The sequence below is a fragment of the Gigantopelta aegis genome, chromosome 8, assembly GCF_016097555.1.
Source record: "Gigantopelta aegis isolate Gae_Host chromosome 8, Gae_host_genome, whole genome shotgun sequence".
Lineage (NCBI taxonomy): Eukaryota > Metazoa > Mollusca > Gastropoda > Neomphalida > Peltospiridae > Gigantopelta > Gigantopelta aegis.
Window position 1 is genome coordinate 32,196,756 of NC_054706.1, and position 113,425 is coordinate 32,310,180.

The following is a 113,425-nucleotide window of genomic DNA, read 5'->3' on the forward strand; positions in this document are numbered from 1 at the left end:
AAAATTGACTCGAAAAAAGATAGAAAAGGCTCAGAATGCATCTACAGCGGTCCTGAGTTTCAAGATCTTCACAGATGGAGGCCTCTAAAAACATGTCTGGTTACGCCCCTGTATTTTGTTTCAGTACTGGGGCTGATACTCAGTTCTTTTATAATATTGTTAACTTTAGCAAGCATTAAAGACATTTGTTTTTTGTGTAAAATGTTTTATTTTGTATTTCTTTTTTTTATTTATATTTGAGCTAAAAACTATGTATTTAAAATATAATTTCAACATAATTTTGAGGTAACCGATCAGATAACCCACGGGTTACGCAAATATAATTCACGTAACCGAACAATTGGTTACCTAGGTGAAAACCATGTGAACTGACTTCCGGTTACCTCAAATTTCGAAATATTGTCCCCTGTAATTACATATCAGATATATTGTTTTTTGCATAAAATATTAGTGGCTGTATAATAAACATGTTTCTGATCGTTCTAATATTTGTACTAGGTTAAATTTCATTTTATTTCCTATAAAAGATTTTTTCGAATGTACAAAATTATTTGAAGACAAAATCCAGTTTGGGCTTCTTACAAATATTAAGACGACCAGAAACACATTGAATATACAGACACTGATACACTAAACAAGAAAATGTATTTAACATGTAAGTTTAATCGTAGAAATATTTTATTAGTCTGAAACATCGTACAATCATATTTTTGGGATTAGTTAATCCTAATAAAAACTATATTTGTTTATTCTTTTGTTAATCTTCTCTACTAGTGGGGAGATTCATTTTGTAGGTGTTTGATGATCAAGAAAAACAAATTGAGAAAATATAATTTCTTTTGTGAGCAAACATTCTCAATAGGCCTACTCTAAATTTGCACATAACACTTTTTTTTTCTTTTCCAAAATGGTTTTCTTTTTCTTTTAAAATTTTATTATATCCAACTGGAAATATCAGTAAAAAACATAACTGTTTACCGATACGATATATAAACACTTTTTATTGCTAATGAACTTGCACACTGAAGATGGGGCAGGATGTAACTCTGTGGTAGGCTAATTGCTAACCCGAGATGCAGTGGATCACCCTGAATGGGTTTTATCAAATACCAACATGTGCCTCATACCTTTTAAATCAAATGCATTGGTATGTACTGTCCTATCTATGAAAAAGTGCATATAAAAGATCCCTCGGCACCCTATTGTTAAGAGTAACCTATGTGGTGGCAGTGGGTTTACTCTAAATCAGCTAAATGTCCAAATATCCATGTTGGATACCAAAATTTAATGAAGGAACTGGTTTATTTAACGACACACTGAACACATTTTATTTACGGTTATATGTCGTCGGACATATGGTTAAGGACCACATAGATATTGAGAGAGGAAACCTGCTGTCGCTACTTAATTGGCTACTCTTTTCGATTAGCAGCAAGGGATCTTTTATATGCACCATCCCAGAGACACGGTAGTACATACTATGGCCTTATGCTGCGTTCATTTGGTGATCGTGAATATCGTGAATTCACAAGTTCCAAATTGTGAACACGACATCACCAAGTGGAGAACGTTCAGGCGATTTATAGACAATCTGCATTGTCACTCCAATCTCACACACACAAAATCATAACTGCATGAATGATTTGTGTTTGTTCCGCCAGTTGTGAAGATTGAGGCAGAAATTCCTACCCCAGTTCACAAGTTGTGTTCACGGGTTATTTCGCCAAATGAACGCTCTTCACAACTTGTGAATTGGGAGATACGATATTCACGTCTAATGAACGCAGCATTAGATATACCAGTCGTGGTGCACTGGCTGGAACGAGAAATAGCCCAATGGGCCCACCGGACAGGAATCGATCTCAGACAGACCACGCAATGAGCGGGTGTTTTACCACTGGGCTACGTCCCACCCCTCCAAAATGGAATAGCTTTAGTTTAATAAAATGTCCTGAGGCGTCGTTAAATATTCCTTTCCACATTGAAGAGAATTGAACCATTAATGTCTTCTTTTTTTTAATTCAACCAGCCATATGAAATTTTCAGTCTCCCACAATGGGAAATGTCCTTAGAGGTCATGGTCCGTTCGATTCATAATTTTATAATCAAGGAAGGAAGGAAATGTTTTATTCAACGACGCACTCAACACATTTTATTTACAGTTATATGGCGTCAGACATATGGTTAAGGACCACACAGATATTGAGAGAGGAAACCCACTGTCACCACTTCATGGGCTATTCTTTTCCATTAGCAGCAATGGATCTTTTATATGCACCATCCCAGAGACGGGGTAGTACATACCACGGCCGTTGATATACCAGTTGTAGTGCACTGGCTGGAACAAGAAATAGCCCAATGGGCCCACCGACAGGAATCGATCCCAAACCAACCACACATGTAGCAGGCGCTTTACCACTAGGCTACGTCCCGTCCAATTTTATAATCAGAAATATATTTGTTGTCGAGAGATGTCTGGCGGAGGAATGCAAGGTTTCATTCATAAATCAAGCGACCACCACAACATAATTTCTTCCCTGGTCTCATTTAGTTATACTGGAAGCAATTCAGTCCGATTTAATTCTTGTTCAATGATCATTTGTCAGTGTAATAAATAGAATATTAAACCTGAAAGATTGTTTATGTTAAGTATGTTTTTGATTTTACATCACGTGCAAAAGCAAGTGATGCACGATCAAAAACACATGCAACCTACAGAATTGAAAATTTGGTTGAAAACACACCAATTGTAATATAAATGGTCTCAGGGGAACTAGTCTAGTATGCTCTATATTATATCCCCCAACAAAAAGAATGGAGTGTACCCACTTTTGTTTTTACCACCACCCCGATGCCACATAAATATGCAGCACTTGCATAAAGAAGGGCGACGGGACTTAGCTCTGTGGTAATGCACTGGTTGAAATATGCCATCCTGACCCTTTTCCCAGCCAACGTCACCACGCCCTGAGACATCTTTTTTTTGCCTGTTACATTAACAAGTAATTCCTTTTAATGTTAATATTCACACATTAGTTGATACCAAATACAGGTAACTAAAATGACTTCTGTTTTTTGTTGTCGTTGTTGCTCAAATGCTAAGTAACGATGGATCTTGTGATAGGCATCTCCTGGTAAGCAATAAGGCACACCCCATTCCTATCACTGGCATAGAAAGGGGGAGGGGCAGATGAGGCATGTGCCCCCAACCCACTTTTCTCGATCCAGTAGCAGCAGTGATGGTTTATGTGCCCCCCCCCCCCCCCCCCCCCCCCCCCCCCCCCCCCCAACTTATTGGCACCTTCCTAGCCACTCTCTATATATAACAAAATTAAAACAACATTTTATTGACATAAATTTATTTTACAATAACAACACCTGACTGGATAATCAGTTTGTTCGTACAGTGGAAACACAAGTATTATGTGATGCTACTAACACAGGGTGTGATTAACATGCTTATCCCATACACAAATGGAATGAACAATATGTTCTTTCGTTTAGTCACGGATGTGCGGAGACCTACTAGATAAAGCACACCTTGTAATTCTGACATGGGTTTACACATTCAAGTTATACTGGGCTATAAATGTACAAGAAATGGATCATCATGTAATGGGATAGTTCATCTAGTTAAAATATTAATTCCAAACATGACATATCCTAGCTTGGAATTCTATCAGTCAAAATAAAGTCTACTAGTCTAGCCAAACCTGGATACAATTTTTTAAATTGTCATTTTAAAAGCAGCGAATCACGCGAGGTGGAAGAATGTGCTTGCAAAAGAATCAACCCCCAACATTTATCAAAACGGTCCAAATTAATCTTCCTACAACCAGTAATGTTACCCAACATCAATAAATCTGATGCAATTTTTCAACCCGAATATAGTAATTGTAAAATATTACAGATCTTAAAGTCAGAGAATTCCAAATAAGTGAAATATTAGTGACATAAATCTTTAGCAAGGTTGACATATCAAACATTTTAAAAATAAGCTTAAGTTTTGGGTTCTGTGAATACTTTTGTCATTAAGCAGTGCACACTACCTCCTTATTTACAGAATTTTGTTAATAAAATGGGAAGTGTACAATCCTCATTTTGAATGCAGGTCTTAAGGGGAGGGATGGGGGGGGGGGGGGGGAGAGGGGAAAGCATAGGTCAGGAAAATTTAATTAAGGAACTGAAAAAATTCAATGTTAAAATTAATAAATATGTATTCAAACATCAAGTTGTAGATTCTTAACATTGAAAAAAAAAAAAAAAAAAAAAAAAAAAAAGGAAAAGGAAAAAAAAAACATTTTTCACAATTTTAATTATATATATATACAACACATGGTCTACACAGGAGTATCTTGCAATATTTGTCGCTGTATCTAAAACACTGATAAAAGAACACAAGTATACAAATCATGCAAAACACTTTCCTCCTTAAGGGAATTCAAACAATGAGTGAATTAAGTACATGCTTCTTTTCCCCCCGAGAAGATCAAACAGAAAGAAATAAGATCTTATTCGAACATTTCAGAGCTAAACGTTATATTTTAAACTTAACATATTTCAAATGTACCCAAATCTGGTATCTGAGGAGACAAAAATTCATCAGATCTCTTGAGCAAAACAAGCAAATTGTCTCGAGGAACAGCCGTTCCTCCAGACATTGTCACTCGATACCGTATAGTATGTTTCCACTTCATCAATTTTTAATGTGGATGGCAAATGTTTAAGATGCTTAACTGATTTATGTAAGTAATTTACATATGTAATCTGAATAATTTACAGGAATGTAAAATATTACTTGGAAGCTAATAAATAAACTAGAGAATAAACTAAAGATAAAATCCCTGTAGTTCAAAGACTTTTTCACTAGTGGTGGATCAGTTAATCAGGAGTTGATTAAAGAGCAGATAAAAGCAATAACCCCATTACCAATAATACTGTAGCTTGGTATTTCAACAGAGCAACACCCTTGTAACCAAGAATAAGATCGGTTGATGACAATATTTTTAATAACGCAAGTAAACTTTATTTTAAGATTAAAAAAAAAAAATTTGAATATTCAAAGTAGTCTAGATGCCAAAAAGCTAGGATAAATCAGGTCTATTTCTCTTTGATACTTACATTGATATATAATTCCAAATTTCCTAGTTGCCATCCACATAATGTAACTATTAAAGATAGATTTTGCACCAGTTTGCTCATGGAACCACCAGAAATGCAATACTTAGGGATGGTTAAAATAAATATCACAATTACAAAGGATGTGTCGGTGTGACAATTCAGGAAAAAGATATTGCTTCACAATTTGTACTCTGTTCTTCCTGACCAAAATGTTTTCTGCTATTCCACTTAATCAGGAAGTTTGTCTAACAAGGAAACAATTTTCTTCCTTTTGCCAAATAAAGCAAGCACTACTTTTTTTCACAGATCATTTTTTTTCGTGTTAAATTGTTCTTCGACTTGGCTATTCACAATGAAATGTTTCTCACAGACTGCTCACAGGAAATAGTCTGGCGTTCGCCGTGTTACATGAGGTTCTCCGCGTCTCGGAGCAGGATCAAACTGTAAGCTGTAAAAAGCAAAGAAAACAGAAAGATATATAAACAATCTACAGTGGCATAGGTTGTTCTCATACAATATATGTATTATATAGTTATATAGACATTTCTGTAACCAGGGACCTTTTTGTTTTCAAAATCGTGATTAGTGATATTTCTAGTCAACTGAAAATTGATTAGCACCTACTGTTTAATGTTTTAAAATTGTGTAGCGATCTTTGAAACTTGCCCACCAAGACGTGATACTTAACCTGAGTACTGCAGGCGAGATATCTCGCCCGAACTCACGTCAGTCGACATACTGTATACTGTATATAGTGCATTCCCCAATTCATAATTCCCGCCGTTTTGCACATGACACTCACTGGAAACGGAAATATAATAAAAGAAAAAAGATTTTTTTTCAAAATGGTGGCTTTTTTCAATTGAAAATACCTTAAAATTTTGAGTTCAAAAAGTGGTTTTCGACAAGTATTTTCGCTTGACAACAATGGCGGCACGTCGCGGTCATTTTCAGGGATCGATCGCTGATTGTAACAGCTAATTTGATAATAAATTGGATTGTTTTACCAACAACGAAAATCACCAAATATTGCAATATAAATTGTAGTTCGGGTTTTAAAAACAAATCTGGTCAGAAAACCAGTTATCGGGAATAATGGACATAAATACTGCAGAACTGGCCACAAATGCCCGTAAGTAAACGCAACTTTTTCTATTTTTTGCCTAATTTTAATCACCATTAGCCAATCTAAAATAATAAAAATTACAAAAAAAGACACGAAAATAATACTTAACGATTCATATATGAACTTTATTTCATGTATTTATCAAACATTTAAGTGAATATATGTGAGTAAAAATTATAAACTTGTACCCACTCAACGTGATTTTTGTTAAAAATTAATCCAGTAGTCTAAAGGTTAACAAAATGTTACCTGACAACATCTTGCCAATAACAGGGGACAATAGTTTAATCTTGCAATCAGAAGTCAGTTGACGTGTTTTTATATTGGTAACCAATTGTTTGGTTACCGAGGACTAATCTAGAATTGAATAAGAGTACCAGTGAGGTACCTGATACGCCCATCAACCATAGATATTAATGAATACGTTATAGGTATGATTCAATTCTAATTAGCACCTAGTAATTGTATGTGACACACCACCATCCCAAGTTGTTCCTACATGTGAGGTTTGATGGTCCCGTGTATGCATCTATATGCAAGATGTGATCTGGACAAAGATTTACTTTTACGTGCAGTAGACTGTGAAAAGTAGGTCACAATGACCTAGTAATAGTACACGACATACCACCATGTACGGACAACAACATACCACAATACAACCTATCATAGACGGGCGCATATAAAGTAGGAGAAAGTGATTTCTCCCTTCCCAGGTGAAAGGGGAGAAGTTTGATAAAAAAATAGGCGATGTGATCCACGTTCATTCAGAAATTTGTTTTAGTCATAATATTTCAATATAAAATACTAGTAGTTCCAGTAATTAAATTTAAACAAAACAATTAGATTTTTCATTAAAAACTGGATATTATTAAGTAGTTGATAATGTGTTATTACGTTAAATTGAAAGTAATAATTAATATTTTCTGGCATTACTGAAATGAATATGGAGATAATTAACAACACTTGACTGGTAATTGCAAATAGCACGTTGATGTACAGCTAGTCTTGTGCCAAAGTAAAAACATGGACCGACAAGGTGCCAAATGAGCTATGACACTAAAAAAGTTAGGATCTTGACGACTCTATGTTTTTGAAATTGGATTAGGTCCAAAATATTATGGCAACTTCGACTTCACTACTGGTGATAACTCGGAAAATTTAGCAGACTTTCGGTGAAGAAAAAGTTCATTTCACCAGCTAGATCAGGACCTGGATTACATGAATTATATTTACATTGTACTGAATTCCAAATATATTATAAATTAATTGATTTGCAATTAATATAGTATTTTTCAAGTGTCAGTCAAGAAATTAAAAAGAAAAATTATTTGCTACTCAGCGGTTCACCATGTAATATATTGGCAGTTCAGGTGAATTTAAATTTGCACGGCACAATTATACCACCAGGGGTACACACACACACGCATATATATATATATATATATATATATATATATATATATATATATATATATATATATATATATATATATATACAGTGAAACCCCTCAAAATCGCGACAGCCATGGGACCAAGGAAAAAGTCTGGTTTTGAGGGGTATCTGGTTTACAGAGGTTTCATTATTGAGGTAAACCGCTTGTTGGTTGGTGTTCTCTACTGTTATAACTAATAAAACTGCCAAAAAAAAAAAATCAGGTACACTTTCGAACTTTTGAATTATTTTTAAGTTTATCATCAAGCGACAACTCAACATGGCGGCGTTTCGCTGGAAGTTCCGACATGTCCAAAGTAAATACTAAAATGAAAAAAATGTTCCACCAAACCAAGCCAAAGAATGTTACTCTTTAAAAAAAAAAAAAAATTTGCAAAGATAAAAAAACAAAACAAAAAAAGGTTCAAACAATTGAAAAAATGAATTAAATTCCTAGTTGCTCTGCCATTCATTGCAGTAACCGTGAGACGTACATGTAAGCTATGAAAAGGAGCTCAATCAAATTCGTAAGTTAATCTAACTTTGTAACAAATGAGCTCAGAATAAAGGGAGCACATGTGTTTGCTGCAGTTATTTAAACATCAAAGCTGTTAATTAATCCCTTAACTGATATTTGTCAACTGCACAACAGTGACACTGGAACACGCGCACATGTAATTAGCTCTGTGTATGCAATCACATTATCGGCTGAGTAGGTATTCCAATTACAAGTAATGCAGTAATGACTGACGTCGGTGTGACACAAAGGGACTGGATAATTTCATCCGGTGTAGTTTAGAGGGGGAAATTTTTTAGTGCTAAAAGATACGTTAATCATGGGACCGTGTAAAACGTCTGGTTTAGAGGGAATTCCGGTTTACTGAGGATCCGGTTTTGAGGGGTTTCACTGTATATATATATCTATATCTATATATCCAATGGCCTCGGGGACTAGTAATCTACAACCGTTGCTAGTTCCAATAAAAAAACTAGTTCTCCCACCACACCCATGTGATTGACAGATACAAACATCTGTGACCAATCCTCAAAACAATAAACCAAACCAACACACAAAAAACCCCAAACCTAACAGCCTAAGTATGACTTCGTAATAATCAGAAAGAAACATATTTAATTAGACTGAGGGACTAGTAGCATTTAAAGTGTACTCATTCCCAGCAATCGCCACTCACCTGAGCCAGGTGTTAAGTTTCTATCCCTGTTAATATCATGAACAAAGGAAATAAGCATAGTGGCTAATTTTCCCATCTAAAACAAAGGAGCCCTCATAAAGCCTGCTTTGTTGATGTTTAGTTAGCAACAGTATGACAACTTACAACGAGTATTTCAGAGCGTCGTCCAGCTCCATGATGGCTGCTTGGTTACCACACCGGTAGCAGTAGTTGGGTGCACTGAAGATGGTCACTACATTGCGGTCATGGCACCAGTTGTAGCCCTGAATTATAAATATAGCACAGTTGTAAACATAGTCATGGCTTCCGACAGGGGGCACTGAATGCAAAATTATGTATGTTAAAAGCATGCTAAGAGAACTGCTGTTTAATTTTAAAACGTTAGTTTTTGTTTATTATGTACCTTCAAGAAGCAATCCTGACAGTGGGTTTTGTTCATACATGTAATAAAGAGCTCAGAAGAAATGAAACGGAGTAAAACAGGTGCCTACATGATATATAACTAAATAACATCATCTCAACCTAATATTTAGTTATTTCGAATTGCATGAAATATGGATTAAAATAAAGCAGTATTCAAGAACCCTGATTTTATGGTATAAAACAGCGTATCATTATACAATTTTATACCATGCAATTACAACTGACAACATTCACACATTTCTATTAAAAATTATGTATTTTTAGTTAAAATTATAAGGTAATTTTTTTATTTTTTATTAAATTGACATTTTGTTGGTAAAACACAAACTTATTAAGAAGCAGAATAAAACCTGACTACTAAATAATAAGCTAACAATGTAAAAGAAGGCTAGTTTGGTAATTTAAAGCAATACTGGGGAAAACCAGTAGCAATTTTAGAGCAAAAAAAAAAGCAGCCTGGAAATGATTATCTGTAGATTGTTACGAACCTCCATAACAAGCTGATGTGCTCGAGATATCAAGGTGAGGCCATTGCTGTGGTTGAACGTTTCAGAGATATCCTGGCCAAACGTGTACCCAGCACCACGAGGGGAAATGCCCCAGCCACCACGATCATCGGGATCGGACCACAGTAGATCGCACATAGGTCCCTGAAAACACAAATTTAATTTTCATTACGTACATCAAGGATGTTACTAATGGTATACAGGACTTCCTTCACGTTATTTAAAGAGCACCAATCTGTGTCGCATGGAAAATCACTCACTCTTTAGGATTCCAACAGAGTGATCATCGGAACCCACTGGAATCTTTTTCAGTAATCATGTTAATGGTGGATTATATTACATGCAGTGTTCGACAAATGTTTGAGAAAGTCACTATCCCTCACAGAAACTTTGGCCTGTGTTCCATGTCTTATAGTAATACAGTTGACAATTTCCACTTATTATCAATTAGCAGGATGAGATTAATGGTAAACTGGCTATGACTGATACCCATTTCATTAGTAATTGACAAAAGCAAAACTATTAATATAAATGAAAATAAATACTAGTATTATTGCTATGCAGTCTTTGCCATTAGCAAAATCAAGCTGAGCTGAAGATCAATCTCCTGAAATAGTGCTATGTAAGCAATCACATGAAGTTTTATATGAAATCTATTACACTTTTATTTAAAAGCAAGCAATCTGCCACTCATCTAAAACTTTCCCGGCAAGTATGGAGGAGAGCGGGAGTGATCACTCACCTTTATTAAGCATCAGCTACTGGATGCTGACATATAGTCTTAGAGAGGAAACCTGCTACATTTTTCAAGGGATTTTTTTTATATGCACCATCCAACAGACAGGACGGCACATACCACAGCCATTAGTATACCAGTTGTGGTGCACTGGCTGGAACGGAAAATAGTCGAATGGGTCCACAGACTGGGATCGATCCAGGACCAATAACGCATCAAGCAAGAGCATTAGCACTGGGCTACGCCCCTCCCATTCCTGGAGAAGACTGCTATAAATTAAATCTAGAATGAATCTTTGATGTAATAAACACCTGTAATTGTGATGTGTAAAATATGTATCAGAGTAACTTGTGTACTCGATACAAGGCAGCATCCTACTCTCAAACAAAATGAACATTCTGAATATACTGACCTCATGCGGAACTTCTTGTATTCTATCTAGAGCTCTAATATGATCAAGTGTGTCTATTGAAGGTGACAGACCACCATGAAGACAAAATATCTGAAACAGAAGACCACAATGAAATGTACATGAAACCAAATTAATTTAATGGTGGCTAGTAATGACACCCAGAGAGACAGCCAAGTGTCAACTACATCTATGCAATAATAAAGTAATACTTATTTCTTAAATTAGTATCCATATTATTATACATGTATAAAAACTCTTTGGACTACTTCAAAAGAATCAACATTTAAATACAACTATTAACAGATGTAAAGCTATTACATAATATATATACAACTGACAACCGGTATACGTTGTTATAATAACAAGATATAAAAGTCTCTCTTTTTTTTTTTTATATCTATTTTTTTTTTTTTAATGGTGAAAAATATTTGTGGATATAAGACCAACCTGTCCATCAACAAGGGCTGTCAAAGGAAGATAGTCGAAAAGATCTGTGAAATACTTCCAGACGTTGGCATTGCCGTACTTGCGTAAACATTCGTCGTAAAACCCGTAGACCTGTGTAATTTGTCTACTCTCATGGTTTCCTCGTAAAATTATAATTCTGTCTTTAAATCTAACCTGAAATATATATAAGACATACAACACTTAGAATTAGTGAAAATGAGAGATAACGGAAAAACATAAGATGAATATTTTATTTTATTACTCATATGGTTAAAAAATATCTTGGTACATATCAAAGTAATACATCCCACTAGAATGCCAAGTGGGACGTGACACTTTGACGCCACATGACATCATCAACTGGCGCATTACAACCTTACAAGTTACAGTAACGTCAACGAAATGAGATGAGCGATATAAATTAAGATCGATTATGGGTAATAAATAGGATATTAAACTCGCTACCATTTCGTATCATGTTTATATCGCTCTTGAAATAATTTTCATTGTCCTCAGGACATAAACATGATACGAAATGGAAGCTTGTTTAATATCCTATAATTTCGATGTCAAACCAGTTTCTAAAAATATTCAAAATCAAAGTAACTTTTTCATTGGGGGCAATATCAATAAAACATTTAAGTATCCCATCCCAACCACCATAAAACCAATTTTGTGAGTAGGCACTTTGTTAAAAAATATGAGTGTTACTTGTTGATTGTTCTTAATTTTACAATAATTGCTTTAATTTTTCAGTTAAACAAATAATATAGACTTAACACCCATGGATAGTGTTTTTTCAAGGCCTGATGGCGAGCACTTAAAAATTAAAACAAAAGGTTACAGAGTTTTACTGCTGATAACTGAATATTTAACCACCAGCAATGTGTGATCCATGGGCTTTAAAGACAGCAATTATTGGTTGTTGGATACAAATTATTACTGATGATTGAAGGAATAATTTTTAGTTTTTAATTTTGTGTTTATTGGAACATTACATTGCTGGTTTAAAATTGCTGTATGTTGGCTCAAAACTGCCATAGGTGAGCATTTTGTCAAAGGGTAAAAACACCTTTCAAAATTGCCACAGGTAACAAATTCTTACGTTCAAACATTGAATTAATCTTCCTATCAGTGTAATGTTATTGAAGTCTTCATTTATACAAAAATGAAAAATGTTTTTACCATTGAAGCAACAATGTGCTTCCACTTAAATGGAAATCTACATATTCTAAATTCAATTCCGTTCTCCATTTTTATCAAATTTCTCCCCTTTCTCCCCTTTCTTCTGGGAAGAGAGAGGTCACTTGAATAATTTTTGGGGCGGGATTTAGCTTAGTCGGTTGAGTGCTCTCTTGAAGTGGACTGGATTTTTTCTCGTTCCAACCATAGACCCAGTGATTTTCCCCGTTTCATGTTTTTGTAAATTCTGTTTCATTTCAATTTCAGAATAAAATATGTAATTAACAAGTTAACTAACACAAGTTAAAATACAAAATTCTATTCATTCATGATTCTTCTGGTACATATTATAATTGTAATGACTAACAACCAACCAACTTCATAGAAAGTGATACGGTAACAATGCGTTGCTATTTGTTGTTAAATTTTTTAAAGTACACACTATTAGCAACACATTGCACCAGGAGCAAAGGTCACAACTATATAAAGCATAACTGCCCAACAACTAAGTACACTATTTTATTCAAAGGGGCTCAGGGCTGACAAGCACTTATTTTTATCACTGCTTTGACAGTCCCGTTGTCTGCAATGTTAAGTATCTGCACGCCACAGCGGAAATACAGCAACAATGCTACGTTCAGCCAGTTGTTTATCGTTAATGGCAAACGGCTGGCGGAACTTACACCTGCCAAAAACCTGTCCCGTCTGTGCAGGCACAACAGACTAAGCAGTAAACCTGGTAAATACGACACTACGCGTCTGGCAAAAGTATTGTAACAGGATTAACTGTCAGTTTTACAGCAAGTGACAATAGTAAAATGATACAAGTTTTTTAAAATTTGCTAAAAATTATAATTCCGTGATTGCGGACAATCACTGAGTCTCCAACCAGTGCACCACAACTGAACAAAGACCGTGCATGTGCTTTTCTGTCTGTGGGGAAAGTGCATACAGAAGATCCCTAGATGCATTCGGAAAAATGTAGCCGGTTTCCTCCGATGATTACGAGTCATAATTACCAAATGTTTGACATCCCATAGCTGGTGATTAATTAATCAATGTGCTCTAGTGGTGTAGTTACAAAAAAAACCACCATAAAATTGTACTTTTTCAGTTCTAGATTAGTGTCTGCATATACTTAATTATATTTCCTTCTGAGTATTGCAAATGAATCACTGTGAAAACTATTAAATATTAAACTTACCTTAAGTACAACTAGAAGGGAAACGGTTTCCACCGAGTAGTAACCTCTGTCAACATAGTCACCCATGAAGAGAAAATTTGTGTCAGGTGATTTTCCACCAATGCGGAACAATTCCATCAGATCATGGAATTGGCCGTGCACGTCACCACAGACCGTTAACGGACATTTCACTTCCTGTACATTTGATTCTTTAGCCAGTATTTCTTTGGCCTAAAATGAAAAATCAGTTGGCATTTTATTTTAGCTTCATTACAATTTTAAATTATACTAAAGAATCAGCACGTCATCAGTTTTTAAACAGTGGCTGTATGTTGTCTTAAAAAAGAAAGAAAAAAAGAGTACTTATATTATCAGACTTCAATGTAGAATAAATTGAAATAACTGATTTAATTGCTCCCATAATTTAGATTATGGTGAGCCATTTAAAGATATTACAATATTCAGCAATATTTAATTCTTTTGTAGTACCTTTTAAATAATTTATTTACATGCTAAGGGGAGCTAAAATTTATTCTCTCTGAACTCGGTAATGATGTAGAAAAAGTGATACAGGGCTCGAACTTAGTGGTAGCCCAGAGTGTTTTGACTCCCCATTTGTTGCTTGGGCTACTACAATGTCTAAACCCAGTAGTCTGCCAGGCTACTAGATTTGTTTGCACATCCGCAATGAACAAGACACATCTAAAACATATTTTCTTTCTTTTTAAATTCAGACCCTCAAATATATGTATTTTTATCCCCCAGAACATCGCACTTTGAGGGCCCTGCGTAAGCTTACAATTAACAATACCCAAAAATCAACCGAGGCCTACAAGGCTATTTTATTGTCAGAGCAACTGTGTTTTATGTTACAATACATGGGTTAATAAATGTTTGACACAAGTTATAATAAAAAATATTATATCAACAAATGAAAACACACAAATTATCAAACTATGAAACTGGCGACATTTGATTTATCTCGGCCAATAACGGAACAGCACGAGACATTCCGAATGAAAGAACATGGGTAATTTGAAAAGCCTCAAGCAAATCAGGAAATATATCCTTGACCTTTATACTTAGTCCAATCAATGATGGACATTTTGCTATAAAATTAGGTCTCACACACACCAATCAATACACTGCTTGCAAAACATTAAAAGTGGAAGTTAAACATTTCCATATATACTGGAAGGCATTTTAAATTTTCCATGGGACAAATTCACAGTAATTTTGAGTAAATAAATTAACAATATCAAAATGTGACATGGCGAGCAGTGTTTTGCCCACGTGCAAACGTGAGCGGGAGCAATAGCTCACATCAAACCATAAGGACTACCTTGAATGGTGATATCTGTATTATGGTAAATTTCTGCCTAACAATGAATAAAGGAACCACTGTTACAAGAAGCTTCTATTCATTACCATCTTCCAACTTTATTTTTATGCTTAAATATATCCAAATTTCAGTGTTTGAGATTAAAAAATTTGGGCAGTATCCCAGTTGGATACTAACATTTAAAAATCTGGTATCCCACCTGAGAATTTAGTATCCCACTGCAATGAAATTCATAAATAACATCGTAACAAACTTGGACGACACTGTTCTCGTTTCCAGTCTATTGCAACGCCGCTATTGCTCCAGTGTAGCATTGTACAGGGTATAAGTTGGGGAAATCTTGTTATGGCATAGCATTAGACTGGGTACGAGCTCGAAAATACTGTTACTTAACTTCACCAGTAAATAATGACTCATCGTTAAGCAAAAAATTAAAACGCAGGATTTTAAAAAACACCAACATTATATGGTATCCCAGTGGTATCCAAAATTAAATTCTGGTATCCCCGGGATACTGTTAATCTCGAACACTGAATTTAGGATCACCCAAATATTCCTCAATCATCCACATATAAATAAATCTGAAATGTGGGCTCTGTATGGGGTGCGACGATTTACCCAATATTACCCAATACTTATCCCATACCACTACTAACTATTATATCATGCAAGAACCCTTAAACCTAATATATAACCGGTACAATATACAATAGGTTTCTCTTTGTAAAACTATGTATGTAAGAAATGAAACAGTAAGGCAGGGTTCGACGTTAACTTTATTACTAGACCAGTGGACTAGTATGTCTTAAAATTTACTAGACCTGACCTAATATCAACTAGACCAAACTGCTGATTGACAAAATATACCTAAGCAGGGCTCATTTTGTTAACCTTTGCTTTATATTCAGGCGTGTGTGCAGGGTGGGGTGGGGTCGAAACCCCCCCCTGCTCAAAGCTAAAAATAATAATCATATCCCGATTTTTTACATTCCAGTGAAAGCAGCTCGGCTAGCCAGCAGAAAACACCTCAGAATAGCCCTAGAAGAGGTCAGTTTTTCAAAATTTTCGGGGGGGGGGGGGGGGGGGGGGGGGGGGGGGGGGGGGGGGGGGGGGGGGGGGGGGGGGAGAGGCCCCCCCCCCAAACCCCCTGTCACGGGCTTTGCACCTGCGGCGCTCGCAGTGTCGGGCTTCGCCAGACACTTCAACACACACACACACACCCGTGCAAAATTTCCTGCGCACGCCCCTAATATTGCCTATTATTTGAAGAGTATACGTAATAATTAGCCAATGTAACTATATTTGAATAAAACACACCAATAAATTTGTTGTTCATTTGTGAGATTTTTCTTCACAGTTCGTGAACATTTTCAGTAACAATAAAGTTCAGACAAGTAAGTGTCTCAATACAAAACGTTACAAACCCTTAAAACCAATAATTTCTTACGATATCTGGAGAGGGGATACAACCAGGACAGAACAGTTGGAACATGTCCAGGAGAGGTGAAAGGAACGCATTCCAAGTCTGTGAAATTTGTTGTGACGTAGGCATTGTTGTGCTTCGAGCGACATCTACTGGTGACATCAGAATACTAACTTTCAAAATTATTTCAAGCAATTGGGACATGGGGATTCCCATGGTATTTATCGATATAAAACCTGCTTTTTCACTCCATTTGATAAAAACGTGATCTAAGTGTGTTACAGGTTTGTAGATTAACCAAATTATAATTTATTTTCGCTGGATGGAACTAGGGTGTGCGGCTTTAACATTAAAAGTTAACGCTTGTAGTCTTATTACACTGGAATAAGCTAAACTGTATCTATGGCAAACAATGCAATATCACTTCTCACAGAATATCCATATAAACTGTTCAGTTGATGTTTTACGATGACACTTTCAGTTCGATTAGTCACTTTTGTATAGTAAAGTTTGTTTTATTTAACGACGCCGCTAGAGCACATTGATTTTTTATCTTATCATCGGCTATTGGACGTCAAACATATGGTCATTCTGACACTGTTTTTAGAGGAAACCGGCTGTCGCCACATAGGCTACTCTTTTTACGACGGGCAGCAAGGGATCTTTTATTTGCGCTTCCCACAGGCAGGATAGCACAAACCATGGCCTTTGTTGAACCAGTTATGGATCACTGGTCAGTGCAAGTGGTTTACACCTACCCACTGAGCCTTGCGGAGCACTCACTCAGGGTTTGGAGTCGGTATCTCGATTAAAAATCCCATGCCTCGACTGGGATCCGAACCCAGTACCTACCAGCCTGTAGACCGATGGCCTGCCACGACGCCGGTCTTTTGTATAGAGACTAATCATCAATGTTTATATCGATATTTTTATCTACACCAATTCCATGGGATCATGAAAATCAGGACGCCTCGCCCTTTGCCCACCATGCCACCACATGCTCGTTGTGCATTGTAATCAGCCGAATTTGGCCCTTCTATTGATATGGACAAGTCAGTTTCAGACGGGTCTTTGTCAGATGAAAACCCAGTATTTAAACAGGTCCATTTTTTGTCTGCTCGAATACGACCGTAACCACATGTAAATAATTCGAAAACGAAATCGATTGTCGTATATTTGAAAAATCCAAAAAATATTTATTCAAAGAATGTACACTATTGTATGTTTTGCATTTGTATTACCTTATTCGATTTATTTGAAAAACAACAATGTTCCAAAGTATCAAGCAGAAACAATAATACTGTTTTCGCTGATAGTATTTACGGTATCAAAGGAATAGAGTTGTGATGAATGGAGCCCTCTACATATCGGATCTGTTAGCGGTTAGCACCAGTCGGAATTGTTCAGTTATTCACTGCCCACTGCATCACGTCTAATTATAGAACCTGGGATTTCCGTGTCGATAGTTTAATGGAAAATATTAATGTTTGTAGGATCACTGGACGGCAAATTAATTCACCGCTCATAAATTATCAACACGACCAGTCGGGCTACTCAGACACACTTATGACTAGACCGAACCAGCTGTTTACTAGACAATGTCGTTCGGACGTACCTTAGTGTCGAAGACTGTAAGGTGATAAAAATTGTCCATATCATCAAGATTATAATTATAATTATTTTTTATACTTACCTTTTTTTTTTCTCCATAAAAATTATTCGTATTATAGAAGGGTGAACGAAGGGAGGTAAGTCAACGTACTGGAGTCTGCGGTGTATACAATTCACCACAAACAACACGTGTAACTAATATCCAGGTTTAGGAGTTCTTGCATGATGATGTAATAGTTAGTAGTGGTATTGGGTAAGTATTGGGTAAACTGTCGCACTGTTGTATTCCATGTAGTTTATAAGAAATAGTAATTTTGCTAACCGTGGTAGGTGTTAGATTTAGATGATAGATCAAAAATGGCTACCATCACATCTATGCTCTATTTCAATGTGAATAACCAGTATAGATCTCTGGAAATAATGTACATGTATCAGGGTTCATATACTTAAAACATTTTCATTTTGCAGGATTTTTAAGCATCATTTTGGTTCATTTTCTAGGACTTTGTTTTAAATTTTTCCAGGAGATGAGGAGTCTGAATAGATTACCTGGAAATGATTTTTTTTAAGGACACCCCAATCACGACCAGTGGTTGTTATGTCTTAAACATAAAATCCTGGCTACGCTGGTGGATACCTGTATATTGATTTTTAAATGCAATAGCAGAAATAATGCATATTCAACTTGATCACTGGAAATTAGTAACCCCTGCCACTTGGTTTCTGTCACTCACTTTTTCACACAGTATTTTGACTTGATTTTCTGTCAGTTGTTTGCATTCATTTAGCTGCTCAATCCATTGATCAAGTTCCTTCGCCGCTGTTCGCTCTTCCATTATGTCCGACTCAGTACTTGTTGAACACGAATACTCTTACAACTTTTACCTAAAACATAAATAAATAGATTGCCGAATAGAAAAAGTCTTATGAAGATAGAGCCCTGAAATGAAATATGCGGCATACAAAATGGCCGCTTTCTAGAGACCAACAATGACGTCACAGACTCAGACTGGCCGGACAAAAATTATCTAAAGCAAAATAACATCACAAATGATTAAACACCATGCAGTCGTTTACGGATATGTAATAAGAATGAAATTATAAACAATATGTGTTAATATTCGTAATAATACAAACGAAACTAAAATAAAACGTAGATATACCGACCGAGCACTCGAGATAGCAAATACAAAACACAGCGCCCTCTGAGAAATGAGATAAGCTTTACTTCCGTTAACAAATGCCCACCAAAACCACGGTAACAACCACAAACAATTGTTGGTCACCTTATTGGTCATCCTTACAAAAAACTCTTATCTGCCAATTTTAAATTGTTTTGTTACTAGTTCCTGGATCTCGTACTTTTATATAGTCAATGCAATATACAATTAAGCAAAATGTTTGCGCATTAGGTTTAAATTGGCTTGCGGTGAACTCGTATGGAAAACTTTCTCGTATGGGGGAAACTGCGGTTGACACGCAAATAGTTGACTGATGGGGACATAAATAAGAAGCATGTATACAAAACAAGCGTCAAAATACACATTTAAGAGAAATATCAAAGTATATCTGCATATCCATACATCCCCATACGAGTTCACCGTTATTTTTCCCATACGAGTTCGTTGTATATATATATATATATATATATATATATATATATATATATATATATATATATATATATATATATATATATATATATGTGTGTATGTGTATGTGTATGTGTATGTGTATGTGTATATGTATATGTATATGTATATATATGTGTGTGTGTGTGTGTGTGTGTGTATGTGTGTGTGTATGTGTGTATGTATGTATGTATGTATGTATGTATGTATGTATGTATGTATATATATATATATATATATATATATATATATATATATATATATATATATATACACATATATATATATATATAATTCAGGTATTTCAAAGATTAATTGATTTTACACATTTCATATATGCAGCTATCTAGACATGCATGCATACGAAATTTAATAAACGAGTTTGAAAATCCTTTTAATTTTTTTAAAATTATTATTTATAAAACGATTCTCAAACGTGTTAAAAATGTTTCTTGAGTACTTACAAGCAAGTGTGATAATTTATTTCCTCTCTGCATACTGCATGCAATTTGTATTGGGTACGTTTTGACCAAAGATGGGTACGTTTTGGTAAGGCACATTTTGGTTCAGGTACGTTTTGTTTTTTGTACATTTTTTCCAAAACATGTTGAAAATCAATTGTAAACTAATTATTTTTGTTTTAGCGTTTATAAACAAGGTACATTTTGACCAAAATATAGGTACGGTTTAGCATGGATACATTTTGATAAAAACCCAACAACCCCCCCCCCCCCCCCCACCCAAATAAACAACAACAACACAAAATTAGGTACGTTTTGGTTCAGTACGTTTCGGTTTGGGTACGTTTTGACCCGCTCTCAGCATCTAATGATGGCATCAGACATTTCTCTCCTTCGTCTCTCATTGCCTGTACCATATGACCCTTGTTCTTTGGATAATTTGGACAGCGTTGGATTCTCTGGCTAAGATGATCCCATAGACGGTGTATGCTAACCATGGCAAAACTGACTTTGTTTGCGGCGAAGAACTGTTGCACAACAATGGTTACAATCTCTGTCACTGTGAGATCTTACAGATATCTTGTTGAAACAAGAACCTGGAGTGATGATGCAAGAACGGTAACAAGACGAAGCGCACTTGGTAGTCTGTCAGCTGTTGGCCACAATTTATACCACCCAACACCACAATAGTACAGACTCCTAGACACAGCTGGGGGCAGTTAGTTCTCTCTCCCGCGCGTCCATAGATTGATACGTGTTCTGCTGTCGGCTCTAGACAGCTGGAACTAGTACAGGTCGCACATTATGTCAATACTTTCCTTAATATGCAGGGCGAGTTGCTTCCCTCTATTTGGCAAATTTAAAATTGGAGGGAATTAACAATATTCGGACTTAAGCGGGAACCTGCTTTGAGAGCACATGTCCGTTGCCAATTCCGACATTTCCAACGTTAACGTTGAACTTAACTTTCTCAATATATAGACGTTTCAGTCAATGTTGCCTTGTCAACGTCATCCCTCTGAATGCTCTATAGGCTCGATCTGCCATGATACCATTCATGCTGTCATAATCGGCTACTTAATGATGCAAATCCAAGTACAATCGCTGCAGATGTCAAAGTGGGGAACCTGTTACGTGGACCTAAGATGCGAAAATGACGGTCCTCATGCACTGACTGGCGTGGTCTTTCTTCAGTCCTGCAATATATCCTTTTTCACTGCATCAGTTTGGTACATTGCATCCATTAAGTTTTGAGTCCTGATAATATAAAAACAGGGTTAGCTCTGCCACTCGTCATTCGCCAATTGCGAATTTTATTTTAAATTGGCGAAGAAAACCCCCATGTAATAATTGATATTTTGTTGGAAAATAACTGAGGGTTTTGCATTTTTATAAATAATTTGACGAAATGCCCATAACGGCCACCATAAACCGCACATATATAAATGCTTATATATTTGTATATCTATATCTATATCTATCTATCTATCTATCTATCTATCTATCTATCTATCTATCTATCTATCTATCTATATATATATATATATATATATATATATATATTCTTCTTTAATTAGCCATCACAAAACGTAAAGCAATAAAAACAATTCCTTGGACAAAACACTGGTAAGTCAGAGGTTGCGTCCACGAAAACGTTCTTTGATGGAAGCATGCCTAAAATGACCCATACAATTCAACAGTCCCCAGATAAACCATTTAACACAACATATTTAATTTTATTCACATAAATACTAACAAGCATTCTGAGAGTAGGCCTACCGCTAAAGCAATGCATGTATGTCCCCTACTGGGCACAACAAATGTTCGTATCTCCTAATTTCGGTAAATCGCCATGAAAGTTAAACGTACCTGATCTGTAACAGTACATAATAAAGTTATATATACAAAATGTGATCTCAGTATCTCAATGGATTGTGGAAATAACATACGCAAAACTATATATGGAACATTCCTACAAATATAATACAAATGTTGTTCTCCGTCTGGCATGTACATTAATATTGTTATTATTATTAATTGTTGTTGTTATTGATGTATGTTTGTTTTTTATCTGTTTGCTGACACTAGCTTGTTTGGTCATATGCTATAAATTGAATTGGATTGAATTTAATTATGGAAAAGACGGACGAACAGACAGACAAAATGATGGCGATAAAACCTATTTTCCCCGCAGGTTAGATCGGTAGGGGACTAAGACTAATAAAACAAAAATATATGGTATATTTAAAGTACTTTGTTGTAGTTGTCAATGTTTAGTGTTTGCATATTGAACGTGAACCAGTCGTGTGCATTTGTACATCCTTTTCCGGTCATCCAGCGAATAGATGGCCGTGTTATATTTTTGTGGTTGAGAAATCCACAATAATCCTGCAAATTTATCAATAATATTCAACATGTCTCAAGAGCAGATGACACTAAGGGGTACCCTCCAAGGCCATGGAGGTTGGGTTACCCAAATTGCTACGAATCCACAGTACCCAGACACGATTTTGTCGGCATCTCGAGGTTGGCAGGCATACGTTTGAAATTATCTTGTATCTCCTTTAAATATCGGAACAGTACATTGGCAAATACTGATTTGAATAACTTGTTTTGATTTGTTATTTGAAAAAATGTGAAATTAATTTGTAGATGATGTTTAGATCTACTGCAGTGATAGAAACGAGCAGATCCACCGGACAAGTACATCTATGATCTAAATCAATCTACTTGTCCGCCAATATTTTCACTTGTAAAATAAATCATTTGTTTTATTCAAGTGCCAGGATGATTGTGATGGCTCAAAATGAAACTGCATTGAAAATAGTAGTTCATCAAGAGTAACCTCGAATGCAAGTGCAAGAACAATCCACGGTTAATCTGGCGACGACATTACGCCTGTAGCAAGCGGTAGGACTTTCCTTTGGCACTGTCACGTATAAAGAACATTATAAATACTTATCATAGAGTTACGGTTAGGGTTAGTGACAGTGCCATAGGAAAGTCCTTCCGAGGGCGTGGCAATGTGCACCCCATAAGGATGTCTTGTGATTTTATGGATGTAACAGATGATGGAACTTGGTAGCAGAATGGAGATAATATCGTCGTTATTTGGTTGGTTACTTCTAACGATGTCAGATTATGATATTTTTGACATAAAAGGGGAAATTTTCATCCGGTCTGCATTGACCATTACCTTCCGACGCAAACATCCTAGTAGAAACAAGTATAATCATGTACGAGTGTGTGGACAAATATGCGCCTGTGGACGAAATATGTACGGTAATACAGCAATCGCAATGTAGAAATGGTAATTTAGCAAGAGTTTCGTTACTAGCTTTGCCCAAATTAACACCCCAAAGAAAGAAATGGGCAGAAAACTCACAAAATTGAATACTTTTTTCAATTCTAAAAATTCACTCTTCTATTTTGTATTTCAGATAAAAATTTGATTTTATGGAAACTGACTCGTGATGAAACCAACTATGGTATCCCATTCAAATCGCTGCATGGACATGGACATTTTGTCAGTGATGTCGTCCTGTCCTCAGACGGTCAGTTTGCTTTGTCTTCTTCCTGGGACAAAACTCTGAGACTTTGGGATTTGGTCGAGTGAGTGCTTACGCTTAAACCATTTATAAAGGTCTTAAGTTTTAATGAAACGACATGCTTGTCAAAATAAGCTGTCATCAAGACACTTGTTATCTTTTTTGACATCTGAGAAAAGTAATCTGTAATTTAGATTATTAATTATACTTGATGTAACTTTTTCAACATCAATTTATATTTAATTACAGCTAGTCAGTGCTTGAAAAGTTGGAATTCTTGTCAATTTGGAATGCTGTCAAAAAATAAAAATGAGCTGCTTGTGAAACTTATAAAGAACCATATTTTTTTATTTTGAGTAGCATTTGTAGCCCTGCTCCCTGTCAATTTTGTCTTGCATGTTATACTTTGACACTTCATGATGCATAAAGTCGCAGGTTTTTGTTTAGTTTTAACATTGACTACTGGATTAATTTTGGACAAAAAACATGAGTGGGTACAAATTTATAATTTTTACCGACATCTATTCGCTTGAATGTTTTATAAATGCATAAAACAAAGTTCATATTTGAATTGGTTAAGTATCATTGGCATGTAGTTTTCTAATTTTTATATTTTAGATTAGTTAATGTTGATTAAAATTAGGCAAAAAATAGTCGTGTTTACTTTTGGGTATTTGTGGCTAGCTTTCCAGTATTTATGTCCATTATTCCCAATAACACTGGCTTCCTGACCTGAATATTTAAAAAAAACCCAAAAAGGCAAGGGAAGCTGAGTTGTCTTCAGTTTCCTGTTAATAAATGGTTTCTGGTGAGTGTCGTGTGCAAAACTGGGGGAAGTATGAATTGGTGAATGCACTGTGTACAGTAGGTCGACTGGCCTGACGTTGGGCAAGATATCTCGCCTGCAGTAGTCATAAGGTTACGTTTGGTCAGGTCATATTAATGGATTGATTTATCTTTTTACTGTACAATACTTAATATGCCTGACATCATGCATAAGTTTGCTATCTAGTTAAAAATATACATTTTCTGTTTAAATAACAAATTGCATACTGCCAAAAAAAATTGTTCTTAAAACAGCATGTTTGATTTAATCCAGTTCTGTATTTTAGTACAACTTGGGCCGGTTAGATTTTTGTTCATAGATTTGTAAGATAGAAACTATGAAAAATTTGGTTATACCGTCTTTTCTTCTTGAGTTGCTATGTATTTTGTTTGTTTTTACATTAATGAGAGTGCATTCACATTTCTTTCTTGACAGAGGCAAAACGACAAAGCGATTTGTTGGTCATGAGAAGGATGTTATGAGTGTGGCATTCTCTGCGGACAATCGGCAGATTGTATCCGCTTCTCGGGACAAGACCGTCAAGCTCTGGAACACCTTGGGAGTGTGCAAGTACACCATCCAGGTTTATGGCAGCCTTTATAATTTGATCTTTTTCTTTATGCTGAAGTTGTTTTTAATGTTTTTATTTTATTAATTATTTAGTTTCTCAGGGCAGGATTTAGCTCAGTCGGTCGAGTGCTCGAACCACCTTAGTGGATCCATTCAACTGATTGGGGGTTTTCTCGTTCCAACCAATGCACCACAACTGGTCAAAGGTCGTGATATATGCTTTCCTGTCTGAGAAAGTGCACATAAAAGACTCCTTGCTGCTAATGGAAAAATTTAGTGGGTTTCCTTTGCAATGACTCAGAATTACCAAATGTTGACATCCAATGATTAATTCATCAATGTGCTCTAGTGGTGTCGTTAAACAAAAACTATTTGAATAATATGGGTCCAACACGAGGCTTGCATTCAAACAATGTTAACCAATTTCTATTTACATTTTGTAGGATATGTTTGTATAAGAACTAATTACTTCACCAGATCTGGAATATGGCATGGCTTTGCAGTTTAGAACTTCAATCATTTCTTTATCTTTTCAGGAGGACAGCCATAAGGACTGGGTCTCGTGTGTGCGTTTCTCACCCAACTCGTCCAACCCCATCATTGTGTCGGCTGGATGGGACAAAGTTGTGAAGGTAAACGACTGGGCTCTCTTAAACAGCCTTCCATATCTGTTGTCTAATAGAGGTATTGGTGTTATTTTCTGGTTATACTCTGTATTGGTGATTAACCTTAGGGTTAGCAAGGTATGGTAGACTAAACACTTTTGCGGCATTTTTAGTTTTCAGGGTCCTTTTTTTTTTTTTCCCCCCTCATTAATTGAAACAAAAATAAATGTAATAAAGGAATGTCAATATATAACCCAGGTGTTTTATTAATTAATATACTACTACATTTTCTGAGTATTTTATTTTTTTTTTTTTTTTTTTTTTTTTTTATCTCGGTCTAGCAACTCGTCGATTAGGGCAAATTGGCGCTAGGCTATAAGGCATGGTGCCACACCAGGCTAAAACAAGCTAGGGAAAAGACTAAACATTCTGTACCATTTTTTTTGTATCAAGTTGTTTGAAATCCAATAGCCTCTGATTAATTAATCAGTGTGCTCTTGTAAGTGTAGTTAAATAAAACCTTTTTCTGCAATTAGCCAAAAGTCGTGGGCAAATCATAGGAGAATCCTGCTTTATGATCATAATTCATTATTTTTTACCGACTTTGTAGGGTCACAACAAAATTACTTGGATTTATAGTTATGCTGTTTGTTTTTCAAAAAAATCTCATTCCAAAACTGATCTATTTACAGCACCTTTTTCGAGTTCACTTTGTGTATCGATGCTGAATTCCAACGGGGTGCAATATTAAAATATCAAGTCTTTGGCAGGTGATCACATCTCCATTGGTTACACTGTCACTCAACTTGATGACAAGCTATAAAATTGTTTCACAGTGGAATATTTATACTTGTTTTTTCATTGTTATATTTAATGCTTATACCTTTCTCAATACTTTCTTCAAGTGTTCTGAAATAATAAAAATGTTAATATGAAGTTTTATTCCAAATCTGTATTGTTTCTGGGACAGATTGGTGTGAATGAGATAATTTTGCCACCTCCTGAATATTAGATACATTTACTTTGAAATCAGAAATATATAGATTACAGGGAACAATATTTTATGCAAACTTACTTTGTGTATCAGTTATGCAACTTAAATTCTTTGCAATACAGGCCACCATTCAGTAATGTGTAGGGAGCCAGAGATAAGGTTACACCTGTTTCGTGATTTGAAATACGTATGATAATAGTAACTGGCTGATAAAGTAATTTTAAAATATATAAATTTTTGGTACTTTTTTATTTTTTTGTCATATACGTCGTTAGTAATGCGACTATGCCCTTTAGTTGATCTGAATCAACAGATCTTTATTATTTTTGGTGGGAGGAAAAACAAAATAACACGGTACTAAACTGGTTTTATTCAGTTTTTATCTAGACTTGCTGTTGTGAAATGTTAGGTTAAGACAATTACATAACACTGAGCAGTGGCACCGCTCCGCAGTTGACTATTGTTCATAAATGTAGAACTGTGACAAAGGTTCTATAAGAAAATCAAATGGGGACAAACAAAAAAATAGGTGTGTTTCCGGTCAACCGACCGTCCCTAGTTTTACCCCCCCCCCGACCCTAATTTTTTTTCTCTTAAACTGAAAATTAATATTTAAAAAAAAAAAGTACATTGTTTACGTACTATTATACGATACATTTTGCACATGTAATTCCCTTCCGAAAAACATCGAGAAATTATGGAAAAGCTTTTGTAATAAGAGTTCTTTCCCCTGATTAGCTACCACCAAACAGCTTGGTCGGTCACGGAAGTAACCGAATGTATGAACATAGCCTTGGTACAGGTTATTTCGATATTTTAAACATTTGTTTATGCCACAAATCCATATATATTATTGATAGATAATGTTATATAAGTACACACACATTAAGGAAGAAAGGGAAGGGGAAAAAAACAAAAACCTACCTACCTACCCTCATTTTTTGGGGGATGCAATCTGAAACGCACATATTTTTTTGTTTGGCAGAAAAAGACCGATCACCCGTCGGACTGATAGTTGCACTTGTTAACTCTGCCATCAGAATTTTTACTCGCAGTTGGTGATCGGGCATGTACTTTCTGCACCCCTGCTTTTGGTATGATTCAATAGGATGTGGAAAAATTATATCTGTCTTAAGTTTTCACTGTTCATGTTTAAAAAAAATTGAAAACTGTGTATTTGTATATACAGCACCTTTTTCGAGTTCACATTGTGTATGAATGCTGAATTCCAACGGGGTGCAATATTAAAATATCAAGTCTTTGGCAGTGATCACATCTCCATTGGATACACTGTCACTCAACTTGATGACATACAGAAAAACTATTTCACATTAACCTTCTGAATACTGCAGGCGACATATCTCACCTGACATCCCTCCAGTACACTATACAGTACATTCCCAAAATCATATTTCCCGCCATTTTGCACATGACACTCACTGGAAATACAAAAACAGGAAACAGACTATGGCTGCTTTAGTTTGTAGTTTTTCAATGGAAAATACCGTGGAATTTTGAGGTCAAAAAGTGATTTTCGGTAAATATTTTCGTTGACAATAATGGCGACACGTGACAATCTTTTTCAGAGATCAATAGCTGATTGTAACACCTAATTTTATAATAAATTTGATCGTTTTACAATGAATGAAAATCACCAAATATTTGGGATATGAATCGTTCTTTAAAAAAAAACCCATTCTAGACAGCTAGCCGCAAATGCCTAAGTAAACGCAGCTTTACGATTTTTTGCCTAATTTTAATCAACGTAACTGATCTAAAATATAAAAATTAAAACCCCCGACAAAAATAATACTTATCTATTGAGATATGCACTTTAGTTCATTTATTTAGTTCATTTATTTATAAAACATTTAATTGAATATTTGTTTATTTATTTATAAAACATTTAATTGAATATTTGTAAGTGAAAATTATAAACTTGTACCCACTCAACATATTTTTTGGTCAAAAATTAATCCAGTAGTCTAAAGGTTAAACGTTAATACTTTATCTCTTCATTGAGATTTTAAAACCCCCCCACCAAAACTTTTAATTTTGGTGTACCTTTTATATCGTATATTTTAAAATTGTGTTGGGCTATGTGATATATTGTATCATCCGTACCAATGGCCATGTGGGGCGGAACATAGCCCAGTGTTATAGAACTCTGGTGCACGGTTGGTTTAGGATCGATCCCATTCACTGGGCTCATTGGGCTATTTTAAAAACAAATCCTGTCTGTGGAATGCTGCATATAAAAGATCCTTTGGTGCTAATCGGAAAGAGTTGGTCATGCGTGGCAGCAACGGGTTTCCTTTCATCTGTGTGACCCCTAAACGTGTCAGACACCATTTAACTCATTAAAATGTGTTGAATGCATCATTAACCTTTAGACTACTGGACTACTGGGTACAAGTTTATAATATTTACTCACATATATTCACTTAAATGTTTCAATAATACATGAAATAAAGTTCATATATGAATCGTTAAGTATTATTTTCGTGTCTTTTTTTGTAATTTTTATTATTTTAGATTGGCTAATGGTGATTAAAATTAGGCTAAAAGTTGCGTTTACTTACGGGCATTTGTGGCCAGCTGTTCAGTATTTTTGTCCCTTATTCCCGATAACAGTGGTTTTCTGACCAGAATTTTTTTTTAAACCTGAACTACGATTCATATTGCAATATTTGGTAATTTTCGTTGTTGGTAAAACGATCAAATTTATTATCAAATTAGCTGTTACAATCAGCTATCGATCCCTGAAAATTACTGCGACGTGCCGCCATTGTTGTCGAGCGAAAATACTTGCCGAAAACCACTTTTTGAACTCAAAATTTCAAGGTATTTTCAATTGAAAAAATCAAAACAAAAACCACCATTTTGAAAAAAATAATCTTTTTTCTTTAATTATATTTCCGTTTCCGGTGAATGTCGTATGCAAAACGGCGGGAAATATGAATTGGGGAATGCACTGTATACAGTGTACAGTATATCGACTGACGTGACGTCGGGCGAGATATCTCGCCTGCAGTACTCAGAAGGTTAAATAAAACATTCCTTCAAATGGTAATAATTACTCATTGATTAAATATACATTTTTTACCAAGTCATGCCAGTTTTGAAATGTAGTTTCTTTGCTATATATTAAAACTTTAAAATTCATAAAATTATTAGATAAATGTATACAGTTGAAACTTGAATTTGACAGATGGAGGGTAAAACAAGCAAAGTTAAATGATTTTGATTAATCAAGGTGGATGCTATTCTAGTGGTATATAGTTTGTGTAAAAAAGATAATTTTTGCCTCTTATCAGATATTGGATGTATTTACATCACACCATTTTTGCCATGTTATATAGACACAATAGTTGTAGATTATGAGTAATACATAACATTGTATATAGACTAGCCAACATTCATTTTGGAAGTTCAGCTGTATTCACAAACATTTTCAAGTAACAGACCTGAATCAACATTATTTTTTATTGTGAACTGGAGGGTGAACAAAGTTAAGCATATTTTTAATGTTAGTTATGAGTAGGAAATGTTGGGCAGTCTGAGAGAAACCGTTGCTACAATGTACGATAGTATCAATAGCTGTCGTGAAGCAGTCTATGGCACCTCTCCGCAGTTGACTTTTTCTCATAAATGTAGAACTGTGACAAAGGTGCTATAAGAAAATCAGGTCTTAGGCAGTGTAAACAGATATTGATTTCACTGTCACCTAACTTGATGACAACTTGTACACACAAAATAAAAAAAAGTTGGTTTTCTGTGAGATGCCATGACACTGGTGGATATTCAACATAAACTTGTTTTATCTACTGTTGAAAAAAAGTTATTCAACAATTTTTCTAAACACCATTTTGGAGAGGTCTGGTAGGCAAAAAATACGAACAAGTAAATACACATGGCTGACAAGTATATGCATTACGTATAAATGTCATTCACAGAATACTGGTTCAGCTGCATGTTATTAGTTTTTGGTCTTTTTATTGTTTTAGAATGTGGATGTCAGTAAGTTCTTTAACATTTTTCTGTTGCCATATTGATGGTCACTTGACACAATACACATGCACCCCTGCACGTGCTGTAACCTCACCGTGGTGCAGGGGTGTAACATTCTCTTTGAGAATGGCCAATACAGCACAAATTGAAATTTTGAGTAAAAGTCAGTATCTATCTGTGATATTTGTATTTTTGCATGGTTCTTTACACTGTTTTTATTTAAATCTTGAATTTTTATATTGATGTTGATCATCACCTTATTTGTTTGCATTACCATAGTTTGACACCCAATAGCCGATATATTATGGTGTTGGGGTGTCGTTAAACATTCATTCATTCATTCATTCATTCAATACACATGCACTCATGAAAACAACATCATTTAAACGAGAATGTGTATAGATGAGACATTGTTCTTGACGATTTAATTTTAATTGTATATTTTTAATGATGCCATGAAACCTCAAGTACCTGTAATATTTATGGTTGTATCATACTGAGGGCACCTCTCCGCAGTTGACTTTTCCTCATAAATGTAGAACTGTGACAAAGGTGCTATAATAATATCAGGTCTTAGGCAGTGTAAACAGATATTGATTTCACTGTCACCTAACTTGATGACAATTACACACACACAAAAAAAAAATCTCTTGAAATTTGTTTTCTGCGAGATACTGATGCCATCTTACTAGTGAATAGTCAACATGACCTTGTTTTTATCTACTGTTGAATACCTAGCCCCACCCCCCCCCCCCCCCCCCCCCCACCCCCCTCCCCCACCATGTTGGGAAAAACACTTATGTATGCATGTGGCTGACAAGAATATACAGTATGCATAAATGTCATTCACAGAATACTGGTTCAGCTTCATGTTGTTACCTTTTGGGACTTTTTACATTTAGAATGTAAATGTCAGGAAGTTTTCTGCCACCATTTTGATGGGCATTCCACTCTTAATACACGTGCATATATCAAGACAACTTTTAAATAAGAATGAGTATAAATGAGACGTACAGTAAAGTTCTCTTATAACGAACCGGAAGGGACCATCATAGTTAGTAATAGCAGTGGTTCGTTGTACACATTTGTACAAGTTGGTTATTAATGTATAGGGAGATAAAACGGGACTTTATGATCAGTTCGTTCTATGCAGTAGTTCGTTATAAGTGTAGTTCTAAATTATTGACTATTTAATTGTAATTGTTGTATCTTTTTAATGAATACCATGAAACCTTAAGAACCTGTAATATTTATGGTTGTATCGTTATGAGGGCACCTCTCCGCAGTTGACTTTTCTTTATTAATGTAAAACTGTGACAAAGGTGCTATAATAATATCAGGTCTTAGGCAGTGTAATCAAACCATTGATTTTACTGTCACCTAACTTGATAACAACAACCAAAATAAAACATCCAGCCCTTGAAATATGTTGGCCATCATTATAGTGATAAACATTCCTTATAATTCGATCTTAAGAAATCACTCAGGCAATACATGGTATAATCAAACAGTGTTCAGGGTCACAAGCTTTTTCCGGTTTGATGCCAATCTTAGGATCTGTTGATTTACAGGAGTGAATTCTTCAACCAGATTCTCAACAAAAATTAATAATCAAAAGAAGCACAAATAATTTGTTTTTAAAAATATCTTTTAGCAATTCGAAATATTTCTTTTAAGTACATGTCTTAATAGGTTGATTAATAATGTATAAAATACATGTATTCACCGATGATGCACCTCTCCGCAGTTGACTTTTTCTCATAAATGTAGAACTGTGACAAAGGTGCTATAAGAAAATCAGGTCTTAGGCAGTGTAAACAGATATTGATTTCACTGTCACCTAACTTGATGACAACTTGTACACACTTACAATGTTAATCTGTGCTTGATAATTAACAGTTCAAACACATGTTTTGGTGTACTGTGGAGAAAACATTAAACCATTTTGTACTTTTGAACTGATTAAATGGTGAATTCTGTTTGTAGGAACAATAATATAAACATTGTAGAAGCAGATTTTTTGTTTTAAGTTTCTAGACCAATAGCATAATTGCTTGAATATGTATATTGAATCAGTACCGAGTACTCATCCACCTGATATGCTAGAAATGTTATACTTGGTGGCAATATTACCGGCCTCTGTGGCGTCGTGGTTAGGTCATCGGTCTACAGGCTGGTAGGTACTGGGTTCGGATCTCAGTCAAGACATGGAATTTTTAATCCAGATACCGACTCCAAACGCTGAGAGTGCTCTGCAAGGCTCATTGGACAGGTGTAAACCACTTGCACCGACCAGTGATCCATAACTGGTTCAACAAAGGCCATGGTTTGTGCTATCCTGCCTGTGGGAAACGCAAATAAAAGATCCCTTGCTGCTAATCGGAAAGAGTAGCCCATGAAGTGGCGACAGCGGGTTTCCTTTCAAAATCTGTGTGGTCCTTAACCATATAACCGTAAATAAAATGTGTTGAGTGCGTCGTTGAATAAAACATTTCTTTACTTGTTTATAATTTCCGGAATTGCATTTTTTTCTTGTTGAATTTCAGGTGTGGAACTTGACCAACTGCAAGCTGAAGACTAACCACTACGGCCACACCCAGTTCCTCAACTGTGTGACCGTCTCCCCTGACGGGTCTCTGTGTGCCTCTGGAGGAAAGGTAAGAGATGATTCAAACGTCTGAAATTCCCATACTATTTTTATTATTATTTATACTGATGACATTTGAACATATTTATAATCACAAGGATTTTAATGCAGTAACTGAGGTGCAGTATAGTTAGTTTTTCCTACTTAATATTTACTTTATATTTAAAACTTGAATGTGTTATGTAGTTCAGTGCTTCATGATTCTTAAATATTCTTACAAAAGGCAAGGTATGTGTTGTCTTGTTGTGGAAGTACTTATCAAATAATATTTACTAATACAAAGCATCAATACATACAGTTTTTGTAATCATTATCAGTGGGTATTGTATTTATGTATTAAAAATTCCCATCTTTTTAAAAAGCTCAGAAGTGGATAACATTTGTTTTGTTGTTGTGATCTTAACTAGAAGTCTTAATTTTGTAAGACGATGTTAAACTGGATGATATAATTTTGTTGGGAATCCGATGAAATTTATTTTATGATTGGTCTGTATAAATGGATAAATGATAAATATTCAATTAAAATGTTCATTGTGCTTTGTTATTTTATGCCAGGTTGGAGGTGTAGACCTTATCAATATTAACACTTAAATATATGGACCATGGACAAAATAATTCAAATGTTCATATATTTTCAATAGTATTTCATTTCCTCTTTCCACGTGTCATTAGTGCATCAAGAACCATGGAACAAGAAGGGAACTAACTCTGTATTTTAATTCGTTTTGTGCGATCATGAAAATTTTCCTTGGTTAATCGATCAAATGGTTGAGGCAAGCAATACTTGATTATTTCAATTAATCGGAACATCACTATGTTTATTCTGAATGACTAATTTATCCTCAGTTTCAGCTTGAAATATTGGCAAGTTATCATTATTTTTAATGGCGTGCACCTTTCTGCAGATGCTATTCATTCATTGAGTAGTGTCTTTCACACTGGTGCTATATGAATATCACAGACTTGGTTAGTTACCAGTAGTGCTGTTTTCACTACATACACAGGTCTGATTACAGTTTTAATGCAGGCACTTGGTACTGTGTTCACTTGGACTGAAAAGACTCCATAAATATCTGGGGTGGGGTGAGTGAGGGGTTCAAATGGGTGGATGTTAGCTTAGTAGTGGAGAACTTGTGATCCTCTTAAGCAAGGTGCTATTAGGTTATTTCTTATTCGAACCAGTATTTCATCTAGCTGGTTTATTAAAGGCCATGGTATTGCTGTCCTGTCAGGAAAAGTGTTTTATAAATGTACAGCATGTAGTAGTTACATTTAAAAGCAAATTAATAGTTGAGAATTGTAGTTCTTGAAAAAGAAAAGTGCTTTAAAAGTTTTTACTTTTTTTGTTTATGTACTCATACAGGCCTTGGTATTTCACGGAAACTTATCATTTCCGTGACTAGCATGTTGGTAAAATTAGAGAACCAAAATTTTGTTTCCCATGATTAGTATGAGTACGACTATTCAACAAAAATAATATTTTTGAAAAACAGTTTCCCGATGGTTTCCCATGATCACAAGACACGGAAACAGAAAAAGTGTTTCCTGTGAAAATTTGAAATCCTATGGCCTGTCATATAAACTATGTAATACCCACTGATTAAACATTGCATCATTAAACCGACATCCATTTCAGGGAACATTCTGTGTGATTTTTTTGTTGTAGGATGGGCAAGCAATGCTGTGGGATTTGAATGAAGGCAAGCACCTGTACACCTTGGATGGAGGCGACCACATCAACGCGATGACGTTCAGTCCTAACAGATACTGGCTGTGTGCTGCTACCGGACCTAGCATCAAGATCTGGGTACGCTTCTCACTTTGAATTTACACACCTGCCTGATTACAAAACATTGTCAGTTTACACACCTACCTGTTAATAAAACATTGTCAGTTTACACACCTACCTGTTTACAAAACATCTTTTGCTGAATGAACAGTAAATCAGATTATTACGTTTTGGTCATTGGAAGTTAATGTTAAAATATCAGATTAATGTGTACCACAGTATTAAGAAATGATAGTTTGAGAATAACAAAGAACAAATTTAAAATATAGGAAAAATATTGCATTCTAATTTTAACAGTAGAAAGGTCTTGGCAAATGCTTTCACCAGTATGAAATTGCTTATAAAGACTGTTTGTAAATAGAAACGAATTGTATGTTTTAGCAATTAGATTTTTGTAATTTGCTTCAAATAAAATGCTGCTAAATATAGGTCAGTTGGTACGAATCAGTGAGTGTTAAACCATTGGACTTAAGGATGGTAAGTTCTGAGATACTGGCTCTCCCACCCAGACTGACTTCTCTCTAACAACTAACTACTGGCCAGGGCCCGTTCCATGAAGCGATCTTAGCCCTAAGATTACTTTTAGACGCATAGCTAACCTATGCACTTAAGTTGATCTTAGGGGCTAAGATCGCTTCTTGGAGGGGGGGGGGGGGGGGGCCTGGAAAGATAGCCTAGATAGCTGCTCGAGGTGTGTGCCTAGAACAATGTGCTAAAGCCTTAATTGAATTCATGCTCAAAACCCAAGTCAGAATAATAGCAGAATAATTGAGTTGACCTAAGATTATTCGTAGAGTAATAGCAGTGAGTAATAGCAATGACTGCTTCAGCAAATGTGGCTGTATTAAATTTTTCTTCTTTTTTTCTCATTTTACTTAAGGATTTGGAAGGCAAGATTATCGTGGATGAGCTTAAACCTGATGTGTTGACCACGGCTGGTAGTGGCCGGGAACCACCGCAGTGTCTCTCTCTTGCATGGTCCGCAGACGGTCAGACTCTGTTTGCTGGATACAGTGACAACCTTGTTAGAGTCTGGCAGGTGTCGATGGCTGCAAAATAGACTAAAAGAGACAGACAGACATACGATAAAAAAAATAACAAACCTGAAGCCATGGACATGTGTTAAAACGTGAATCCATTGTTCTCCAAAATAATAAATTTTGGAATGGGATAACATGCTTGTTTTTTTGTTTGTCACTGGTTTAATTTTAATTCTTTAAGAGAGGATTATTTTCAGTTGGTTTTGTATTATTTTTATACGCCAGTCTTTGATGGGTCCTATTATGGTATGGCGTAGTCTGTCTGTACGTCTATAAGCTTTTTATTTCTGGAGCATATCTATCTTATATATAGGACCATCAAAGCTTGTATGCATGTACAACTTGGGATGGTGGTGTGTCGGCTACCATAACGTTAGAATTGTTGATGAATGACAATGTATTTTTCCCCCCACCAAATGATAGGTGTACACCCCAATTCCATGAATGTGACCCCAGTAACTATCTTGCTTTTAAGGTTTTAATCCGTTTATCATAGTGGCAGGTCGGTATCCCAATAATTTTATTTTCTAGGACCGGGCTTGTAGATTATGGTAGGCCCACTCCCATGGCTAGTAATATTCAATGTTGGGCTTGTAAATAACTACTATTGCCATGCCTAACGGCTACTGAAAAAAATAAATAAAAAAATGTTGCAGTTAAAATCTATTTTGTAAATATGTATATCCTGCCCCCAGTGTTAGTGTTTTTGAGCTTTTATCTCTTTCTTCAGGTGACATCTGATTATTACTATTATTTAGTAAAATTGTATCAACTTTAGTAGGGCTTGTGAATTTTTAATTTTGTCTAGTAAATGTTTTAAATCACTGATCCCATTGCTAGTGGATTTTATACATTTTTTAGAAGCCCTGCTAGGATCAACTCTTAACACTGCCAATTGGTCTATTTTTGTTTTGTTCCAACCAATGGTCACAACTGACCATTGTGTGTTCTATCCTGTTTGTAAGATGATTAATATAAAGAAATTTACAGCTAATCGAAAAAATGGCACTTCATGGAGTGTTGGCAGTCTTGTTTTCTCTTACCAGTAGCCCTCGTATGTGGTCCGTAACCATATATCCAATGCCAAATAACCATAATTAAAATGTGTCGAGTGCGTTAAATAACATACCTTTCTCATTCATCTATGAGGTCATAGTCTGTTCGGTGATAAACAGCCGGAGATAAAAAAAAAAACTCGTGTTGGTGCCAAAAAACATTTTTCTTTTTATCATAAAGATAAAAAAAACCGTATTTTAGTGTCGTCCAAAAACTAGTTATTTTTATTCGAAGAAAAGCTTATAGTAATCCTATACTTTCTACACCCAGGTTTTCATACTAGGGTACATTGTTTAAAGTTGAGTCTTTGCCATATCGCGTTTATTAATGAACAATACAAGTAGAACTTTTTTGACTTGCAAGTATTTTATATTTGGGTTAGGGGAGGCACCGGAGAGTTGTTGATTTTGTTTAACGACACCACTAGAACCCATTGAAGAGGGTTTTTGTACGACAGGCAAATAAGAAAGGTTGGTCGGGCGAAGAAATAGTGTAGTATGGCCCCACCCTCTGGCTATGCAAGTGCACATAGTTAATAACTGTGTTTTGCTATCGACTTGTGGATCGGACAAACCGGTTATGCTAATCCCATTACGTTGACTATGACCCGCCTGCTACCGATTTAATCGGGCTGCTGGTGCTCCCTTGCACCTGCCAGTGCAGGCGGTCCCTCCTCTCCCCTTACCTCCCCCCACCTTTCCTGTCATGGACGGAGGAGCCGACCAAGGCCGCCTCTTGTGCCCACGACAGGCGTGCGCTACAACAGCTTGTTCTGAATGTGCACGTAAAACCTTATGACATGACATATGACCAGAAGTGGGCAGTTGGCCCACCACCATCACCACCACCGGTACTGGAGCAATTCGCATTCGGAAAACTGGAAACGTTCGAGCAAAATGAGCTGACCAGAAACCATGTTTTTCTATGAGAACATTTATTTCAGCACTTGGGGGCTGTTTGACGTCCTCGTCCCCCGTTTTGCGCGTGTTTGTCAAAGTCTGGTTAAATTTAGCTTGATAACGTTTACATGACATTTACTTATGTGTAGATATTTTTGCCAAGTGGGTAACGCTATTTGCTCCCCTTAATGACTGCACATATTGCCAAACGGGGCGGAATATAGCTCACTCGGTTGAGTGCTCGCCTGAAATGCTTGCGTCGCAGGATCGAACCACCTAAGTGGATCCATTCAACCATCGTTCCAAAGGCCTTGGTATGTGATTTCCTGTATATGGGGGAAATGCATATAAAAGATCCCTTGTTGCATTAGGAAAAATGTATCGGAGGTTTTTTCTGATGACTGCTAGTCAGAATTAGTAAATGTTTGACATCCAATAGCCGATGATTAATTAATCAATGTGCTCCAGTGTTGTCGTTAAACAAACCAAACTTTAAATTGCCAACCAGGAACATTTGTGTTTACATGAGAACATTAGGGATATCCTGCATTCTACAAGTAAAGGGGCGGGACGTAGCTCGGTGGTACAGCGCTCACTTGCTGCGCGGTCGATCTCGGATCGATCCCCGTCGGTGGGCCCATTGGGCTATTTCTCGTTCCATGACTGATATATCAAAGGCTATCCTGTCTGTGGGATGGTGCATATAAAATATACCTTGCTGCTAATCGAAAAAGAGTAGCCCATGAAGTGGCGACAGCGGGTTTCCTCTCAATATCTGTGTGGTCCTTAACCATATGTCCTAGTTTTTTGCCCAATGATATACAGCCGGAGATTAAAAAAATAAAACATATCCTTTCCATTCTACAAGTAAAATTCATATCTGCTTTAAGATTTACTACCAGTAAGTTTTGATCCCCCCCCCCCCCCCCCTTGCTCCGCTGTGCCTGAAAAGGTGCATGTAACCGGGGCTTTGGCACACAGGCACACACACACACACACACACACACACACACACACACACACACACACGTATAGTCTTATATATCCACCATCCCACAGATAGGATATCACGGCATATACCAAACGTAGGCGGAGCCAGAATCGACCCTAGACCGACCGCGCTTTTTCACCGAGTAGCCCCCCACACACGCACACACGCCGTCTAACAGCCTAACAGTACATTATTTTTGTTTAAAATACCAATGTGTATATCCAATGTGTTTGCTGTCGTGTGCTAATGTTTGTAGCAGTCACTACATTTTACTACGTAATACATATAACTCTTCAAAAAAAGAAACGCAAAAGGGTACAAATGGGTTATAACTCCGATTTTATGTTTCCTACCGGTTCATGCTTTGTGAATATAAGGTCATTGCATGTCCCAAACACATTCCCACGGTTACATTCGATAAAACGCAGCTACTGTAAAATAAAGTTTCAAAATGTGAATATTCGCAAAAACGCAGCCACGTGCAAACCATGTCACCACTGCACGTGCGTTGTCTGCACGTGCAACATAAACACCGACAGTATAAAAGTGCAGGGTGTTCGCTTGTCTGGCCGACAGTTGACAATCCAGGACATGCCACGTCTCAGTGAACCGCAGAGAAACAATGCCATCGGCCGACTAGACGCAGGCGAATCCAGAACGGCCGTTGCCAGGGCATTCCATGTGTCCCCAAGCACCATCTCCAGACTGTGGGACCGTTACCAGCAACATGGATCAACACGTGACCTCCCTAGATCCGGTCGACCACGGGTCACTACCCCCGGGCAGGACCGCTACATCCGGGTACGCCACCTTCGGGAACGATTGACTACTGCCACCTCCACAGCCGCAGCAATACCAGGTTTGCGCAGGATATCCGACCAGACCGTACGGAACCGCCTACGTGAGGTAGGAATTCGTGCCAGACGTCCAGTTCGAGGTGTCATCTTAACACCACAACACCGTCGACTCCGACTGCAGTGGTGCCAGATTCATCGACAATGGCCTCAACTGCGATGGAGACAGGTGTGGTTCAGTGACGAGTCCCGATTTCTGCTCCGACGTCATGATGGAAGATGTCACGTGTATAGGCGTCGTGGTGAACGTTATGCGGCAAACTGCGTGCAGGAAGTGGACAGATTCGGCGGGGGTAGTGTCATGGTGTGGGCAGCCATCTCACACACTGGCAGAACTGACCTGGTCCACGTGCAGGGCAACCTGAATGCACAGGGCTACATTGACCAGATCCTCCGGCCACACATCGTTCCAGTTATGGCCAACGCCAACGCAGTGTTCCAACATGACAACGCTAGGCCTCACACAGCACGTCTCACAACGGCTTTCCTACAGAACAACAACATTAATGTCCTTCCTTGGCCATCGATATCACCGGATGTGAACCCAATTCTATGGGACGAGTTGGACCGACGCCTCCGACAGCGACAACCACAGCCCCAGACCCTGCCCGAGCTGGCAGCAGTCTTGCAGGCCGAGTGGGCCACCATCCCCCGGGACGTCATCCGTACTCTGGTTGCTTCAATGGGCAGGCGGTGCCAGGCAGTTGTCAACACGCGCGGAGGCCACACCCGGTATTGACTCCAGATGACCTTGACCTTGGTGGTGTGTCCTATCACTTACTCACAATGGACTAGAATGAATTGTGAACAATCCTGCAACATTTGGTAATTATCGGACTCACCATTCAATAATTAAATCAATTCTCCAAATGTTACGACAATGTGGTTTTGCGTTTCTTCTTTTGAAGAGTATATATACGTACGTAAAATCTGGTTTGGGGCTCTACAAACATTAGCACGACAACAGTACGTTGTTTATACAGACACTGATATCCTAAACAGAATATTTTTTTTTATTACAGAATTTTTAATCATCAAAAAATGATCTGTTTCTCGTAAACATGTTACACTGGCGTAGGAAGTGTGTGTGTGTGTGTGTGTGTGTGTGTGTGTGTAACGGGGGGTGGGGAATGTTTTTAAATATATATTTATCATATTATTTCATATCATATAATAATAATAATAATAATAATAACAATAATAATAACCTTCCTACGCCCGTGTGTTATAATGACTGCAAATCGAGGACAGTCATTTTAAGTGGGTATGTGCAACTGGTATGCTTCACTACCCACCGCTTGTTGCCACCTGATCTGGCACTAACTTGCCCTACTTTTGCGTAAGTTTCACACCGGTTCGGATTAGTGTCATTGGGAGAAAACAGGGCAGCCATTATTATTTCTAGTTCACCGAAAATCAAACACGCATGTCTGATGTAGTCAGGCCCATACGCAGAAATATATATGGGGTGGGGGTCGGGGTGCGTAATCGACGAGTTGCTAGGGAGGTCCGGGGGCATGCCCCCCCCCCCCCCCCGACATTTTGTAAAATCTAGAATGCAGGAAATGCATTTTCCTGCATTCTGGGAAGTAAATTTGAAATGTACTCCCCCCCCCCCCCCCATCCCCCTGCGTACAGGCCTGTGGTGTAGTACGTAGCCGATCGACCCGCGCCACATCATCGTAATACTAGACCACAGAAATGTCAACAACGCTTAAAGAAATTGTCTAGCAGAAGTGACCTATTTTACTTTTTTCCACTTTAATGTGTAAAATCCAGCTGTACACGCTGTACATGCTATATTACAAACATGCAGACTAGCAGCCGAGAGAAACATAATGGGACGAGGTTAATACAGTGGGACCAAAACGTTTGTACGTATGCCTTACACTTTTTTTTATATTTGGATAACTATTTCATCGTTATCATCATCATCATCATCACATTTGTATTATGTAAGTTGTAGGCTACGTACGGCTTAGATCTTTCATAATTAGATACATGCACTTATATTATACTTATATTATCATTATCGTATTCGACATCATCAACATCATCATCATTATCATCATATTTTTATTATGCTTTACTATTTTCATATTTAGATATTTATATTATCATTATCGTCGTCGTCATCATCATAATCATCATCATCATCATCATCCATCATCATCGTTATTGTAAGAATATAAAGAGGGAGTGGGTGTGAGTGGGGCTGCCTCCATCTCATCATGAATAAGAACTGAGCTTTTTTTCCAGACCAGATCCTTTTGATACACTGTATTCCTTTAAGGATTAAGTTTCTTTTATTTAACGACACCACTAGAACACATTAATCATCGGTTATTGGATGTGACATAGAAAACCCGATAAATTTTTCCATTAGTAGCAAGGGATCTTTTATATGCACCTTTGATATACCAACGGTGACGCACTGGCTGGAACGAGAAATAGCCCAATGGGCCCACCGACGGGGATTGATCACAAAGCGACCGCGCATCAAGCAACCGCTTTACCTCTGGTACCGCAACCATTCCCCTCCGATTGGTAGGTACAGGGATCGTAATTCACATGAAACATATCGTATACCCTCAGGATAATTCGGAATATTTTCAAATTATTTTCAAATCACTGGCATGATTCTGCAAGTAAGGTTTTGATTGGTGGACATGAGCTCCAACTAGCTGCTGTTAGATCCACATGTAATAGTGGAGCTAATTTTAATTAGATTGCAGTGATCCATAACTGGTTCAACAAAGGCCATTGTTTGTGCTATCCTGCCTGTGGAAAGCGCAAATAAAAGATCCCTTGCTGCTAATCGGAAAGAGTGGCGACAGCCGGTTTCCTCTCAAACTCTTTGTGGTCCTTAACCATATGTCTGACGCCATATAACCGTAAATAAAATGTGTTGAGTGCGTCGTTAAATAAAACATTTCTTTCTTTCTTTCCTTGAATTGTTTGCCGGTATGCAGGTACGTACGTGGGGATTTTATCTGGGGGTCTAGACCGTGACGATCGAAGCGTATAAGGGGTTCGAACCCCTGTCTTGGACAAATTCACCGGAGAATCGCGGAGGATGTGCCCAAGACAGTCGTGCTTGAACCTTCAGTGGATGTAAGCACGAGTCAAATGGGTTATTGATAGGGGTTCGAATCATGGAATGCTCCTTCGTAAAATATATTAAAACAAAAAGAAAATTTATTTGAGCAGGGAAGGGTTGACCCCCGAAATCCCCTCCCTGTTCATACGCCTAGTGTACATGTGACATATATATATATATATATATATATATATATTAGAGATGTAACGATATGAGAGGTCGCGATACGATACATATCCCGATACTTGGGTCGCGATGCAATTCAATGGAATTTCAGGTTTCGTTAACATGTTTAGGTTTCAGTGCAGACCGCTGGGCAGTTACAACATCCCCTGCTGTATTGAAAACCCTTTCAGATGGTACAGACGTAGAAGGAAAAAACATATATTTTTGGCAACTGTAGCAAGTATAGGAAAGTACACTGAATGTGTCATCCACCATAGTAAAGAACAGCTTAGCAAATTTCGTAAACAAAAAATAAACCTGTGATGTACGTGACGACATCAACGTCGAGGACTATTAAAGGGACATTCCTGAGTTTGCTGCATTGTAAGATGTTTCCGCCTAATAAAATATTTCTACGATTTAACTTACATATTAAATATATTTTCGTGTTTAGAATATCAATGTCTGTATATTCAATGTGTTTCTGGTCGTCTTAATATTTGTGAGAAGCCCAAACTGGATTTTGTCTTCAAATAATTTCGTACGTACGAAAAAATTACATTTTTGAAAATAAAATGAAATTTAAACTAGTACAAATATTAGAACGATCAGAAACACGTTTAATATATAGCCACTGATATGTTATACAGAAAAATATATTTGATATGTAATTACAATCGTTAAAACGTCTTTGTTAGTCGATAACATCTTAAAAAGTGCAGCAAACTCAGGAATGTCCCTTTAATAGACACCTCAAATGCTGGGAATAACAGCAACTGAACGTCGAAATTACATTTTCATTGCTCTACTGTACATGTTAATTAGTCCGTAAATTTATGCTTCAACTTTTTTTTTTTAATCAGAAATGATTAAAACATGAATATATCGTATTGTATCGCGATACAGCTGTCCTGAATCGATGTATCGTATCGTGGCCCTCGTATCGCGATACGATACTGTATCGCCGTATCATTACAGCTATAATATTTATACATGTATATATCTTAGTGCTACATAATATACTATATAATAAAGTTGTGCTTACCCAGAAATCGGGGCACCTTACAATTTCTCCTGACAGCCCATTGTGTCATCGTACATGCCTAACACCCCATAGTAGTCATCGTTTAATGTAGCAAAAAGAAAGAAATGTTTTATTTAACGACGCACTCAACACATTGTATTTACGGTTATGTCACGGGGATTCTATAATTCCCGTAACTGAATAAAACACGATTATCAAAATATCTCTCCTAACTGTATATCTATTAGATCTCTCTGTAACAGGCTGTTAAACCCTAGTATGGCTCGTCTAGGTATGATCAGAGATACGATCTTATATAAAGTATATATTATTATAGCACGTTAGTTCTCTAGAAAACACAACAAAAACACAATACACTTTGGAATCTGTATTAATCTACGCTGACAAATGTACAGCCGTAGTAGTAAATTAATAACAGCAATAATAACAACCCAGAACTGATCACTTAATTAGTTAATCTCTAGGTGTCTAGTTACACAATATGCGAATCACTTCACCGTTACACCACACCCACACGTGTGATAATTGAGAAACGCTTACAGGAGAAGTTAATTAATAAAGGAATTACAACACCATTCCTAACTGGTTAATTTTTAATTAACCCTTACTACTCATTCAGTAACGTGTGATAATTTAGGAACGCTTCTTGGGGAACTTAATTAATAAAGGAATTACAGCTCTATTCCTAACGGGTTAATTTTTAATTAACCCTAACTACTCATTCAGTAACCTTTAACACAGAATTAATACTTATCACAATAAAGACAATAACCTACAGTGTACCTAGGGTCTTCTAGGATGACTGGCTAAGCTTTATATTACCAAATACTCATATAATGTTAGAACAAAAAGTCTACGATTTACTTCGTCAGATGACCGAAGACTGTCTAAAGAATATTGGTATAATACAGTATTAAAATAATTAAAGTCACATAAATCACATCAAGGTTATACACAGAGCAGAAATGATATTTACCAAGTCCTAACGGACTACGTTCTCAGGAAGCTTCCTAATTCGTTCTCCTAGATATCTATAAATTCTAGCTATTTATTATAAATCAGGATTTTGCCTGGGGATACAAGGCGGTACCTCACGTATCATCTCATAGTCTGACTCTACTAGAGTCGGTATTATTTCTCTCTGATCGTCAGACTTACTGACGCCATCGTCGCCAAAATCACGGTTGTAAAACCGCACTCGCAGAGGTATTACGTAACTACTCGCCACATGGCCTCCACAGCGGGACTAAGTGCATATTGGAATGTCCGATCGCGCGAAGTATTACGTAACAAGTTGCCCATCTGGGCTACGGGCAATTAAACTGCACACGGCCCTCTAACACGATTAAAATCGCCACAGGCGAAACAAATTTAAGAGAATATACCGTCACAGGTTATATGGCGTCAGACATATGGTTAAGGACCACACAGATTTTGAGAGGAAACCCGCTGTCGCCACTACATGGGCTACTCTTCCGATTAGCAGCAAGGGATCTTTTATTTGCGCTTCCCACAGGCAGGATAGCACAAACCATGGCCTTTGTTGAACCAGTTATGGATCACTGGTCGGTGCAAGTGGTTTACACCTACCCATTGAGCCCTGCGGAGCACTCACGCAGGGTTTGGAGTCAGTATCTGGATTAAAAATCCCATGCCTCGACTGGGATCCGAACCCAGTACCTACCGGCCTGTAGACCGATGACCTACCACGACGCCACCGAGGCCGGTCGTTTAATGTAGCCGTTTAATGTTTACCAAAAAAGAGTTTGTTTTGTTTAAAGACACCAACAGAGCACATTGATTTATTTATCATCAGCTATTTAATGAGGGGGAGACCCAAGGAGACCTGGAGAAGATCGGTGGAGTGAGAGATGAAGGCTATTGGGTGGAGTTGGGGCCAGGTGACGAAGCTTGCAACGGACAGACAGCATTGGCGTTCTTTGGTGTCGGCCTTATGTGTGACCGCACACGAAGAGGATTAAATAAGTAAGTAATTTAATGTCAAACATTTGGTATTTTCGACATATAATCATAGAGATGAAACCTGCTACATTTTTGTTCATTAGTCAGGTCAGGTCAAAGGGCTTTACGTGCACATTCAGAGCAAGCTGTTGTAACGCACGTTCATTAGTAGCAAGGAATCTTTTATATACACCATCCCACATATAGGACAGAACATACCACGGCCTTTAACATAGAGTCGTGGTGCACTGGCTGAAAAGAGAAATAGCCCAATGGGTCCACCGACGGGGATCGATCCTAGGCGAGCGCTTTACCACTGGGCTACGTCCCGCGTCGGCTAACATTGGATGTCAAACGTTTGGTAATTTTCATAGTATTCCCGTCCCTTAATGTTTGCCATGGCTCGCGCTGGTTTTCACTTCTATCCCGTTACGGGCCAGTTACCTCTTTATTTATTTAAAGTGACCCCGAAAAAATTGGGCGTATTCATAACTCTACCAGTCACACAATGCGCCATACTTTTAACGAGTGTTCGGTGGTGAATGACGGGGTAGAATACCGACAACAATATACAACCAGGTCGATGTTCGTACATGTAGATTTTAGATACATTTGCTGTCTGGGTGTGGCGGAGTACAGTGTGTTAACTGTTTCGTAGAGACTGGGTGAGGTTTTACAGGTGAAGAAGACCAAGACGGAAGTTACAGTAATCACGTATGTTGAACAAATGTGAATTTTTTGGTTTTGTTATTTTAATTGTATCAAGTGACCTCTCTCTCTGTCTTTCTTTTTCTCTGTGTCTGTCTCTCTCTCTCTGTCTGTCTCTCTCTCTGTCTGTCTGTCTCTGTCTGTCTCTGTCTGTCTGTCTGTCTGTCTGTCTGTCTCTTAAAAATATGAAACGGTAAGTAGAAATGGTATTACAAACACCAGGATGACAGGAAACACTTCGGATGTAGACGGAAAACGAAAATCTAAACAATAAAATCAATAAAAGTAATGTCTGATTTCAAAAGTGCTTTAAAAATAGGGTCGGCAGGGCCGTACCCTCCGGGGGCCGGACAGTTGCCCCCCCTGAGAATATCTCTTTTTTTTTTTACTCCAGAAAATAGCATACACAATTAATTTATATAGTAGTGCCTCCCGCACCCCCACTAGGATTTTGATCAGAGTACAGCCCTGGTCGGTCGCTTTAAACTTGTATACGTGTTGTAGACATGCTCATGACCTTTCTAGTTTTAGGTAGTATCTAGTGCCCATCGTAGCATATGTTCTACATGAACTAAAATACTAAATAAACTCAAAATTTAATAACTGGTTATACCAGTTTGATTATTTTACATGAACAAATAAAAATGGCTGAACAACGTTTTTATTTGACAATTTTTTCATAAATAAACTAAACTATCATATTTGTCGTGTTTATTTTATGTGCTAATTATTAACACTACAAATTAACAAGATAGCTTTTATAATGAAGGTTTTATTAACAAAATATTAATTTAAGAACGTCATATATCGCATGTGGGATAGAACATTCTTACATAGCTTTCTTTCGTGGGGTAGCTCTGTCCCATTTACCTGAGGATGGGAGAAAAACGATATCCAACAGCCGCACTATTTAAAAAACATTATCAAGGGAGATAATCCATGTATGCTCTCTGGTGCTCTATGTCAACCGGGTGTCCGCACTAAGCCCGGCATCAATATGGTCGTATCCGCGGAGGCGGGTGCTGCCAGGTTGACTAAGGAGGGACGAATCAGCCCAGGGCGAAAACGCAGCAGGCAGAAGTTCCCGTGTCGTGCAGTAGTGGGTTCGCACCTGTGAGTAGGTGGCAGTTGGCAGCCCGTCCGATAAAGAGGGACTTATTCCTTCTCTCTCTCTCTCTCTCTCTCTCTCTCTCTCTCTCTCTCTCTCTCTCTCTCTCTCTCTCTCTCTCTCTCTCTCTTATATATATATATATATATACTGAAACACAATGAAAACGCAAAAACAACTTTTCATTGCAAAAATTAATTGATGGATAATGTAATATGACATTAATGACTGGTATTCATAAGATACATTCATATGAAAACATGGCCAGTTATCATCAGTAATAGAGTTGCATTCGTAATCGAAAATTTAACCCCCCCATATCAACGGCAGTATCTGGTGTGTCCACCATTTGCCAGTGAGCATGCGTGAAGACGACGGGGAAAGGATTGGCACAAACATCTCAAATAAGCCACAGGAATGTTCCTCCACTCCTCCTGCAACGCCTGTGCAAGCTCAGCGACGTTACGCGGTGGTGGCTGGCGGTAACGTACACGACGTCCTAACTCATCCCACATGTGTTCAATTGGGTTCAAATCCGGTGAAACGGCGGGCCAGTTCATAACGGCGATGCCGGCTTGTTGCAGGAATGCCTGGGTAATTCTTGCAGTATGTGGACGGGCATTGTCTTGTTGAAACAGAAGGGGACCTCCTGGTCTTCAGTGACGGCGCAAAAGTGGCTGGAGAACTGGTCTTAGAATAACGTCAACATAACGCTGGGCTGTAAGGGCATCGTGGACAATGATGAGATCACTCCTGAAATTACAGTTGATTGCCCCCCATACCATCAGACAACCGCCGCCAAACCGTACACACGTGCTCTTCCATCGGCAAAAGAGACAGAGAAACGAGACTCATCTAACAAAAGAATGCTCCGGTAGAAGGCTGGTGGGTGATTACCATTCTGGAGAGCAAACTGTAGTCTCGCAGCACGATGTCGCGGTGTCGTGATGTTACCGTTGTACGGGCGTCTGCATCTGAGTCCAGCCGTTCTGAATCGACGGATGACCGTCATCGGATGGATAGGCCTTCCATGGCGTTCTATCGTGTTGCTTGCTGTCATCGTCGCAGTTCTGATCCGGTCACGGAGGTGGTGTCTTCCGATCTTGGCGTGGGGTCGTAACGAGACGTTGACCAGGTCGAGGTCGATCACGGACACTCCCGGTCTGTTGATGACGTTCAACAAGTCGTCCAATAGTTGATGGATGTACTCTGAAGGTCCTAGCAACTTGGCTTTGCGAAGACATGCAGCATGATTGAGCATGTAGTGAACGCATTTCACACCGTTTTGTGTGTTTCTGCTATTGTATGTGTAACGAGAACAAAACCAGGATTAAAACCCAGACAAAAGAACCAATCAATGGCTTCCTCTCATAAATTGTTATTTTAAGTCCAATAAATATATTTTTCATTAATCACAACAAAATATTGAAAAATATCTGTTTTGCGTTTTCATTGTGTGTCAGTATATATCTTTGATTCCAAATAATGCATGCAGTAGGTTATTTCATCTATTAATGAAAACCAATATTAGGAATTTTTTGTAACGATATTTATTAATATTTTACAGTACTTTATAGATTGGGCAACGGGCAATATCTTTATTTTATATTACAAAACGTGGCCGACAATTATTACAATAACAATACGCGTATTCCACACACACACACACACACACACACAAATGCACGCACGCATACATACACACGCACGCACGCATACACACACACGCACGCACGCACACGTCATGGGAAAAGACAGGTCGACAAACATTGAAAGGGAACTGATGAATGAATTGTGAGAATGTCAGTTATCTGAAATTGTTAACTGTTGTACCGTGTTACTAATATAAATATTAAAGGTGAAAATATAACATACATAACATTTTATATGGACGCGTCGTGGTGTATATATATTATTTTGGCTTAAAGCCGACCTTCCCCATCATCCCAGAAACCAATTTTTATAGGCATTTAGCACCGGCTTCGGTGGTGTCGTAAGCCATCGGACATAAGGCTGGTAGGTACAGAGTTCGCAGCCCGGTACGAATTTTAACGACTCAATGGGTATGTGTAAGATCACAACACCCTCTTGTCTCTCACTATAACCACTAACCATTAACAACTAACCCACTGTCCTGGACAGACAGCCCAGATAGCTGAGGTGTGTGCCCAGGACAGCGTGTTTGAACCTTAATCGGATATAAGCACAAAAATAAGTTGAAACGAAATTAATCAGATTGCAAACAAACAGACAAATACACAAGCAAGAAAGGAAAAGAAATAGTCAAGAGCGAAATCCATCTTTTGATATCCACGAAAATGTTGATATGTTTAACATGGTACACAATTTTAGTTTCAATCGATCACTTTAGCAAATTCATACAATCCATCCATTCTTTATCTTTGCCTTTCTGTCTCACAATCTGTCTCCCTCCATGTCTGTGTGCGGATGTGTGTCTCTGCATGCGTGCGTTCGTGCATGTGTGTGTGTGCGCGCGTGTGTGTCTCTGTGTATGTATGCGCGCGCGCGCGTGTGTGTGTGTGTGTGTACATGTGGTGTGTGTGTATGTATGCGTCTCTCTCTCTCTCTCTCTCTCTCTCTCTCTCTCTCTCTCTCTCTCTCTCTCTCTCGCGGTATAAAATCCTGGCTATAAAACAGTGTTATTAGAGCATTCTTTATTCTTGTACACGTATATCCGTCTCGGAGATTTATGGTAATTTTGAAGATAAACTACCAACAAATCGCAAAGTATTGATTTAATTATGCCTTTACATTATAATTAATTAATGTTCACCATATTATCGTTTGACTTGCTTATACATTAATAATGAAAAATAAATCCATCTATGAACTTTTAGCTATGAACTATTAATAAAAAAAATGTGCTTGGTGTAAACACTTTTGTAAAAAATAAAATAATAAATAAAAAATAAAAATCGAAGCTTACTTAAAAAACCGAAACTCTTCGGCCCAGGGCGGAAACGCAGCAGGCAGAAGTTCCCGTGTCGTGCAGTAGTGGGTTCGCACCTGTGAGTAGGTGGCAATTAGTAACCCGTCCGATAAAGGGGAACACATTCCTTACTTTTTTTCTCTCTGTTTTCAAATAAAGTGTTTCTTTCTTTCCCGCATGCAGTAGGATATTTCATCTATTAATAAAAACCCATATTAGGAATCCACTTAAAATATATATATATATATATATATACTTTTTTTTATTTTTTTATTATTATTTAAAAAATCCAACTTTCTTCTCCGCATCAAATGAAAACTACATGGATGTATAATTTTTTTACAAAATAATTTATTAATATTTTACAGTTTGTTACATACTGTCATTGTCTATGGTTTTATTAGCAACTTTACATTTTGTCCGACGCCATATAACCGTAAATAAAATGTGTCGAGTGCGTCGTTAAATAAAACATTTCTTTCTTTCTTTCTTTTCCTCTCTACATTTACTCTGCAATCTAGTACAATCACTTTTATATGCACCATCCAATAGACAGGATAGCACATACCACGGCCTTTGATATACCAGTCGTGGTGCACTGGCTGGAGCTAGAAATAGCCCAATGGTGATGGTAGCAATATTGCATTTTTAAAATGTTGTCACTAGCAGGGAGCGGGTGCAATGCTTAAAAAATGGCACATACAATATTCATAACGTGGCAGTAGCCTGGGGGATGGAGGCCATGTTTTATAGACAGACGGAGAGTCAGACAGCCAATTTATTAACATCTTTATATATGCATGTCGCCCCATAACACGACTCATTGACAGTTTGGAAGCATGCCCACACTGTGGGTGCCCCTCCTCCATAAAATCGTGTCTACAAAACTGGCTATGGCATGCACCCTCACCCAAATTAAAGAAACAATCAATCAAACGCTCACCTCTGTTGATATATTCACTGACATTTTCAGAACAGCACAGTAGTTAGCAGTCGTCATTAAGTATTATTAGATCCACGCACAGTCATTTTATATGTATACACATTTAAAATAAATATGATTATAAATGTCAAACAGCGATTCTGTTCGCATATTTCTGAAATTAAAGTGTATTCAGGTGAATGTACGTTGTATCGCTTTGACATCAATAAACATATTAAAAAAACGCCAAGGCATTGTTGACGTCATGTCAAGGAATGTTGACGTTTTTGTGGTAACGGTTTCGAGAATTTTCGTAACCTAACGGTAAATGTCAAAATACCATTGAAATGAATAGTTAACGGGTGGGATATGCTATACATGCAACCAGTTAAATAGAGTTCTTTTCAAGACAACCCAAAGTTTATATATTTTCAGATAAAACATTTCACGTACCAAATCATGGTTGGACCCAATCACAATTGAATTTGTATTATGTTAACACAAAATTATTTTACTTGTGATTGTGACTAACGAATTATTTGATGGGCTCATACAGTCATTCATGATAATTAATTGACCACATCCAACCACTGTTCCTATTCGTTGCTGTCATCCATACACAATATTATCGATTCTATTCTCTTCCATACCGAATGTAAGCTAAACATAAATACTCTCTTTATACGTGGTCTCCGAACCTCCTGCCTCCATTGGGCGTACGTCGGTGGGCCCACTGGACTATTTCTCGTTCCAGCCAGTGCACCACGACTGGTATATCAAAGGCCGTGTTATGTACTACCCTGTCTATGTGATGGTGCATATAAAAGATCCCTTGCTGCTAATCAAAAAGAGTAGCCCATGAAGTGGCGACAGCGGATTTCCTCTCTCAAATATGTGTGTGGTCCTTAACCATGTCTGACGCCATATAACCGTAAATAAAATGTGTTGAGTGCGTCGTTAAATAAAACATTTCTATATTTTTCTTTATAGGCCTACGTGGTCTCTGAACCTCCTGTCTCCATCGGGGGTACGCATTTTATGGACGGCTCCTTAATATCTCAATGCTGTCTCCATCACTTTAAACCGGCCTCGGTGGCGTCGTGGTTAGGCCATCGGTCTACAGGCTGGTAGGTACTGGGTTCGGATCCCAGTCGAGGCATGAAATTTTTAATCCAGATACCGACTCCAAACCCTGAGTGAGTGCTCCGCAAGGCTCAATGGGTAGGTGTAAACCACTTGCACCGACCAGTGATCCATAACTGGTTCAACAAATTCCATGGTTTGTGCTATCCTGCCTGTGGGAAGCGCAAATAAAAGATCCCTTGCTGCCTGTCGTAAAAGAGTAGCCTATGTGGCGACAGCGGGTTTCCTCTAAAAAACAGCGTCAGAATGGCCATATGTTTGACGTCCAATAGCCGATGATAAGATAAAAAAAAAAATCAATGTGCTCTAGTGGTGTCGTTAAATAAAAACAAACTTTACCATTACTTTAAGGTACAAGTAAGGGCGGGACGTAGCTCAGTGGGAAAAACGCTCGCTTAAGGCGCAGTCGGTTTGGGATCGATCCTCGTCGGTCGGCCCATTGGGCTATTTCAGTCAGTGGGCCCATTGGGCTATTTCTCGTTCCAGCCAGTGCACCACGACTGGTATATCAAATGCCGTGGTATGTGCTATCCTGTTTGTGGGATGGTGCATATAAAAGATCCCTTGCTACTAATGGAAAAATATGTAGCGGGTTTGGTCTGTTAAAATGACCAAATGTTTTACATCCAATATGCAATGTGCTCTAGTGGTGTCGTTAAACAAAACAAACAAACTTTAAAGTATAAGATCGCTCGTCCGAGGTGCGATAGATCCGCGATTGAAAGTCCAAAGCCCGTGGTATGTACTGTGGCAATATGTATTAGTATTTAAAGAATCGTGTTTTTGTCTACATTGGCGAGAATATTATTTGCTGCGAGTCTATGATTTGCTATTAAAGATACAAGAAATAGCTTTAGATGTATACCTATTTTGCTGATACTAGACTATTGTACAGTATTTATTTAAATGCAATACGCGTAGCTACTGTGCTTATATGAATCAAAAATATTTATGGGTCACCGCGACCTTGTGACCCGTAACGTTTTCCAAAATAAGTTTCACTGGACCTCTATTGCCCCATCCGCGTCTGCATGCACGCACGCGCACACACACACACACACACACACACACACACACACACACCGGTCTAAATTAAGCAGGGTGGGGTGGGGGTGATATAGCTCAGTCGATGGGTGCTCGCCCGAGGTTTTTCACTGTACTCCTGGATTAAATTCCCAAAATGAAATACTGGATGAGCTGTGGCCATCCAGTTGAAATTCTGACCATTTCTTACTCCAAAGCCTAATCAACTACGATAGGTAACGCACCCACAAAGTGAAAAAACAAAACAAAACAAACAACACGCAAACACAAGAAAAGAAAGATTTTGATATCCACGAAAATGTTCATGTTTAACATATATATTGAAGCGATCACTTTAAGAAATACCAAACAATTCATTCAGTTATTTCAGACCAGTTTTGACATGCCTATGCCCACTAGCGTTCAGGCATGTTCAGTTATTGTCTTTGCCCCTCTATTTATCTGTCTGTCACCCTCCCACCCTGCCTGTCTGTCCTGTTCTGCTCCCTGTGTGCCAGTTTACGGCTCTGTGTCTCTGCGTGCGTATAATATTTGTGTATTATTATTGTACTGATCGTACAAGATCGCAAGTTTTGTAAAATGTCAGTCGTAAAATGTTGAGACTGATTTAGTTTTCATAAAAATGTACGACAATATGCTTTATGGTCAAAGAAGCAAAACAAAATTAAAAACAGAGAGAAAAAAAAAGGAATGATTCCCTCTTTATTGGACGGGCTGCTAACTGCCACCTACTGACAGGTGCGAACCCACTACTGCACGACACGGGAACTTCAGAACAGCACAGTAGTTAGCAGTCGTCATTAGGTAGTATTAGATCCACGCACAGTCATTTTATATGTATACACATTTAAAATAAATATGATTATAAATGTTAATCAGCGATACTGTTCGCATATTTCTGAAGTTAAACTGTATTCAGGTGAATGTACGTTGTATCGCTTTGACATCAATAAACATATTTAAAAAACGCCAAGGCATTGTTGACGTCATGTCAAGGAATGTTGACGTTTTTGTGGTAACGGTTTCGGGAATTTTCGTAACGTAACGGTATATGTCAAAATACCATTGAAATGAATCGTTAAAGGGACATTCCTGAGTGTGCTGCAATTGTTAAGATGTTATCGACTAACAGAGACTTTTTGACGACTGTAATTACATATCAAATATATTTTTCTGCATAAAATATTAGTGGCTGTATATTAAACGTGTTTCTGAGCGTTCTAATATTTGTACTAGGTTAAATTTAATTTTATTTCCTAAAAAGGATTTTTTCGTACGTACAAAAATATTTGAAGACAAAATGCAGTTTGGGCTTCTTACTAATATTAAGACGACCAGAAATACATTGAATATACAGACACTGATAATCTAAACAAGAAAATATATTTAATATGCAAGTTTAATCGTAGAAATATTTTATTAGTCGAAAACATCTTACAATGCAGCAAACTCAGGAATGTCCCTTTAACGGGTGGGATATGGTGTACATGTAACCAGTTAAATAGAGTTCTTTTCAAGACAACCCAAAGTTTATATATTATCAGATAAACACTTTCACGTAACAAAACATGGTTGGACCCAATGACTGTTGAATTTGTATTATGTTAATACAAAATTATTTTACTTGTGATTGTGACTAACGAATTATTTGATGGGGTCATACAGTTGGTCATGATAATTAATTGACCACACCCAACCACTGTTACTATTCTTTGCTGTCATCCATACATAATGTTATTGATTCCATTCTATTCCATACCGAATGTAAGCTAAACATCATACTCTCTTCATACGTGGTCTCCGAACCTCCTGCCTCCATCGGGCGTACGCATTTCATGGACGGCTCCTTAATATCTCAATGCTGTATTCATTACTTTAAGGTAAAAGAAAGGGCGGAACGTAGACTTAATGCGCGGTCGGTTTGGGATCGATGCCCGTCGGTCGGCCCATTGGGCTATTTCAGTCAGGGGGTCCATTGGGCTATTACTCGTTCCAGCCAGTGCACCACGACTGGTATATCAAATGCCGTGGTATGTGATATCCTGTCTGTGGGATGGTGCATATAAAAGATCCCTTGCTACTAATGGAAAAAAATAATATTTGCCGGTTTGATCTGTATCAAAATGACCAAATGTTTTACATCCAATAGCCGATAATTAATAAATCAATGTGCTCTAGTGGTGTCGTTAAACAAAACAAACAAACTTTAAGGTAAAAGATCGCTCGTCCGAGGTGCGATGAATCGCAGGATCCACCATTCCAACCACTGCTCGGCGATTAAAAGTTCAAAGCCCGTGGTATGTGCCCGATACCTCAGTTAATACCCATAATGAAAGTGTTTTTGAAGAATTGGATAAAATAATAACACCTGCTGAGATTGAACATGTTATTTCAAATCTTAAACGAGACAAAACCCCTGGCCATGATCTTCTGTTAACTGAATATTTCATAGAATTTAAAGACATTTTATTACCCGTTTTAAGCAAGCTATTCAATAGCATTATTGATTGTGGTTATTTCCCCAATTCTTGGTCAAACGGGATCATCCTACCCTTATACAAAAAGAACGACCCTAACGATGTAGGCAACTATAGAGGTATAACTTTATTAAGTGTTATATCCAAAATATTTACTTCTCTTATTAACAATAGACTTCTACAATGGAGCAGTAATCACAATATTATATCTGATGCCCAGTTCGGATTTAAGCCTGGCTATGGAACTTGTGATGCAATTTTTTCCATACATAGTCTGCTATCATCCACTTTAGCGCATAAAAAACGTTTATATTGTTGTTTCATTGATTACAAAAAGGCCTTTGATAGTATTAATAGAAATAGTCTTTGGTATAAACTAATCGGATACGGTGTCACAGGAAAACTATTAACTATAATTAGATCAATGTATAATGATGTTAAATCATGTGTTAAACACCACGGGTCCTTCTCTGATTCTTTTTCAACTAGTGTGGGTTTAATGCAGGGAGACGCACTATCGCCTATGCTCTTTTCTCTTTTTGTCAACGATATTGAACTTGACCTGTTAAACCACTGCAATAACTCTTACGAATTGAAATATTTGAACTTATTATTGCTAATGTATGCTGATGACACAGTTATTTTTTCAGAAAGTATAGAAGGCTTGCAAGAAATGTTAAATTGTCTAAATATATATTGTTATAAGTGGAATTTATGTATTAATACCGATAAGACCAAGGTTCTTATATTTCGTAACGGAGGTATTATACGAGATAATGAAAAGTGGTATCTAGGGGATAACGAATTGGAAATAGTAAATGAATTCAATTATCTGGGATTGGTATTAAAATTCAATGGAAAGTTTGTTGAGACACAAAAATGCATTGCTAATCAAGGTCGCAAAGCTTTATTTGGTTTGCTGAGAAAATTTAATGATTGTAACCTTAATGTAGAAACTAAGTTATATTTGTTTGATACTTATGTTAGCAGCATATTAAGCTATTGCTGCGAGATTTGGGGATACCATAGCGCTACAGATATTGAAAAGGTACACATCGATTTCTGCAAAAGAATACTTGGTGTAAGTAAAAAATGAACTAATATGATGGTATTCGCAGAACTTGGTCGCTTTCCTTTAACCACTTCTCGAAAATTCAGAATTATTAAATATTGGCTGAAAATATTAAATACTAACAACTGTATTTTAAAGAGCTGCTACGAATTATTATTAGATGATATCAATCTCCCTAGATTTAATTGGGCAAATTCTGTGAAAAATATTCTACTAGAAGTAGGCCTTCCTCACATATGGGATAGCCAACAGGTCGAAAATAAAACTTCTTTCTTATTCACAGTTAAACAACGTTTAGAGGATCACTTCATCCAGGATTGTAACAGAATAATTGATTCGTCATCTAAAGGATTCTTATATCAACATCTAAATCCTACTCATAATGTCAAGAACTATCTAAAAAAACGCCTTGAATTTGTATACAGCAAACTGATTACCAAAATACGATTATCTGACCATTGCCTTTGTATTGAAGTCGGGAGACGCCAAAATACCCCAAGAGAAAACAGATTATGTACACTATGTGATAATGAAACAATCGAAGACGAATTCCATTTTATTCTGAGTTGTCCTTTTTACCATGATCTAAGAATAAATTACATAAAGAAATACTTCTACGTCAGACCTTCCGTGTTTAAGTTAATCAAACTATTGAACTCGGAAAATATAAAAACTTTAAACAATCTTGGAAAATATTTATACAAGGCTTTTCTAAGAAGGGAAATGTTCATTAAAAATTAATATATTATGTTTACCCTCCTATTGACATTTTATATACTCTATTCATGTAATTTTGATTGTTAAATATCACACTATGTATATATGCACAACTGTTACTATGATAATAATATTGATGTTTATGTCGCGCCTATAGCCAGGATGGCTTTGGATAATAAAGAATACAGAATGTACTGTGGCAATATGTACTAGTATTTAAAGAATCGTGTTTTTGTCTCCATTGGTGAGAATATTATTTGCTATTAAAGATACAAGAAATCGTTTTTAGATTTATACCTATTGTGTTGATACTAGACGAATGTACAGTATTTATTTAAATGCAATATGAGTAGCTACTGTACTTATATCAATCAAAAATACTTATGAGTCACCGCAGCCTTGTGACCCGTAACGTTTTTCAAAAGAAGGGTACTGAACCTATATGGCCCCACACATGGATCCGCGCTTGTATACACACACACACACACACACACACACACAGACAGACAGACAGACACACACACACACACTCTCTCTCTCTCTCTCTCTCTCTCTCTCTCTCTCTCTCTCACTCTCTCTCTCTCTGGCGGTTTATAATCCTGGCTATAAAACAGTGTTATTAGAGCATTCTTTATTCTCGTACTCGTATATCCGTCTCGGAGATTTATGGTAATTTTGAAGATAAACTACCAACAAATCGCAAAGTATTGATTTAATTATGCCTTTACATTATAATTAATTAATGTTCACCATATTATCGTTTGACTTGCTTATACATTAATAATGCAAAATAAATCCATCTATGAACTTTTAGCTATGAACTATTAATTAAAAAAATGTGCTTGGTGTAAACACTTTTGTAAAAAATAAAATAATAAATAAAAATCGAAGCTTACTTAAAAAACCTAAACTCTTGGGACATTACATGTTACGTAGGGTTATAAATCGATATTAATATTTAGGTGTGGGATTCCTTCAGCCTTTTAACATCTCTTTTTCCCCATCACCTTTTTTATTTGGCTATCGCATCATAACATCACTCATAGACAGTGAGAGCACCCCACACCACACACCCCTCGATTGTAGGTGACTGCCCCCAATATAAAATCCTGACTACGCCAATGCGCCTTTCCCCTTTAACACCTGGTATCTTCAGGACATATGAGGGACAATCAAAAAGTTCCAAAACTGTGAAAAAGTCGTTAAAAGTCGCTCTGGGTGGGAGCCGGTACCGGGCTGCGAACCCAGTATTTACCAGCCTTATGTCCGATGGCTTAACCACGACACCACCGAAGCCAGACATAATAAATAAATAAGTTCTCTTTTTTTTTTAATCAAGTGTGAGAAACTGTAATATTTGAAGACAAACATCCCTAATTTTCCACTGCGTGCTGGTTTGGTCGAAATTCTAAATTAACAACAACGTTTATTGTACCGACGGAATGTGAATACTTTGATTTTCTCGTTTACGGAATTCTCCGAAATGCATAGTGTAAGCAACTTTAGGAATTTTTATACAGTGACACTGACATAAAAAAAATATAATACATATTTAGTTTTCATGTATTGTTATTATTATTTAAATTAGCGAAAACCATAGGTTTCCATAATTATTAAAGTTACGTTATTAAAACTAACAAATTTATAAAACATAATCAAGGGAGATAATCCTTGCACTGCCACGTATATTTGAGTCGTGCTGAAGTGAAATAATCTAAAATGTCACATTGTTTTCGCCGGGAGTTGTGGCGTGCTCCTGTAATCCAGCTACTTGGAAGCTATTTGGAATTTATCCTATAACATTCTTAGTATAGTTTTTAATGAACATTCTCTAGTAGCTATTAATCCTTTTTATGCTGAGGTGTTGTCAGCATGGGACTCGGTCACTAAAGGTGAACGTCATTTTGCTATGGATTTAGGTGAAATATTATCTCAGCCACTTTTTGATAATCCTTATATTAAGTATAAAGATAAATTGTTACTATTTAGTTCTTTTATTGAAAGTGATATAGTCACTGTGGCTGATATTGTTTATGAAGTTATACCAGGTTTTTTCCCTGTTTCTGCTGTTGTAGAAATTATTCAGGAAAAATGTCCTGATGTAACTAAAGCCAATATTTCTTCTGCTTATAATGTTATCATAAACTCACTTCCAGGTGAATGGAAAACAGTTATTAATAGTGAGAATAAAAATGTTTCTTTAGTAAAAGATTTATTTTTGATTTACAATAATGAAATAATAAATTCAAGTAAATTCACTGTTAAATTAATATATTCTCTTTTAATTGCTCAAAATTTCAAATTACCTACATGTTTAGAAAAATGGAAGGATTTAAGTTTTAATGTATCATGGAAGCCAATTTGGAAATCCATTCATTATTGTGATAAATCTCCTGAATTCATTGATTTGGATTTCAAAATAGCGCATAATATTATTTTTACATATTGTAAATTATATAAATATGGTAAAGTTTTGTCCAGTCAATGTCCAGTTTGTATGAAAGATGATGAAGATTTGTGTCATTTGTTTTTTATATTGTGATGAATTGTATGATTTATTATCAATCTTTCATGAAATGTGTATTGTAATATTTCAGAAAACAGGTTTTTCTTTACAACAGCTAAAAATATTATTACTATTTGGTTGTTATGTTCGAATACAAAATTGTCCATATGATTTCCTAAACATTATCTTGTCAATTTATAGAATATCAGTTTTTAAAAGACGTGTAATAGCTGAATCAAGAGGGTCAAATATCAATATTGTTAGATTGTTTAAGCACTACGTGCGTCAGTTCTTTGAATTACTTCTTAATAAATATCGTTTTCAAAATAAACTTCCTGTTTTTACTAACAAATATATTAAGGATAATAGGTTCCTTGACTTGAATAATGATGTATTAATCTTTAAATATCCTCTTAATATGTAGTATTAGCAGTCAATATTCCTCAAGATTTTATAAGAAATCTATAAAGTTTTAAATAATTATACAAGTGTGCTTGGTGTGAGTCAGTGAGTGGTTGTTTGTGTGTGTGTGTGTTTTTATTTATTTTTTATTATATACATGTTGTATTTATTTATGTATTATGTTGATATTGTAAATAAAAAGATAAAAAAAAAAAAAAAAAAATCCAGCTACTTGGAGGCATGGAATGACGGACGTCTTGAGGGCGGGGTTTCTGCTCTCTGGTGCTCTATGTCGATCGGGTGTCCGCACTAAGCCCGGCATCAATATGGTCGTATCCGCGGAGGCGGGCGCTACCAGGTTGACTAAGGAGGGACGAATCGGCCCAGGGCGGAAACGCAGCAGGCAGAAGTTCCCGTGTCGTGCAGTAGTGGGTTCGCACCTGTGAGTAGGTGGCAGTTAGTAACCCGTCCGATAAAGAGGGACACATTCCTTTTTTTTTTTCTCTCTCTGTTTTCAAATAAAGTGTTTCTTTCTTTCCATGCAACGCATGCAGTAGGATATTTCATCTATTATATTAGGAATCCACTTAAAATATATTTCTTTATTATTTATTTATTTATTATTATTTAAAAAACCCAACTTTCTTCTCCGCATCAAATGAAAACTACATGCATGTAAAAAATTTAAACAAAATAATTTATTAATATTTTACAGTTTGTTACATACTGCCATTGTCTATGGTTTTATTAGCAACTTTACATTTTGTTCGACGCCATATAACCGTAAATAAAATGTGTCGAGTGCGTCGTTAAATAAAACATTTTTTTCTTTTTTTTCTTTTCCTCTCTACATTTACTCTGCAATCTAGTACAATCACTACTACATGTATAACAATACGCAAATCCCACACAAACATATGCATGACAGTGGCGGATCCAGCTTCAAATATAGTAGGAAGGAAGGAAGGAAATGTTTTATTTAACGACGCACTCGACACATTTTAAGGACCACGCAGATATCGAGGGAGGAAACTCGCTGTCGCCACTTCATGGGCTACTCTTTTCGATTAGCAGCAAGGGATCTTTTAAATTAAGGGAGGAAACCCGCTGTCGCCACTTCATGGGCTACTTTTTTGATTAGCAGCAAGGGGTCTTTTATATACACCATCCAATAGACAGGATAACACATACCACGGCCTTTGATATACCAGTCGTGGTGCACTGGCTGGAGCTAGAAATAGCCCAATGGTGATGGTAGCAATATTGCATTTTAAAAATGTTGTCACTAGCAGGGAGTGGGTGCAACGCTTAAAAAAATGGCACATACAATATTCATAAGCACACTAATATTATATTATGCATATGGTTAATTCGTCCACAGAAATATCAAGCTGAAAATTGTAAACATGTTCCCCACTAAAAAAGCAATAAATGCATTATATTCATTTGTTAAACACCTAATGTTTCGGCGCACTTCAAATTTTGGAGGGGTTGCCGCACCTCAAACATCCTCCTCTTGAATCCACGCATGCAGTCCTTCGAGAGCAATTCTTATGGTTAAACTGATGCTATAAACTGAACTGAACTGAACTGAATTAACCTTGCGAATATGTCTGGCAGTGTCTGTATTAATAGGCATTGACATAGCCTTGGGGGTGAGGGGGGGGGGGGGTGGAACATGGCAGTAGCCTGGGGGATGGAGGCCATGTTTTATAGACAGACGGAGAGACAGACAGCCAATTTATTAACGTCTTTATATATACATGTCGCCCCATAACACGACTCATTGACAGTTTGGAAGCATGCCCACACTGTGGGTGCCCCTCCCCCATAAAATCGTGTCTACAAAACTGGCTATGGCATACACCCTCACCCGAATTAAAGAAACAGTCAATCAAACGCTCACCTCTGTTGATATATTCACTGACATTTTCAGAACAGCACAGTAGTTAGCAGTCGTCATTAGGTAGTATTAGATCCACGCACAGTCATTTTATATGTTTACACATTTAAAATAAATATGATTATAAATGTCAAGCAGCGATTCTGTTCGCATATTTCTGAAGTTAAACTGTATTCAGGTGAATGTACGTTGTATCGCTTTGACATCAATAAACATATTTAAAAAACGCCAAGGCATTGTTGACGTCATGTCAAGGAATGTTGACGTTTTTGTGGTAACGGTTTCGGGAATTTTCGTAACGTAACGGTATATGTCAAAATACCATTGAAATGAATCGTTAAAGGGACATTCCTGAGTGTGCTGCAATTGTTAAGATGTTATCGACTAACAGAGACTTTTTAACGACTGTAATTACATATCAAATATATTTTTCTGCATAAAATATTAGTGGCTGTATATTAAACGTGTTTCTGAGCGTTCTAATATTTGTACTAGGTTAAATTTAATTTTATTTCCTAAAAAGGATTTTTTCGTACGTACAAAAATATTTGAAGACAAAATGCAGTTTGGGCTTCTTACTAATATTAAGACGACCAGAAATACATTGAATATACAGACACTGATAATCTAAACAAGAAAATATATTTAATATGCAAGTTTAATCGTAGAAATATTTTATTAGTCGAAAACATCTTACAGTGCAGCAAACTCAGGAATGTCCCTTTAACGGGTGGGATATGGTGTACACGTAACCAGTTAAACAGAGTTCTTTTCAAGACAACCCAAAGTTTATATATTATCAGATAAAAACTTTCACGTAACAAAACATGGTTGGACCCAATGACTGTTGAATTTGTATTATGTTAATACAAAATTATTTTACTTGTGATTGTGACTAAAGAATTATTTGATGGGGGCATACAGTTGTTCATGATAATTAATTGACCACACCCAACCACTGTTACTATTCTTTGCTGTCATCCATACATAATATTATCGATTCCATTCTATTCCATACCGAATGTAAGCTAAACATCATAAATACATTGAATATACAGACACTGATAATCTAAACAAGAAAATATATTTAATATGCAAGTTTAATCGTAGAAATATTTTATTAGTCGAAAACATCTTATAGTGCAGCAAACTCAGGAATGTCCCTTTAACGGGTGGGATATGGTGTACATGTAACCAGTTAAACAGAGTTCTTTTCAAGACAACCCAAAGTTTATATATTATCAGATAAAAACTTTCACGTAACAAAACATGGTTGGACCCAATGACTGTTGAATTTGTATTATGTTAATACAAAATTATTTTACTTGTGATTGTGACTAAAGAATTATTTGATGGGGGCATACAGTTGTTCATGATAATTAATTGACCACACCCAACCACTGTTACTATTCTTTGCTGTCATCCATACATAATATTATCGATTCCATTCTATTCCATACCGAATGTAAGCTAAACATCATACTCTCTTTATACGTGGTCTCCGAACCTCCTGCCTCCATCGGGCGTACGCATTTCATGGACGGCTCCTTAATATCTCAATGCTGTATCCATTACTTTAAGGTAAAAGAAAGGGCGGAACGTAGACTTAATGCGCGGTCGGTTTGGGATCGATGACCGTCGGTCGGCCCATTGGGCTATTTCAGTCAGTGGGCCCATTGGGCTATTACTCGTTCCAGCCAGTGCACCATGACTGGTATATCAAATGCCGTGGTATGTGCTATCCTGTCTGTGGGATGGTGCATATAAAAGATCCCTTGCTACTAATGGAACAAATAAATGTAGCGGGTTTTGATCTCTATCAAAATGACCAAATGTTTTACATCCAATAGCCGATAATTAATAAATCAATGTGCTCTAGTGGTGTCGTTAAACAAAACACACAAACTTTAAGGTAAAAGATCGCTCGTCCGAGGTGCGATGAATCGCAGGATCCACCATTCCAACCACTGCTCGACTGTTTTTGTCTCCATTGGTGAGACCGGCCTCGGTGGCGTCGTGGTAGGCCATCGGTCCACAGGCTGGTAGGTACTGGGTTCGAATCCCAGTCGAGGCATGGGATTTTTAATCCAGATACCGACTCCAAAACCTGAGTGAGTGCTCCGCAAGGCTCAATGGGTAGGTGTAAACCACTTGCACCGACCAGTGATCCATAACTGGTTGAACAAATTCCATGGTTTGTGCTATCCTGCCTGTGGAAAGCGCAAATAAATGATCCCTTGCTGCTAATCGGAAGAGTAGCCCATATAGTGGTGACAGCGGGTTTCCTCTCAAAATCTGTGTGGGTCTTAACCATATGTCTGACGCCATATAACCGTAAATAAAATGTGTTGAGTGCATCGTTAAATAAAATATTTCTTTCCATTGGTGAGAATATTATTTGCTATTAAAGATACAAGAAATCGTTTTTAGATTTATACCTATTGTGTTGATACTAGACGAATGTACAGTATTTATTTAAATGCAATATGCGTAGCTACTGTACTTATATGAATAAAAAATACTTATGGGTCACCGCAGCCTTGTGACCCGTAATGTTTTTCAAAAGAAGGGTACTGGACCTATATGGCCCCACACCTGGATCCGCGTTTGTACACACACACACACACACACACACACACACACACACACACACACATACTCAAATGAAATACTGAATAAGCTGCGGCCATCGAGTTGAAATTCTGACCATTTCTTACTCCAAAGCCTAATCAACTACGATAGGTAACGCACCCACAAAGTAAAAACAAAAACAAAACACTACAAACAAACAACACACAAAGACAAGTTAAAAAATATTTTGATATCCACGAAAATGTTCATGTTTAACATTGAACTTCTTTATATATATATACTCTTCAAAAAAAGAAACGCAAAAGGGTACAAATGGGTTATAACTAGTTTTATTTTATGTTTCCTAAGCGTTCACTTTAAGAATATAAGGTCATTTCATTCAGTTATTTCAGACCAGTTTTGACATTCCTATGCGCACTACTGTACAATAATGTTCCAAAATGTGAATATTCGCAAAAACGCAGCCACGTGCAAACCATGTCACCACTGCACGTGCGTTGTCTGCACGTGCAACATGAACACCGACAGTATAAAAGTGCCTGTGTTCGCTTTTACGGCTCTCTGTCTCTGCGTGCCGCGTGTTGACAATGTGTGTTCATATTACGTATCATTGAACCGCAGAGAAAACTAGATCGCCATCGGCCGACTAAAATGCAGTTGTAAAATGTTGAACGGCCCTTTTCATAAAAATTCGACAATATGTGTCCCCAAGCAACGAAATTAAAAACAAAGGGACCGAGAGAGAAACAAAAAGGAATGAGACCTCTCTAGATCCGGTCGACCTGGTAACTGCCACCGGGCAGGACCGGTACGATCCCACTACGCCACCTTCGGGAACGATTGACTACTGCGTTTCCACAGCCGCAGCAATACCAGGTTTCCGCAGGATAGTCCGACCTGACCGTACGGAACCGCCTACGTGAGGTAGGAATTCGTGCTAGACTCCAGTGCGAGGTGTCATCTTAACACCACAACACCGTCGACTCCGACTGCAGTGGTGCCAGATTCATCGACAATGGCCTCAAGTGCGATGGATTACAGGAGTGGTTCAGTGACGAGTCCCGGCGATAACAATCTGGCATTTTAGATTATTTAACTTGTCACGACTCAAATATACGTGGCAATGCAAGGATTATCTCCCTTGATTATGTTTTATAAAGTGGTTATTTTTAATAACGGTACTTTGATCATTAAGGAAACCTATGGTTTTCGCTAATTTAAATAATGGTAACAATACATGAAAACTAAATATGTACTATTTATTTATATGAGTGTATAAACATTCCTAAAGTTATTACACGTATGCATTTCGGAGAATTCCGTAAACGAGAAAATCCGAGCATTCACATTCCGTCGGTACAGAACAACAACATTAAATTTAGAATGTTGGCCATCGATATCACCGGATTTGAACCCAATTGAGCATCTATGGGACGAGTTTACCGACGTTTTCCGACAGCGACAACCACAGCCCCAGACCCTGCCCGAGCTGGCAGCACTTTGCAGACCGAGTGGGCCACCATCCCCCGGGACGTCATCGGTACTCTGGTTGCTTCAATGGGCAGGCGGTGCCAGGCAGTTGTCAACACACGCGGGGCCGCACCCGGTATTGACTCCAGATGACCTTGACCCTGGTGGTGTGTCCTATCACTTAAAACAATGGACCCCTGAATTCTGAACAGACTGCCCACATTTGGTAATTATCGGACTCACCGTGCTTGAATAATTGGATCAAAACTCCAAAATTTACGACAATGTGTTTTGTTTTCTTCTTTTGTGATTATATATATATATTCATATATACTTTATATATATATATATATATATATGTTATATATATATATATATATCTATTTATTTTTTGAAGCGATCACACTTAAGAAATACCAACAATTCATTCAGTTATTTCAGACCAGGTTTGACATGCCTATGCCCACTAGGGTTCAGGCATGTTCAGTTATTGTCTTTGTCCCTCTATGTATCTGTCTGTCATCCCCCAACCCTGCCCGTCTGTCCTGTTCTGCTGCCTGTGTGCCGGTTTACGGCTCTGTGTCTCAGCGTGCGCGCGTGCGTGTACATGTGTGTTCATATTTGTGTATTATTATTGTACTGATCGTACTAGATCGCAAGGTTTGTAAAATGTCAGTCGTTTCAATGTTGAGACTGATTTAGTTTTCATAAAAATGTACGACAATATGCTTTATGGTGAAAGAAGCAAAACGAAATGTAAAAACAAGGAGATTAAGTGAGAGTAAAAAAAAAAGCTTTGTGTCCCCCTTTATCGTTTGGAACTTTACTAACTACCGCCTACTCACAGGTGCGAAAAGGGGAAACTGCACGACACGGGAACTTCTGCCTGCTGCGTTTCCGCCCTGGGCCGATTCGCACCCTCGTGGGCAGTCAACCTGGTAGCGCCCGCCTCCGCGGATACGACCATAGGTGATGCCGGGCTTAGTGCGGACACCCGATCGACATAGAGCACCAGCATTGAGCAGAAACCCCGCCCTCAAGACATCCATCATTCCATGCCTCCAAGTAGCTGGATTACAGGAGCACGCCACAACTCCCGGCGATAACAATCTGACATTTTAGATTATTTCACTTCAGCACGACTCTAAATATACGTGGGTGTGTGTGTGGAGGTGCACTCCTTGTTATGTTTGATAAATTGTGTGGCGGTTTTAATAAAAAAGGTTATGGGGAAAAAGAGATGTTAAAAAGTGGAAGGAATCTCACATTTAAATATTAATAACATTTATGACCCTACGTAATAAATAATGTACTATTTAGTTTTTTTATGTCACTGTATTTTTTTTACTACGCTTCGCTTACACGTTTTGCATTTCGGAGAATTCCGTAAACGACAAAATCCGAGCATTCACATACCGTCGGTACAATAAGATTGTTGTTAATTTTAGAATTTCATAGCAAACCACCACGCAGTGGAAAATTAGGGATTTTTGTCTTCAAATAGTCAAAGTTTCTCACACTTGATTAAAAAAAAGTAAAGGCATTATTTATTATGACTGGCTTCGGTGGATATACGTGGTTAAGAATCGGAAAGAATGCTGGTAGATAACACTGTTCGTAGCCAGGTACCGGCTCCCACCCAGAGTGACTTTTAACTGTCTCTGAAAGATTTGGTGTCTCATAACTTTTTTTTACAGCTGTGTGGTGTGTGTTTTGTGTGTCCCTCATATGTGTGTGTGTGTGGTGTTAAAGGGGAAAGGTGCACTGTGCGTAGTCAGGATTTCATGTGTGGGGGCAGTCACCTACAATGAGGGGTGTGTGTGTGTGGGTGTCTCACTGTGTGTGAGTGATGTATATGTGTGCGATGTGTGTGTGTGTGTGATGGGAAAAAGTGATGTTAAAAGGCTGAAGGAATCCCACACCTAAATGTGTGTATCGATTTATAACCCTGTAACATGTAATGTCCCAAGTGTTTAGGTTTTTTGTGTGTGCTTCGTGTGTATTTATTATTTTATTTTGTACAAAAGTGTTTACACCAAGCACATTTTTTTAATTAATAGTTCATAGCTAAAAGTTCATAGATGGATTTATTTTGCTTATTAATGTCTCTCTCAAGTCGGTTTATAATATGGCTATTAAACAATGTATAATGTAGAGCATTCTTTATTCTTGTATACGTATATCCGTCTTGGGAGATTTATGGTAATTTTGAAGATAAACTCCGAGACGGATAACGTCGCAAAGTAAAGATTTAATTATGCTTTATTACATTATAATTAATTAATGTTCACCATATTATCGAGAGACTTGCTTATAGATTAATAATGCAAAATAAATCCATCTATGAACTTTTAGCTATGAACTATTAATTAAAAAAATGTGCTTGGTGTAAACACTTTTGTAAAAAATAAAATAATAAATAAAAATCGAAGCTTACTTAAAAAACCTAAACTCTTGGGACATTACATGTTACGTAGGGTTATAAATCGATATTAATATTTACACACACACATTCACACACTTTTAACACACATCTCTTTTTCCCCATCACCTTTTTTATTTGGCTATCGCATCATAACATCACTCACAGACAGTGAGAGCACCCCACACCACACACCCCTCGATTGTAGGTGACTGCCCCCAATATAAAATCCTGACTACGCCAATGCGCCTTTCCCCTTTAACACCTGGTATCTTCAGGACATATGAGGGACAATCAAAAAGTTCCAAAACTGTAAAAAAAAGTTATGAGAGACCAAATCTTTCTGAGTCGTTAAAAGTCGCTCTGGGTGGGAGCCGGTACCGGGCTGCGAACCCAGTATCTACCAGCCTTATGTCCGATGGCTTAACCACGACACCACCGAAGCCAGATCATAATAAATAAATAAGTTCTCTTTTTTTTAATCAAGTGTGAGAAACTGTAATATTTGAAGACAAAAATCCCTAATTTTCCACTGCGTGGTGGTTTGCTCGAAATTCTAAATTAACAACAACGTTTATTGTACCGACGGAATGTGAATGCTCGGATTTTGTCGTTTACGGAATTCTCCGAAATGCATACGTGTAAGCAACTTTAGGAATTTTTATACAGTGACACTGACATAAATAAATAGTACATATTTAGTTTTCATGTATTGTTATTATTATTTAAATTAGCGAAAACCATAGGTTTCCATAATTATCAAAGTTACGTTATTAAAACTAACAAATTTATAAAACATAATCAAGGGAGATAATCCTTGCACTGCCACGTATATTTGAGTCGTGCTGAAGTGAAATAATCTAAAATGTCAAATTGTTATCGCCGGGAGTTGTGACGTGCTCCTGTAATCCAGCTACTTGGAGGCATGGAATGATGGATGTCTTGAGGGCGGGGTTTCTGCTCTCTGGTGCTCTATGTCGATCGGGTGTCCGCACTAAGCCCGGCATCAATATGGTCGTATCCGCGGAGGCGGGCGCTACCAGGTTGACTAAGGAGGGACGAATCGGCCCAGGGCGGAAACGCAGCAGGCAGAAGTTCCCGTGTCGTGCAGTAGTGGGTTCGCACCTGTGAGTAGGTGGCAGTTAGTAACCCGTCCGATAAAGGGGGACACATTCCTTTTTTTTTTTTCTCTCTCTGTTTTCAAATAAAGTATTTCTTTCTTTCCATGCAACGCATGCAGTAGGATATTTCATCTATTAATAAAAACCCATATTAGGAATCCACTTAAAATATATTTCTTTATTTTTTATTTATTTATTATTATTTAAAAAACCCAACTTTGTTCTCCGCATGAAATGAAAACTACATGCATGTATAATTTTTAAACAAAATAATTTATTAATATTTTACAGTTTGTTACATACTGTCATTGTCTATGGTTTTATTAGCAACTTTACATTTTGTCCGACGCCATATAACCGTAAATAAAATGTGTCGAGTGCGTCGTTAAATAAAACATTTCTTTCTTTTCCTCTCTACATTTACTCTGCAATCTAGTACAATCACTACTACATGTATAACAATACGCAAATCCCACACAAACATATGCATGACAGTGGCGGATCCAGCTTCAAATATAGTAGGAAGGAAGGAAGGAAATGTTTTATTTAACGACGCACTCAACACATTTTAAGGACCACGCAGATATCGAGGGAGGAAACTCGCTGTCGCCACTTCATGGGCTACTCTTTTCGATTAGCAACAAGGGATCGTTTAAATTAAGGGAGGAAACCCGCTGTCGCCACTTCATGGGCTACTTTTTTGATTAGCAGCAAGGGGTCTTTTATATACACCATCCAATAGACAGGATAACACATACCACGGCCTTTGATATACCAGTCGTGGTGCACTGGCTGGAGCTAGAAATAGCCCAATGGTGATGGTAGCAATATTGCATTTTAAAAATGTTGTCACTAGCAGGGAGTGGGTGCAACGCTTAAAAAAATGGCACATACAATATTCATAAGCACACTAATATTATATTATGCATATGGTTAATTCGTCCACAGAAATATCAAGCTGAAAATTGTAAACATGTTCCCCACTAAAAAAGCAATAAATGCATTATATTCATTTGTTAAACACCTAATGTTTCGGCGCACTTCAAATTTTGGAGGGGTTGCCGCACCTCAAACATCCTCCTCTTGAATCCACGCATGCAGTCCTTCGAGAGCAATTCTTATGGTTAAACTGATGCTATAAACTGAACTGAACTGAATTAACCTTGCGAATATGTCTGGCAGTGTCTGTATTAATAGGCATTGACATAGCCTTGGGGGTGAGGGGGGGGGGGGGGGGGGTGGAACATGGCAGTAGCCTGGGGGATGGAGGCCATGTTTTATAGACAGACGGAGAGACAGACAGCCAATTTATTAACGTCTTTATATATACATGTCGCCCCATAACACGACTCATTGACAGTTTGGAAGCATGCCCACACTGTGGGTGCCCCTCCCCCATAAAATCGTGTCTACAAAACTGGCTATGGCATACACCCTCACCCGAATTAAAGAAACAGTCAATCAAACGCTCACCTCTGTTGATATATTCACTAACATTTTCAGAACAGCACAGAAGTTAGCAGTCGTCATTAGGTAGTATTAGATCCACGCACAGTCATTTTATATGTATACACATTTAAAATAAATATGATTATAAATGTCAATCAGCGATTCTGTTCGCATATTTCTGAAGTTAAACTGTATTCAGGTGAATGTACGTTGTATCGCTTTGACATCAATAAACATATTAAAAAAACGCCAAGGCATTGTTGACGTCATGTCAAGGAATGTTGACGTTTTTGTGGTAACGGTTTCGGGAATTTTCGTAACGTAACGGTAAATGTCAAAATACCATTGAAATGAATCGTTAAAGGGACATTCCTGAGTGTGCTGCAATTGTTAAGATGTTATCGACTAACAGAGACTTTTTGACGACTGTAATTACATATCAAATATATTTTTCTGCATAAAATATTAGTGGCTGTATATTAAACGTGTTTCTGAGCGTTCTAATATTTGTACTAGGTTAAATTTAATTTTATTTCCTAAAAAGGATTTTTTCGTACGTACAAAAATATTTGAAGACAAAATGCAGTTTGGGCTTCTTACTAATATTAAGACGACCAGAAATACATTGAATATACAGACACTGATAATCTAAACAAGAAAATATATTTAATATGCAAGTTTAATCGTAGAAATATTTTATTAGTCGAAAACATCTTACAATGCAGCAAACTCAGGAATGTCCCTTTAACGGGTGGGATATGGTGTACATGTAACCAGTTAAACAGAGTTCTTTTCAAGACAACCCAAAGTTTATATATTATCAGATAAAAACTTTCACGTAACAAAACATGGTTGGACCCAATGACTGTTGAATTTGTATTATGTTAATACAAAATTATTTTACTTGTGATTGTGACTAACGAATTATTTGATGGGGTCATACAGTTGTTCATGATAATTAATTGACCACACCCAACCACTGTTACTATTCTTTGCTGTCATCCATACATAATATTATCGATTCCATTCTATTCCATACCGAATGTAAGCTAAACATCATACTCTCTTTATACGTGGTCTCCGAACCTCCTGCCTCCATCGGGCGTACGCATTTCATGGACGGCTCCTTAATATCTCAATGCTGTATCCATTACTTTAAGGTAAAAGAAAGGGCGGAACGTAGACTTAATGCGCGGTCGGTTTGGGATCGATGACCGTCGGTCGGCCCATTGGGCTATTTCAGTCAGTGGGCCCATTGGGCTATTACTCGTTCCAGCCAGTGCACCATGACTGGTATATCAAATGCCGTGGTATGTGCTATCCTGTCTGTGGGATGGTGCATATAAAAGATCCCTTGCTACTAATGGAAAAAATCAATGTAGCGGGTTTGATCTCTATCAAAATGACCAAATGTTTTACATCCAATAGCCGATAATTAATAAATCAATGTGCTCTAGTGGTGTCGTTAAACAAAACAAACAAACTTTAAGGTAAAAGATCGCTCGTCCGAGGTGCGATGAATCGCAGGATCCACCATTCCAACCACTGCTCGACTGTTTTTGTCTCCATTGGTGAGACCGGCCTCGGTGGCGTCGTGGTAGGCCATCGGTCCACAGGCTGGTAGGTACTGGGTTCGAATCCCAGTCGAGGAATGGGATTTTTAATCCAGATACCGACTCCAAAACCTGAGTGAGTGCTCCGCAAGGCTCAATGGGTAGGTGTAAACCACTTGCACCGACCAGTGATCCATAACTGGTTGAACAAATTCCATGGTTTGTGCTATCCTGCCTGTGGAAAGCGCAAATAAATGATCCCTTGCTGCTAATCGGAAGAGTAGCCCATATAGTGGTGACAGCGGATTTCCTCTCAAAATCTGTGTGGGTCTTAACCATATGTCTGACGCCATATAACCGTAAATAAAATGTGTTGAGTGCATCGTTAAATAAAATATTTCTTTCCATTGGTGAGAATATTATTTGCTATTAAAGATACAAGAAATCGTTTTTAGATTTATACCTATTGTGTTGATACTAGACGAATGTACAGTATTTATTTAAATGCAATATGCGTAGCTACTGTACTTATATGAATAAAAAATACTTATGGGTCACCGCAGCCTTGTGACCCGTAATGTTTTTCAAAAGAAGGGTACTGGACCTATATGGCCCCACACCTGGATCCGCGTTTGTACACACACACACACACACACACACACACACACACACACATACTCAAATGAAATACTGAATAAGCTGCGGCCATCGAGTTGAAATTCTGACCATTTCTTACTCCAAAGCCTAATCAACTACGATAGGTAACGCACCCACAAAGTAAAAACAAAAACAAAACACTACAAACAAACAACACACAAAGACAAGTTAAAAAATATTTTGATATCCACGAAAATGTTCATGTTTAACATTGAACTTCTTTATATATATATATATATATATATATATATATATATATATATATATATATATATATATATATATATATTTATTTATTTTTTGAAGCGATCACTTTAAGAAATACCAACAATTCATTCAGTTATTTCAGACCAGTTTTGACATGCCTATGCCCACTAGGGTTCAGGCATGTTCAGTTATTGTCTTTGTCCCTCTATGTATCTGTCTGTCATCCCCCCACCCTGCTCGTCTGTCCTGTTCTGCTGCCTGTGTGCCGGTTTACGGCTCTGTGTCTCAGCGTGCGCGCGTGCGTGCACATGTGTGTTCATATTAGTGTATTATTATTGTACTGATCGTACTAGATCGCAAGTTTTGTAAAATGTCAGTTGTAAAATGTTGAGACTGATTTAGTTTTCATAAAAATGTACGACAATATGCTTTGTGGTGAAAGAAGCAAAACGAAATTAAAAACAAAGAGAAAGAGAGAGAAAAAAAAAGGAATGAGTCCCTCTCTATTGGACGGGCTGCTAACTGCCACCTACTCACAGGTGCGAACCCACTACTGCACGACACGGGAACTTCTGCCTGCTGCGTTTCCGCCCTGGGCCGATTCGTCCCTCCTTAGTCAACCTGGTAGCGCCCGCCTCCGCGGATACGACCATATTGATGCCGGGCTTAGTGCGGACACCCGATCGACATAGAGCACCAGAGAGCAGAAACCCCGCCCTCAAGAAGTCCACCATTCCCTGCCTCCAAGTAGCTGGATTACAGGAGCACGCCACAACTCCCGGCGATAACAATCTGGCATTTTAGATTATTTAACTTCAGCACGACTCAAATATACGTGGCAATGCAAGGATTATCTCCCTTGATTATGTTTTATAAATTTGTTATTTTTAATAACGTAACTTTGATCATTAAGGAAACCTATGGTTTTCGCTAATTTAAATAATAATAACAATACATGAAAACTAAATATGTACTATTTATTTATATGAGTGTATAAACATTCCTAAAGTTGCTTACACGTATGCATTTCGGAGAATTCCGTAAACGAGAAAATCCGAGCATTCACATTCCGTCGGTACATGTTGTTGTTAATTTAGAATGTCGAGGAATCCGGTACGCAGTCACAAATGGAAAATTAGGGTTTTTTGTCTTGCAATATTAGTTTCTCACACTTGATAAAAAAAGAGTTATTTATTTATTATGACCGGCCTCGATGGTGTCGGCCATCGGACATAAGGATGGTAGGTGCTGGGTTCGCAGCCCGGTACCGGCATACCACAAAGAGCGAGTTTTAACGACTCAGTGGGCAGGTGTAAAACCACTACACCCCCTTCTTTCTCACTAACCACAAACAACTAACCCACTATTCTGGACAGCCAGCCCAGATTGCTGAGGTGTGTGTGCCCAGGACAGCGTGCTTGAACCTTAATTGGATATAAGCACGACAATAATATTATTGTTTTGTTATCATATATTGTGATTCTAATATAAGTTAAAATTCAAACCCACTTTAGAAATAAACAATTTGTCTGACGACTTGGATGAATTTTTGTGTCTCAATGTATCCTATTTGAAGCGCATACCTTACATATAACCCAACCTACCAAAGTATATGTCTGACTACATTGTCAAGATTATGTAGTGTAGTGTAGGTCTGTTTAAAAACAACAACCACAACAACAACCACAACAACAGAAGGGTGGTTGATGGGCCAGCTACAATAGTCGTACTTTATTGTTATCAGTAGCTTCAAGAATAAATGGGCAAGTGCATTGATTAAAGGGTGATTATATTGAAAAGTAATGTAGTAAGATTTGGGCTCTCATAACGTTTTCGGAGTTTGGAACTTTTTGATTGTCCCTCATATGTCCTAAAAATACTAGGTGTTAAAGGGGAAAGGCGCATTGGCGTAGTTAGGATTTTATATTGTGGGCAGTCACCTACAATCGAGGAGTGTGTGGTGTAGGGGTGCACTCGCTGTCTATGTGTGATGTTATGAGGCGATAAGGAAATAAGAAAGGTAATGAGGAAAGAGATGTTGAAAGGCGGGAAGGGCAATCGTTGTCTATGAGTGATGTATATGAGGCGATAGGTAAACAAAAAACGGTGATGGGGAAAAAGAGATGTTGAAAGGCGGGAAGGAATCTCACACCTAAATATTAATATCGATTTATATCGCTACGTAATATGTAATGTCCTAAGAAATTTTTTAGGTGTTTTTATTACGCTTCGAATTTTATTTTTTATTTATTATTTTGTTTTTTTACAATAGTTTTTACACAAGCAATTCTTTTCTATTAATAGTTCATAGCTAAAACTTCAAACATGGATTTATTTTGCATTATTAATGTATAAACAAGTCAAACGATAATGTGGTGAACATTAATTAACTGTAATGTAAAGGCATAATTAAATCAATGCTTTGTGATTTGTTCGTAGTTATCGTCAAAATTGACTCTAGCCTATGCAATTTGATGTGTGTAATTGTCATGCATTTGTACCGACTGGACAGTAGCTCGAATGTCTTCTGGTCCTAGCCCGCGGTCACGGCCAAACTCGCGCTCTGCAAGTCTACAGCTAATAACTACAGTCGAGACTGGTTTAACGGCCACTTGTATATAACAGTCAACTGTCCATCACGGCCACCTGACCAATGCGACCAACGGCCACTATTTTTGGACCAAAATGAATGGTTGAACTTGCTATAACGGCCACAAAATTAGAATGACCACTATTTCTGGTCCAAAATGGACAGTTGAACTTGCCATAACGGTCACAAGATATATAGAGGATAATAAACGAGTTACCAGTTATTATTAAATTTATGTCCCGAGTGAAATAACTTTAATTTGTCACGAGCTTTAGCGAGTAACAAATGAAAATTGTTTCACGAGGTACATACATTTGATAATAACTGGTACTGAGTTTGTTATTCTATTTATTGCCTCAGCCTTTATTTTCGACACACATGCACGAAGACCAACCTGTATAGAAACTATGTAAACCACTTTACGCACTATTGCTATAACTTTGTAATTTAATCATGTTGACAGATAATTTTTTAAAACAAACGTTATCTTTATTCTTCTACAAAATCTATAAGTAAATGCATTAAAATGACAGAGAGCCGTAAACGCAAACTCTTTAAACTACATGACGTCATTTTGTGTTTGCCAAATCGTGATGGCGTCATATTTAGTACCGACTAGGTCATTGGTTTGTAAGCGTCAAATGGTCCAATGATATTGTTCGTTAGACCAATGCAGAATATTTCTCACTGAGAAAATATGGAAAATATTTTTCCTGTTATGAGTGACTGGTGGGGGTAATAAATACATGTATTGACCTGCGCTGTCACAATATAAAATTATTGTTTTACTTAAGTTGAAATATAACAGATACTGCTCCAGTACATCATTAATCGTAATTTACGTCTTATATCTCTATGATATGGTTGGTCATTTAATATATAAAGCGACTTGTTATTGGTTGAAGTAAGGCTTGAATTGAATATATATATATATATATATATATATATATATATTCGACTAGTGTGTGATTGCTGCTAGTCAGACAAGTGGTTTCGACAATCTGCCACCATGTTTGTTCAGCCATCACATAAGCAAACTGACTCTTTTGTTAATGTATAATGATTTCTAACCTGCAATTTTTTGCGTGTTGTGTATTAATTTAATAGGTAACAGAATGCAGTGGAAAGAAGTAATCGAATGAGTTTCAATAAAACATATTACATTGATGCTTTAAATAACATGTTTATGTTGTAAAAAAAAAAATCTTTCTCCGTCTTATTTTATATTTGTTTGACGACTGTTGATACTTTAAGCATTTTAGTTTAGTAGTGGGTTTTTTATAGTAAGTTATGTTATATGTTTTCCTTTTATCTGTATATAACAGCCACCTGTAATTAACGACCACTTTTGCCAGGTCCCTTGAGTGACCGTTATATACAGGTTCGACTGTATATCAAATGGCAAAACTAAGTTTAGTTGAAACACTCATACCTAAAGACGTTGGACTGCTTCGCACATTTGGCTGCTGCCGAGCTAATCTCGAGTTGTCTTTTTTTTCCCCCTTCTTTTTTAAAATTCTCCCTTACCGAGCATTTCGATGTTCAACAACAAAATACATAACTGAATGGAAAGCGTGCGTGCGTGCGTGCGTGCGTGCGTGATTAGGTAAATATCGGGAGTATATTTTAATTTTAATTTTGATATAATCTGACATTAAATTTTCGTTTTGGGTAACTGTACTTTCATCTTTCAGAATTTGGGTAATATGTCGGACTATTTCAATCCTGAAATTTAATACAAGAAGACTATAAAGACATAAAGCTATATTATAGTATTACAGAATAGAGTATGACATTACCGTTGAGTCATTTCATCATATATTCAAATTAAAGTAATCAATAACCCTTTTGAATTATGTGCGACTTGAACGGCATTATGCATCGAATAGTTACCCTCATCGAACCGTCTCCGTCGGTGGGCCCATTAACCTATTTCTCGTTATAACCAGTGCACCTCAAATGTTTGTCATCTAATTGCTGATGATTAATAAATCAATGTGCTCTAGTGGTGTTATTAAACAAAACATAATTTAATTAAGGATGTGCGGTATTATCGATATATCGATATCTTATTATTCAAAGTAATAAATAGTAGACCCTTCCTGAACCGATAAACCAGGTACTTTCCGTATTTAAAGTTCGCTGTCAATCGGAAACCCCGATCTCTTAGATTCGACTGGTTTTCTTAACTGTGTTCATGGATGTGGCCTCAGACCACAATTAATTTCGCTATATGTTTCTATATCGCCTTAGTGGCTATAACATTTTTATTAATATCAGCAGGCCCGTGAATTTTTGTATGTACCTTTGCCTGCCTGGGGGACACATACCCCTGAGAAGGACAACAACCCCTGTTGTTCAGCTCTTTCTCCAGCATACACCCATTTTACACAAAATGCATGGGCCGGAATTACCACAAACAAGTCTTCAATGTCAACAAGTTACACATGTTTACAAACTACATGCTCTCCCCTGTCACTTCAGTCAAATAGTTGTTACTTCATAGCTGTCTGCCATGAAATAATCACAGTCAAACAGCAGACTGCTTGCGCGGACAAATTTCCGGATTTTCGACAACCAAATGGGAAGATAACTGTAATCTGAGGCCATGTGAAAAACAGAACGGACTCGACATTACTAAATAACTTTTGATACACTAAGTGACACACGTATTTTATATTTTGAATAATAAACTTCAACGTGTATCATGTATTCTCTTTATGTTATTAGAAACCTTCTCTAAAACACGCTGCTGTAAATAATATATTTATTATTATGAAACATATCCAGAGGCGGATTTAGGTGGTGGTGGGGGGGGGGGGGGGGGGGGAGGGTCAGGGGCCCGCCCCCCTAAATTTTGCGACAGTTATAATTTTATTATGTATTAATTTTCATTTTTTTTATGATCCCCCTCCAAACCTAACCCAAAGTTCCATTGGCATTCCACCTCACGTCATATTAGAATTACTACCAAACAGCTATATAGGGTTGCAAACGAATCACTATGCATTTTTACATGAATTACAACTAATTTTGAGGGTAGAATGATGGAAATACATGGTAAAACGTTCTCAGGTTAGCACATTTCCCCCGAATATTTCTAGTCTTGTACACTTATGTCTAATTGTAACTGAAAATAAGGCCGGCGAGAGGTAGCCCAGTGGTAAAGCGCTCGCTTGATGCGCGGTCGGTTTGGGATCGATCCCCGTCGGTGGGCCCATTGGACTATTTCTCGCTCCAGCCAGTGCACCACGACTGGTACATCAAAGGCCGTGGTATGTGCTATCCTGTCTATGGGATGGTGCATATAAAAGATCCCTTGCTGCTCCCTCAATATCTCCCACATAAAATGTGAGTGCGTCGTTAAATAAAAACATTTCTTTCTTTCTTGAAAATACGGCATAAATGTTTAATTTAACACATTTTGTTTTCATTTTAAGGTGGGGGAGATAACTCTTTCAATTTTGATTTAAAAAAATCTTTTAAAGGTGTTCCATCAGTACAGCAAAAATCGCTATCATACTTATATATATATAACGTGTCTTTGGTCCTTTTCCCAGCAAGTCCTCCACTGTGATGTATCATGTACCACAGCGCAAGAATATTTGGCCATAGTATGCCGCACACAGTTTATTTCACGTCTGTCACTAGGTCAGAGGTGTGACGTTGTCACGTTACGTAGCTCAGTGATAAAGCGCTTCCTTGATTCACGGTCGGTCTAGAATCGATCCCTATCGGTTGGCCCATCATCGTTCACACCAGTGCACCACGGCTGATATGTACTATCCTTGTCTGTGGGATTTTGTATATTAAAGATCCCTTGCTACTAATGGAAAAAAATGTAGCGTGTTTACTCTCTAAGACTATATGCTAAAATTACCAAATGTTTTACATCCAATAGACGATAAATGTTTTTTCTTCACTGATTTGGTTTAGAGAACAAAAATTATGTTATGTTGTGTATTTGAATGTTTTGTATGCTCATCTGAACCTTTCGGTTTTGAATACCATATATCATATTTTAATTTATAAACCTATCGTGCTAAACGTTTGTCTTTTTGATTTCAGTATCCAGGGCTGCAATGCGACTAAAACCGAAGACGTTGATAACTGTGTGCTCTTTATGTTTAATAAGTCTTTTCTGGTTTGGGGTTTACACGTTTGGTAGTAAGCATATAGATGGAATTCACAGAAGATTAATACATTCTGATGTTGGGACACACGGCACAAAGAACGTGAAAAACACAGCAGACCTGACATCTAACCACAAGAAACCGATGCGCATCAGTGACAGGAAACGGAAACTACACAAATACAAAACTCAACCACAGAGCGACGCAGAAGCATATCATGACAACGAAGATGATGTGGACTTTGATGCAAAGGCATACCATGACAACGAAGATGATGTGGACTTTGAAAAGTCGAAAAAGAGTTCATCTCACGGAAGGAAATATTTGATTTATTTGTGCATGTACAACGAATCTTGTAGTGGTTGGGCTGACCGCCAGAGGGCGATTGTATCAGGGTTTTTATTGGCGCAAATCAAACACAGAAGATTTGGAATAATTCTGACCAGCCCTTGTGATTTGAGAATGTTTTTTGTTCCAAACGAATACAACTGGATTGTTAATGAAAATGAACTGGTCGGTTTGTCAACAGCGACACCACCCGACAGCTTCCTACGTAAAATAGACGTCGTGGATTTTGATAAAGCGTACCCTGAAGATTTGGTTTATTTCCGAAGTCACCGTGATCTGTTATTGGCAATTAAAGAAAACCCGATTCATGCAAAATCTATTCCTCAATGGGCAAAGTATAGAAAACCGATCGCCTTTAAAAATGGTTGGAATATACTGATGAAACGGACTCCGCAGTTTGATAAGACGTTTCAGAAGCTCATGTCCGGTGTCCCCAGCCATAGCCAGTTCGTCTGTGCTCACGTGCGACTGTCCAAGAACCCGACCATGCCTATGGAAACTAGAGTCATCAATACATATTCTAGCGTGAAATATCTCTGGGCTTTCTTGGACACAAGATATCCGAACGCCAGTCGAATTTTCGTGGCTACAGATTCCTTGGACGTGCGAAAGTGGGCCAGACGACATTTCAAGGACAAAGAAATGGACACGGGGAAGACTATTCTTCATATCGAGAAGCAGAAGCGAAAGAAAAATTCCTGCGATGGATTTGAAAGCGTTCTGCTGGATCAACAGGTGATGATTCACTGTGACGTGTTGGTGTGCTCGTACAGTAATATATGCAAACACGCTGTGTACATCAACGGCATGCGTGACAATGCGTTCCTGTTCAAACGTGAAAAGATACATTCAGTTCAGTTCACATGGCCAGAGATATATGAATAGAATCGATCCAAATCATAGGAAAGCAGTAAAAAAACAATAATATTATCCATTGAAAAGGGGTGGAACGTAGCCCAGTGGTAAAGCGCTCGCTCGATGCGCCGTCGGTCTGGGATCGATCCCCGCATGTGGACTCATTGGGCTATTACTCGTTACAGCCAGTGCACCACGACTGGTATATCAAAGGCTGTGGTATGTACTACCCTGTCTGTGGGATGGTGCATATAAAAGATCCCTTGCTGCTAATCGAAAAGAGTAGCCCGTGAAGTGGCGACATAGGGTTTCCTCTCTCAGTATCTGTGTGGTCCTACACCATATGTCCGACGCCATATAACCGTAAATAAAATGTGTTGAGTGCGTCGTTAAATAAAACAGTTCCTTCCTTTCTTCCTTCCATTAAAAAAATTCAGTAAAACCCGTCTTAAGCAGCCACCACACAGGTTGCTACTGAATACAAGTGATTTCTAGATAAGGTTTGACGGTATATATATATATATATATATATATTTGCTGTACAGCGCTTATACAAGATATACTGGGGGTGGGGAGTGGGTTGAAAACCAGTATACGATACAATACCTAATTCAAATGCTATTTTAAAATTGGTTTTGTTTAATGACACCACTAGAGCAATTAATTTATTAATCTTCGCCTATTGTATGTCAAACATTTGGTAATTTTGACATATATTCTTAGAGGGATTGTTTATATGCACCATTCCACAGACAGGATGGCACATACCACGGCCTTTGATAAATCAGTCGTGTAGCACTGGCTGGAACGAAAAATAGCCCAAATGGCCTACCGAAACCGACCGCGCATCAAGGGAATGCTTTACCACTGGCTACGCCCCACCCCAAAGTGCTATTTTAATCAAAGATGAGAGGTATTCATAAACAAGAAACAGAATGTAAATATTTTAATTGTCATGTGACATCCATTTTATTGGAAGATCATCAAATGTAAAGTAATTTATTTTTTATATTTGTGCAGTACTATACATACTGTGTGGGCTCATACTGGTTATATCGGTTTTATTCAAAATAAACTAACGATTTTAGAATTCATCATCATAATCATCATTATTATCATCATCATCATCATCATCCATCATCATCATTTGATCTTGAACTGCTTTTGGCACAAATAAGACCTTCAAAGTCTGACAGACCTCCTGTTAAAAATGTCGTATGGTTCTAAAGTATAACTTGATCAATGTGGCGCTTGGACTAAGTTAACTTTGTCATGATCATTTTCCTAAGCCACTACATTAACTGTTGATAAGATCGACATTCTCTTCCCAAGTAAAGGGAGCGAGATTTAGCTCAGTCGGTATTGTGCTCGCTTGAGATGCTTGCGTCGCGGGATCGAACCACGTCGGTGAATCCATTCAGCTGATTGCTTTTTTTCTTCTCGTTCCAACTAGTGCACCACAACTGGACAAAGCCCGTGTATGTGTTTTCCTGTCTGTGGGAAAGTGCATACAAAAGATCCCTTGCTGCATTAGGAAAAATGTAATGAAATTAGAATTACCAAATGTTTGACATCCAATAGCCGATGATTAATTAATCAGTTTGCTCCAGTGGTGTCAAAGGTCCCACTGAGTTATTTTTCGTCCAGTGCTGCAAAACTGATGTATTGGCAGAGATTGTAATGTGCTCTGTATGTCCGACACAGCTGTCAGGAAGTACATTCTAGACCCTTTGCGTATAATCTGTATTAGTAGCAAAAGAGGATTAGCTATCTCACGCTAACCCATTAACCTCTCACATGTGCAGGCAACTCGGACAGCAGTTGTACATGCAGGACAGTGTGCTAGTACACATTCTTTTGAATATGCAAATACGATAATATCATTATCACCATCATTCCCATCACTACTATCACCATCATCATCATCATCATCATCATGACCAGCATCATTATTAACAACACTATAATCACCACCCTTCTTTTTGATATACGAACGTTAACCATTGCTTAGATGTTTTATAACTATTGATCATCATTATGTTTGTCAGTAAAGTGGGTGCATTGCTATGTTATTTAAGGCCAAACAAATATATATATAGTCAAACTCTGGTTAGACAAAAAGTCCAGAATTGATATCACTTGCTACTAATGGGAAAATGTAGCGGGTTTCCACTCTAAGACTATATGTCAAAATTACCAAATGTTTACCATCCAATAGCCGATGATTAATAAATCAGTGTGCTCTAGTGGTGTCGTTAAACAAAACACTCTTTTGTGTCCCTATATGTTTTGAAAAGAAACCCAGCTACTCATTCAGACGCCCCCCCCCCCCCCCCCCCCCCCCCCCGTTTTTAAAGAGATGGTGCGTCACAATATTATTAATGAGTAAGCGCAGCATAGATGGCACTGCTGTTGCTACCGCGGGAATTTTTAAGAAAAAATAAATATTGACGCTCAGTCAAAATCGACGCAAGCGCTGACCAGAGACCAGCAATATATATATATATATATATATATATATATATATATATATATATATATATATATTTTGTTTGGCCTAATCGATGTCCATTATTATTATTTGTTAGTAAAGTGGGTGCACTATTATGTTATATTTTATCTAATTGGTTTCTTTCGTGATTGGTCAGGTTTGATTTTAAAGGCATACTGTCACAGACCACTGACCTGTTACATGGCCTAACAAAGTATTACTTAAATATATATATATTTGATTTGTCCCTAAACGTACTTTATTCAACCATCTACGTAACCACCATACTCCACTTATTAATGATATTTTGTAAAAATAATTGAATTATGGCAATGGTCCATAATTCAAAACCTAACATTGCTGAGAGGGTTGACATGGATTTTAGTTCATCAGGATGTAGTTAAAGTGATGCAATAGTTAGATTTGGTCTGTAAAACTATGTATGTATGTATGCATGATTTTATAAAATGTAATACAGTAAAAATAAAAAATAAAAAGGTTTGATGGGGGGGGGGGGGGGGGGGGGGGGGGGCGCATTGCCTCAGCTACGCCACTGTACAAAAATGACTAATGTTCTTTTGAATTGTAAAATAACGTTGTAAGGTCCCAGCACTGACGCAACTTGTTTTTGGTTTTTTTTTTTTTATGAATCTGCAAGAAATAAATATTTACTAAATAAAATGGGTTTTTAAAACCTCATTAAAATTTCGTGGATACGAAGATTGGTTTTAAACAATTCAAAGTGGGTTACTCTTTTCAAATCCGTTACAGGTATCTCAAAGAACGACTGAATAATATATGGTGATCCTTTTATTTCTAAAAAATGCAATGAGATGTCAAACATTTTTGGAAAGATACATTACTGAGTTGGATAACTACTGAACAAAAACATAAGCCACAATCTGTAGATGACATTTTATCAGTTAATATTTGGCATAATAGTGAAATAGTTATAAATCATAAACCATTTTTATATAAACATTATGCCCAAAAAGGTATAATCTTCATAAACGATTTAGTAGATGATTATGGAGAATTTTTATAGTATGAACAATTTGCAGAAAAATATGTTTATTCAAATTTCATTAGCTATACTTCACTAACAAATGCTGTGAAATCATTCATATCAACATTTAGTGATTTAAGCGACGATCGTTTCAAAAAAGTGAATAATCCAATTTTCCCTTTTAGGTTAAGACTTGTTTTGAAAAGTAAACAGGGATGTACGAACATGTATTGCATACTCAATCATAAACGCATAATCCCAAAAGCGCAGATAAAATATAGAAACCAAAGATTTAATTTTGACTCAAGTGATTTGGAACAATACTATGAATTACCTTTCCAAAGCATTAACGATACAACTTTATTATGGTTTCAGTATCGCATCCAACATCGGATTTTAGCAACAAACACTTTTCTATATATGATTCATTATGTAGATTCTAATATGTGTATATTCTGTAATAACTTCCCAGAAACTCTACAACATCTTTTCTATGAATGCACTCAGGTTAATACTTTATGGAAAGCTGTAGAAGACTGGGTTTTGTCCAAAACAGGAATTGTTGTCCACTTTGACAAAAATATTGTTATGTTTGGTATTACTAACAAAAAGAACGTTAATATAATTAACTGGCTAATTATTAACATTAAATATTATATATATTGTACGAACATGCAAGAAAGAAAAAATTAACTATCGCGTCCGTTCAAAACGTTTTGCAAAACAAATTTGAAATTGAGAAATATATTTATTTAAAAAACTATGAAAAGTTTAATAAAGAATGGGCACAATGGCTCAACCTTTTTATATAGTCAAAGAAAGAGAAAAAAAACCCATTACACTTAGATAACGATCTACTCAAAGGAAAAAACTTTTTTTTTTGTAATAGCATGTTCATATAACATTCCAACACAGGCCCGACTGCTGTTCCTGTTATTATCATCAGTTTAATTCTGCTTCGTTACTCATCATCAACTTTAGGTTTTTCTTCCTCTTCTTCTTCTTTTTCTTCTTCTTCTTGTTTATCTTGTTTTCCTTGTTTTTCTTCTTCTTCTTCTCTCGTTGTTACCCTTTTTTCTTTTTCTTTTGTTAAAGTCCTGGACCATAAGGCGTGCATAAAAGGAAGTACTATTTTATTTTGATTTGTATCTGCATATATCCCCCCCCCCCCCCCCCCAAAAAAAAAAAAAAAAAAAAAAAAACCCACCAACTCCCCCACACACAAACACAAAACCCCGGCAAATCTATTCGCGTCAACAACAAAGACTATCAACAACATCAAACATCAAAAGACAAAAAAAGATTAGAAAAGAAAAATAAACAAAACAAAACAACAAAAACTGTCGGTGTACTTTCTTACGCCGTTGACGTGCTTGGAAAAGTTAAAGTGTGTTTTGTTTGACGACACCACTAGAGCAGATTGATTTAATTAATCATCGGCTATTGGATGTCAAACATTTGGTAATTCTGACTCGCAGTCATTAGAGGAAACCCGCTACATTTTTTTTTCTAATGCAACAAGGGGTCTTTTATATACACTTTACCACAGACAGGACAGCACATACCACGGCCTTTGACCAGTTGTGGTGCACTGGCTGGAACGAGAAAAAATCCAGTCAGTTCGATCCTGCGACGCAAGCACCTCAAGCGAGCACTCAACCGACTGAGCTAAATCACGCCCTGCTTGGAAAAGGAGGATATAAATTTTGTTGTTTTTAATTATTTTATATTTTTATATTATTTTTTATTATTTTTTTAAAGATGCTACCCAAGACGTCTGATTAATCGACAAGTCTTTGCAATGGCTGTCTGATTTCACCACTAGCCACTAGCCTAAGAGCTGATATATAAACTGTGCCAACGTCATCACATGAACATTATTATCATGCGGTCTCCAGTTTTACACCAAGGCCGATTTAAAAATACTAAATCAAGTCGATAGTCTTTCAGCATCAGTGAAGCTTTATAGACTGTTACATAATGTGATTTCTTTACCACATTCCATGCACGTTCTACAAGGCAAAGTCAGACTAGTGTAGGATTCAGAAAATGTTATCAGCGTGAAAATTGCTTTTATTTTATAAACGATACACGTATAATCCGTATATAGCACGTCCATGTTTGGATAGGATGTTGTGGCGCGCAAAAATACGGTTGCCATCCGGGTCTATAATTCCACGTTCCAAACAACGTTTTTCATACCCACGTCCATTCAACCTTGAAGGTTCGCGCCCCCCCCCCCCCCCCCCCCCCCCACACACACACGAATCCACTGTCCAGGACAGACAGTCCAGATAGCTAAGGTGTGCGCCCAGGACGCGTGTTTGAACCGTAATTGGATATAAGTACGAAACTAAGTTGAAATGAATAAATGTGTGTTAAGTCATGTGATCTCAAAGATGACCGCACCCATGTCTTTCGTTATATGAGCGAAAAGTTTGTTTTGTTTAACGACACCACTAGAGCACATTGATTTATTAATCATCGGCTATTGGATGTCAACCATTTGGTAATTTTGACATATAGTCTTAGAAAGGAAACCCGCTAGCAAGGGATCTTTTATATGCACCATCCCACAGACAGGATAGTACATACCACGGCCTTTGATATACCAGTCGTGATGCACTGGTGGAACATGAGCGAAAAAAGATCAGGTCAGGTCAGGTCAGGCTTTTACGTGCACATTCAGAACAAGCTGTTGTAGCGCACGCCTGTCCTGGACACAGGTGCTGGCCTTGACCGGTCCCTTCGTCTAGGACAGGAAAAGGGTTGGGGTGGGTGGAAGAGGGGACCGCACGCGCTGACAAGTGCAAGGGAGCACCAACATTCCGACCGGTATCGGCAGCGAGCGGGGGGGGGGGGGGGGGGGGGGGGTACCTTGCCGTATGCGGTGGCATCGACTAAATACAAAGATGGGTTTCGGCAGTGCAAGTTAAATGAGAAGAAGCGATTTTATTGTTATAGATACGTATAATTATATAATATGGGAGGGGTCTATTGTTTTAGGTAACAACAACAACAACAACAACAATAATAATAATAAACAACAGATAGATGGTAGAAACAGCTCGCTATTGTAGTTTAAATAAAAAATTCTCAATCTTATTAGGGGCGGAACGTAGACCAGTGGTAAAGCGCCCAATTGATGCGCGGTCGGTTTGGGGTTGATCCCCGTCGGTGGGCCTATTGGGCTATTTCTCGTTCCAGCCAGTGCACCACGACTGGTGTATCAAATGCCGTGGTATCTGCTATCCTGTCTGTGGGAAAGTGCACATAAAAGATCCCTTGCTGCATTAGAAAAAAATGTAGCGGGTTTCCTCTGATAAAAACGTTTGACATCCAATAGCCGATGATTTATTGATCAATGTGCTTAAGTGGTGTCGTTAAACAAAACAAACAAACAATCTTATTACTTACAACATTTAATGCCAAAAGTACAAGTATTTGCGTTACCTTGGAATGAAAAAAAAAAAATGTTTTGGACGCGGTATTGATGGCCGTTAACCGGCCTCGACGGCGTCGAGGTTAAGCCATCGAACATAAGGCTGGTAGGTACTGGGTTCGCAGCTCGGTACCGGCTCCCACCCAGAGCGAGTTTTAATGACTCAGTGGGTAGATGTACGGCCACTACATCCTCGTCTCTCTCACTAACCACTAACCAACTAACCAACTAACCCACTGACCTGGACAGACAGCCCAGATAGCTGAAGTGTGTGCCCAGGACGGTGTGCTTGAACCTTAATTGGCTATAAGCACGAAAATAAGTTGAAATGAAATGAATGATGGTCCGTTAATAGTATCATTATGCACACCATCATGAAATAAGGGTTCTTCCCAAGGTGCTGTGCGCGAGACAGATTTGTAACAAGCTATTTGATTGATCGAGAGATAACGTTCTGGGTTAAAACAAAATCGAGACACGTGGGGGAGACAGCTCTAGGTCTCTTAAGCTTACCAGAGCGATTCCAAGGAGTCTCCGGAACACAATCCACCGGAGTGATTACTAGGTTAATAGGACTTAAGATTTGGTCATATTTCTTATACTGATTCTGCTGCGGTCATCAACCTTCTACCGGCCTCTGTTTACAATGTTACGTGTAAACAAAAAAATGAATATACCACAACGTGTTTTTTGTTAAAAATTAAAATTGCAATATCGGCTTACCATATTGTAACATCACTAATTACTAATACAAAATGCAATCAAACCTTCAGTTTTAATAAACTAACAATCTCGCATATCATATATTAATATCACTTACTAATACAAAATACAAACATAACTGCAGCTAAAAACTAAAAAAACAATGTTGATATATATATGTTGATATATATTAAAAAAAATTTAATTTTAAGAGGCTCTCACACTGTGTGACATCAAGAAACGATTTTTAATGTTTTACAACTAAACTGAGAGAACAGAGTTCTGGGTGGGAGCCGGTACCGGGATGCAAACCATATACCTACCAGCAGTATGTCCGATGGCCTAACCACGACACCACCGAGACCGGTAGTGTACACCCAGAACCATTCTCTCAGTTTAGTTGTAAAACATTAAAAATCGTTTCTTGATGTCACACAGTGTGAGAGCCTCTTAAAATTAAAAAAAATTAAATATATATCAACATATTTTTTTAGCTGCAGTTGTATTTGTATTTTGTATTAGTAAGTGATATTAGGCCTAATATATGGTATGCGAGATTGTTAGTTCATTAAAATTGAAGGGTTGATTGCATTTTGTATTAGTAATTAGTGATATTACAATATGGTAAGCCGATATTGCAATTTTAATTTTTTACACAAACACACGTTGTGGTATATTCATTCTTTGTTGGCACGTAACATTGTAAACAGAGGGAAGAGTCATTTCCAATCCACCCAATCAGAACATTCGATAGTACCGTGAAATTCTGCCCACCCGTTCCCCACCTGTAACGTCTCATGAGCAGAGGGAGTTTCGAGTGTTGAAATCCCCACTGCACAAAAGGATAATTTTTGTTTTAATATGCATATACATGCATTTTTCATGATGAATTGTACTTGCAGAATGCAAAAAAAATTGCATTTCAGGACATCTAGTTTACAACTATTTTTAGGGGAAGCATGCTCACAGAACCCCCTTACTTTAGAGGGGCGGGATGTAGCCCAGTGGTAAAGCGCTTGCTTGATGCGTGGTCGGTGTGGGATCGATCCCCGTCGGTGGGCCCATTGGGCTATTTCTCGCTATCCTGTCTATGGGATGGTGCATATAAAAAATCCCTTGCTGCTAATCGAAAAGAGCAGCGCATGAATTAGCGACAGCGGGTTTCCTCCCTCAATATCTGTGTGGTCCTTAACCATATGTCTGACGCCATATAACCGTAAATAAAATGTGTTGAGTGCTTCGTTAAATAAAACATTTCCTTCCTTCCGTTCCCTTAGAAACTCAATCTCAGCACGGCCTTGCAAAATTTCTTGTTTGCAGCACACACAAACGCCAGTGTGGTGGTCAATGGTGTGTGGTCAAAATGGCGTGCTTAAACCTTAATATAAGAAGAGAATCCTAAAGATCACATAATGTTTAATGATAATGTCAAAACAGGGGCGGGATGTAGCCCAACGGTAAAGCGCACGCCTGATGCGCGGTCGGTCTAGGATCGATACCTGTCGGTGGGCTCATTGGGCTATTTCTCTCAATGACTGTGTCTACATGACCATATATTTGACATTCAATAACCGATGATTGATAAATCAATGCGCTCTAGTGGTGTCGTTAAACAAAACAAACTTTTACTTACAAAACAGTACCGCTGAAAATAAAGCTTGTCTTTAGCGAATGGGCGGGACTTAGCCCAGTGGTAAAACACTCACGTGATCCCCGTCGGTGGTCCCATTAGGCTATTTCTCGTTCCAGCCAGTGCTGCACAGCCGGTGTAACAAAGGCCGTGATATTACCTTCCTGTCTTTGGAATGCTGCATATAACTGATCTCTTGCTGCTAATGACAAAAGAGTAGTCCATTTTACGTGGCCGCAGCGGGTTTCCTCTCTCAATATCTGTGTGGTCCGACGCCTTAATAAGCGTAATTAAAATGTGTGGAGTGCGTCGTTAAATAAAACATTCCTTTCTTCCTTCGTCTTCGGAGGGGCGGGACGTAACCCAGTGGTAAAGCGCTCGCTTGTTGCGCGGTCGGTCTAGGATCGATCCCCGTCAGTGGGCCCGTTGCGCTATTTCTCGTTCCAGCCAGTGCACCACGGCTGGTGTATCAAAGGCCGTGGTATTTGCTATCCTGTCTGTGGGATGATCCATCTTACAGATCCCTTGCTACTAATGTAGCGAGTTTCCTCTCTAAGACTATATGTCAAAATGACCAAATGTTTGACATCCAATAGCCGATGATTAATAAATCAATGTGCTCTGGTGGTGTCGTTAAACAAAACAACCTTTTTTTCCGTCTGCGGAATCTTGCTCAGTCGATAGAGCGCTCACCTGAGGTGCTTTGGTAATAGAATCAAATCCCCGCTGTGGACCCATTCTTTGACTGTTTTTCACTCCTCCCAACCAGTGCTCCACGACTAGTATATAAAAAGGTGTGGCATGTGCTGTCCTGTCTTTGAGGAAAGTGCATATAAAATATCCCTTGCTGCTAATGGAAATATTTAACGGGTTTCCTTTACGACTATATATGTCAGAACTACCAAAATGTTTGATATCCAATAACCGATGATTGATACATCAATGTACTTTAGACCGGCCTCGGTGGCATCGTGGTAGGTCATCGGTCTACGGGCTGGTAGGTACTGGGTTCGGATGGCATGGGATTTTTAATCCAGATACCGACTCCAAACCCTGAGCAAGGCTCAATGGGTAGGTGTAAACCACTTGCACCGACCAGTGATCCATAACTGGTTCAACAAAGGCCATGGTTTGTGCTATCCTGCCTGTGGGAAGTGCAAATAAAAGATCCCTTGCTGCTAATCGGAAGAATAGCGGGTTTCCTCTCAAAATCTGTGTGGTCCTTAACCATATGTCTGACGCCATATAACCGTAAATAAAATGTGTTGAGTGCGTCATTAAATAAAACATTTTTCTTTCTTTCCAATGTACTTTAGCGGTACCGGTAAACAAAAACATACGTTGACATTGTCTTTAGCGATTAGTGTATGTAGAAGAAGAAATTTCTTTTTCTTTTTCTTTTAATTCTTTTCTCTTTTCCCTCACGGGATTCAACCCATTTGGTGAGTTAGTGGCTGGAAATCTCGAGAAATAAGGTCCAGACGATAGCTTCGATTTCATCACACATAACCATTTCACTCACGCATACACATTTCTTCACACACTAACCTTTGAATGTATCCTTGCGTGCCAAATAGCAATTTAAAAATAATCCGAATCTGATCGATGTTTGGCTGCAAGAGAGGTCCACTGTACCGGCCTCGATGGCGTCGTGGTTAAGCCATCGGACTACAGGCTGGTAGGTACAGGGTTCGCAGCCCGGTACCGGCTCCAACCCAGAGCGAGTTCTTAAGGTATCAATGGGTAGGTGTACGGCCACTACACCCTCTTCTTTCTCACTAACCAACTAACAACTAACCCACTGTCCTGGACAGACAGACAGATAGCTGAGGTGTGTGCCCAGGACAGCGTGCTTGAATCTTAAAGGGACATTCCTGAGTTTGCTGCATTCTAAGATGTTTCCGACTAATAAAATATTTCTACGATTAAACTTACATATTAAATCTATTTTCTTGCTTAGAATATCAGTGTCTGTATATTCAATGTGTTTCTGGTCGCCTTAATATTTGTAAGAAGCCCAAACTGAATTTTGTCTTCAAATAATTTCGTACGTACGAAAAAAGTATATTTTAGAAAATATATGAAATTTAAGCTGGTACAAATATTAGAATGATCAGAAACACGTTTAATATATATCCACTAATATATTATGCAGAAAAATATATTTGATATCTAATTACAATCGTTAAAAAGTATCTGTTAGTCGATAACATCTTAAAAATTGCAGCAAACTCAGGAATGTCCCTTTAATTGGATATAAGCACGAAAATAAGTTGACGTGATTGAATGTCTACACCGGCGGCCATTATAGTTAGTTTGCTAGTTTGTTTTGTTTAACGACACCACGGGATGATTGTTATTACATTTTATATTGAATATTTTCATCACTTTCCATACAGTGTAAATTGTTTTCCCCGTTTAATGATATAATTTTATTATGTATTATATTTTAATGTTTGTAATGCCTATGAACTGTATGTTTACGGCTGATAAAGCATATATAGATCCCGCGTTCATTTCATTGTAATCATGAATGAATGAATGTTTAACGACACCCCAGCACGAAACATACATCGGCTATTGGGTGTCAAACTATGGTAAATGCTAAACATTAAGTGATGATCAACATCAATATAAAAATTCAAGATTTAAATAGAAACAGTGTAAAGAACTGTGCAAAAATATAAATATCACAGATAGATACCGACTTTTACTCAAAATTTCAATTTTGTGCTGTATTGGCCATTCTCAAAGAGAATGTTACACCCCTGCACCACGGTGAGGTTACAGCACGCGCAGGGGACATTGTAATCAAGACGGAAAAAAAATAAAAAAATGAAAACACAACAATAGTAAACAAATCAAGACGGAAATCTACTCCTACTTCTTTTCATTTCTTTTTTATTTGTTTACTATTGTTGTGTTTTCATTTTTTTTTTTAACGACACCACTAGAGCTCAGTGGTGTATTAATCATCGGCTATTGGATGTGAAACATTTGGCAATTTTGACATAGTCTTAGAGAGAAATCCCGCTGCATATTCCATTAAAATATCTCAGTACCAGGGGCGTGTGCAAGAATTCTTGCAGGGGGTGGGAGGGGTGTGTGTGTGTGGTGTAAACTGTGGCAAGCGAATTTTACTGGGTGTTCGAGTCATGCTCGTCCGAAAAATAGGGGGGGGGGGGCGGCGAATACGAGCTTGCTCTTCCTTCTTTCAAGTCACTCAACTTACGTACCTTTTTTGTTTGTATACAATACTTGGTATTCTACCCAAATTGGTAATTTATAATTTGAGCAAGAAGTTGTACATAATACACAATTTAACGGTATAAATAAATGCAATAGCAATTTTTTTTTTAATTTAACAACGCCACTAGAGCACATTGATTGGCTATTGGACGTCAAACATATGGTCATTCTGACACTTTTTTTTTTTTTTTAGAGGAAACCCGCTGTCGCCACATATGCTACTTTTTTACGACAGGCAAGGAATATTTTATTTGCGCTTCCCACAGGCAGGATAGCACAAACCATGGCCTTTGTTGAACCAGTTATGGATCACTGGTCGGTGCAAGTGGTTTACACCTACCTATTGTGCCTTGCGGAGCACTCACTCAGGGTTTAGAGTCGGTATCTGGATTAAAAATCCCATGCCTCGACTGGGATCCGAACCCAGTACCTACCAGCCTGTAGACCGATGGCTTAACCACGACGCCAACGAGGCCGGTCACACTATCTAGAAACTAGTGTCAGTGCGTTTAAAGTATGCGAAATAGTTTGGTTTACTTACAAAGAAGGGGAAGGGGAAGTAGAGGGGCAGACTTGGTCTCGTTTTGGACCCGCCACTGATAATTTTACGATAAACGTAAATCAAGTCTCCAGTTAGAAAACCGCCGCGAGCCCAAATTTGTCGTACTGAAGAAGAAAAAAATATTTCATTCTTAAAAACACTAATTGGATTTTACAGATTTCTCACCACTAATTAGATTTCACAAGTTTTTTTTCTTTGAGAGATATTTGGCAGATGGTTATCACCGAGCCTAATTTGTGGACAAACACTTCTGACCACGGTTGAGAGGAATGTGTCACTTAAATTAATACATATTTAGAAGTCAAGAAATAGTTTGACCTTGGTGGTTTAGTGGTTAATTCACTTTAGTGTAGGGTCACTACAGTTTACCAGTCACCAACCACAGATACAATCCTGAAGCATATGTGCTCAGGATAGCGAGATTGAAACCTAATTAGATATGAGCAGGCGAATCCAGTAACGAAACCATAACCCGTAGACGGGGATGTCATTGTTTCTCTTTAGGTCGTGGCATCAAATTAGTCTACACAGCGCTCACCTGATGTGCAAGATCGTCCCCCGTCGGTTGATCCATTGGGCTATTTCTCGTTCCAGCCAGTGCATATAAAAATTCCCCAGTTACTAATAGAAAAATGTAACAGGTTTCCACTCTAAAACTATGTCAAAATTACCAAATATTTGACATCCAATGATGAATAAATCATTGTGCTTTTGTGGTGTCGTTAAAGAAAACAAACTTTTTTCTTCTTTTTTTCAAATTGGTCCACATGTCTGCTTCCATTTTTATTTTAAAGGATCGTCAAAACAGTCGTCCAAATTATTTAAAACTTTAGAACGACGACAATAAACTTATTTTCATTAGAAAAATATACCCACTAATTTTATCGACGATTGATCACTAATTAACCAAAACAAAGCCATAGCACCTTTTGTCCGACCTCCTTTCTGCCCTGGAGAGGTAGTCCAGGCTGCTGGACTGTGTCCCCAGGACAGCGTGCTTGAACCCTAATTGGATATAGGCACGTCAAATACTTATAAGTAAGTAAGTTAGAATGAAGAAGGAAGGAAATGTTTTATTTAACGACGCACTCAACACATTTTATTTACGGTTATATGGCGTCGGACATATGGTTAAGGACCACACAGATATTGAGGGAGGAAACCCGCTGTCGCCACTTCATGGGCTACTCTTCCGATTAGCATCAAGGGATCTTTTATATGCACCATCCCATAGACAGGATAGCACATACCACGGCCTTTGATGTACCATTCGTGGTGCACTGGCTGGAGCGAGAAAGTTAGAATGAAACCGACCTTGGCGGAGTAGTGGTTAAGCCATCGAACTTAAAGGGACAGACCTTAGTTTCAACCCGTGAAAATTAACACTAAGATTAATTAATCTACAAACCTGTAACACATTTCGATAAAGTTACAACTGAGTGAAACATGAGCCTGTGACTTTGAAATTTTGAAATACCCTCTAAAAATAGACTAAAACTCGACTTCATAACTGTTACTTGCACGTGCGTTTAAAAAAAAATATGAGACATGCATTTTGTAATATAAAAAACACCAAGATGACCAAAAACACTTCGAATGTACGGAAATGGATAATCTAAACAATAAATATAAATAAAGTATGATTTCATTTATCAAAAACAGCTCTTAGTATATATATGTTAAATATACCTTAGTGTTTAAAAACTAGGGTATGCCCCTTTAAGGTTTGTATGTACTGGGTTTGCATCCCGGTAACAGATCCCACCCAGAACGAGTTTAAAGATTAATAGGTAGATGTAAGGCCACTGTACCGACTTTTCTCTCACTAGAGCCACTATCATCTAACCACTAACCCACTGTCCTAGGTAGACAGTCCCGATAGCTGAGGTGTGTACCCATGAAACCATGCTTGAACCGTAATTGGATATAAGCACGAAAATAACTATACAGTTAATAATGACTGATAGTTTGTATGCTTTAAAACATTATTTGCAAAGGACACTGCAAAGAATGCTCTGTGCCTACCACATGAGTGCCTGAATATATTTTTTGTTTCAGAATGAAATGAATGAATGTTTAACGACACCCCAGCACGAAAAATACATCGGCTATTGGGTGTCAAACTATGGTAATTCAAAACAAATTTGTTGAGCAACATGAATATAAAAATTCAAGAGTCAAATAAAAACAAAGTGTAAAGTACTGTGCAAAAAATACAAATATCACAGATGTATAAAATTAAAATTTAGAATAAAAGTCCGTATCACGTAAAAACTGCAATAAAAGTTCTGGAGTTTCAGAATGGAGTCTATTTGCGAATCATTTCATTAGATGCTAGCGTCGCAGGATCGAACCACCTCGGTGGTTCCATTCAACTGATTGTTTTTTTTCTCTCTCTCTGTTCAACCAGTGCAGCACATCTGGTGAAAGGCCGTAGTATGTTCTTTCCTATCTGTGGGAAAGAAAGAAAGAAAGAAATGTTTTATTTAACGACGCACTCAACACATTTTATTTACGGTTATATGGCGTAAAACATATGGTTAAGGACCACACATATTTGGAGAGGAAACCCGCTGTCGCCACTACATGGGCTACTCTTTCCGATTAGCAGCAAGGGATCTTTTATTTGCGCTTCCCACAGGCAGGATAGCACAAACCATGGCCTTTGTTGAACCAGTTATGGATCACTGGTCAGTGCAAGTGGTTTACACCTACCCATTGAGCCTTGCGGAGCACTCACTCAGGGTTTGGAGTCGGTATCTGGATTAAAAATCCCATGCCTCGACTGGGATCCGAACCCAGTACCTACCAGCCTGTAGACCGATGACCTAACCACGACGCCACCGAGGCCGGTATATCTGTGGGGAAGTGCACATACAACATGCCTTGCTGCTATTGAAAACATGTAGCGGGTTACCTCTGATGACCAAATGTCAAAATTACCAAATGTCTGACATCCTATAGCCGATGATTAATTAATCAATGTGCTCTAGTGGTGTCGTTAAACAAAACAAACGCTAGAGGGCGGGATCTAGCTCAGTCAGCAGAGCGTTCGCCTGAGGTGTTTGGGTCGAAAGATCGAACCCTTCGGTAAACACATTATCTGATTGGGTTTCCCTCAATCCCATCCAGTGGTATATCAATATCTGTGGTGTGTGCTGTCCTGTTTGAGTGCATACATAAAAGACACCTTGCTGCTAATGGAAAAATGTAACTTGGATTTCCTCTGAAGACTACGTGTTACAATTACCAAATGTTTTAAATCCAATAGTCAATGATTAATTAATCAGTGGGCTCTAGTGGTGTCGCTAAACAAAACAAACTTTAACGTTTCACTTGAATCACAAAATACTAACCTAAAATAAGAATTCACCGCCATGGCGGCACCAGTAGAATGGATATTCGGATGTAGGTCTGGGGTAGAGCGTTTTTCTGGTGTGCGAAGGGTTGTAGGATCGACTCCATCCGGTAGATCCACTGAGTGATTCTGATTTACAACCAAAGAAGGCAGGCACGGATCCTAAGGAGTGCTACAAGGATCTCGTGACCTCTCCTTTGGAAAAAAAAAAAAAATCAACAAATTGAGAAAGCACCTAAATTAGGAATCCCATTAAGATTATGCTAAATCAACATTTTTTGTATATCAAATCAAAGACACTCACCGATGTAGACAAAATCCATGAAACCGCAGCCCTTAACGGTTTTATAGTGGAGAAGAATACATTTTGTATAACGAGTGTAGCCAAATGCTGTTGACAGTAAGAACATTAATGTTGATGGTCCTTTCTAAATGGTTAAATGGTACAATATAAACCTCGTGATTGCAGCTTTAATATGCATTAGCTTAAAGCAACAGTCTCAAAGTTGCATAATAACCATAATATTAATTTTGCTTTTGACATGTACAGATTATACCGTGAAGTTGATTTATATGCCCTCCCCCAACCCCCGTAAAAAACAAAAACATAAAAACATATTAAACAATGAATGAATGAATGAATGTTTAACGACACCCCAGCACGAAAAATACATCGGCAATTGGGTGTCAAACAATGGTAATGCAAACAAATAAAGTGATGATCAACATCAATATAAAAATTCAAGATTTAAATAAAAACACAGTGTAAAGAACTGTGCAAAAATACAAATATCACAGATAGATACTGACTTTTACTCAAAATTTCAATTGTATCTCGAAGAAAACAAGGGGATTTGTGCTGTATTGGCCATTCTCAAAGAGAATGTTACACCCCTGCACCACGGTGAGGTTACAGCACGCGCAGGGGATATTAAACAAAACAAAACAAACAAAAACATTGACGTAGCCAGGATGTTATATTGGGGACACCCATATTGGGTGTGGGGTGGGGTGGGGTGGGGTGTGGGCAACCCCATTGTTTATGAGTCATGTTATGTGGCGACAGGAAAAATATATAACGTAGTTGGGGAAAATCGGTGTGCTGGGGGGTGGGGGTGGGGTGTGTGTCATTTTTCCCATGGCCCCCTATTGACTATGCCAGTGAACAAATATATATCCAAATAATTTCATTTACAGTTATTTTTTAAATTTTGTTATTGAATTCCCCAATAATGATGACCGACAGGTTAATATCTGACGCTGCATTTTGAATTTGACAGAAAAACTAACAAAACACAACACAAACCAACTGGATACTATTTTAAAGAAAGAAATGTTTTATTTAACATTGTATTTACGGTTATATGGCGTCAGACATATGGTTAAGGACCACACAGATATTGAGAGAGGAAACCCGCTGTCGCCACTTCATGGGCTACTCTTTTCGATTAGCATCAAGGGATCTTTTATATGCACCATCCCATAGACAGGATGGCACATACCACGGCCTTTGATGTACCATTCGTGGTGCACTGGCTGGAACGAGAAATAGCCCAATGGGCCCACCGACGGGATATGCTTGAATATGTTTAATGCACTTTATATTCTTTGGTTAATCAATAAATTATTACTGTGCGCTGTCCTTCGCTACCTAAAACAAAAGCGGGAGGGGGGGGGGGGGGGGGGTAGGATGCTAGGATGTGCATTCCAATGGCATTTCGACATTCTCTGTCAAGTTAGAAAAATAGCCGGAAACGTTACTATAAAAACATCAACAGTCCTTAGACGTGACGTCAACAACGCCTTGACGTTTTCAATATGCTTATTGATGTCAAAGCGATTCTCTGTACATTTTTCTGACTATTGTTTTAACTTCAGAAATGTGCTAACAAGAATCGCTGTTTGTCATTTAATAATCATATTTATGTTAAATGTGTATAAATGTGAAATATCTGTGCATGGATATAATACTACACGGGCGTAGGAAGGTGCCAAGAAGGAGTGCGAGGGGTGCTCACACCCAGTTATACGTATAAATACATGTATATTAAAACCTTCGCTGCTGCTACAAAGTGGGGGGAGGCTAATTGCCCCCCACGCCGCTTCCTAGGCTACCTAAAGACAACTGCTAACTACAGCCCCATTCTGTTTTCTGCATGTTTTGAGTGGATATATCAATAGAGGTAAGTTTTTAATTCTTTGTTTGTTTATTTTTTTATCAGGACGGCTGAAGTCGGACTTGGGGTGCGTAGACATTGATGTAGCGAGGATTTTATACTGAGGGGTCACCCACATTGTTTGCGTGTGTATGGAGTGGGTAGGTGACTGAGGAGGACCATGACCCCCATGCTCCACCCTTGCTAAGCCAATGCATATTAATAATATTATACAAGAAATATTTGCGAGGTTAATTCACTTCAGCTCAATTCGATGCATTAATTTAATCGTAAGAACTGCCCTAGAGATGGTGAAATTGCGCACCCCTCAAAAATTCAAAATGCCCTGCAAAATCCAGTGTTTAGCAAATACACATAATGAATGCATTAGTTTTTAGTAGGGAACATGTTTACAATGGTCAGCTTGATACTTCTGTGGACAATTACCATACAGATAATATAATACATGTTACTAACATTGTTAGCGTACTTCTGAATACTGTTAGTGCATTGCACCTCCACCCTAGAACAATCCTGCATCCGGCCCTGTCTTTTGTGACAAAATAAAAAATGCAGTATTTAATCCTCCTAAGACTTTCATTATTTGCAGTTTATGAATTGTTTTTCAAACCCTGTCACCTTGATGCTGTTATATTAGATATAAGAGGATTAGTCACGAGTTTTTTAAGATGGAAAATATCAACCGAGTCTACGTTAGTCGATATTTGTCAAGGCTCCGACTCGACAAATACCGATTAACTAGACGAGGTTGATATTTTCCATATTAAAAAAACCACGAGTAGCTAATTCTATTTATCCTACAACACTTCAATTTGATATAACATTTTTAATTTGATATTTAAGTCGCCTCACATGTAATACGACGCCATGCATTTTAACTAAATCTCATCAGAATGTTACGCTCAGGTATACAAATCTAGGTGGCTGTAAACAGATGACTTATTGACACTGACAACAAAATATTTTTAACCGAGTTAATAATGGTAAATGTCAAATGGGTTTATGACATGGCTATTATGGATTTTAGGATAAATGTATATGTGTATTCCTCATATGCCATCGGACGATGGTCCTGTGCGTAATAAAGTTCTGTTGTGTTCTGTTGTGCTGCAGTTGTTAAAATGTTTCCGACTTACAGAGACTTTTAACGACTGTAATTATATATTAAATACACACACACATGTATCAAATAAAAATCAACCTCCACTGAGGGGATTCAAACCACAGACTCTCAGTGCGAGAATCCAGTGCTCTACCAACTGAGCGAACAGGGAAATTCCCACTAGCTACTGCCAGTAGGAGCACTTCATACCAACACTACTACATACCCCCCCCCCCCCTCAAGTGAAGCTACGTCCCGGAGCTGTGGGCCACGGGTAGTTGAACTGTTACGGGTCCCGACTGGGTTATAATTGTATTCTTGTGTTAAGAACACACCCAGTCCCTACGTCGGCTCCAAATGTAACAGATAAAAATCAACTTCCACTGAGGGGATTCAAACCACAGACTCTCAGTACGAGAATCCAGTGCTCTACCAACTGAGCTAATAGGGAAATTCCCACTAGCTACTGCCAGTAGGAGCACTTTATACCTACACTACTACACACACACACATACGCATACACACACATGCACACTCATGCACGCACACGCACACACGCACACACACACGCATACACACAAATACACATGTACACACAGCCACACAGACACAAGCATGCACACACACACACGCACGCACACACATGCACACGCATTTATACAAACACACTCACACACACACACACACACACACACACACACACATTCATATATATTTGCATAAAATATTAGTGGCTGTATTTTAAATATGTTTCTGAAATTGTGATCGTCCACATATTTGTACTCGATGAAACTTCATTTTATTTCATAATAAGTAATATGAATTTTTTCGTACATACAAAATTGTTTAGAGACCAAATCCAGTTTGGGCTTCTTACAAATATTAAGACGATCGGAAAAACATTGATTCTACCATAACTCGATTCTGATTGACTACATACCTTAAATTAGAGGTGTTAAATTTACGATAACCATCTCTGAATCAATTAGGCCGCTTTACTCGCGTAGGAATATGAATAGGTGCTTATCAACAAAGAATCCAATATGACAGCTACGTTTGACATCGGAACGCTGGTGGATATTTTCGATCCAGAAAGAGAAATAAATCCTGTATGGCTCGATGACGACATGGAACCCAAGGACGGGGAACACAACGGAACAAGCGAAGAACAGAAAGAAAGTTAGGACACAGATTGTATTTTTTACAAGACTAAACAGTAACTAAATGTAGCGTGTACTGAACAGTAGCAGACGATGGAATTATAGGCGATAAACATCAGCTGACCGTGACAAAAATAGTTTGTAACTCTATTTATTTATTTATTTATTTATTTGTTTATTTATTCTTGTTCATGAATTTTCCTTTATAACCATTGATTAAATGTGTACGAAGTTCTACAGTCGTATGTTTTGATTTAATTGTCAACAGCACTGACCCAAACCCAACAGAGAATCATGGGGGGGGGGGGGGGGGGGGGGGGGCAGTATGTGTCAAGTGTCTAGCCAATTCGCAACTTTTTGCTCCACGGATTAAAAATAGTTCCAACAATGAGCACGTTTTTAGCCATGGTAGAATGGACATAAACATCATCTGACGTCAGATTGGAGATAGTTTATCGTGCATTTAACACAGCTAAATGTTACATTTAGCGATGTTAAAGGAAATATTTTTGTTTAACGACGTACTCAACACATTTTGTTTACGGTTATATGGCGTCAGACATATGGTTAAGAACCACACAGATATATAGAGAGGAGACCCACTGTCGCCACGGCCTTTGATATGCCAGCTGTGGTGCACTGACTGGAACGAGAAATAGCCCAATAGGCCCACCGACGGGGATCGATCCCAGACCGACCGCGCACCAAGCGAACGCTTTAAAACTGGGCTACGCCCCGCCCTTTAGCGGTGTTAAATGCACGATAATCTACCTCCAATCTGACGTCAGATGATGTTTATCTCCTAAATATACAGCCAATTATATTTTAAAGAAGACAGTATATTTAATGCGTCATTTTAGTCATTAAGAGCTTTTATTAGTCGCAAACCTCTTACAATTCAGCGAACTCAGGGTTGTGCTTTTAAATTAATATACTGTAAAGGATTTGCACAGTTAGGGCCTACAGTTACCTTTTAATTATGTTTTCCATCTATTAGCCACTGATCAAACAATTTACTGAAGTATCGTTCCAGAGACATTATTTTAATTTGTTTCCCAAAGACGAAACGAAAATGGCCACGAAAATAAACAATTTTACTGTTTACGGTTAACTTCCAATTTGCTTTTTTGTTATTCTGAAGATCAAAAACACAATTATTTTGAAATAAACCCAATATTATTTCGGTAGGGGCCATATTTTTGTTGTTGTTTTTAAACGATTCAGAGAAAAATACAATAGTGAGTTTCCTCTCTAAGACTACAATTAGCTCGTATGTCAGAATTACCAAACGTTTGACATCCAATAGCCGATTATTAATAAATTAATGAGCTCTAGTGATGTCGTTAAACAAAAAGAGAGAAAAAAGAAAGAACAAGAAATGAAAACACAACAATAGTAAACAAATAAAAAAGAAATGAAAAGAAATCCTTTGCGGAAACGAGAATGACTAGTAGATTTCCATCTTGATTACAATGAAATGAACGCGGGATCACTTTATTTCAGTGCAATCAATTTCTAACGAAATTTCAAATGAAATGTGAGACTAACGGCATATATTGTTTTACCAGAGGTGTCGTTTGGTCACACTGACATCTAGATATAGTATACCGTGCAAAACATATCGAAGGTTTCTCGAAACATAGTAGTGATTAACCGGTTTTCATTCTGCGACCTACTTCAATAGCGCATTTCTTTCGACAAATTGGAAAGATATTTAATACGTCAGTGCAACTTTAAATATTTAATAGAATATCGATCTACTCAAAAGAACTAAGCTAAGATTGTATTAGATCTGACTCCCGTCTGATTGAAATCAAATCCTCAAATCTACTACGCCTGCCCTTCGTTAAAGGTGTGTAGTCCAGTACAAACTAAAACCGGCCTCGGTGGCGTCGTGGTTAGGCCATCGGTCAACAGGCTGATAGGTACTGGGTTCGGATCCCAGTCGAGGCATAGGATTTTTAATCCAGATACCGACTCCAAACCCCGAGTGAGTGCTCCGCAAGGCTCAATGGGTAGGTGTAAACCACTTGCACCGACCAGTAATCCATAACTGGTTCAACAAAGGCCATGGTTTGTGCTATCCTGCCTGTGGGAAGCGCAAATAAAAGATCCCTTGCTGCTAATCGGAAAGAGTAGCCCATGTAGTGGCGACAGCGGGTTTCCTCTCCAAATCTGTGTGGTCCTTAACCATATGTCTGACGCCATATAACCGTAAATAAAATGTGTTGAGTGCGTCGTTAAATAAAACATTTCTTTTTTCTTTCCAATAGACGATCATTAATAAATCAATGTGCTCTAGTGGTGTCGTTAAACAAAACAAACTGTAGGTTCTTGATAAAATATTAAATTCTGTACATGCAACGTGTTCTTGGTTGTAACAATGTCTGTAGAAGCTCAGAACAGTGTCATGGTGTGATCGTTTGGCGTGGTTGTAACAATGTCAAAACAGTGTCATGGTGTAATCGTTTGGCGCGGTTGTAACAATGTCTGTAGAAGCTCAAAACAGTGTCACGGTGTAATCGTTTGGCGTGGTTGTAACGATGTCAAAACAGTGTCATGGTGTGATCGTTTGGCGTGGTGGTAACAATGTCTGTAGAAGCTCAAAACAGTGTCATGGTGTGATCGTTTGGCGTGGTGGTAACAATGTCTGTAGAAGCTCAAAACAGTGTCATGGTGTGATCGTTTGGCGCGGTTGTAACAATTTTCAAAACAGTGTCACGGTGTGATCGTTTGGCTTGGTTGTAACAATGTCTGTAAGCTCAAAACTGTGTCATGGTGTGATCGTTTGAGGCGCTTGTAACAATGTCTGTAGAAGCTCAAAATTGTGTCACGATGTGATCGTTTGGCGTGGTTGTAGCAATGTCTGTAACTTCTAATCTCAAAATAGTGTCATGGTGTGATCGTTTGGCGCGGTTGTAACAATGTCTATAGAAGCTCAAAACAGTGTCACGATGTGATCGTTTGGCTTGGTTGTAACAATGTCTGTAACTTCTAATCTCAAAACAATGTCATGGTGTGATCGTTTGGCGCGGTTGTCATAATGTCTGTAGAAGCTCAAAACAGTGTCATGGTGTGATCGTTTGGCGCGGTTGTAACAATGTCAAAACAGTGTCATGGTGTGATCGTTTGGCGCAGTTGTAACAATGTCTATAGAAGCTCAAAACAGTGTCACGATGTGATCGTTTGGCGTGGTTGTAGCAATGTCTGTAACTTCTAATCTCAAAATAGTGTCATGGTGTGATCGTTTGGCGCGGTTGTAACAATGTCTATAGAAGCTCAAAACAGTGTCACGATGTGATCGTTTGGCTTGGTTGTAACAATGTCTGTAACTTCTAATCTCAAAACAATGTCATGGTGTGATCGTTTGGCGCGGTTGTCATAATGTCTGTAGAAGCTCAAAACAGTGTCATGGTGTGATCGTTTGGCGCGGTTGTAACAATGTCAAAACAGTGTCATGGTGTGATCGTTTGGCGCGGTTGTAACAATGTCTATAGAAACTCAAAACAGTGTCACGGTGTGATCGTTTGGCGCGGTTGTAACAATGTCAAAACAGTGTCATGGTGTGATCGTTTGGCGCAGTTGTAACAATGTCAAAACAGTGTCATGGTGTGATCGTTTGGCACGGTTGTAACAATGTCAAAACAGTGTCATGGTATGATCGTTTGGGACAGTTGTAACAATGTCAAAACAGTGTCATGGTGTGATCGTTTGGCGCGGTTGTAACAGTGTCAAAACAGTGTCATGGTGTGATCGTTTGGCGCGGTTGTAACAGTGTCAAAACAGTGTCATGGTGTGATCGTTTGGCGCGGTTGTAACAAGTCTGTAGCTCCTAAGCTCAAAACAGGTTCATGGTGTGATGGTTTGGGGCGCGCCAGAATTGTGGTGATACTGGCTTTTGTTAAAGTCGGAGAGCCTGGTTTTTAAACACTACATTGCACTATTAGAGCGGTTGCTTGACACTACTTACATTGTATTGATTAGATTATCTTTTTCCCGAAGTATTCCTGGTCTCCCTGGTGTTTGTAATGCCATAAAATGCATTTATCATAATTTTAGGGCGGGACTAGCCCAGTGGTAAAGCGTTCGCTTGATGCGCGGTCGGTCTGGGATCGATCCCCGTCAGTGGGCCCATTGTGGTATTTTTCGCTCCAACCAGTGCATCATGACTGGTATAACAAAAACCGTGGTATGTGCTGTTCTGTCTATGGGATGGTGCATATAAAAGATCCCTTGCTACTAATGGAAAAATGTAGCGGGTTCCTTTCCTTAGACTGTATGTCAAAATTACCAAATGTTTGACATCCAATAGCCGATGATTAATAATATGCTCTAGTGGTGTCGTTAAAACATATCTTCTTCAATTTTAAAAAACTCTCAAAAAAACAAAAACGGTTATCCATCTTCACGGGTTGAAACTAGGGTCTACAGATTCCCAGTTTGGAGCTCGCCGCGGTAAGACGTGTTTGTTTCGCCTGTGCACACTGCACGTGCTTTCGCTTGCTGACTTGGGAATCCACCATCTGTGTTGTTTTTTTGTCAGCGAAATGGAGTTTTCTACTTGGATGTAGGCGACCAATGGAACTGATTGAACGCTAGATCACTTCTCATTTCGACAGCCTACACCACCAGATTGTATTCCTTTTCAGCGAGATTTATTGCCTCCATGTAAATTTTCCGGCTGACTTTTGTCGACATGTTTTTCGATGACACGTATGACAGCCATTCTGCAGAACGCCACGGTTGTTTGCTTTTAGTCTCTACCTGTTCCAGCCTGCCCTAGCAGCTCTAGATGATTGACCACCCCGCTCTAAGAAGAAATGGGAAGTAAGGTTGCCCCATTCTACTCTTTTCTGGACTTTACTTTGTTTCATATTGGTACCATTTCGTCTCCTCCGGAGCCGGGCCCGTCCGCACCACTATACCAACCATGACGACTGGACTACACCCTACGCTAATATTCTCTTTTTTTCAGACGGAACCGGCTTCTCAAGAACGGTATTTTTTGCACAACACTATACCTTCCACATCTAATGACCGTCATTCTTGCGGTATTCTTCACAGGATGCAACCCATCTCGTCCCCACAAGCTATGCACCTTAACGGCCTTAAAGGGCCATTCCCGAGTTTGCTGCAATTTTAAAGATGTTATCGACTAACAGACTTTTTAACGATTGTAATTACATATCAAATATATTTTTCTGTATAAAATATTAGTGGCTGTGTATCAAACGTGTTTCTGATCGTTCTAATATTTGTACTAGGTTAAATTTCATTTGATTTCCTAAAATATAATTTTTTCGTACGTACGAAATTATTTGAAGACAAACTCCAGTTTGGGCTTCTTACAAATATTAAGAAGACTACAAACACATTGAATATACAGACACTGATATTCTGTACAAGTTAATATATTTAATATGTACGTTTAATCATAGAAGTATTTTATTAGTCGGAAACATATTACAATGCAGCAAACTCAGAAATGTCCCTTTAACGAGGCCACCAAACACGTGGACTCGTTTACTTTTAAACATTCGTTCAAAATGTTTTGTCAAAATTACCTCTTATTTCTATATTATTAAACAGTCCGATCCTCTCTTCTTTCTCTCATTTATTTTTTGACTATCCTTCTAAAATGCTCCAAATTATATAAATATTCGGCCGAGCAGTCAATTCCTTTTGATTTTTGGCAAGTTAACTTTTTAATTAAATATATAGAGGCTATTTCATGGTTGTTGTTTTTTTTCAACGAGTCAACGAGTGATGTGTGAAAACCATATTTGACATCTTTCACCTTTTTTAAAGTTAAATTAAATGTCTTTCGCTGATCCTATCGAAAACACGTCGTATCGTCATGATATATTTCTTCCGGTTAAACTTTTGTTGAAAATTTACTTGACCGTGGTATTTATCCTATAACTTACCCGTGATAGCCATGACATAAACCTATGTCATCATTAATTTTAGTTTATTATCCACGTAGTTCCAGATATTCAGGGAAATATAACCAGTATGACCCACGTATGTCATAAGATTTCACGTGCACAACGAATGACGTAATTTTGTGATGCGACGTCACAACTTAATGCGGCTTCCCCAGTGTAAACGCTTATCAAAATGACTCCATTTCGGGGAACAACGTCATTTCGTCGTCTCTTTTTTGTTACGTTTCAAACGTTTGGCATGTTCCTAGCTTGTTATTCATGAAAATATTTTGGATAATGTGGATAATAAAGAAATTATTACACTCGCGTATGAATCGTACTGATTGTATGAAACGCTCTCGCTCGGGTAATACAATAATCCTGACACTTGTTTCGTAAAATCAGTACGACACACAAGCTCGTATAATAATCTCTATGTATTAACCCGGTTAGCAATGATATGCAAATTTGCAAGGTCTCTAGGTAATGTGTTGCTGTTGATAGGTCATGTGTTTACAAGCCAACAAGACCTGTATACTGTGCGTAACATTTGCAAAGATTTAGTTAAAATGCGTGACGTCAAACTAATTGGTGCTCGTGATGACGTCATAATACCGATGGCGGCGACTTTAGTACTGTGATTTACTTTACTATTTTAGAAGTGTTATAGGATAAATAGAATTCGTTACTCCTCTAGTTAATCGGTATTTATCTCGGCAGAGCCTCAGCAAATACAGATTAATAATAATAATAATAATAATAATAATAATAATAATAATAATAATAGATTTTTATTTCAGATCAGAGATCCATAGAACATATATAAACATCACATACTGATTACATAATATACAGCAGCTTGTGCCAGCGATTTACACATACAGATTTGAACATAGACTATTGATATTTTTCATATTAAAAAACACTCGTGACGAATCCCCCACCCTCTCTCTCTCTCTCTCTCTCTCTCTCTCTCTCTCTCTCTCTCTCTCTCTCTCTCTCTCTCTCTCTCTCTCTCTCTCTCTCTCTCTCTCTCTCTCTCTCTTTGTTATCGTTTTCACTAATTGTGCCAGGGAGAGACATGTCTCAATCTAATTAAAATTAGCTCCATTATTACACGTGGATCTGACAGCAGCCCGTTGGAGTTCATGTCCAGTTGACCTTTCATTCGACCAATCAAAACCTTACTTGCAAAATCATGCCAGTGATTTGAAAAGAATTTGAAAACATTCGGGATTATGCCGAAGGTATACGAAATGATTCGGGTGAATTACGAAGTATGCCGGAAACTAATTTCAAAATAACATATTTATATAAAATTCGTTTCAAGACGAAAAAAACAAAAAACCGTGATGGTATAGCCATAAAATCTGTTTATACTAGTATACAATCCAGAGTTTATTACAGCACTTTTCCCCCTATTTTTCAATGTTGAAATAGACCAACAAGTTCGCCTATTGCATAAATAGTCTCACCCGATATTTTCAGAATTTGTATGCTTCCGAATAACGCTATAAAAGGCGAAGTGTAATTGGTCGATATTTAAATTGTTATTTATAGATGAAATGTCACCTGGACATGGGAGTCCACGCAATGCTGTTAGATCTATTGGTAGACCAGTAGAGCTAATTTTAATCAGATTGGACGTTAATTGGATATAGGCACGTTAAGATGTTATCCATCCATCCATCCATCCATCCATCCATCCATCCATCCATGCATCCATGCATCCATGCACCCATCCATGCATCCATGCATCCATCCATGCATCCATGCATCCATCCATCCATGCATCCATCCATAGGGTCTGCGACTTTCAGTATTTTGGGTTTTTAATTCATCTTATTGAAACTTCGTGATGCGTGAAAGTTCAGAACACTTCCATTGATCACGAACAAAATCATTAACTCGTCTTCTGGTAAAACGTTTTTGTTCAAACAAAAGGTTAATGAGTGCTCGGAAAATTCGTAGGAACACGTGATCATGCACTTAGTAACAAATTTCATATAACTAGACGTGAAAAAGGACTATATTAAGAACGAAACTAAAATTTAGAAAACCAAAACCAAAATAGTATTGCAAGAGAACAAATTGCCTTTTTTTTCAAAATTAAGATCTGAGAAAAAGTTAAAGTTTGTTTTGTTCGACACTTTGGTTTATTATTCATCGCCCATTGGATGTCAAACATTTGGTAATTTTGACTTATAGTCCTAGAGATAAAACCCGCTACATTGTTCCATTAGTAGCAATAGATCTTTTATATGCATCATTCCACAGACAGGATAGCACATACCACAGCCTTTGATATATCAGTCTTGATGCACTGGCAGGAACGAGAAATAGCCCAATGGGTCCACCAACGGGAACAGATACTAGAGCGACCACGCATTAGGCAGCACTTTACCACTTGGCTACGTCCCGCCTCAAGATCTGAGAAAAGTCAGTATGTATGATGTACAGGTAGTACTAAACCAAATAACTTCCGGCTGGGTCAAAGTTCGAGATACACCCAACTTTTGATAGAGAAGTTAACACCACAAGTCCTGTGACTGGTGATAAAAAACTATTATCTGGGCAAATAATGTATGCAATTTTATTTCATCTAATACTCAAATTTGGTACGGAACAAGGATAATCATAGACGCTACCCGTTATCTCTGAAATGAACAGCTTGACCCCCAATTTTTTTCTAATTCACTTTAAGGGTGAGGGTTGGTAGTATTTATATATGTGGTGTTTATGTCGATTAATACGCTGCAGGTAGGAGTTTTAGCCACTTATGCTACTATTGTCGTCTATAGGATTTGATTTGGTAGTATGGTAACAATTTATATCTACGGATGCAGGGTTGTTCTAGTTCTAGATAAGGGATGCGACTTTTAAATGTGAATCTACAGTTTTCCAATGTACATTCACATTTATTATACACATGCATGTAGGCAATGAATCTTCCAGAAATATGCAAAAACCAATTGTTGAACCTCCCTGAGTTACCATAAACAAATTAATTAACTGCAATCGCCAATTAAACCTTGATCTTGGAAGCACTTCGCGCCTGTATATTAGAAAAGTAATTAAAACACCGACCAATCAGATTTCTCTTTTAAAACGCTTGCTTTTTGTTTCGTCCTTATGAAATGATACTTTTTAAAAAACAAAATAATATTCATTAACGTTTATATTTTTTTTCTTAAAAAAAATAAAATGGAAAACAGAATAATAATAGTTTACAAAAGATACTTTTTTTTATAAGCTCATTTTCAATTCTTCTTTTTTCCTTTTTTTTTTATCCAATTAAGGTTCAAGCACGCTCTGTTGGTCACACACCTCGGCTATCTGGACCGTGGACAGACAGACAGACAGACAGAGACAGACAGACAGACAGACAGAGAGAGATAGAAAGAGTCAGAAAGAGAAAGTTCTGAGAAACCCAAACACACATACACGTGCGCGCACACACACACGCGCGCGCGTACACGCACACGCATACGCACACACAACACAGACACACGTACACATACATACAAGCCAATACAGTGCTAACAAGAAAGCTTCCCATCAGCAACTGAGACTTGGATAATTTGCCACATGTTTCGACGAGAGTTTGTGTGTAGCGAAACCACAGTTTATCCCAATCACAAAACTCAATGAGCTATGGTTATCTCCACAAACACACTGTGTTTGCTTATTTCATTTGAGTGAATCGCTTTTGTTTGGGACGATTTGATAGACTGCGGGATCGGCCCTCCTTGGAAAAACCATTAATTGCTCCTTTTCAAATTCAAACCATTTATCTACAAATGTCATAGAAAAAGCCAAAACACATTACACCTTATTCTGGCTGGGTAAAATTGAAATATAAAAAAGATCATACTTATCATAAATTACCATAACAAAATTAATTGGATATAGGCACGTTAATATGCTATCCATCCATCC

The 113,425-nt window shown here is 37.8% G+C and overlaps 3 protein-coding genes across 5 annotated transcripts; 2 read left to right on the forward strand and 1 right to left on the reverse strand.

Annotated features, from left to right (window-relative positions):
• Window positions 1-3,342: 3,342 nt before the first annotated feature.
• On the reverse strand, window positions 3,343-19,391 carry LOC121378411 (serine/threonine-protein phosphatase 2A catalytic subunit beta isoform). 2 transcript variants are annotated; one of them, XM_041506573.1, is made up of 8 exons: window positions 19,305-19,391; window positions 18,872-19,022; window positions 13,783-13,992; window positions 11,397-11,570; window positions 10,950-11,039; window positions 9,784-9,945; window positions 9,017-9,135; window positions 3,343-5,569 (listed from the first exon to the last, which is right to left on the reverse strand). In XM_041506573.1, the coding sequence occupies exons 2-8, from the start codon at window positions 18,971-18,973 to the stop codon at window positions 5,497-5,499; spliced, it is 930 nt and encodes a 309-aa protein (XP_041362507.1). In that variant the 5' UTR covers window positions 18,974-19,022; window positions 19,305-19,391; the 3' UTR covers window positions 3,343-5,496. The 2 variants fall into 2 exon arrangements, with proteins under 2 accessions (XP_041362507.1, XP_041362508.1); XM_041506574.1 differs by lacking the exon at window positions 19,305-19,391 and having other exon boundaries at window positions 18,872-19,292.
• Window positions 19,392-22,548: 3,157 nt separating this feature from the next.
• LOC121378698 (guanine nucleotide-binding protein subunit beta-2-like 1) lies at window positions 22,549-36,390 on the forward strand. Its single transcript, XM_041506981.1, has 7 exons — window positions 22,549-22,755; window positions 23,670-23,841; window positions 25,039-25,186; window positions 25,710-25,805; window positions 33,330-33,440; window positions 35,097-35,237; window positions 36,100-36,390. The coding sequence occupies exons 1-7, from the start codon at window positions 22,644-22,646 to the stop codon at window positions 36,277-36,279; spliced, it is 960 nt and encodes a 319-aa protein (XP_041362915.1). The 5' UTR covers window positions 22,549-22,643; the 3' UTR covers window positions 36,280-36,390.
• Window positions 36,391-41,741: 5,351 nt separating this feature from the next.
• On the forward strand, window positions 41,742-82,861 carry LOC121378878. Of its 2 annotated transcripts, XM_041507233.1 has the most exons (3): window positions 41,742-41,933; window positions 46,186-46,355; window positions 81,413-82,861. In XM_041507233.1, exon 3 carries the CDS (start codon window positions 81,427-81,429, stop codon window positions 82,708-82,710), a length of 1,284 nt encoding a protein of 427 aa, XP_041363167.1. In that variant the 5' UTR covers window positions 41,742-41,933; window positions 46,186-46,355; window positions 81,413-81,426; the 3' UTR covers window positions 82,711-82,861. The 2 variants fall into 2 exon arrangements, with proteins under 2 accessions (XP_041363167.1, XP_041363166.1); XM_041507232.1 differs by lacking the exons at window positions 41,742-41,933; window positions 46,186-46,355 and adding an exon at window positions 46,815-47,045.
• The last annotated feature ends 30,564 nt before the right edge of the window (window positions 82,862-113,425 follow it).

What these genes read in the sequence shown, in the direction of transcription:
- LOC121378698 (XM_041506981.1), top strand. Translation starts at nt 22,644, where the DNA reads ATGTCTCAAGAGCAGATGACACTAAGGGGTACCCTCCAAGGCCATGGA. An exon ending in AGACTTTGGGATTTGGTCGA is followed by an intron (nt 23,842 to 25,038) that starts GTGAGTGCTTAC and finishes CTTTCTTGACAG; the next exon opens with AGGCAAAACGACAAAGCGAT. An exon ending in GACCTAGCATCAAGATCTGG is followed by an intron (nt 35,238 to 36,099) that starts GTACGCTTCTCA and finishes ATTTTACTTAAG; the next exon opens with GATTTGGAAGGCAAGATTAT.
- LOC121378878 (XM_041507233.1), top strand. Translation starts at nt 81,427, where the DNA reads ATGCGACTAAAACCGAAGACGTTGATAACTGTGTGCTCTTTATGTTTA.
- LOC121378411 (XM_041506573.1), bottom strand. Translation starts at nt 18,973, where the DNA reads ATGGAAGAGCGAACAGCGGCGAAGGAACTTGATCAATGGATTGAGCAG. An exon ending in TACAAGAAGTTCCGCATGAG is followed by an intron (nt 9,946 to 10,949) that starts GTCAGTATATTC and finishes TTGTGTTTTCAG; the next exon opens with GGACCTATGTGCGATCTACT. An exon ending in CACATCAGCTTGTTATGGAG is followed by an intron (nt 9,136 to 9,783) that starts GTTCGTAACAAT and finishes TTTATAATTCAG; the next exon opens with GGCTACAACTGGTGCCATGA.